At 32.9% G+C, this 144179-nt stretch overlaps 7 protein-coding genes across 8 annotated transcripts; 1 reads left to right on the forward strand and 6 right to left on the reverse strand.

The window, feature by feature from the left end:
• Positions 1-7896: 7896 nt before the first annotated feature.
• On the reverse strand, positions 7897-9444 carry LOC133198749 (uncharacterized). The gene has a single exon (XM_061334754.1). It carries the CDS (start codon positions 9344-9346, stop codon positions 8081-8083), a length of 1266 nt encoding a protein of 421 aa, XP_061190738.1. The 5' UTR covers positions 9347-9444; the 3' UTR covers positions 7897-8080.
• Positions 9445-25969: 16525 nt separating this feature from the next.
• On the reverse strand, positions 25970-27166 carry LOC133198257 (uncharacterized). Its single transcript, XM_061334377.1, has 2 exons — positions 27135-27166; positions 25970-27041 (listed from the first exon to the last, which is right to left on the reverse strand). The coding sequence occupies exons 1-2, from the start codon at positions 27164-27166 to the stop codon at positions 25970-25972; spliced, it is 1104 nt and encodes a 367-aa protein (XP_061190361.1).
• Positions 27167-31383: 4217 nt separating this feature from the next.
• Positions 31384-33319, reverse strand: LOC133198750 (E3 ubiquitin-protein ligase Midline-1-like). The gene has a single exon (XM_061334755.1). The coding sequence runs from the start codon at positions 33304-33306 to the stop codon at positions 31423-31425; it is 1884 nt and encodes a 627-aa protein (XP_061190739.1). The 5' UTR covers positions 33307-33319; the 3' UTR covers positions 31384-31422.
• An 11806-nt stretch (positions 33320-45125) lies between these two features.
• LOC133199045 (chromatin target of PRMT1 protein-like) lies at positions 45126-55264 on the reverse strand. 2 transcript variants are annotated; one of them, XM_061334934.1, is made up of 8 exons: positions 55185-55264; positions 53345-53419; positions 52434-52590; positions 50137-50317; positions 49379-49451; positions 48908-48946; positions 48751-48783; positions 45126-46444 (listed from the first exon to the last, which is right to left on the reverse strand). In XM_061334934.1, the coding sequence occupies exons 2-8, from the start codon at positions 53401-53403 to the stop codon at positions 46237-46239; spliced, it is 750 nt and encodes a 249-aa protein (XP_061190918.1). In that variant the 5' UTR covers positions 53404-53419; positions 55185-55264; the 3' UTR covers positions 45126-46236. The 2 variants fall into 2 exon arrangements, with proteins under 2 accessions (XP_061190918.1, XP_061190919.1); XM_061334935.1 differs by lacking the exon at positions 48751-48783.
• Positions 55265-55705: 441 nt separating this feature from the next.
• Positions 55706-62772, forward strand: LOC133198751 (meiosis-specific nuclear structural protein 1-like). The gene is made up of 10 exons (XM_061334756.1): positions 55706-55817; positions 56201-56419; positions 56688-56815; positions 57242-57344; positions 57576-57805; positions 58202-58418; positions 58811-58918; positions 59300-59422; positions 61218-61478; positions 61931-62772. Exons 1-10 carry the CDS (start codon positions 55815-55817, stop codon positions 62042-62044), a joined length of 1506 nt encoding a protein of 501 aa, XP_061190740.1. The 5' UTR covers positions 55706-55814; the 3' UTR covers positions 62045-62772.
• Positions 62773-65656: 2884 nt separating this feature from the next.
• Positions 65657-94810, reverse strand: LOC133199046 (uncharacterized). Its single transcript, XM_061334936.1, has 13 exons — positions 94655-94810; positions 88487-88658; positions 86597-86706; positions 78369-78556; positions 77274-77439; positions 75960-76080; positions 75197-75335; positions 74230-74389; positions 73682-73820; positions 73230-73377; positions 72338-73067; positions 70495-70612; positions 65657-69200 (listed from the first exon to the last, which is right to left on the reverse strand). Exons 1-13 carry the CDS (start codon positions 94775-94777, stop codon positions 68992-68994), a joined length of 2523 nt encoding a protein of 840 aa, XP_061190920.1. The 5' UTR covers positions 94778-94810; the 3' UTR covers positions 65657-68991.
• A 12900-nt stretch (positions 94811-107710) lies between these two features.
• Positions 107711-120469, reverse strand: LOC133198258 (uncharacterized). Its single transcript, XM_061334379.1, has 11 exons — positions 120284-120469; positions 118232-118419; positions 117445-117688; positions 116133-116253; positions 114551-114689; positions 114000-114123; positions 112045-112183; positions 111594-111741; positions 110698-111430; positions 108585-108702; positions 107711-107909 (listed from the first exon to the last, which is right to left on the reverse strand). Exons 1-11 carry the CDS (start codon positions 120467-120469, stop codon positions 107740-107742), a joined length of 2310 nt encoding a protein of 769 aa, XP_061190363.1. The 3' UTR covers positions 107711-107739.
• Between the last annotated feature and the right edge of the window lie 23710 nt (positions 120470-144179).

A 144179-nucleotide genomic window follows, 5' to 3' on the forward strand; every position in this document is an offset into this window, starting at 1 on the left:
TGACTGAATTAACCAATAACACCAGAAGGATGATTTACATTATCAATGTCTAAATGCAAAGGATTTCTCTCTATTTATTTATTAGATATAAACTATTATAAATGCAATTGCTTTCGAAAACATTTTACGATTACAGAAAAGAGCAGTACTGCTAATGATAAATTCTTCCTATTCTCTAAAGACATGAAATGGCTCCTGCAAATGACCTATGATTCTTTGTATCGTTATTCCACGACCAAATACAATCATTCTCAGTTATATTTCACTCAGCTGAGGAAATGTAAAAGAATTTATATTTGATTCAACAACCATTACAAACAATCTTATACATGTGTATTTGACATAGGATATTTCCTTACTGATGTCAATTTGAATATAATTTTTGTTCTTTGGTAGATCAGTAAAATCATACAGGAGCTGAATGAAGTCAAGGTTTGTAAAATTGTTATTTATTGATAGAAATAAATCAAACCGACGTTTTGTTTTTTTTTTTTTTTCCCCCCCCCCCCCTCGGTTTTCAGCATCATTTTTACTCCTTAATGTATTATTTTTTCCATAAACATCGTTTACTTATATCAAATTAACATTTATTTTATTGATAGAATATTATATTTATACTATACTTCAAAATCAATTTTCCAGTTAGGTGTTTTCAAATGTCACATCGCCAGCTCCTTTTTAATTGATGACTACCGCTTTTTTCACTAGATATATCATTACGGTAAAAGGTATCTTTAGTCTACCTTCTAATTATAACCATTACTCGTCGTTACGAATCACTGTACATCTAAAACAAAACTATACGACATGATATATAGCACACAAAATGTTATTAGTTAAACAAATGGCTATAAACCTACCTTAAAACTGTGAAAATAAAAGGAAATAAAACAAACACTACTAGGGGATAAAAATCCAATCACACGATATGGGAGATTCTTATATCACAAATCTGTAGGTAGGCTTAAATTGTGAATAAAAGTTCTACAAATCTCTTCATTAAGTATAATTAAGCAAATTTCTAAACATATTTTGGAGTTGATCTCATGAAAACAAAATAAACATTACACAATTTTAAGATCTATATATTTGAGATATTAGTGGCCTTTTCAAATCAGTATCCCGTCCTTTTTAAATCATTGATGGAAAAATGAATACGTTCAATATTTGAAGTCAAAATCAAAGAATCATTGCCTCAAAATGAAGAAAAATCCTTTATAGATACCTTGTTAGTGCTTTATTCCTAAAATAAAGCTGATTTTCCTTAATAATGTAGCGTTCTTATGAAATTAAAGCTATATATGGTGTATCTGAGCTAAAAAATAAAAATACGAGATTAAGTGTAGATCAACATTATATTTTTTATTTACGTTCAAATTAAAATTTTCACCGATTTTGACCTTGAATATCCCCACGTTTCTCTAGTTAAATTGACTTTAAACTGTCTGATATTTAAATGCGGAGTCGGTAAATAAATCGGTTATTGTTTTAAATCTCTGATATCTATGAAACGCGATTGATTTAAATTGTGTAATTTACAGGAAAGTTCTATCTTTATATAATGTAATAAAACAAATAGAAAGATCTTTTTGATTTTAGTTAGTCTGAACTTATCGAAAATACGCCATATATGACTTTAGATATAGAAAACTCAATATGAACGGTTTCTTTTCTTATATTTTTAGAATTATTTTCTTTGAAAAAAAAGTATGAATAAAATTTAATGACACCAATGCTAAAGAAAATTTTTTTCCCACAGCGCCTATGTGAAAGCAAGAAAGGTCAAGAAGTGAAGACTTACTAGATTTCTTATAAAAATATTTTCTTTAAAATATATAGATTTTTATGTACATGTATTGAATGACAGCTTCATAGTTTAAAAAAAAATTTTGGTTGTGATAAAAGAACTAATGATTTTTTATGTGTTAAAGACATCTGTTTTCATCTTACAAAAGGTTTATTTTCATGTGATTTTCAAGATATTATTTTGACGATTGTGTTTTATAGTATATATTGTCAATTATTATATAACACCTACGCAATGTAAATATATCTAGAAGTTATGTTTTTTTCAATAAACTTTTTCATATGATAGATGACTGATTGATTATTGTTGTTGTACGTCCCTTACAAGATTATGTCACTCGAATGATACAGCAGTTTGATAACAGAGAAGCGCTTTAAATTTGGACATTTATTTGGCACTCAGTGCCATTCTTAAGCCTATTTACGCCTTCTGTGACACGGGGCCTCGGTTTTTAAGGTCTCTCCTAAAAACCTGCAACGATCATTTTGATTAATATGCCGGGGCTTTGAAACAGTTGGTTCCTATTTTTGTCGACTTCAATTTGTCATAATCATAATATGGTGCCTTTTACTATGACTAGAAAAGAAATTTGATTTAGCAAAGAGAAACTAAATTGCTTTCCCTATCTACGACTTTTTGGATCAACCCTCGTATATTGCTACATCAGTAAGGAAAGTTGACGATTGAAAATTGAAGTCATCACATTTATCATAAGGCTTTTTCTTGTTAGCTTCCCATTAATGTCTTTTTCTGTTAAATATCCAAACATGAAACAGATGTGTCAGACTCTGTGGTATCTCTTATTTCAAGCTCACTGGGATATATAGAGTCGACATATGAATGGAAGTAACTATTGTAAATTGATAATACGTGGTCGATATATCAAAATGTCGCGTTGAATGCCACAGCAAGTTTTTTTTTTTCAATTATGAACAACCTGCAATATTTTTTTTAAATATCTTCAAAGCAAATGAGACTAAGATATGATATAATGCATTGATATAAATTTTCAACTTAATTTTGCTGTAAATGATGCATATTTCATTTCCCTAAATATTTTATTTTTATTTAATACTTATTTGTTTATTTATTCATTTTAGTTTTTAATTGGTACAAACACGAAGAACAGAAAAGAAAAAGGTGAAGATAACAAACAATTATCGATTTGAAATAAAAATTACAAGCAATACAAATCTGTAAACAGGGCATAAAACCCGAACCCCTGGAAATTCCAGAGGTGGGATCAGGTGCCTAGGAGGAGAAAGCATTTCCTGTTGAGGGGTCAAACCTGTCGTGAGCCCTATGTATTGATCAGGTAAAACGAACATTCCGCAGTCAAACTTAATGTAAAAACAAAAGCCTGATAATTAGTATGAAATACGTCAGGTAGATAGGTTTTATTTGTTAACAACGTCACCCAAAAATTGGAAATTTATTCTTCCAATTCCAGTTTTTAAATATTGCAATAAATAAATAAAATATTTGTTTACGTTTTATTTTGCATAAATGAAACTTCTTCCGGTGTTATTTTAAAAACATATTTAACCAATCAAAATCCAAAAACATGTCCACCAGAGATTAATACATACCATTTCATTTTGTGACACTTTGTTTCGCGTCATACTTCCTGTCTACAGTCTCATGATTTGTAGTGTTCATTTAACACCAACCTCCATCAGTTCTGTGTCTTTGTATAATGTCAGGGTCATATAGTGGTGACTAATATTTTTCATTTTAGACTGAGAATGCACACGTAACAGTTAAAAGGCGTTGTCTGAATGAAATCACTAAAACAGATGATGATCTAAGAATTTTTTTTTCTTCTATATACTCTTAAGCTATGTATAATTTGCCGTCCCGATGGTTAAATAATTAAAAAGATGACAATCTTTGAGACATTTATCAATACACTCTTTAACAACATACGTTTCCTGTGATGTGCATAAAGAAAAATGTTTATCACATGTTTACTACTTTATACAGTAGATATTACATAATGTCGTTATCAAGTTGTGAAGCAACGACGGTTTTTGCCTGAAAGTATTGAAGACAAAAAGACTCATATATAAACAATGTAAAAAATGCGATAGCAATTTAAAAAATATATAGATATAAATGAAATATGTGGAGTTAACGAACAGTATTCGAGTTCAAATGTCCATTAAACATTACTAAATAGGAGCAGAGCAAACACGGACCTCTAAGACATCAGAGGTGGGATCAGGTCCCATGAAGGAGTGAGCATCATCTGTCTATAAAGAATCTCCCTTGGTTTGTGTTTGAATATCATTTTTATTCACTTCGTTGCCAAGGCTCGGGAATAAAAAACTCATAACTCATACAAAACACAAACAATGGGATATAAAATGTAGGTAAAGTTTATGTCTGTTTACATCTACATTCATTTTTATAATCTTCGAACTTTTCTCCAGTCTACTGTACATTATCAAATTTTTACATCTTATTTTCGCTAAATATGCATTAATTCTTTTAGCGAGACAAAATTTTCAATTCGGTTTCCTTGTATATAATCTATACTAATAAAAGTACACGCAAGAATGAAATTTTGGCGAGCATACCTTCTCGTGTAATTAGGCAAAAATAAAGTTCCAGCGAATAAAAATAGATTAACAGTATTTCATTCGACAGATCATCTAGGTATATTGAATTACTAGAGACCTACATCCTAACTGTTAGTAGCCTTTTTTTGAAAATCAAACTCTTTTTCCTTATTCGTTTTAATTTTCAAGAGCCACCTCATGTCTCTTGAAAATGAAAAAAGGAACTCAAGTTTTACTAACTAGCGCTGCTTACAAAACCTATATTTATTAAATAGCTAATAAATAGTCTATAATAATAATCTGCCAATGTATACGAATACGTCCCGAAACATTCTGAATGCGAGCGTTCAATATCGATCACGCAATCGTAAACAAAAATGGTGTCTGGTCATCCACTCAACGGCAATGCTTATGAGGGGTAATGGCAGCTAGGGTGAGATGTGTCTTTCTACACAGAAAATTTTGATTATTAATATATAATTTTTTGAGAATAAGCCTCAATAAAAACCTCAATAAGAAATCATAATACTTGGTGGGGGTCCTTGGAATGAAGTGATGTTGAACAGTTCAAGGGCTGGTGATGATATTGCATACTTAACTGGTGATGATATTGCATACTTAACTGTAAATATATTGAATAAATCTCTTTGAATTTGAATTAATTCATTTAAATAAATGATAAAAAAGCTAAGCTCGTGCATTTGCACAGCCAATTCATTCATGCGTGCGAAGCGCGAGTGAAAATATCAAAAATCCTGTATCACGAGTGAAATGAATTACACATACAACTACATAACATATTGAATTTTCTGCAGCTGTTTATTACATTTTCTTTGGTTTCCCTTTCTCTTTCTTTTCATAACACAGTGTCATCGGCTATGACGTTATAATAAAGCGGTTGAGAAGTCAGAGCTCAGCGATTGTGAGGTTGAAAACATATACATGTAATGTAAACATATCTGGGGAATCCTTGGCAGTTTTATCTCTGGTTTATTTACTCTCTTTATCTTCTAGCAGATCATGAAGTAATTTTTACAACACTCTTCGTGAAGGGAAGGAATATCAAGAGTTTTGCCGCACGTCAGATATTCTTTCAGACTGTGTGACAAAGTATCACTTTGATATTTTTTTTTTTACATTGTGACAAAATATCATTTTTAATTAATAAATAAATTATAGAATTTCATTGTTGAAAATGTAATAAAAATGCAGTATTCATTTATGTTGAATATGGATGAACATATCCTACGATGTGACAATATTATCAATTAGCAAGACAGGTTTGCTTAAGCATGTATACAACCGAATGATAGAAACTAAGTTGCTTTCTAAAGGAGTTTTCTTGAAAGGTATTTTTTGCTGAAAGGATTTCAAACATAAACTGCATCCAAATTTGCTTGAGATACCCCCTGCTAGAAACGGAGGGGTGTGTAGTGATAGGGGTGTCCGTCTGTCCATCTCTCTGCACGTTTGTCCGTCTTAGCTGTATCCACCATCCGATTCCTCCTATACCACTGATTAAAAAAATAAGACTTTTACAGAATCTTCACTACGTAGTGTCATTGTGGCCTCCTATTTCACTTTCTGATCTGATACATATTTGAACTTTCTTATAGCAAATCATGGACGTTGCCATTCTTTCTTTAATGTAAGAGGTACCTATCTCTTGCTCACAACTCCTCCAATACCACTAAATAAAAGTAGATGTTTTGATCGGACATATATCTGAGCTTTCCCATTACAAAACATGGAGACTGCCATTCTCTCTATAATATTGGGGATACCAATCCCTTATTCGATACTCCTCTCATAAAACTGAATAAAATTTAAAGAGACTTTCACAGAATCTTCACTACATGGTGTCTTCATGCAATTCCTGCTTTATATTTTGGGTCTTCCTCATCGCACAGACTTTGCAATTATACTCATTTTGGAGCGCAGGGGGGGGGGGGGGTTAACATTTTCTAAAGCTCCCTGTTCACAGTATCTCTAATTTTATTTTTATAGTCATTGTGAAATATTTCATAAATTTAAAGAAGCTTGTTATTCACAACTATTTTTTCAGGTATCAGATAAAGAATAAAAAATTGAATTTGATTTAAGGAATTTATTTTAAAAAACATGTTTTATTAAAATAGTCATGGCGTACACCCCCTCCTCTCAAAAAAAAATCTCTTGAAAAATAAGTTGATTTTTTTTTATTTATTTATAACCTCAGTAAGCTGAAACAATGAAATGTAACCCATGTTTTGATATTAGATATACAAAATAAGATATATAGCAATAATATACCTGAAAAAAAATTAAAGGCACTACCATGAATACTCATGTTACTATTTCACTGGAATGTAAAATCATACTTTGTTCATGGTAAAGAACTACGCACGGTAACTCCCGACTCCCGCCTACATTTTACAACCATTTAATTCAATATTGATGACGATTTGGCCATAAAATCTTTGTTTAATACAAAGATCAGTTCAATGGTAATTGATTAATTATTTTAATTCCAGTGCCAAATAGTAAAATATCCCTAATTCCAGCTCTTGAAATCAGGGGGGTAGACGATATTTTCCACTGAAATCGGGCTATAAAACATCACCATATTCTGAAATAGTCTTGGATATGAATAAATGTTTCTTAAATCTTTTTCTTATGTTTTATGCATATAAAATTAAGCATATATATTAGTAAAATATAATGTTTCAGTTGTAAAGCACTTGGAAATTGCTGAAAAAATAAGCATTTTTGTCGTTTTTTGTATATAAACATATGTCCCCCCCCCCCCCGTGAAACACAAAAAGCTTTGGTATGAATTTGTGAAATGACAGTCCATATTACCCGTAAAAAGGAATTTTTGTTTCACGGGGGGGGGGGGGAGACGTTTTAAAAATATTTTCCGTTTTCCGTTGATTTCTATAGTGAAAAACACGACTTCTACCAAAATTTTAGAGTTATCTCTCGTTGTTTTCCCAAAGAAGTAATGTTTTATGAAAATCCATATAAATATCAATATAAATATTCAAAATCATTCGAATATCTTAACTTTTGAAAATTGACTTGGAGGTAGGCGGGGGAACAATACTATCGTTCGCAGTTCTTTTCTTATCTTCAAGTGCAAAAAGATCGGGGTTCATATTTTAGACTCCTTGACGTAGGATTGTTCTTTATCATCTGACTAAAACTATTAAGACTATCCTTGAGCGTTTATTTACATAAGAGTATTGTCATGATAATGATATTTTTAAAACAACACTAGTTTAAATCAATATCTAATCTTTTTTTTTAGGTGCAAAAAGATCAGGTTTAACTGGTCTGCAGTAATACAGAAGGCATATGAAAAATTGGTATTACAATACTTTCAGGTGCATACCGCTTTACAAAAATAATACAATTACAAATAGCCTACAAACAATAGAAAAAATATTAAGCATATTGCTTATTTTGATCTCAATCCAGAATATGATTATAAATATATTTTCATTAATTAGCAAAAATCAAAATATCTACAACTTTTTTTCACACCCCATCAATACAGAACGATTTATATGGTACAAAAGATTCCCCTTTTTATCAGTCTTTACACTCAAAACATTAAGTAAGTGGCTGATGAATACATGTCAACATGACTTAAAAAGCATAACTCAAGTAAATAGCTTATCATTTTATTTCGTAAAAAGTTAGGGTTTTGTAATCGCTACATATGCAACATTCATTTCTTTCCTTGGCAATTTTCAAAAATACTGGACTTTTGAGATTTTGGAAAATCAAAGAGTTTACCAGAATTTGATAACACATGGATATTATTACTATGCATACCAGCAACATATATATTTCCCAGTGAATCGCTCTCCAATCCATAAGGACATTTTAGTTCGGGACTAGTATAATCCCAGGCAGTATCCCATTGTTCACTTATGGCTCTTACTTTGTTAATCTTCCAGTCAGTATACACAATAATTCCAGATTTTGCAACAAGAATATGAAAAGCAGAAGAGCCTGCTGTATCAAATTTCTTTATTTCGTTACCAAACTTATCTATTTTAACAATCTTGCTGCCACATGCCAAGTATAAGTCTTCCTTCCAACCTGATATCCCAAAGCTTTCAAAATCAAGGTTGATGCTTCTCACTCTCTTGAAATCAGATATAGAAAACACTTCAATAGATTTTGTAATTTTGCATGTCACAAACAATTCATTTCCTTTTTGCAATATGCCAAAAGGATCATAAAGAGATCCTATGTCTCCAATCAATTTCCATTCCTTCTTCGAGAGTTCCCCATAACAACATTTCCCATTTTTTCCATCAGAAAATATAAATGATTTGTTTAAAAGAAAAGTTCCATTGCGCACACATCCTCCATTGATGTTAAATTTAGTAACTAAGTGTAACTGCACATTCTCCAAATCAAAGATGTCACTTTTGATGTCGTGAAAAATCTCACTGACCTCAATGGTTGCCAATGTTTTAATTTTTTCTACTTCTTTCAAAATAGGTTCTTTTTTAACCATTATTCGCACTACCCTCGTTCTAAATCTAGTGCTTCTCAATTGCTGAAATGACTTATTTGCAGCACAACATTTTTTCATAAAGGTAGAATCATCTTTTTCTTTAGCTTTTTCAAGCATGTCAGAACAAAAGTCAGCAAACTGGATCCCATCATTGAAAGTGACTACATTTCTGGTTAGCATTTCTTTGCCTTTCTTGACAACAGCAGAAAACTCATTCAAATATTCACTTTTCAATCTTTCAATGAGACGAATAACATTGTTTATTTCTTTTTCAGTTTCTTCTGTGATTTTGTCTAAGGTGTCTTCTAGTTCCGTAATATTCCTCTCTTGTCCGTCTTTTGCGTCTATTAATTTCTTTCTAAAACTTCTTATATCTTCTACCATGCTATCAATTTTGCCACTTGATTTATACGTTTCTACAGCCTTTTCAACCGCTTCAACAGAATCACATTGTCTATGCTCCATTCCAACACAGATAATGCAACATGGCTGTTCATGTCCATAACAGTAGAGATTCAACTTATGGTCTTGATGCTTTTTGCAAAAGTCATCTTTTCCTAAAATTGATTCGCAGCTAGGTTAAGGACGCCCATGAAATATACGCCTTAATATATTCAGGGAAAATGAATACAATTTTAATATTTTTTTTAACAGCATTAGTTTTGATAAATGTGATATGTGGTGTTTGCACTTGTATATATCGGGTCTCTGCTGACTTCGGACAAAACGACATAGCTTACATCAGCTGTTTGTCACGTGACAGTTTTAAAATTAGAACATATATGTACTACTACAAAGATCGTAAAAGTTCAACGATATACGGGCATTTTTCCGCTATAAAATTTATTCTGTTTTCCTTGAGACAAATTCCTTAACACGAAAAGTGCTGGGAGCAACTTCCTCATGCTCGGGAATTCTTTAAAATTTAGCCGTCTTTCTAAAAACTCCAGTCAAAAATGTAATTCGCATTGGAATAATGTTACATTACGGAATAAATCAACAATGCACAACCAGCTCCCAACACTTTTCAGAATAGTAGGGATAATAGCTACACGTGTTTAAAAATTCAGAATTTATAGTGAAGCGGATATCGTTGAACTTTTGATATTTTCGAGGGGCTGGACCTGTCATTCTAGCATGTTACTGTACAAATGTGCTCCCTATGGCCTAATATAAAGTCTACACATTATCAATTTAGTTTGACAATAAAATGTGGATTAACATATTTCAGAATATTTCTCTCTTTTGGTCCGACTACGCGTGTTTCGTATTTATTTTTATTTTTACAAGCTACGATAAAAGCTTGATCCACGCCTCAAGTACAGAGAAACTGCGTGTCAAACTAAGAAATGACGTCATCTCAGTAAGTACAGCGAGATCAAGCTGGCTTTCATTCTACATACGCTAAGTGGTATTATGGCAAGATAAGTTGCACATCCATTTATCTTTATAATATTTATGATAAACGAAAGTATTTAATGTGTTTTAAAAAGAACATATAGTATTTATTCATCGAGATTCATTTGTATTGTTTTAACGTGACGTCATAGTAGCTTTACCGAACCTCTGCATAGGCTGACGTATATATGGGAGTCCTTAACCTAGCTGCGTTGTATATGTTGCGATTTGATCTGATCCAAGGGGTATACGTTGTGGCCTCTTGACAGCAGAAGTTTTCTATGGCATTTTGTACAAATCTTGCACAAAAACTCCAAACAAGATAAACAGAAATCAGACGCGCCTTCCTCCTCGTTTTCTCTCAAACAAGGATCACAAAGTTTCTGGTCTGGACTTTTAAGAATTTTCTCCAGTATTTCATTCACAGGGAAACATCCTGCCCATTCCGCTGGTTTATCAAAGGGACCGACAACAGCAATGAATTCTCTACATAATGGACAATTAAAACCCAATCTTGTGTCCGTAGATTTACACAAACTAACAATATGTGACGATAAACAGTCGTGACAAAAGGAATGAGAACACGGTAGATATCGGGGAGTTTTAAATTTCTCAAAGCAAATAGAACATACTGTTACATCCTCAAATGACGAACTGTCAGTCAAAGCGGTGGCCATTCTCTTTAACACAGTACCTGTTAGAGTTTATTTCCTGCTAAGAAAATAGGACACTGCAAGAACTATATGTACGAAAGCTTGTATTAGTCATAATTTCATTCTTTTCAAATCTATAATTATGAATTAATGAAATATATGGAGATAACGAACAGTATTCAAGCTCAAAAGTCCATTAAACAATACAAAATAGGAGCAGAGCAAACACGGACCTCCAAACATTAGAGGTGGGATCAGATGCCATGGAGGAGTGAGCATCCCCTGCCGACCGGTCACACCCGCCGTGTGCACCTTGTCATGATCGGGAAATAACGGAAAAATCCGTCGACAATTCAGTGTGTAAATAACGGCCTAACAATTAGTATGAAAAACGTCAATCAGCATTTGACTCAATGATAAATTGTATTTGCTGACAAGGTCATTGTACCGACCATAGAACTTACAAAATGATGACTTTAAACGAGACAGCTGATATTCTTGTTTCATCAACTTGTTTGTCAATAATTTACCTCGTTTTAGAAATTGTACATACGTAGAGCATGCTCTTGCGTATCGAATCAACTGAGAGATATATACCCCGTATGCAGGTGATGAAGGTATATTGCTGCATAAGTAAGGGAAGTTTACGATTGAAATGTTAAAATCATCACGTTTATCATAAAGCTTTGTTCTCAGATTACCATTAACGTCTTTTTCAAGTAAAATATCCAAATATGAAATAGATGTGTCAGACTCTGTGGTATCTTTTATCCCAAGCTCACCAGGATTTATCGTATCGACATAAGAATGGAAATAGCCATTGTTAATTGACAATACATCGTCGATATATCTAAATGTCGAGTTGAAGGCCACAGCAAGTGTTTTCTTCTTTTCAAGTACAAGATTTTGGACAAATTCTGCTTCATATGAATACAAAAAAAGGTCTGCTAATAACGGGGCGCAATTGGTACCCATTGGAATTCCAATAGATTGTTGGATGACCTGGTCTCCAAAAACTACATAGATATTGTCAATCAGAAACTCAAGCATCTTTTTAATGTCAACTTCAGAGTACTTGTGTGTACAATCAGAATGTTTTTAACAAAATAATTTTGCAAATGACCAATGACAAGGTAAGTATATTTACGAGTTCCATTTTTATTGAAAAAGCAGCTGTCAATGATATCAAAAAGCCTGGACTTTAATTTATCGTGGGGAATGGTTGTGTGTAAAGTTGAAAAGTTGTAAGTTTTTAAGCTGTTTATTTTGGTAAAATTCTGTGATTTCAAATTTTCCAAAAGTTCCTTGGAATTTTTAAGTATCCACATCTGATTTACACAACCTCTCGAATATATTGTTGCACAGTACTCTTGAAGTTTCTCCTTCACCACTGTTAATATCTTAGTGAGGAGTAAAGAAAGAGGCTTCGTTGAACATTTAATGGAACCCGCTATGTATCTTTGTTTATAAAATTTGCAAATAAACTCCGAAACGGGTGCAAGCGAGTTCTTACTAACTCCTCTATGAATACACTTGGAACAAGATGCTGTCCGTAAACTATATTCAGATTTTACTCGCATAGTAAGTATCGTACATTAAATTTAAAGTCTACTTTCATATAAACAGCCATGAAATAGCAAAAACGTGAATATGGTGACAACTGACAATTCAGGTTGGCGGATCTAAGTTACTGGCAATTTTTAATGAAACTGACAACAAGCAATTGTTTATTTATTTCATGAAACATCATCACTGAATTATTCAATCAAAACTTGATTTAAAAATTATATAAAAGACATAAGTTGTGATAACCGATTAAAAAAGGAAAAGTGCAAATTATTTCCGACATTCACCGATCTTAATATTGACGGAAACTTCTAGAACATCATATAGCATTTAGTCCGATGTTAAAAAGAAAAACTGAATGAAAAAAAAAACTTTTGAGTGAAAGGTCATCGAAAAAATGGTAAATCATTGATAACACTATAAGTTGTGAATATATATATATATATATATATATATATATATATATATATATATATATATATATATATATATATATATATATATATATATATATATATATATATATATATATATATTTATATATTCCTCACTGAAAGCATAGTGACAACGAAGTACAATTTGTAGTTCGTAATAATTTGCTTACATGAAATGAAAACATTAATGAATAAGGTATTGTTCAAATACAATTAAAGCTGTTAAAAATTTGTGCTTTAATCAATACATTTCAAGTTTTTTTTCCGATTACAGTTTTTTGTATCAAATACTCGGCATATTCATAGGGCGTTAAAAGCTAATGTTTACAACAAAAAATCAATTTATCATTAAAATGTGCATATTCGCTGCTTTTTTTTCCTTGACGGAAATGAAATAAGAGCACCCGAAGTACAATATCCATAACATCGTACATGTATATTAGCATGCTTCACATAAACGTCAATGAATGAAATTGTTATTTTCAAGTTTTTACAAAAGGGAGATGGTGACGTACATCTACTTCTGATCCAAAGGTAAATGTGGGATTTTGAACAATTTGAAAGTATTTCTTCCTGCTATAAGCCTGTAGGCTGTCGGTAGAAACTACAATATATATCTGTCGGTAGTGGTATAAATTCAATTCCCCACGCTTGTGCGGGATTTTATCTACTATTTAATAAATGAATGACAAAATATAGTATTTTGAATATCAATGATACTGGTATTGTTATATTTTCTAGAATTTTTATCTTCTCTATAATTAGATATTGAAACCTTTGCATGATGAATTGTACAAACAAAAATTAAAAATGGCAGTGATTTAAAGTACTTGTTTGATAATACGCTACACATACAGATGGCTAGATAAACTAGTCAAAATGTATGTACATCAACCAAGTTCAAGTGTCATATGGGGCATATACCGAGACTTGCTTCAAAAAGCTCTTTAAAGTAAATCTTATGGCCCTTCTAATGAAAGGACCTTGTTATGATCCTTGTTAGCAAATATAACTTATCATTTCGTCGTATTTTGACAGCCGTATTTCATACCAATTGTTAGGCCATGCACATACTTAATTTTACTAAGGATTATCCGTCTACGTTATTAATACACATTGCTCACTGCGGCTGTGACCGGCCGACAGGGGATACCTACTCCTCCTAGGCACCTCTTGAATTTCGGGGCCCTGTGACAGATTTATTTGTAGCTTTCTGATATCGATCAATGTTTATTTTTAACTTTTTAGATTCACTTTGCAAAATTATGATAAAAGGATTTTTTTTGGTATTTTAATACTTGTTTGGAAAAAAAATACTCAGTAAGAAGTTTGAAAAATAAAGCAATAATAAACAACTCAAAACTTTTCATTCATTTCTTTCAAAATGAAAATTAAACTGTAGGGCTGAGTTTCAATTTTCAATATCTTAGCATAAATATTTGTTTTGTATAGAATTACATTGTCAAAGCTGCCTCTGTGTCACCCTACACTTCTATAGAATAAAGAATACATATTTCGAATCCTGGTCATATATTGAGGGGGAAAAGAGGAAATAAGAGAATCGAAGGCTACACTTAAATTAATTTAATATATTTCAGTTACGAAATTTTCAAAAACTATAATTTATTTATAATTTTTACATTGTATACTAAAGTTCCTGGATGTATGTTTGTTTTTCGCTACCTTCCATCAAATAATTATACATTTGTAATTATAACTGGAAATGCCCTTCTCCTTTAAATATCAAATAGGAAAATACAAGTGTACAAAAACTGTTTAGAAGTTAAAAAATGATAAATAATGTGCGTTTTTCCTATAGAGTTTTGAAAGAAAATGTCAATAATCATCACAGACTGAAAGAAATGTCTTCCATATATATTGATATTGGGACCACTGATATTTAGAAAGGACTAACAAATCATGGATATTTGTGTTGACAAGTAGGTGAAAAATGTACAGTTCTGTAGGAAAGCTACATGTATTACCACAATATTCATCTAATATTCAAAATGTTTTGATAACTGCTTTATGTCACCTGCATATTTTTGTTAGAATGATCCTACAGAAGTGAAAATGAACTATTTAATCTCATGAATTCTCCATTTGGTACATTTAAAACAATTTTAAAGTTTTTGTTTTCAGAAATTCATTCTTTGGTTGTAACAATTTAAGAATTCATGATTTATATTAAATACAAAAGGAATTTTAACGTTAACACATCTATTTAAGAAAAAACTCTAAAATTATAATTTGTTTTCTACGAGAGATTATATATTTTTTTTAATAGTTTTTTCCTCTACATTTCTATTGAAATCTCAATAGCAAACCAAACTAGATGTTCAAAGTTTCAATAGATGTAAATGACAATAGATTTAAAGGGATTTAGAATGTACTAAAATGGGCTGAAAATAAAATAAATGGATATTTGGGGTTTTCCTGGCCTTATTTCTCGTGCTAAAAATAATAGTCATAAAAGTCATATCACAATAGGAATATTAGAACAGAATATATAAGTTAATAACCCCCCTTTTTTTTCTTTTTTTTTTTGCTTGGACAAGGTTCCGTCTCCTTTTAACACAAATACATTTTTCGATATAATTCGATATACAGACATCTCAGTTTTTGTTTTCAGCAAGAAACGTCGGAGTTGTAAACGGCTTTTCATCTGATTCGTTGCCCTTCAACTGTTTCATCAGATTGAACTTTTGATAACATTTCCTTTCTTTACTTTACTTTAGTATTATATAGACAGAATCAAATGTGGTCATGGGTACAAAGGGAAAATCCAATCCCTCTAGAGGTCCATCCATCAGTTACATGGGCGAAGAATGTACAGTTCTCTCTATTGAGAAAAAAAATCATCTGTTTCGTATACACCTTTGCAATTTGTTGCAGATAAAGATAAAAAAAATTTAACCTAACACACTAATGTATTAATTGACATTATTTCTTTTTAACTCTGTTTTAGGCAAGTAGTCACCTCAGTGCTTTTGATAGAACACGACAGATTGGTCATTGCAAATAAGAAATTGTTGTGATTCTGTCAAGTCTGGTAGTAATGCAATGCTCCATTATTTGATGTTCGAATCATTGTCTTCTATTTTCTCTAAGTTGGATTAAGAGGAGATCTCTCTGTCATCTACACCGTAAAAAGCAACGGTATGAAATCGCGGATAATCTTTCGCTTTCAGATGTTTTACAAAGTCTAATTTAGAATTTACAAGGTTTACATGTAAAACATACCTCTTGTTTCATTTATCTCAGCGCATGGTATCTTGGTGTTGGAAATACCTGTCATCAGGTTTCTTCAACTAATGTCTCCATTATTACGGAGCCTGGCGATATGATAAATAATTTATTAGTTTTGACGAAGAAATCAATTGATTAATATAATAAACCAACTTTACTATATGTTTTAATCAAATAAAAGAACACACATGATTAAGCAAATTCTGCGTTATTAACTTTTTAAATTACACTATGTCACTAAAACAAATGCACAAAAAATACATACCGCAGCTTTTGCAATGTCATCGTTGTCAATCTAAGATGCTAATTAGACTCAACAGGAAAAAGCTTTTATATAAAATATAATATAAGCTGCTATTCCACTAAGGTAATATTTTTCAATCTGTGTTTAGCGTATTATACAGAGGTTATTTTTTTAGATTAAAGATTTACCCATTTTAATTATTTTTCAGAAAACAGGCGTATAGATTCGACCTTTTTTTTTTTTAAAAAAAAAAGACAGCAATTATCTGTCTAATCACTCAACAATACAATCTTTTTAAGATAGAAGTATTCATTGAAACTATAATGTAAATGACCGCCGAAATATGGCTGAAATATTGCCGACTCGGCGTAAAGCTATAATAATCAATCAGTCAATCATAAGGTGAATGACAGAAGTTCAGATATAACTTTGTGCTTTTTATTCACTTCGTTTGCAATAGGACACCATGAAGCAAAAGATATTGTTTTGTGTATAAAGGAATAAATGAAACTCAAACTTCTGATTTCTTTTTTTTCATTTTCAAAATATATTTTAAAATATAAAAAAGAAAGAGGGAACGCTGGCATAATATACTCAGAGTTCTTAAATTTCATTTTAGTTTAATAACTTTTCTGGAAAAAGTTATCAAAACGGTAAACTTATAACTTGCCTGGAAAAAGGTAAAGAGTAAATGCTAGATTGAATGGTGTTAACATGGTTTACTATTCACCTTATTTGTAAGGTTTATTTTTCAAATGTAAAGGGCAAGACAGAACACAAAGTAATGAACTTTACAGGATAGAAAAAATAAAGAGAATTCTATGGTGAACCGTTCGCGCATGATTTGAACGCATGTGACATTTTCGTATTCTTACCCGTTGTCAAGTGTGTTGCTAACGCTGAGGGTAACATTACGGACTGTTAAATGTGTATAAACCAATCAGATTTTAGTATTTAACATGAAAGTATAAATCTATATATTTATTTCAACTCTACAAAAAGTTCATATTTATAGACGTCTTTGTTTTTGTAATTTATTTTTTCTATCCTGTAAAGTTCATTACTTTGTGTTCTGTCTTGCCCTTTACATTTGAAAAATAAACCTTACAAATCTGATGGTTTGCCAATTCTTGCATTTGGTCGTGCAGATACATTGTTATTAATTATTAACTTTCTTAAGTGTTCAGGCCAAATGGGCCATTCAACATTCAACATTTTTATACAAATATCCTGTGATTTAAATCTTGAAAATATATACGTAGCATTTCAGTTCTGATGAATCAAGAGTCGGATAATCTTCATCTGCGCGGCTATACAAATACCGATAATTACTGCAGATGCAGCAGCACGGTGAGATCATGGACACCAAATAAATGTAAAGTGTGAGGGAAAAAAATATGACTTTTATGCATGCTATCAATAAGGAATTGTTCCATCGAAACAATAAAAGATAACATTTCATATTCCCGTGTACGATTTCTAACACAACCATAAATAAATGTAGATCCACCAACGCTGTGACCAATAATTGGATTAATGGTTTCTGTGCTACATATCGGTATTCTATTTCACTTCAATTGGCTTATTTTAATTCACACATTTTAACTATTTTTTTATATAGAATTGTTTGTTTTAAATCAATTCTAAATTATATTTGTTACAGCATATAGATTCAACATATAGTCAACAAATAATTTTGAAGCACTGAGATGTATGAAAAATATGAAGATATGAAATAGTGCTTCATGCATAGAGACAAAATTTGTTGAAATGCGCACCTGCTGCATCAAAATTGGTACCGTATATGATTTACTTGATGACCCCTGTGTCGAGGCCTGTGCTGGTGCACTATTTTCCTCGAGGATCTCTACAGCCCAGTAGCTAAGTACTTTTACACTAGCTTGAAAATTCGGAGATATATTTAATGACTGTGGTAAAAATTTAGAAATTCGTTTCAAAATTAAGGATTATCTCCCTCATGCATAGCTCTGATCCTTCAAGGTATTTGGCTCCAGTCTTTTGCATCGCCCTTTTCAGTTCTTCAAAGTTTTTTTTTTTTTTTAATTTGAATATTTCGCATTTCCAACGTTTCGGCATGAGCGTCACTGAATAATTTGTTGAAATGCGCATTTGGTGCAACAAAATAGGTACCGTATAAAATTTACATGAATCGATGTAATTTAACCATGTTAGCAGGTTTACTAATGACTTTGGTCCTTGCTATATTTAAAATCACAGTGAGTTGGAGTGTTTTTTTCCGCAACCCTGGACTGTTTTATGTTTACAATAATAAATGAAATTTCATAAAACATGTAGTTACATTATATTTTGTGTCCTTGAAAGAGTCTTGATAAGATACAGTTATCAATATTATAGATAAATAAGATAAGTCGTTAAATCTTGTTGAGGTTACAAAGGGTGATAGAGTATAGCAATTTATTTATCTTTCTGCATAAGACATAAAACGAATCATTGACATTCAAGTTCTCCATATATAACGGCATTATTTTTTAACTTAAAGAAATACAAATAGAGGGTATAACTAAGACAATACGTTTGGTACATTATAGGATATTACACTAAAAAACTGAGACTTTACTTACATAAGATCTATTACTTTTGAGGGGACAGTTGTAACCCAAGGATATGATACATTACCAGACTGGAAAACATAAAATCTATAACGTGCAAAAAGTTCAATAAAATGTCATTCAAACTCTAAATATCAAAAAAAGCTTATGCAAATCGTGCATGTCATCATTTTATGTTACACCTGGTACATAATTGTCAGATCATTTCGTAAAAAGAAATTGTTTTATAATTGCTACATACACAACATACATTTCTTTCTTTATCAATTTTCATAAATACTGGAGTTTTCATGTTTGAAAACATCCTTATCAGCTCACCTGAATTTGATATCACATGAATATTATGACTTTGCATACCGGCAACATATATATTACCAGAAGAATCATTATCAAGTCCGTAAGGACATTTTAATTCGGGACTTGTATAATTCCAGACAGTGTCCCTTTGTTCCGTTATTGCACTTACTTTGTGAATCTTCCAATCCGTGTAAACAATAGTTCCAGATTTTGTGATAAGAATATTAAATGCAGTAGAGCCTGGCCTATCAAATACCTTTATTTTATTACCTACATTATCAATTTTGACAATCTGGCTGCCACAAGCCAGGTAAAAATCTTCCTTCCAGCTTGAAATCCCATAAAATTCAAAATCAAGGTTTATACTTCTCAGTTTCTTAAAGTCAGACATAGAGAACACTTCAATAGATTTTGAACCAACGCATGTTATAAGCAATTCGTCTCCTTTTTCCAATATGTCAAAAGGATCATGTAATGATTCAATCAATCCCCAATCCTTCTTTGACTGCTCCCAATAACAAACTCTTCCTTTCTTTCCATCAGAAAATATAAATGTTTTGTTTGATAGCCATGTTCCACTGCGTACTTTTCCTTTAGTGGTACTAAATTCAGTAATTAAATGCAGCTGCACATTGCTCACATCAAATATAATATTTGGAATATTTTGAATCAATTCAGTGACCTCCACACATGCAATTTTTTTTCATTTTTATTATTTCTTCCACTAAGGATTCCTTTCTAGCATGAATCCGTACTTCTCTTGTGCCAAATCCTACTCTTTTCAATTGCTGATATGTCTTTTTTGCAGCATGATAACTTATCATCATATTTGACTCATTTTGATTTTCTTTGGCTTTTTCAAGCATTTCGGAACAAAATTCAGTACACTTGATTCCATCACTAATAGTGATCGCAGTTGTATTAAGCATTTCTTTACCTTTTTTAACAGCAGCAGAAAACTCATCCAAATGTTCTGTTTTTAATCTTTCTATGTGCATAACAATTTCCTGTAATTCTTTTTCAGTCTCCCGCGTAACGTTGTCTAAAGTGTCTTCTAGTTCTGTAATATTCAACTCTTGTGCGACTTTTGCATCTATCAGTTTCTGTCTAAAATGTCTCATATCTTTTAACATGCTATCAATTTTGCCACTTGCTTTGTAGGATTGTGCAGCTTTTTCGACAGCTTCAACAGAATCACATTGTCTATGCTTTGTTCCACGACAGATTATGCAACATGGTTGCTCATGTTCGTAACAATAGAGTTTCAACTTTTGGTCTTGGTGCTCATTACATGTATTGTCTTTTCTAAGGGCTGACTGTATGTGGTGCGGTTTGATCTCGTTCAAAGTGCAAATGTTGTGTTCTTTTGATAACAAATGTTTTCTGTGATATCTCGTACAGATTTTGCACAAAAACTCCGAACAGGTTAAGCAAAAGTCCGATGCATCTTCTTTTTTCATTTTCTCTCAAACAAGAATCACATGTTTTTTTGGTCAGGGCTTTTAAGAATTTTCTCCAGTATTTCATTTACAGGAAAAATTTCTGCCCATTTTTCTGGCTTGTCAAAGGAACTGACAAATGGAATGTGTTCTCGACACAATGGACAGTCAAATCCCAGGCGTGGTTCCGTAGCTTTGCACAAACTAACAATATGAGACGATAAACAGTCGTGACAAAAAGAATGAGAACAGGGTAGATATCAGGGTGTTTTAAATTTCTCAAAGCAAATCGAGCACATTGTGATGTCCTCAAATGACGAGCTGTCGATGAAAGCAGTGGCCATCCTCTTTATCTCTAGAACTGTTAGTATTAACTAACTTGAAACAGAGGGCGCTGCAAGGACAAGGTGTATGGAAGCTTGTGTTCGTCATGATTTCATTCTTTTTAAATCTCAAATATTTCTGAGTTATTAACTGGGTATGGGGGCAATTTAGAGTCTTGGTTGACCTGAAGGTGAAAATACTGCCCGAGGTCCCAAGGTCCAAGAAATCAAATTTTACCCGAATCCCAGTCTATAACTGTTTTGTTATACCCTTCACTTAAGATAAAACACAAATTGAAAACCTATTAACAGATTTCATCAATATGTAACAATTACTTTCTAAGTAATTGGCTTTTTAAAAAACCACAGTTTTCCCGTGGTGTCATCATTCAATTAGAATACGATAAGTCTTGCAGCTCTAAACTTATTTTGGCGTCGCCGATATTGAACGACGACTAATTACTGTAAAGAAGCAGTGGCGATGCGGTCTAACAATTCTTATGTTTGACTGACAGACCGTTGTTAGACTGATGCAAAAAACATTTACTTTGTTGGACTTTTCATTGGTAATAAATATATAGAAAGATATTTATGAGGGTATAACAGAGTACATTTGCTAGTCTTGCTTCAGATCATATTATACATGTACCTCTACTGATTTTTCACGGTAAAACATACAAATAAACGCGCATAAAATATATTGCACGTAAACCCAGATAGCAAGACTACATTGGCCCAACGTTGGTTGTTGGTTGGTAAATTGGTATAGTGTTGGCGTTGGGCAGTAAATGTTGGCCCAACATTGGACCAACTGATGATATGTTGGCTGGTCCATCGTTGTTGGGTATGCGATGTTGGGCAAACGTTACTCCAATGTAGTATATGTTGGCATGAAACATGACCACTTTATGTTGGGCATCTGATGCTGGCCCAATGTAGGTCCAACCGACTAAATAAGGGCATAAAACAAAGCCAGTGTGTATTGGGATGTAATGTTGGCCCAACATGGGGGCAACCTAATAATGTTGAAATGAAACATGGCGAATGTGTGTTGGGCATGTAATGTTGGTCCAATTTTGGCCCAACTTAGCATATTTATTATAATGAGGCATTGATCCATTTGGAAGGAAAACAACGTACTTGCATTTATTAAAATACATGTAGGTAGTCACCTGTACGAAAATTTACGCCCTGACCTAAGAAATCAATAGACGGAATCCATATTTCATCTATAGAGAACTTAATCAGACTGTTAGGCGGAGTCAGGGTGGAATCAGGGCGGAATATGGTCCAAAATATTTAAATGAGTTAAGACGGATTCCGCCTTTTCTAAAACGCATTACTTGCGAGGAATATTCCGCCTTACCTGCAAGGTGTATTCCGCCTTACTTGCAAGGCGTATTTCACCTTACTTGCAAGACGTATTCCGCCTTACTTGCTAGGCGTATTCCGCCTTAATGATTAGATGGGTTTTGCATCAATGGTTACAATATAATCTGCCTATCACAGTGTATCAACTATTGTTGTTACACTGTGATAGGCACTGTTGTTTCAGACTTCTACAAGCTTCATGAAATATGGAGGAAAATAAAATTATACAAATTCATGTATGTTTACCTCTCATAACCTCCACTTTATTTGAATGAAGCACAGGTGTTAGATTGCATTCCTTTTTCCCATGAATCTTCTGCCATCTGGATTGAGCAAGCTCTCAAATGAGAAGAGCAGCATTGTCAGTTTACTGGTAATAGTGAATGCGTGCTGACTTCTGGCCTTCATACTGACTTGCTGCAGTTGTCGCTGTCCACATTTTATCTTTATCAGCCATAATTGCTGAAGACTTGAACAGCTTGAAGTGCCGAAATGTATAACACTGCACTGCAGAATATTCTATCTACAGTTCTAAAATTTATGAAAATAGTTTTTTTTAATTTCTTTTTCATTTACTTTTCATAATCTTCCTATATTTGAAAAAGGCAATAACTTAAGACCCCTTGCTTCAAACACTTTCAAATTACATACATGTATATATTCAATAGCTGATCATGAAATATGTAGATCTAAGTTAAATGAATTCATACTCTTATCCATATTATTTTGAAATGTACATGGATAATAACAAGTCGAATTCATATACAGGTATGAAACTGAATGCATGGACAACAAACTAAACACGTGGAAATAAAAATAAAACTCCTTAGAAAATGAGCTTTACTGAATACAAAACAAACAAGTAGTCAATATTTATTCCAGAATATATGAACATAGCATGGAGTAGCTCAGAGATTCAATAGACTGAATATATCTGCTGGTGTAAGCGATATTTCATCAAGCTAGAATGACCTGTGTTGCACAGAAGAAAAGAAGGGAAAGTTTTAAAGTTTTCAGAAGTTGTTTTTACATCTACATCTATATTCAAATGCACAGTAAAGTTTTGAGTTTGTCATAAAATGTAAATAAAAATAAAATTAAAGCAAGATATATATTTTCCAGCTTGGATTTTTTTTTGTGTATTTGTAGAGTCATAGCATTGGTTTCCTCGTTCCAAGTTTGAAAAACGCTGTGAGAAATGTGACTTAGGAAGAAAGGGAGGGGTGGCTTGGTGATTTTCCGCTATAATTTCAAAACGGGTCGTTTAAAAAATACAGGAAAATATCAAGATTAAATTGGCACTTAGCTTCACGTAGAAAGAATTCTCCCCACAATTTAAAAGGTTTTGTTTTATATAAAAAAATATTTAAATTGAATTCTTATTCATTTTTTTAAGACTAGGACGAACCATAGTTTTTTTTTTCAGTTAAAAATTGTTTTTGTCGATATGTACCTCTACAGAATTACATTATTTGTGTGTATAATGGTTAAAAGTATAAGTCACTAAAAATGACAACTAGGATAACCTGAGTTTTGTTTTTGGTTTGTGTGTTTTTTTTAAATCAAGGATTATATAGTTCGTCTGTTAAAATTAGCACATTTACATCTATTTCTCTATACTAATTATTAAACTGTGCAAAACCGGAAAAAACCCGTCCAAAAATAATACATTGCATTATTTTAAGAGTGTTAAAAAGAAAACTAGTTTTGTCTATAGAAGGAATGTCTAATATCATTTCTTAACTATTATCTGTAAATGTTATTACAAATAAATGAAAATTAATATATAATTTTTAATTATGATCGGGCTGTGTCCGATGCATCTTTAAAAATCGCACTACCTATTATATTACCAATTATATTATTCTATCCATCTAGTAAATGGTTTTCCAAAAACTTTGAATATATTCTTGCAAATTGATTTTAGTCATCTTGTAGCGTCAAACTTGTGTCATCAAAATCTTCACTATGAGTTTTAACTTACGTTGGTGCAGACTAGTACGTGGATCTTCATAGAATTATTTGATTTGTGGTTTAAGGAGATTATGATTATTATTATTTACAGTATGATTATTCCGTGTTACATAGAACTGTCAAACAACCCTTAATTGTGTATTATTAGCGATAATACAGACTTTCACAATAGAAATGTTTTTATTCTAAGTTTTTTCGTGATATGATTTTTTCACTTACGTCCATAAAAAATTACAAGAAGTCTGTTTCCCCTACATATTGTCAACGGTTTTTTTTTTCTTTCATTTACTTGTATTTTCTTTTTCGCACTTTGTATCATATAACGAATTGAATTAAACTGCAAAAATCAATATAATTTATCTCAGTAGAATACATCTAAAAAGTATATTTTGTAAAATGAAGTAATGGGAATATATCGTAGACGAAAGCTTATTTTTGCCTGCTACCAGGCGGTATGCAAAATGCGGAGTGCAAATAAATTATCACAAATCTAAAGTACATATTTATGGGAGTTTTATTTAGATGAAAAAATACTTATGTGACACACACACACACACACACAGAGAGAGAGAGAGAGAGAGAGAGAGAGAGAGAGAGAGAGAGAGAGAGAGAGAGAGAGAGAGTAATAATTAATGTCTCTGTTAGTCTGTAATATATAAGGTTGTCTTTACAAAGTACACTTACTGTTAATAATGTCTTGCGAAACACGCATGACATCACAACTTTTATTGAATTTGTAATCAGAATACAAACTGCAAATCTTCACCGTTCCACAGATATAACTAACAATGAATTTAAAGAGATTTTACAAATGTGCTAAATTTAAAAAAGTCTATTATGGTTTTTCCCTTATTATTTGCGGTAAATATAGTTGTGAAAGGGAAACCATTTAACAATAGGGATACTAAAATAGATATTACATAAGAACAGTTTTTTTTTTTTTTTTGTTTTTTTTTTTTGTTTTTTTTTTTTTTTTGTCTTGAATAATTGTGACTTGAGCTGCTTATGATAAATAAATTACTTCGTTGAAATATCGAATCAAGATTTAAGCTACACGAAATAAATGTATAGAAGTTCAATTGAATATAAAATAGGTATTACTTTATTTCATTACTATTATCTGTCTAAATAAGGTTTCCTTAAAAATCTTGTTACCAATAGGTTCCAATTTTAATGTAAAGGACATTTTTTCCTTAAGTTTTGATCAATTTTCACATTTGATGCCACATTGAATAATATCCTTTTTGTGCTGAAAATCAATCATATTTCCCATATTTTTGCTGCTAATGATAGTAGCCTCATTGAAATCAAATTCACTTCATTTTGCTGTAATATACCGGTATATAACATTCACACATCCTTCCTTTTGTTTCTGAATATGCTTGACTTCAGCTACGGACATTTTTAAGATAAATTATTCCTGTCAGATAAGGAATCTTTCTTTTAAACAAGAACGTGAAATCTTAATATAAATAGCATCATCCATCTTAACATTCTTGAATAAGTGTCAGTCAATCTTTGGACAAAACATATTATGTCGGTTGTCTAGTTACTGGTTGGTTGGAGACGGTGGCATAAGGTATGTTATCTCTTTAATGTCTCCATCTTTGGAACACACAAACAGAGAATCTTTCAAAGAGACACAACAAGCTGTAGGATATGCCACCTCTTTCAAAATAAGAAGACAATTTCCAATGCTATTTAACACATGTATGCCATCATTGGGATATGCAACAAGAATGTTACACTTTTTATCTGTTGCAACAGTTCGAGCTCCGTATCCAGATATAATTCCGGAAGGTTTATACGAAAAACAAACATTTCCTTTTGGTGATAACGCAAATACTTTCTTTGATACTCCATCGGCTATGCAGATATCTCCGTTTCTGTTTTCAGCAAGGAATCGGGGATTTGTATATGGCTTTCTGTCTCCCTCATCACCCAGATATCCTACAAACTTGCCCTCTGATTGAACTTTGATAACCTTCCCTTTTTTCGTCTGTGCGTGATACAAACCTATCCAAACATGGCCTGGATTAAGGAAGGAAAATGCTATACCTCTAGGAGTCCACCCATCAGCTTCAGATGTAAAATATGGTCTGATAGCCTCAGTTGAAAATTGTTCATCTGTTTCATATACTTTTTTGCAATTCGTTGCCGAGTAAAGAATGCGAGAATTAAAAGTAGCAATACATCTGATAAAAGAATTTCCGTTGATTCTCTTTAACTCCTTATTAGACCAGTCGCCATCTCTCTGCTTTTGATAGAGCACGATGGACTGGTCATTGCAAACAATGATTCGCTGGGATTCTGCCAGATCTGGAAGTAGAGCAATGCTCCATGTATCTTTTAAATTCTCGTCATTGTCTACAATTCCCTCAACGTTCGGTTGAGACGAGATTTCTCTATCATCTACACCGTAAAAAGCAAAGTTATGAAATCGTGGAGAACCTTTAGTTTCCAAGTGATCACCAACGCATGCTTTGCAAACTTTTGTTTTGCAAGGTATACATAAGAAACGCACCTCTTCGTCACATTTATAACAGCGCACGATGTCTTGGCCTTGGAAATTTCTGTCATCAGATTTCTTTCTTTCTCCAGTTTCACCATTACTGCCGAGCCTAATTATAAAACAAGAGACCCATGGGCCACAACGCTCACCTGATTAACTTTGGCCCTGCTGTTTTTCACCTGACTTCCCCACCTTGTGATACCTATTGTGGCCTGCCCTACCCCCGGGCGTCATGATTTGAATAATTAAAAATCTACACTACCTCAGAATGCTTCCACAAAAGTTTCAGCTTTTCTGGCCAAGTTGTTCTTAAGAAGAAGTCGCCCGCGTGGCGCAGTGGTTAAAGCGTCTGCTCTAGACTCGCGGAGTATGGAGTTAATCCTTACGTCGCGGGTTCGAATCCCAATGCGGGACGTGGAGACCGGTCCTTCGGATGAGACCCTATAAACCGACGTCCCGTGTCGCAGTAGATGCTGGCACGAAAAAGATCCCTCACTGCTCAATGGCCCTGAGTGGTCAGAATTTGTAGTCCTCCACCGGCAAGTGATGGCATCTCCATATGAGTGAAAAATTCTCGAGAGGGACGTTAAACAACAAACAATCAATCAGTAAATCTTGAGAAGATTTTTCCTACATATTTCAATGTAAAACTTAGATTTCCTAATGTGGCCCCACCCTACCCCAGGAGCAAAATTTGAACAATTTAGAATCTACACTACCCCAGGATGCTTCCACAAAAGTTTCAGCTTTTCTGGCCCAGTGGTTCTTGAGAAGAAGATTTTTCCCATATATTGTAATGTAAAAATTGGATTCCCTATTGTATCCCCGCCCTGCCCTTGGGGGTCATGATTCGAACAATTAAGATTATACACTACCACAGAATGCTTCCACATAAGTTTCAGCTTTTCTGACCCAGTTGTTCTTGAAGATTTTTCCTAAATATTTCAATGTAAAACTTAGATTCCCTATTGTGGCTCCACCCTCCCCCAGGGGAGGCGGCAAGATTTAAACAAATTAGGATCTCTACTACTTCATGATGCTTCCACATAAGTTTCAGCTTTTCTCGCCAAATAGTTCTTGAGAAGATTTTTTCCTATATATTTCAATGTAAAACTTAGATTCCCTGTTGTGGCCCAACCCTACCCCCGGGGTTCATGATTTGTACAATATAGAATTTGACTACCCTACAATGCTTCCACATAAGTTTCAGCTTTTCTAGCCCAGTGGTTCTTGAGAAGAAGATTTTTAAAGATTTTTCCTATATATTTCAATGTGAAAATTGGATTTCCTATTGTGGCCCCGCCCTACCCCTTGGGGTCATGAGTTGAACAATTTAGAATCTACATTACCTCAGGATGCTTCCACATAAGTTTCAGCTTTTCTTGCCCAGAAGAAGATTTTTTTAACGACCCCACCCTATTTTTTACTTTTCTTGATTATCTCCCCCTTGAATGGGGATTGACCCTTCATTTTAACAATTTAAACTCCCCTTCACCCAAGAATGCTTTGTACCAAGTTTGGTTAAAATTGGCCCAGTGGTTCTTGAGGAGAAGTTGAAAATGTGAAAAGTTTACAGACGGACGGACGAGGACAACGGGTGATCAGGAAAGCTCACTTGAGCTTTCAGCTTAGGTGAGCTAATCATAGAATGCAAAATTTTATGTAGAATTCAAGCATCATTAACTTATTTTACAAATTACGTTTTTTCAAAGAAAAGAACCAGCAAGAGTTAAATTTACTTACGAAAGTTTTTTCAATGTCTTTGTCGTCATAATACTCTAATTTTCAACGTCGTCGACTTTCAGAAAAGAAAGTTCCTAAACCGAGAAAGCACAATTTGGTATTCAACGCGGGCGTTTTTATTCCTGTAGTCTTTTCAAATTTGATTGTTATATTATGACAAGGCTATTTATATATTAAGGATTGCTTTTTCTTTTTAAATGTTTTCAGAAATCAGACTATCGATTGCCAAACCAGACTGAACAACGCAATAACTCAACGGTGGGAAATTTCACTTGAAAAGATGTATTCATTGTAACCATGGTGCGAATGAAATGATTGTTCAAATTCATACTGAAATAGATTTGGCCAATTTACCATCCCTGTAATCAGCTGGTAATAGATCACTACAAGGAAAATTAAATTAATATCCCTTTCGTATGTTAAAGAAATATCGGTGATTTTGTTCTGTTGTATTTATTCAAATTTTTCTTATATTTCATTTACATTTATTTATTTGGGTTACTTTGCTTTGTTTCTTAGTCCCCTTCCGGTGAAACCGGAGGGGACTATAGGTTTCTTCTGAGTCTGTCCGTCCGTCTGTCTGTCTAGCTGTCCGTCTGTCCCTCTGTCTGTCTGTCAGTCTGTCTCAATTGGTTTTCCACACTTTTTTTCTAAACGCGTGCAGATATTGAGCTGATTTCTGGTATGTGAGTGTTTCTTGATGAGTTACAGATCAAGTTTGCATTTCGTTCGGCTTCAATGATTTTTGAAGGAATTACGATCTTTTCAATTTTTCAGGGTTTTCTGCAATTTTTTTCTAAACGCTTGCAGATATATATTGAGCTTACTTTTGGCATGTGACTACCTTCATAAGTTATAGATCAAATTTGCATTTCGTTCCGCTTCACTGATTTTTGATGGATTTATGGCATTTTTAATTTTTAACGGGAACCAGATTACACTTGCCGGTAGGGAACTAATATTGCTAATGCAATACTCTCAGAATGCTTGTTTTTAATGTGTTATGTTGTTAGGATTACTTAATACATCGAACTACACTACAGGTACTTGTTTCTGTAATTTTTTTTTAATCCGTAGCCTATTTATAACACAAGGTATCTCATTTTAATTCAATCTCCGTAAACAGTTTTAAAAATCTGCCCGCCAACTGGAAAAATCTTCTCATACCTTGAAATGGTATGAACTAATCTAAACTAATCTCTAAGCGCAAACTTTTGGGGGAAAAAATGGGTGTGGTTAAATTTTCAAATTCGGACTTTTTGTTTCTTTTATAAAAAAAAATATGCAATGGACACAGATATTTCATCATCTTAGTTTTCAAATCATTTCAGACTCCATTACTAATTAATGAGATACATTAGACAAAATTTCTAACGCACGACCTCTTATTCTCGTTCGTTACCGAATTTAACATTTGTGGAATCCATTTCATGATTAGGACAAATTTCTTGATGTTTTCAAAAGTGCAAAGCACGAGTAAATACATCCAAAAAAAAAAAAAATTCTGCCTCATGGATAAAAAATTAGATACTATATTCAACCACAAAATATTGATTTATCTTTTACATATCCTTCGTTTTCCTTTTACTTTTCATGATGACATAGGCTTTGGTTTAAATACTCTTTCTATCTAATATTAAGCCAGGAAATATTTTCCTTTACAACACTCTGAAAATCGAAAATTTTGCAGCACTATGATATTCTTTCACACCGTCTCAAAATATCATTTGTTTTCAATAAAATAGTAACTTATTTCAATGTTAAAAACGTAAAAAAAAATATTCATATACGTTTTGAATATGAACAAACTTTTTTATAGTGGCTTTTAAATACATGTATTCCTAAAATTAAGAATTCCCATTTATCAGAAACTTTTTTTCATTTATCAAGTAAAGAGTACAAAATTGAATTTAAGGACATACGCAACGTACCTTACCTACTGATAATTTTTCAAGATATTCTTGATTTAAGATTATAGTGCCATCAGATGTTTGTAGACAAAAAATCAGCATACATTACCAGGGGTTTTGAAAAGATATCAACTGATGAAAATTTTTGTATAATTTAAAGAAAAATATTAAAAAATTACTAAACATATATTCTAGATTTTTTGTTCATCCAAACTTCTTTTAGAAGAAGTGTACAACAGCATATATAGACATTAAAATGTAGCACACAGTTCCTTTAAGTATTGGAACTCTTCAACTCCAGGGAAAAGGACAATAAAGTTCAAACTACGTTGCGTATGTCCTTAATAAAGAGAATTTAAAATAAACTATTAAACTATTCTGTTTATTAAAATACTCATAGCTTTCATTAAAAAATAAAATATAGTAATGATATCAACCACAACTGTAGTTAAGATTAATAATTTAAACTTTTTTTTCTCAGTACAAAAAGCCTTCACTTGTAAAGAAAGCATAAGAAAATTGACATTACAATACTTTCTGTTGTGTTCCTCTTTCATGATAATAAAACCAGAAATCACAAACAGAAAAATATAAAGCGCAATGCTCCGCTTGTTTTATCTCAGTCCAAAATAAAATTATAAAACGTAATTTCATAATTTAGCCAAAAAAAAAAAAAATTATCTACAACTTTTTGTCACAACCAGAAAATATAACCAACACTATAATAATACATGGTACAAATGATTCATTATAATGTCAGTTGTACATCCCAAAGCATTGATTAATAAAATAGCTGAAGGGTGCATGTCCATATCTCAACATGCTCAAGTAAGCTTGTCATTTCATTTCATAAAAAGTCAGGGTTTTGTAACTGCTACATACGCAACACAAATTTCTTTCCTTGGCAATTTTCAAAAATAAAGGACAATTGAGATTTTGAAAAATCCTAATCAGTGCACCAGAATTTGATATCACATGGATATTATGACTATGGAAACCAGAAACATATATGTTTCCTTGTGAATCGCTATCCAGTCCATATGGACATTTTAGATTGGGACTTGAATAATCCCAAACAGCTTCCCATTGGTCAGTTATGGCACTAACTTTGTTAATCTTCCAGTCAGAGTACACAATATTTCCAGACTTTGTACAAAGAACATTAAAAGTATGTGAGCCTGGTGTGTTAAATTCCTTTATTTTGTTACCAGTGTTATCAATTTTAACAATCTTGTTCCCACAGGCCACGTAAAAATCGTCTTTCCAGTTTGATATCCCAACCGTTTTCAAATCAAGGTTTAAGGTTCTCAGTTTTTTGTAATCAAATACAGAAAACACATTAATAGATTTTGAGTCAGCGACAAATATTTCATATCCCTTTAGCAAAATGTCATGAGGATTATGTAATATTTCAGTGTTTCTAATAATTTTCCATTCCTTTTTGTGCAGATCTCCATAGCAAATTCTACCTTTCCCTACATCAGAAAATATAAATGTTTTGTTTGATAGAAAAGTCCCACCTCTTACATCCCCTCCATCTATACTAAATTCAATAATTGGATTTAGTTGCACACTGCTTACATCAAAGATAACATTTGGAATATCAAGAACCAATTCAGTGACCTCAACACTTGCTATTCTCTTCATTTTTGCTATTTCTTCTAAAATAGGTTCTCTTTTAGCCATTATCTGTGTTCCTCTTGTCCTAAATCTAACAGTTTGCAACTGCTCAAAAGTCTGCTTTGCTGCATAATATTTTATCATTAAGGTTGATTCATTTTGTTTTTCCTTGGCTTTTTCAAGGATATCAAAACAAAACTCAGCACACTGGATCCCATCACTGAAAATGGCCACATTTCTGGTTAGCATTTCTTTGCCTTTCTTGACAGCAGCAGAAAACTCATCTAAATGCTCTGTTTTTAATCTTTCAATGAGATGTATAATGTCGTTTAATTCTTTTTCAGTCTCTTCTGTTACTTTATCTAAGGTGTCTTCTAGTTCTGTAATATTTCTTTCTTGTTCGACCTTTGCATTTATCAGTTTCTGTCTAAGGCTTCTCATATCTTCTAACATGCTATCAATTTTTCCACATGCTCTATAGGTTTCTTCAGCTTTTTCGACAGCCTCAACAGAATCACATTGTCTATGCTCCGTACCACCACAGATAATACAGCAAGGCTGTTCATGTTTGAAACAGTATAGATTCAGCTTATGGTCTGGATGCTTTTTACAAATGTCTTCTTTTCCAAATGCTGACTGTATGTGTTGCAATTTTATATCATTCAAAGGGCAGACATTGTGGCTTCTTGACAACAAATGCTTTTTGTGACACCTTGAACAGACTTTGCATAAGAATTCTATACAAGATAAACAGAAGTCAGATGCGTCTTCCTCCTCGCTATCTCTCAAGCAAGAATCACACAGTTTTTGGTTTGGGCTTCCAAGAATTTTCTCCAGTATTTCGTTCACAGGGAAAGTTTCAGACCATTCCTCTGGCTTATCAAAGGGACCGACAACAGGAATGTATTCTCGGCATGATGGACAATTAAAACCCAAGCGTGGTTCCGAAGACTTACACACACTTACAATATGTGACGATAAACAGTCATGACAAAAGGAATGGGAACATGGTAGATATCGAGGTGTTTTAAATTTCTCAAAGCATATAGAACATGCAGTGACGTCCTCAAATGATGAGCTGTCAGTCAAAGAGGTGGCCATCTTCTTTACAACCTTACAGATGATAATATTTTCTCATTCAGAACAGAAGCCTGAGACTGTCTTTTTCTCGGTAATGGATCAGCTTTTACTTTCGATTTCATTTATATTGTATTTCGATACCGATGGAATTATCCATCTGCTTGTATCACAGGTACTCACTTGAGGGATGGAACTCCCCCTCACCCCCCCCCCCCCCCCGCCCACACACACACACACACACACACCACGCTGCCCACCCTTTCATTTTTTTTTTAATCTGGGATCGACACACACTTTTCCAAATTTTGTTTTCTAATTGAACTACATATAACACGTACTTTAATTTGTCTTTATAAGCTGGTTTTCGACTGAAACATACAAGTAAAAAGAATGCTGTCCCCCACTTTTCTTTTTCCAAACAAAAACTTTTACTATTGTAAATGTTCACTGAAAGGCTGTTTGCCCCCTCCCCCTCCTTCTTCTTTTTTTTTTTTTTTTTTTTTTTTTTTTTTTTTTTTTTTTTTTGCTTGCTTGTTTATGTTTTCAGTAAGGTAGCCCCCCCCCCTAGTTTTAAAGAAAGAAAAAAAATGAATACTCCCTGCTAAATTCTATGAACATCGTTATATGTTTTGACATATATTTATTTTCATATATATGTTTCTGGTAATTAATACTACTGCAGACCTGCCTACCCTTCCGCTTTTGGCGTAATTCTTCCGCTTTTTACCACAAAATTATGCTATTACGCCAATTAAGTAAGTTTTACGCTTTTGACATTTTGCATGGTTTAAAAACGTTTTTATGAACGGCTAACTTTGGAGTTAAAGTACGACCTTCTGAAAAGAAATTAATAGAGGACTTCGGTTCTTCACGATATAATTTTTAACGATATAGATAACGTACGTATTATACCTTGTAGTTGCATGGCTGTTTAACGGGCGGCATGCAGAAGATTCGAAAAAAGAAGACGAGAAGGTACAACTTACGTTAACTATAAAATGATTTGTGCAATAAGTACAGCCAGTTCAATTTTCAACTTAGTTTATTCTCATATTGCTTCGAACAACATAGAGACAAGTGAATGGTTAAAAAAAACATAATACGATTTGCGTTAACATGCAAATGAAACTCTTTAAGAACTGCGAACGATAGTATTGTTCTCCCGCCTACCTCCAAGTCAATTTTCAAAAGTTAACACATTTGAATGATTTTTCATATCTATATAGATATTTATATGAATTTTCATAAAACATTACTTCTTTGGGAAAACAAAGAGAGATAATTCTATAATTTTGATAAAACTTGTGCTTTTCACTATAGAAATCAACGGAAAACGGAAAATATTTTTAAAACATCCCCCCCCCCCGTGAAACAAATATTCCTTTTTACGGGAAATATGGACTGTCATTTCACAAATTCATACCAAAGCTTTTTGTGTTTCACGGGGGGGGGGGGGGGGAACATATGTTTACAGACAAAAACCTACAAAAATGCTTATTTTTTCACCAATTTCAAAGGGGTTTACAGCTAAAACATTGTATTTTATTAATAATATATGTTTAATTTTATATGAGTAAAACATAGAAAAGATTTAAGGAACATTTAGTCATATCCAAGAATATTTTAAAATGTGGAGATGCTTTAAAGCCCGATTTCAATGAAAAATATCGTCTACCCCCCTTATTTAAAGAGCTGGAATTAGGGGTAATTAACTATTTAACACTGGAATTAAAATTATCAGTAAATTACAATTGAACTGTTCTTTGCATTCAACAAAGATTTTACGGCCAAATTGCCATTAGTATTGAATTAAATGGGTGTAAAATGTAGGCGGGAATCGAGAGTTAGCGTGCGTAGTTCTTATATGATTTGATGCAAATTGATCAAATGCTTCTTTAAGTGTGTAAGGTTGAAGTAAGTTTGATATATGATAAAGGTTTTCTATTACACATAGGCTTTGTATCGATAAATGATTTGAAAAAGAAACGTTCATTAGGGGTCATACTTGCTTTGTTCAATGTTGTACAATTACAGTACATAGTATCATTGTAAAACATCAAACTAGGGAAGCATGAATGATTACGCCTTTACATCTGAAATTCCACTAAACTGAGTATTAAAATTACACCCTTGCAATAAAAGGGTAGGCAGGTCTGCTACTGATTTGTCCAAAGATTCAGCTTGATTTGTGATATGTTTAGCATTCCGATCGTAACCTAAATTTCAATCATAATTTCATGTGTTAAGAAATGAAATTTTTACAAAATAAACACGACAGCAGTTTTAAAATTCTGGTTTCTGGTTTCACTGTTACATGTATAGTGGTTCTGGCCTTGGATTCAAAATAATCATCAAATATACTAGCTAAGTATCCCAATTTCCCTGTGTATAAAACAATGTATGTTTCTAGGTCTGGCAAGGTTCAACACAGTCTGACATTCCCTTTTTTCTTTAATTTCGGTTTCCCTCTTGTTCTGTACTTGAATTAATTAAATCAGTTTCATTTTCCAAAGAATGAAAAAACAAAACAAACAAAAAAAAAAAACAAAAAAAAAAAAACAGAAGTATCTGACGAGCTCGAGATTGTAGCTCCACTGGTTTGTACTTATAACGAAGGAAACGTAGCACTTGGACTTGCATTGCAAATGCATTGAATATAGAATATTGATCTTTGGTTTACTCTCTTTTAGTGGCATTAGTTACCATGCAAGGCACGTCATTCATCAAATTATAAAATGATAAAGACAATACTGTATATCAGTGTAGTCTACTTGCATGCCAAGTTATATTGACTGCATATACTTTTGTGTCAAGTTATATAGAAATCAGACCAAAACTGTAGGAGGAATAGCGTTTTAAAAGTATTTCACAAAACTTTTTATATTTAGTAACCATGGCCATAAGCCATTTCATCGAAATCAAAAACCGATTATGATCGAGAATTATAAATCTTGGAGTAGTCTACATGTGTGCCATGTTATGTTGAAATCAAATCAAATGTAGGAGGAGTAGCATTTTCAAAGTATTTCACAAAAATTTCTCTATTTTTAGTATCCATGGCAACCCTGTTCATCGAAATCAGAAATCGCTAAATAGAATCATGTAGTTTCGTGTAGTCTACTTGTGTGCCAATTTATACTGAAATCAGACCAAAATTGTGGGAAAAGTAGCATTTTGAAAAAAAAAAATTTACAGACGGACGGACACTTTACTATAAGCTCTCCTGGCTCCGGGGCCATAAAACTTATATGAACTCACTTTTGATCTCAGTCTCACTTTTCTACTATTAATTCCTTCGGTAAAAGTGAGACTGAGATCAAAATTAAGTGAGCTCGTCTAAGTTTTATGGCCCCGGAGCCTGGTCTCTGACCAGTAGAGCTAAAATCAAGGTGACATTGTATATGAGAGCCGTCTTAAAAATTTCTGGGACAGTATCAGTCTCTGTTATGTTCAAGAAAATTGTAAATTAGTATCAGCACATACATTGAAAATGTAAAATATTTAATTCCACATGATTAATCAACTGAACTTACACTTTTCGTTTTCCGAAGGGTAAAAAATTCACTCTGCTTCCAAATAATTAAAAATGGAGCTCATGATTTATATATATATATTTTTTTATTTACAACCACGTAGCACATTTTATTGTAACGTCAAGAATATAATGCTTTGGTTTTCTCATTATATACAGCAAGTCACGTGTACCATAGCTCTCTCAGTTCTAATATGGCGGAGAAATATTGTAAAATAAATATGGTTTGTCATCTGATATAATATGACACATGTTCTGGTCTTGTACATTCGTATAAAAAATATTTTAAGTGCATTGATATAAATATATATTTACGTTCAATTGCGCATTAATTTGCACTTGCGGTCAAAAAGCAATTATGGATAGGTAAAACCACAGCCTTTTTGGATCGACTTTAAAAAAAAATGGGGTGTATAAAGAATTTTTTTAGCGCCTTATTTTTTTTTTAAAGCGATCTAAGGGCCTGTGGGTAAAACAGATTTAGTATGGACGTCAAAGAAGATGGGTGAACATGACGATCGAGCGAAAAGCCATAGTGTGACAAACACAAAGGTGAAAAATTAAATCTCAATTATATCAAAATTTTCCTTGATATTTCATCTAACATTAAAATATACTTTATGTAAAATCTCTACCATTTGCAAAAATCTCACAAAGATTGAAAGTATATGCTTATGAAATATTATACACACACTAAAGAGAGCAAAAAGAGTCATTTTCTCATCCTATAACTCTATTTTTTGATATGAGCGGGTCTTCGCTTCATTTAATTTATTAGTAAGTTAATCCTCTAAGTTCGCAAAAAAATATACATTTTTTTGTTACCAAAAATATGGAGCAAAAATATACTTTTATGGCATAACATACACATCTTTTCGAGAAATACTTGAAATCCATTAAGTCAAGGATCATATCACAAATATGATTTAAATGTCCCTATTCATCAGGACTTGTGTAGTCTAGTGGTTAGCGTGCTAAGTTTCGAAAGAAAATGATAGTCAGGATTTTTATTGTTCGGGCTCGAACCCCAGGAATACTACATTATTTTTTAAATGAAAGAATAAATTTCGCTGAGAAAATATTTCTGGTAAAAGTTTTGTATATCATAATTTCATAAATTTCAATAATGAGAACTTAATGGACACAGATTTGAAGTTAATATTTTCTCAAATCTTCTGTATAATTTCATGACTTATATGTTGCTATAGCATTTCATACTAAAATATAATAAAAACATTATTTCATCTCGACGTTATTAAAACTTCAAATTTCTGGACGCGTTGGATTGACACATCCTTGCGCTTTCACATATTTTAATTTTATTCTTAATACTTAAGAAAAGTGGCAATTTTGTTGTGTATTAATGAAAAATTTTAAAACTATAACCCAGAAAATTCAGGGTAGAAATGTTCGAAAGCAAAACCCACTCACAGTATTGTAAGTCCGTGTTCAGTGGTGTGTGCAGAGTTTAACAGTTAAACACACCCGGTGAATCGTAAACATTAACAATAGCAGAGCTCGTACCCTATTTACAAAAACAGTTTACGTTTCACGGTTGTGCTCGATTTGTTAAACTCTGTACATCACAGAGCACGGAGTGACAATACTGGTGAGTTGGTTTTGCTTTCGAACATTTCTACTCTGAATTTTCTGGATTATAGATGTAATATTTTACATTAATACATAACAAAATCGCTTCTTTTTTTAAATATTAAGGACAAAGTTAAAATTTGTGTAAATGCAAAGATGTGTTAATCAAACGCGTCCCGGAATTCGTAGTTCCAATAATTTCCATGTGAAATGCTATTGCAATACATAAGTCGTGATATTATACAGAAAATTTGAGAAATTATTAAGTTCAAATCTGTGTCTAAGCACCTTTAACTCTGAATACTAAATTCACAATTAAGCTTTCTGCACGCTGTGTTCGCCCATCTCCTTTCTTGAACTACAAAACCTGCAAAATTTTTAGCTGGACAATTCCATTTAGGACCAAATGTTGTCGCATTCACGAGCACCTCATCAAGAATGGATGGTGCCCCTCTCCTCACTTGAACTTAAGAAAAACGGGAAATGATATCAGAAATCGAAATATAGTAAGATAAACTAGGAATCAATGTATTTTGGAGAAATTATCGTGTCTTCTAAAAATTCCCTGAAGGTTCCTGGGGGTGGGGGCACCATCCACTCGCCAGGAGTTTGTGGTTGCATATGGAACGCCATAGCTGCCTTATGTGGTTATTTCATGACAAGATGGTGCTTTATTACATGTATGTTATGCTGTGGTTATTTCATGTGAAGATGGTGCTTTGTTATGTTATGCTGTGGTTATTTCATGTGAAGATGGTGCTTTGTTATGTTATGCTGTGGTTATTCCATGTGAAGGTTTTTTATGTGAAGGTGGTTTTTCATGAAATAACCACATAAGGCAGCTATGGCGTTCCATAGTCGCACATAGGCCGGAAAATGTTAGAGGACGAAGTACACGTGTTTGTATGGGATTGGTAATTCAGGCCCGTAGGAAGCAATTTCACTTTGAGGGGGCACAACCATACAAGTCATCAGACGTTATTATTGAGGGGGCACAAGCATATAGTAGCTATGTTTCTATAGTATCGTATACATGTATATCGGCAAAATTATTGGGGGGGACCCCCCCCCGGTTCCTACGGCCATGTAATTTACAGTATATCTTTGACTGTTTTAGTCACAGGCACCTGACGAATGAATGGTGCACCCCCCCCCCTCTTTTTCTGAAAATAAGTTGAAAACTACTAGTATACTGAAAGAAAAAAGAAATGAAGGGTAAACTTTTGAAGTGAATTAATGCTAATTTTCTGATCGTATTATCAAGTATGCAACGATGACAATGAAGTTGACGTCCGTTCAGGTATAGTCTGTAAAGCAAAATGCATTGAACAAACCCGAGGCTTACATAGGGGCTGGAGGAGGGCACCCCTGAGAACACAAATATGGCGGACGAAAATAACTCTCCTCCTCCCTTTACGAATCGTGTTCAGCTTTAAAGGTGCATAGACACAGATTTGAAGTTAAATATTTTCTCACATTTTCTGTATAATATCACAAAATTATATGTTGCTATAGCATTTCACACGAAAATAAAATAAAAAACTTATTTAATCTGGAAATTATTGAAACTACGAATTTCGGGAGGCGTTTGATTAACACTTCCTTGCATTTTCAAAATTTTTTACTTTATCCTTACTACATGTACTTAAGAAAAGTAGCAATTTTGTTGTGTATTAATGAATAATATTACATCTATAATCCAGAAAATTCAGAGTAAAAATGTGCGAAAGCAAAACCCACTCACTTTAGTATTGTCAGCCCGTGCTCAGTGTTGTGTAGCTGTGTACAGAGTTTAACAAATTGAATACACCCGTGAAACGTAAACTGTTTTTGTAAACAGGGCACGAGCTCTGTTGTTGTTAATAGCCATTCTCTGTAAACATTTAAACTCTTATATAGGGAGTGTGGCACGCTATGTCTTAGATTTTTATGAAACTTGGCACACATTCCTATATTGATGTATGAAACTAAAATTCATAATAAAATGGTTGCTATGGTCAATGGTTACCATGGCAACCAACATACATTTTTCATGGCCTAAAAAATGCTAAATTTTGATGAAAAATGACCATTTTTGACAAATTAAAAGTCTTTAATACAACAAGATATTTACATGACTTCATCTTTTTGCCAAAATACATCATTTTTATAGTTCTTTAGATAATTTCTAGTATTTAAGTAACTTTACCTAATAGAAAAAATATCGCCTGTTTTTAGGCAGGATTTTTCTGGGAAAAAATTGTAGATTTTAGGCTCTTTTGAAAAGCCTGGTATAAAATTTTGCGGACATATGGGAAAAAATAAATACATTGCTTTGAAAGTCCATATATAGTTCTAATATAAACTGCAGAGAAACACTTGGTATTCATATTTTGTTTTCATGTTACCATGGTTACAAACTTATGCTTTTTTTTAAAGAATTCCAGACAAGGGCAATAGGTATCTACAATCAGTTTCCATATAAATACCTGAGTATTTTAAAATGGATTAAAACCAGATTTATTTATTTGGTACACAACAGCAAAAATAAAGAGAAAAATCAATTTTCATGACAAAAGGTCAAGGTCAAAAATAGCTCAATTTAGATGGAAATTTAAGGAAACTAAGCACATTTTTTTCTGTGTCCTAACTAATACTTTTGTTTTAAACAGCATGAATAAACAAAATTTACAGTTCTGGTGGACAATAACTACATGTGGCATCACATGAATTGGTAAATACGGACAGAAGGTCAAAGTTCAAGGTCACAATGGTATATCAAAATTGCCTTTTTGTCCCCCGCTTTCACTGAAAGTGGGGGATATTGATTTGGGTCTGTCTGACCATCCATCAGTCTGTCTTTCTGTAACACTTTTGTTTTGGCCCGATGTCTCGAGAAGCCTTTGAGCCTTTGCAATGAAATTTTGCATAAAAAATCCCTGTGGCCTAGGTGTAACCGGAAGTAGAACTCTTTAATGAATAACTTAACAAAGTTAATAGCCAACTTGGCTTAAAGCAGTAAACTGCCTCCAGTTATGATTGTCAACCCAGGTAAGGGGATATCTGAACTATGATCAATGCTAAATGAAAACACAGTTGTAAGTTTTATAAATTTAATAAAGTGAGAATTAACCTTTGTAAATGATAACAAATAATAAATAATGATCAAAATTTAACAAACAGAAAAGTCTTTGAAAATTGCACAGGATTAATAGGGCTTTATCAAAAATGTAATTTAATCTGGTAGGTGATTCACAATAATCTCAATGAATAATCTCAATAAATAAATAAGTAATTGAAAAATGTAATAGAAAATGGGAGGAATGTGGAAAAACTATGAAAAATAATTTATGTCCCTACTGGGCTTCCATACTTATGAAAGTTGTCAAAAATCCTATAAAATGAATGAATTAGAAAAGTGTAAAAGAATGAGCTACATCACCCAATATGACTACTATCAACACTCTAGAGTTGAACTGAAAATATCAATGCTAATTCTAGGTTCTAAAAATAAATGACCCAGAAAATAAACAACACCCAAAATAAATAATAAATAGTGGTTCTAGAAAATAAACCTGTTATCTACATATCCCCAGACCAGGCAGGACTTGGAAAGGGAAACTTAATTTACTTTAAATAACCTACATCCTAACCTATCATATAACTTTATTCTATAAAACCTACATCTAACCTATCATATAGTGCTCGCTCAGCACGTGCTAAATGAAACCTATAATGCCGTGTACCTTGAGGTTGGCATAAAAATCAGAGATAATGAGCCATGAGGCTTATCCCTAACCAAGTGAAGTAAACTGCTCGAACACGGGTTTAAATACCCTAGCAAGGTCCAAAATAAAAACCAATGACTATCAAAGATCCTAAAGCTAAGTTAACCAATCAGAACACAGCTATCAAAAGTACTACGGAAAGACTGCCAACATGGATGACACTTCCTGTTTAAAAAGTAAAACATGTGGAATGTCAACACATGTCCTAACTTATAACAGACACATAATAAAGGGGTTTTACGTAAGTAACAACTGAAAACAAATGATAAATAGAATAATCTGACTGAAATATCAGTAAATACTTGTAAAATATTATTTACGAAACGATGGCTATGAAATAAAAATCTAAATCACTACACTAGGGAAGACTCCCATTGATTTTAAGGTCAAAGGTCAAGGTCATGAATAAATAAATTCTGTTTAAACACTTTATTTCTGTGCGATATCTGGAGAAGCCTTCAAGCTTTTGCATCGAAATTTTAAAGCACAACTTCCTATGAACTAAAAAAGACCCCTATTGATTTCGTGGTCAAAAGGCCAAAGGTCATGTCAAAAATTTATACATTCTGTTTGTGTGTAAAACTTTCATTTCCGAGTGATATCTCAAAAAGATTTTAAGCTTTTGCAATGAAATTTTATATCATAACTCCCTATGGTCCCGCCCGCTCCTCTGAAAGTGTCCAGACCCCCACCCCCACCACCCCTCTAGATCTGTATATGCTCTTCTTTTTTCCTTAATTAAGCAGGGGACACAGATTCTCTGAATTAGCTTAATTGTTAGTATAGTATTTATACTTGGATATTGTGAAAGCGTATCTTGTTTTATAGACAATTTATTTTACTGAAACTGCATGGTAAATAAATTACATTCTCACCTTTAGCTTGATGCATAATGTGAAAATGCTATGAAAATGTTTTTTTAAGGTCATTTATTGATAAAAATGTAGCCAAGTCAAAATATTGAAAGCCTATACACTTACCATATTGAGTGACTGTACGTAGAGAATTGTGCTACATGCATGTAAAAACACTCTTTTGTTGTTTTTGTAAATGTAGCTAGACTTTAATTATTTAGGTAAAATCAAAAGCCTACTTTTCTCACATTATAATTCAGTTTTTTTTTCCACATTCATTTAAAAAAAAAAAAAACACTGGCTTTCCTGGCTGTTATTCATTGTAATATATCACGTATTCTGATTGAGACACTGTACCTCTTCTTACAACCAATTCAATATAATTCTGATATCTTAAGTTTATCTTTTTATCCCCATTTTGAAACTCCTAAGACCTTGAGACTTAGGCTTCAATATCATGAATGTGCACAGAGCTGATTTCTTGTACCATGTGGGCTTGTACCTTTCCCCATTGTTCACACATAAAAATTACTCTTTTGCATCCAGGAAATAAACAAAGAGGTTAAAATGTGTATGCACATTAAATAAACAGAAAAAAAAAAACACTTGATTTTACTTGAAATCCAGGATATATGTTGACAATGTAAACAACTTCCAGTCAGTTTTGTCCAATGATTTTTTAATCTCTCACACTAAAGAGCTCACAATTATCAAAGGGAGATAATTCAATTTTTAAATGAATGTCTGCTATTTTAATCATAGATTTCTCATATTTATAGACTGAATACCAACAATGTTTTTAAATGACTTTTAAAATCAGATGCCATACTTTTTATTTCTGTAAGTAACAAGAATTGAAGTAGCCGCATTTCATTGAATAACATTCCCAAAAATTGCATTTTTTCAGAAAAAATCAACTTTAGACACCGTTTCCATGGTAACTACTCAACATTCATATGATCTAACAATTTTTTTTTTGAGTAGTTTATGAGGTGGAAAATTCTAGCCAAATGTGAAAAAAATCTGTGACTATGCGTGCCACAGAAGTTTAAGTGGTTACAGAGAATGGCTATTAATCTTTACGTTTCACCGGGTGTGTTCAATTATTAAACTCTACACACACCACTGAGCACGGACTGACAATACTGGTGAAAGGATTTTGCTTTCTACATTTCTACTCTGAAATTTCTGCATTATAATTTTAATATTTTTCATTAATAAACAACAAAATTGCTACTTTTCTAAAGTAATAAGGATAAAGTTAAAATTTGTGAAAGTGCAAGGATGTGTCTATCAAACGCGTCCAGAAATTCGAAGTTTCAATAACTTCCAGATAAAATAAGATTTTTATCAAATTTTCGTATGGAATGCTATGGCAACTTATAGGTCAAGAAATTATACAGAAAATTTGAGTAAATATTAACTTCAAATCTGTGTCTAAGCACCTTAAAATAACCTTCTTTAATCTCATATGAAATCCTTTCTACTTTTGTAACATACAATAATATTTGTCAACAACAATCTGCAACTTAGCATGTATGCTGTCTGCTAACTTCAGAGAAAATGCATCTTCATTTGGTGAAATGTTGCAACCCCCCCCCCCCTTTTAATTTCAACAAGTTATTACTCAGGTCATGTAACTCACATGTTCAATCAACTTTTCTTTCCAGTATTTTTTTTTTTTAATTTCTTCTGCTTTCTATTTGCTTTAACCTGTGTATTAGAAGCAACTTTTTCTTTGAACTGAAACCAGCAATGTAAATTTTCCTTTTATTTATTTATTTTTTGCTCAATGTGACGTTGACAAAATGTTACCATTATTGGCTAATATCTGTCTTTCAGAGCCCTATCTCCCCACCCCAACCCCCATACTTAGAAACAGGTAGAATTTTAACATGATCAGTTGTATTTCTCAGCATTAGTAGACAACTCGCATAGTAGTGCATTAGGTTTCAGGTCATAATTCATTTGAGAATCTTCGACATAAGTAATCTATTAATGGCATGAGAAGAAAGAGAAAATATCTCAATATTACAGTTTTCTTTAAATTTGCAATACATGTAACGCAAATCAAGATCGAATACTGTAAAGTGTAAATCACTTTTGATTCAAACTTTATTTTCACAACATTACGTGAGACAGGGTGCTATTGAAAATATCATTCTCGCGTTTATCAGCATTCCTAAATAATTAAGATTATACAATGCACTAACCTCAATTCATGATAATTTTGTCTTGTTAATAAAGAGTAAATGTCTATCTCACAAAAATAAGGTGTTGTGAAAATTTAGTGATCTACAGTATAGGAAACATTGATTCTGGAAATATTTCAGCATTCCCAGCGAAGCTCTTAGAAATCATAAAAGCAAACTCTTTTACAGGATTCACAAATTTTAATTAAAGAAAAAAATGTAGGCCTACATGTATGCATTAAGTAGTATATTTTATATACTTCAAGAAAAAAGATAACTGCACAATAAAAACATTCTACTCATACAACCACAAAAGAAACTGGGTACAACATTATACAGTTTCTTACAAAAACTAAAATGTTTATGGGCCTTGATGGGACTTGCACTAAAGTTTATCTCCTTAAAAAGAATAAAATCTTTGTGCCTTTTAACAAAATTATGTTGAAATCAAAATTAATATTCAACCAATGACATGATACAGTTTTACTATAATAAAGCAAACACACTATTATTTTACTTAATTATAAATGTATACACCAGCTACATAAAACAACTGAACACAAATACTATTTATATACATGTACTTTGATCTGAAACTACATAAAACAACAATAAAAAGTATATACAAGCTATTTGGTATATTTCATTTATATCATAGCAGCTCCAATTTAAAATCAAGTAGTTCTAAAACAAAAGAGGTCTGTACTAGAAATCCCTCTATGTCAACACCACTATATATACTCTCAACAAAAATGAGAGAACCAATTTTTACCACATGAATGATCTACAGCATAAAACAGGTATTTCAACTGTTAAAATCTGATGAGAAAACGTGGATTCAGATTTGACATATTGCACATAACATTTGTGATCTTATAACACCAATATCTCTAAATTTTAAATATTTGACCGCAATTACATTGGATTATTCAGAACTCCTCACTGTTAATATTTCTACATTTTAACTACTTGTTGGAAATTATGTCAGATTGTTCAGAACTCCTCAGTTTTCATGCTCAGCTCTGGGACTCCGCCATGTAGGCATCGAGCTCAGCGTCTAGGTTACTCTTTGTTTTGGACATGTACGCATCTAACTGATTGTCCAGTTCCTCGGCCGTCATTCCTGATGACCCTCCGCGACCCCTCCCCCCTCTACCTCGACCCCCACGACCTCTCTGGAAGCGATTACCTCCCCTGTTGCCACGATTTCCTCTGCCACCTCTCCTAAAAAACAAAACATGAAATATAGTAAAGATTTTTTCATAAAAGTCTATTTCATGCATATATACATATATTTGCAATGGCATACAAATTTTGAAATTCAAAGTTTACTAAAAGTCATGACTGTCACCATACTTCAATTCATTAATCACAAGATGGTAATTAATCATAAGCTTGTAAAATATAAACACTACTTAAATAAAAGTTGGGTTTGCCCCACAAAAATAAGCATGACGACTGGCTATATAAAGAAGGCTACAAAAGCTACTACTCGATTTTTCATAAACATTTATTAAAATTTTTGAAATTTCAAAAGCTGAGGTTTGAAATTTTACAGGAAGCATAATAATTATGCACTGCTACTCTTCATAATAATGCTCAAATAAAAGCCTTACAATGTACCATTTAAAGGGCTTGAAACTAACACCCAAGCTATATTAGTGGCAACTGAGTGACATTTCCTGCAAATTAATTCCAATGTGACAGCATTGCCCAATCTTTTTAGAGCTTGTTTTGGAAAATGCCTTTGTCTAATCTTCATTCACACATTTGATATTTGAGATTTCACATATTATAATACTGTCCAGTACAAACCGACTTAAAGTCATGTTCAGTGATAGAACTCTAAACCATGGTGCAGAAATGCATGTACTGTGTATACTAGTATACATGTATGTTATTTCATCAAACTTCAAACATGGTAGATTTTTCTGTGGACTTGTTGAAATTATACCCTATCACGCCAGCTGACATAAAAAGTTAGCTTCAAGCTGGGTCAGCTGGCTTTTTCTTCTAATGGTGGAATGCTAGACTTTCATCTATTTTGTCAGCATGTAACATGCACAAATGTTAATCCCAATATTAATTAGTCTCTGGAAGGAATCCCTACCATTGCATAAGTGCTAATAAGAGTTAAAGAAAACAACAAATTCAGTGCATAATGGTCAACCCAGAAGTGTAATCCGGAGATTGATCTGTATTTTGAAACTAAAATCCAGTATAAATACAGAATTTCTGTAAGAATTAACAGCTCTGTTTAACATATTTATTGTTTTCTGGCTTTTATCATATATCAACTTAATCATTTTGCAAAATTTCATTTTTGCCAAAATTAAATATATATAGTGGTCATTCATGATGTAGAACTTTCTTGTCTTGCAAGCTTTATTCTTTCCTCTTAGTTGTTAATTTCTGCTTTGCAATATACAGTAGATATACAAGCACTTGATGCAATTTTGTTTTTTAAGATATTCGTTCTGACCATTTTCAAAAGAAATTGATAGGTATTCTTTTATTTGTAAATGCATTGATTGACACCTTTAGTAAATTCCAGTTGGAGATGGTTCCAGAATGGCTTTTACATTCTCAACACCAAAATTAAAGAATTCACATTGGAAAAAATAGTGTTGACATACTTTTTACCAATGGGTGATTATTCCACGGAATCACAATTTAGATCGCTACTGACAACAAAGTTGTCTTATATGTACTGGGACAAATTTCAGCTGAAAATCTGTGACCGCCTACATTGTGTCAATTAATACCACGTGGAAAAAAGTACTTCTACAGTAATTGTACATGTGTTATGTGACCTATATTTATTTTGTGGGGATAATGACAACAGGGAAAATTTACACATGTATTAACTTTGGAAAAAGAGTTACTTTTTAAAGATGGGAAGAAAACCTATGAACAACAATTCAAACTATTAACAGACAACCAGAAGTCTTATCTGACCAATTTCTGGGGCAAAATATGTTAAGCAACAAAAAAAAAAAAAAAAAAAAAAAATGTAACACATATAAAATCATCAACCCTTGTGCATCGGTTAAAATACACTGGAACTACTGAAACCAAAATAAAAATGGGTAAATCAAAATCTAAGTACTTTTGTCAATCTCAGAAATCAAAAGAAAAGAACTTGGGTAAATGTGAGCAACAAAAAACTATACAAGGGTTGCTTGCAACAATCTTCAGACTCACATGTTGTCATGGTTACCCCCTCTCCCACGTCCCCTTCTACTACAATGTTAATGTGCTACATGTAGGTTATTTATATATATACTTTTGCTTCTGTCTTATTTCTGTCTGAAATATATCTAAAATGTGACATTTTGTCATGAACAATCAAGCTATTCTATATTTCTTTCTTTTTAATAGCACATGTATAAAAGAGTATTTCTATTTTTCAACTTTTATTTTTCAGTTCTGTTTTCCTAAAAATATTAAATAAAATTTCCAGAACAAGCGAGAATTATGACTGTGTGCAATGTACAAAAATACAAGCAGCAATACATTAAATCACTCACGAGTTGTCATAGAAACCCCCTCGTCCACGACCCCTAAAAAATGGAGCATGGAGGAATTCATCGATATTCTCAACAATAATATAATGTGTCTCACTTATACAATGTATACAAACACAATTACACAAAGTCAGCATCTGAAGCTCTGTATAAGACTTACCCTCGGTCTCCGAATCCCCCTCTTCCCCTGCCTCGGCCCCTGAACAAAAATAAAACATAGGTCATTGGTCAATAACCCACCAATCAAACATTCAACACTGGATACTTAATTCGTTTTTATTCAACAGTGTTAAAATTTCACTATCTCTCAAAAAGTACCAATTGCGATGGTTTCAATTCACGATGCAAGAAATTAATTTCAATTTCGTATGAGCATTAAAATGTTTTTTAAAACTAATGATAGCTTTCACGATGGGTTTAATTTCGCGGTAAAATGAAAAATCGCGAAAATAGTTAAATTAAAACCATCGTGATTATTTTCCAATCTACAGTAGTTCAAAAAGCTAACAAGGGATCATTCCCTGATCAGTTTTCTAAATCAATATATGTGTAACTACCAGTACTAGTTGTTTAACTACTTGCCATTAATTGAGCCTTTGTCTCAGGTGAGCTAAAAATACAAGATCTTTACCTGAATCCACCTCTAGGACTTCCGAATCCTCCCCCTTGTTTGTTGGGCTGTCCAAATCCACCACGCCCACGTCCTGAAATAAACACAACAAACATAACATTCTACATGACTGTAAAAAGAATTCTTTGACAGAACCCTCTCTTTCCTAATTATTGTTTACTATTGACTAAATATGGTGTCAGTCTCTCTGAAAGACATCAAACTAAACCAATGTAAAGTGTCTCAGGTCCAATGTGTCATTGTTTACACTGAACCATACGATAATGTCTGATGTCTCAGTGTCTGGTTTTGATTTTAACTATTTTGACATTGAGTCATAAAAATGTTTCAACTTCATTTTATGAAAAAATATCGAAACAAATCTAAGTACATATAAGAGTGTGATTAAACCTGCATGGACCGTAAAATTTGCATGGTTCTGCATTTTCACGTGTTTCACCTTCTTATGATAGGTTTTTCTGTCTAATAAAATTTGGCATAGTCCTGTGTGTTCCTAGAGTCCGCAGAACAAATGTCCTGTCACTGACTGTGGTCCAAAAAATTTCATAAAAGCTGTGGTGTAAGTGTAAAGACTTCTTATAAAATCTTTTCAAAACAAATTTAATTAAATGATAATACACCGTGCCTGGAAAATGCAGGACAGTTGTGCTACCATTCATTTTTCAATAGAAATCAGGCCTAGTATAATGGCTTTTGCAACATTGAAAGTTATTAAATCATCTATAGCCACATAGGTGAAAATTCTCTTTAAAAATAACCTCTAGGACTCATTGCATCTCCACCCGGACCTCCTCTGGATCCACCCCTCTGTCCTCGTCCACCACCCCTCTGTCCTCTGTTGAATCCTCCACCTCCTCCACCACGACCCCGCCCTCTGACAGCGCTCAGATTCAACCTGGCTTTCACATTGGTCCTACCCAAACGCTGTTTCAAGCTGGTCTACAATTAGTTCCAAATGTTACTTATAATATTGAACACCTGCAGAAAAGGCTTAAATACACATCAAGAGAAGCTAAAAACTTTCTGCAAAACACTTTCTTGAAGTTGAGTCCACTTTTCACTGTAAAGAATATAGTCCCCAGACCAGGTCTCTTGATTTCTATAATGTAAACCAACTTTTAATCGCGTGCGAGAAAAATTCGCGAGTTTCGCGACCTACTTGAACTTGCGAATATTAATCGCTACGAATCATTTATTTTGCTTTGTTTTTGTAAAGAGTGTTTCCTCAGTCTCGAAAATTAATTGTCGCAAATTGATTTCAAACTGACAAATCGCGAATAAAAGATGAAGCAAATAATAGTTGGTTTACAGTAACTGAGGCCACTGAAGGGCCCCAATACTAATGATAAAGTTGTTTAACAAAACATCAGAAAACCAAAATGTGCTGAGTTCTTAAAAACTTTCATGTTCATTTCCCAACTTCTTAAATTGTCATTATTTTTCAAATTCTGACAGTCACAGCTCTAGCTTCTATACCAAAAAATGTAGTGCAGTGATTTTTTTTTGTTTTTCAAACCACCACCCCCTCCTTTTGAATTTGGAAAAATTAGCGACATTTTCCTCAAATTGGGAAAAATCATTTATGGTAAATTAGAATGCTAAAAAATACATAAAATATTCAAACTAAGTAACAGCAAAGTTTTTGTTTGATTTTTACTTTGAATTTGATTTAAATTCATAAAATAATTATTTAAAAAAATAACATCAATATTTTATTGAATCTGAATATGGCTTATATTAGTCACACCTTGTAGCTTCTATTTTCTTGGAATTGCTAAATGTCTAATTTCATTAAAAAAAAAAAAAAATAACGAGCATTTAGACTCAATCAAGTAAACTGTCTTATATTGATAATCAAGTCTACAGTCTTTACCGTTTGTTTTTTCCTGATTTTAGTGAAACCCTATGTGTTTCCTGATATTAGCCTGACCCTCTATGTAATAATGGCGGTCAAACTAAAATCACTATGTCAACATGCAACATGACTTGTATCTGGAAACTATTTACCATTCTACCACACTTATTGTCGAGATCAAAGAAATGCCGCGGACATTATTCTCCAATAAATCACGAACGTCATCAAAAAATTATCAGATCAGAAACACATGTCAAACCTGTACAGTTGAAATAAATATTTCACTGTAGAATCTAATACTTATTTAGACCATATCGATGTGTAGTCTTACGCAGTCTAAACAGTGTGTACTGCCTGAAACAGCTGATTAATATCCTTTTTATAGCCAAGTCGGGCAGTTCCACGGACCTCCCCACAACATTTACACTCCGTGATTTTACAGATGAAGCAATGAAATAGACAACTGATTTTGTTATTTTACATTCATAAAAATTAATCAATATATGTTACAAACAAATTTATAACTAATTAAAGGATATTTTTTAATCCAACGAAAGCTGAAACCGTCTGCATTTTATGCAATCGATACACAAGTAAACAAACAAATTGACTCTGGTGTTAAATGGAACAGCAAAATTTCGACATGGTGACCTAATTCGTTTCTCTATAGAGGAAACGATCAGCCGTATTTTAGAGCTGTTAGTAGAATAGAAATAAAGTCCTTGTTGTCGTGAATGATGCAGGATAACCTCCTCGGTCTCGAAATGTTGTCTGAAATATAAAAGCCTCGGCTCACGCCTCGGCTTTTATATTTCAGACAACATTTCTCGACCTCGGAGGTTATCCTGCAACATTCACGATAACTCGGACTTTATTTCTTAAATTCATTTAGGATATTATGAACTACTTATCTGCTTATATGGATATCTGCATTTTTTTTTACACATTCATTAAAAAATCGGCTGCATATGCATGGATTTGGAGAATAAATTTGAAGAATAAAAACGTATTTACTCTGTCAGCAAATTTAGCGACTTTTGTTCAAAATTAAAACATAATTTCCGTATGTTTGAAATTGAGAAAAAATATACTAATAATTGGGAAAAAAAATAGCTTATTTTTGTGAGGGGAGACAGCCGAATATCGGAATCATTTTGACCAAAAAAAAATCACTGTAGTGTTAGAGCCTTGAACACTCACCTTTTTGATTTTCAGAGCTGCCTGTACGGTAGGTCTGTTTGCCATTTGCTGTGCTAGCCTCCGGTTGGCTGAGGATGCCTGCTGGGCCTCCGCCATTCTGGCCCGGATAGCCTGGGGTGAGGACGGTGATGTCGGCGTCTTGACAATGTTGGTAAATCTTCGGGATTATAAGGAGAGGATGCATTAGTCTTACTAGGGCCAAAACCCATCACTGCAAGACTTTAATTTTTATTGACTTTTTCTCCATGCGTTTTGATAGGTTGGCTCATTACTGCAAAGCATATCAATTACGCACACAAGTTGTTCTTTATTCTTTGCTTTCTGCCCATGACTGCAAGGTAATCCAACATTCCTTTTTTTTTTTTTTTTTTTTTTTTTTTAAATCTTTTTTACCTTACTAGAGCAGTGCTAATGATAGCTTTTTTTTATTGTCACAATTGTGAACTGTGCTTTACTAGAGCCAACCATCCTGTAATATCTTATCAAAATATCATTATTTCATTATAAAGATTTGTTAAAATAGCATCATGCACTTATTTCAACACTAGAAAATAAAGCAGTAAACATTTAATACAAACCATATCTTTTTTGCATAAATCAACCCTTCCGATTTAAAGAATTTGCTATTTCAATAATTTCACAATTCAAAATTTTAATCCTTAGTTTCTGAAAGATGTGTGTCTCTAATGATTTCATTTTGTTTTCCATGCATGTTTAAACACCCTCCAAAAAAGGTGTGTTTATGTTCTGGAGAAAAAGTCTTGTGATCTACAATTAAAATAGGCTAGTCACTTCAACAAGTGACAATAAGCCCATCCTCTCCTAAACCATCCTGAGGGTTGTTCCTCCAGGGACGGTCCTCCTTACATGCTGTAGACCACCCCCTCACCAGGGTCTACAACTCTTCTCACCTGTCATTAAGCGACATCTTCGTTCCGCTTTTTAGTACAATTTTGGCTGGGACTGCCATGATGTAGCTATTCCACCTGAAAATTAAAAGAGGAATTCCAATGCATAATCTTTGATTTCTGAGGAGTTAGGTCCATTGAATGAAAAAATAAGCATTCTTTTTAATAAATGACACAGAATAAACTAATTAAAATATTGATGCCCAAAAATACCCAAACACTGACGTCTGCGACACAGAAAAGCGAAACAGGGAAGACAACTAAGAGAAGTATTTCGAGTGTGATGGAAACTAAGCAAAATCTAAATGACTGAATTTATGGCTTTAATCATTTTAATTTAAGAAATTAAGAAATGTAATTTTAATTGCAAAAATTTCCTTATATTTATAGCTTTTTTAAACTGCCAGCTCTTTATTCTAATCATATCATGAAATACCAACTATGTTTCTATCCAGATCAAGACAAATTTTGTTTAAAAATCTGTGCACATTTGTGCTATGTTGGGGACTTCGTTTATGCATGAAAAAATCTTAAATTATGTTGAAAATAGTTAGAAAGTAGCAAATGTTTGCAAACACTGATGTTTTAAAGACAAACTGAAAAAATAGTGTAAGCTATACTTCATACTCCAGTCGCCTGCGTAGCGCAGTGGTTAAAGCGTCTGCTCTAGAGTCGCGAAGTAAGGAGTTGATCCTTACGTCGCAGGTTCAAATCCCACTGTGGGACGTGAAGACAATTTCTTCAGATGAGACCGTATAAACCGAGGTCCCGTGTGGCAGTAGGTAGGAGTGAAACGGTTCACCGCGGTATCGATTCACCGCGGTATTTTTTCTCGGTTTGATACACGGTGCAAAATCTCTAGTTTTCGGTTCGGTTCATTTTTCGGTCGGGATCGTTATTCAGTCGGGTTTGGCATAAGGTAAAACACGTTAATCAGTATAAATAAGTATAGAAAACGTAAATTTTTGATGACTGATAGCTTGTAAAATAATTTTTGACAGTCAAATAATTTTAATCAATTTCTTCTAGTCAATTTGCAAATAAAATTCGTAAAATATGTGACTAGATTAAGAAAAAGAAAGCATAAAACAACGTTGAATTTGTTTCCTTCTATCAAAATGTATCGTATCGAAAATAACCGAACCGAGACAAAATTATACAATACGTATCGAACCGTGAAGGAGGTGTATCGTTTCACCCCTAGCAGTAGGTGCTGGCAAGAAAAAGATCCCTCACTGCTCAATGGCTGTAAGTGCCGAGTATAGGTCAAAATTTGTAGCTCTCCACCGGCAAGTGGTGGTGTCTCCATATGAGTGAAAAATTCTCGAGAGGGATGTTAAACAACATACAGAGAAACAAACTTCATACTCCATGTACATTTTCATCAAAATATTCTTATTAAATAATTTACATAAGAATATATCAGAAAGCAGTATTGCATAATTGCTACTTACCTAACCGTTAATTCTCAACTGTTGTTATAAGTAGGTCAGAATATTTAATTTAATATCATTGTTTACTTCACATAACAAATTCGAACGTTAATAAACACGAGTTATCTAACTTTGCAAAAAGTGGTAGCTACATGATGCTTTCCTTTTGAAGCCCACTTGAAAAAAAATCTAGAAATAGACAGTCATGATTTTGAATATATTATTTTTTAAGCATAATTGTGAAAGATGAAACAAGAGATTGCTATGCACGATTTGAACAGAGGTAATTCGAGCTAAGTTGTAATTTGATCTTGTAGGGGAGGATAAATTCTCCTTCCATAAAAGCTTATGAATAGGGGAATAAACCTACGTTTAATTATTTCACAAGAAAGTATATACTTTATGCTTACCAATAACTAGCACAATTTACACCGATGGTCGGTATGTATTTTGATATTTGTGGATTGTTTGCAGTTAGTATCCCGTTCTGTATGCAGTTTACGTTTTCGACACCGGTTCAAATGTTTACTTCCGTTTGCCCATGGGTAATTTTTTTTTTTCGTTGACCCAAAATAAAATGTGTTCAATTATATTTTTGGCTCATGAACAAAGGAAAAATATAGAAATCATATTCAAAATTTGAAATAATAAATCTACAAAGCATATCGATGAATATGGCAAGATTTCTTTATTATCCAAGGAAAATATTTCCATTTTTATCCGGTTTTAAAATTTGTTTATTTTTGGAAAAAATGGAACCATCCTTTAAGGTTTAAAAGGTATATTTGAAATTCTTAATTCAATAAGTTATACATCTTTTTATAAAATCTTTTATTTCTGATCATTTTTAAGAAAACTTTTATCAAAGAAAATGATTTTATGTCGCAACAATTTATACTTAACGTTTAGGAAGAAGTGTTGTTATAGCTAGACAAGTCTGTTCCAACCTAGCAACAGACGAATCCAAGTGCAAACACAAATACATTGGGAGCATATCGACTTATTATACTTGGAAGTTAAAATTCAAATATATAAGCAAAATGGTGAGTATTTAAGTAGTAATCAAACATTTTAATGGTGACTCTTTTATGGTATTATTCCTAAACGAATATTTTGCATTTAAAATGCCTTTTTATGGAATTATTTGCGAAAATGGGGTGCAACGTGAGATTTCTCCATGTTTGAACAAATTTCATTTCAACACAAACCTTTGCAGAATATACACCACATTCAAATCAAATGTTCAGATACTGCACTGTATTATCAGTGAGGATTTAATCCGATTATTCTCAAGCAATGCTTCAGCATGAAATTGAAGTTTTGATTCATTAATAACAGAAGCATGATAAGTTATCTAGATATATGTCAGTGTAAATAGTATAAACTTATTCTATCATGGAGATTAATTTGCACACTGCGTTTTTAGACAACAGTGCGTCGAGCCCTAACAGGAGGGGCAAGAGAGAGGCAGTTAGAAAATATGAGAAGACAAGAAGATTATCGGGAAGACACAATTCGTCGCTTACATGAGGAGAAACGACTCGAGGCAAATATGAGCAATGAGGAACGTATATCGGAGAAACGCTTTATCAGGCGAACCATGATGGAGCAGAAAGAGAGAGAAATGGAGGAGGCAATCCTAAAGGTTAAATCACTCAAATAAACTTCAAACCAAACTTTAAATGCATCAAATTCAATAAATACATTTGTGAAAAACAGTATCTTTGTATTTCTGTGTCTGTGGAGTATTGATTTAGATAATTGTTTACACTGTGTGATTTTCTTGCTCCTTTTTGAAAGCTTTGCTATAGAAATCCTAGGATAAGGTACAATAAACTTGTATTAGGTCACTCTCGGATCACTTGAATAAATGAATGCAGAAATTGTAAAATGTTCATTGCTAAATATTTTAGGCCCAAAGAGATCGCCTGATCAGAGAAGAACAAATGCTACACGAAGAAAGGCTGGCTGCAGAGCTGGAGAAACGGAAATTAGATTCCATTAGGGATGAGAAAATGAGACAACAGATCCGAGAAACAAGGTATTTTATTAAAATCATGTTTACTTAACATACATTTTAAGATGTAACAATTTGAAAAAGCCTTGAGAGGTTCTTTTCCAACACATTCATGTAGTAAGTGTCCATTTATTTTTTGCTTTTAAAATTTGAAATATAAAAGTTTCTATAACAGTATTTTTGATAATGAGAGAGAGAGAGAGAGAGCAATTTAGATTTTTTAAAAATTGAAAGAAATGTAGATCAATTACACATAAATATTTTTTCTTCTCATCAAAAGTTGTAAGGATAGTTGAAAAAAAAATGCATTCCAGTTAGTGTCAACTGTGTGGCACATTTGTAAAAAATTTTGGTGTTTACCCAGAAAAAAAAAATCATGTTATATTTCTTTTTTTACAAGTTTAAAGATATGAAAATGTTACATTAATGTTGCTTTCCTTTTTTGTACAGTCTAGAGTTGAGGGAGCTAGAGGCTAAGTTACGATCAGCTTATATGAACAAAGAAAGAACAGCCCAGATAGCAGAAAAAGAAGCCCTTAAGTTCGACAAAATGGTATTGTTTTTTTACAACTTACCTAATTTTGCAGAATTGTCAATATAACACTTGTATCAGAACATTCATAAAGAAGAATTCTTTTTATACCTAAAGTGTATCTATTTATCTGAATGTGTGCTTTCAGTCTTGTTCAGTGTATCTTTGAATTGTTGACTTATAAATATTGCTTTGTGTTGGTTATTATTTTTTTTTTAACATTTACTCCACCATATTTTAAAATCTTCTTAGAAACGGGATTCAGAGATTGCCCATGAAATGAAACTGCAACACGATCGTGCAGAAGAGGCCGAGAGACAGAGAGAGATCGAGAAATACCGAGAACAGATCCGCTATCAACAGGAACTGGAACGGCAGTTAGAGGAGCAGGAACAAAAGAAACAACAGGCCTACGAAGAGTTCCTCAAGGAGAAACTCATGATAGACGAGATCGTACGCAAGATCTACGAGGAGGATCAAAGGTTAGTAGGTGTGGAGGAGAGAAGTTTTTCTTTTGCAATTAAACATTTTTGAGATTTGAATAAAAATTTTATGTGCATTTTGAATACATTTTTATTGTCTTTTTTATGCATATAACATGTGATCAATTATTGAAAAAAATTCTCTTGCATTCAATGTTTATGATAGAGAATGTTGCTGCTGTGGTTTTATCTTGATACAAGTGCCTGCTAACTCATTAGTATAAGAAAATTTTATTTAAATTTTGGTTTTATAACTTATTTCATAAATATGAAAAAATAAATCCATCTAATAAAAGAAAATCTGTATAATTTACACTGAAATATCAACATCCACCAATTGAAAGATATTTTTGACGTGAAATGACTAGATTCACATTATGTCTGACTGTTAATCAGGGAGAGAGAACTTACAATGTCCAAGAAGAAGGCCACCCAGAGGTACATCCAGGAATTCAAACAAGCCCGGGAGGAATGGAAGGTCCTGGAGAAAGAGAGAATGGAAGAGGAGAATCGCAAAATTCTACAGTTCTCCAAACTACAGGAGGAGAGAGAGAATGCCAGAATGGAGAGCAAGAAACAGAAAGAAGAGGCAATGGCCAGAGTACAGCACGCGGTAAGTGGGCTTTTGTTGGTGGCTTACCAAGATAAGGGAGGTAATTATACTCTGCAAGTCTAGGAGCAAAGGGATATTGATGATGTACATGTATTTATGTTTGCATGAAAATGTCTTGAGTAGTTGATAAACAACTCATAGGAAGTTTGTTGGAGGAGGGGAGGGGGGGGGGGGGGAGAGAGGTTGCTCATGGGTGCTTTTTACAAATAAATATTTGAAAAAATGATCTTTTTAAAAACTCAGCAGGATTTGTCAAATAAATGCTTATATTTTTCAAAACTTCTTCAAAATATACTTAAATACAGTTCTAGTTAAAGGGAGATAATTGTACATTTACCTTGCTCTTCTATGAAAGTATGAAACTCTAACAGCAAATGTTTGATTATTTCTAGTTGGCAGAAGACATTTCTGCCAAGGAAGCGGCCCGGGAGGAGATGGAGAGGATCCGACTGGAGCTGTACCTCGAGGAGCAGGAGGAGAAAGAGAGGCAGAAAGAAAGGGTAGGTGGATCTAAATGTTGAGTACAAAAGGGTAGGTGGATCTATAAGTTAGAGTGAAAAAGGTGTGGTTCTTTGTTGGTTGTCAGTTCAATGTTTTTATGAACCCTGAATCTGAATTAAATGTTAGATACTCTGACAAACTACTGTAAATTGTCTTTAAAATGAAAATGATTGGAATTTTAAGTGAAAGAGAAAATGTGTTTGTGGCATTTTAGAACTATACTGTTACATGTAGATGAAAATAATTTGATGTGATACATATATATCACAGCAACTTTTCATGTAACTTTTATGTACATAATACAGCTTTTTAATTCCTGTCAAGTCAGTTTATTATATTGTAAGTAGAGTGTACTTCATTCCTGTAATTTTGTGTAACAGGAGGAGATGGAGAAGAGAATTCGCCAGAGACTGGAGTTACAGAGTACACACGCCCAACAGATGCACTTCAAGAATCTCCGCAGGAAAGCTGAGGAGGACGAAGAGGAGGAATTCAGGCAACAGGTAAAGGGGGACTACTCTGTCTAGTGGTATATGTAACGGGTAAAGGGGGGCTACTCTGTCTAGTTATAACAGGTAAAGGGGACTACTCTGTCTAGTGGTATATGTAACGGGTAAAGGGGGGCTACACTGTCTAAGTATAACAGGTAAAGGGGACTACTCTGTCTAGTGTATATGTAACTAGTAAAAGGGGGCTACTCTGTCTAGGTATAACAGGTAAAGGGGGACTACTCTGTCTTAAGTAATGGGTAAAGGGGGACCACTCTGTCTAGATATAACAGGTAAAGGGGAACTACTCTGTCTTAAGTAATAGGTAAAGGGGGACTACTCTGTCTAGTGGTATAAATAACAGATAAAGGGGGGCTACTCTGTCTAGTGGTATAAATAACAGGTAAAGGGGGACAACTCTGTTTAGTTTGTTGTATAAGTAACAGGTAAAGGAGGGCTACTCTGTCTAGTGGTATAAAAAACAGGTAAAGGGGGACTACTCTGTCTAGTGGTATAAAAAACAGGTAAAGGGGGACTACTCTGTCTAGTGGTATAAATAACAGGTAAAGGGGGACTACTCTGTCTAGTGGTATAAAAAACAGGTAAAGGGGGACTACTCTGTCTAGTGGTATAAGTAACATGTAAAGGAGGGGGGCTACTCTGTCTAGTGGTATAAAAAACAGGTAAAGGGGGACTACTCTGTCTAGTGGTATAAGTAACATGTAAAGGAGGGGGGCTACTCTGTCTAGTTTGTTGTATAAGTAACAGGTAAAGGGGGACAACTCTGTGTTGTTTGTTGCATGAGTAACAAGTGAAGGGGGACAACTCTAACTCTATGTAGCTTTTTTTTAATTTTAAGAGGATTTACATGTCATCTTAAAGTGAAGATACAAGGAGTTCAATATTAGGAGTCTTTTCATTTTGGAAATTAGAAATTGCACTAGAAAAGAAGAAAATAATTTAAATTTTATTTTAGAAATGAACTAACATTTTTTTTTATAAAGTTTAGAAGAGGGTGTTTGAATACACCCCCCCCCCCCCACAAAAAAAAATCATCAAAGTTAAAAAAAATTACTCATTAGGAACAATTTCTATATTAATAATAGCAATGTTTGTTACATGCATTATTTCTGCTTAAATTTATAATTCTTTAAAAATGTTGTTTTCAGAAGATTCAAAGCAAAATGATCTCTGAAATAATATAAACCATAATCAAAAGAATTAATTTTAAAGGGCTCTCTTTTACATTGTTTACAGTTCTTACTGAAAAATTGTAAGGCCAAAAAAAATTAATCAATAGTTTCTCAGGCACTGCCACATCAGGTCAGAAACTGCTGCACTGATCAATTTTATTGACAGATTATTAAGAAGGGAAATAACTCAATTTTCTATTTTTCCAAGTTGAAAAAGAAAATTGAGTTATTCCCCTTTTCCTAAATGCGTTTTTATTAGATAAACAATATATTTCTTGTTAATAAGGTAATTTATGGAATAACTTTTAAACAAAGGTTTGAAATAACATTATTTAAAGTTGAATACATACATGTATTATAATTAGTGTAAGAGAAAAGAAAAGTTAGAATCAATTGATATCATCATTTTGTTGATCAACTGATGAAAAAAAGATGTAACACCTTAAAAAAATCCTTCATGCTGCATTAAATGTGGAAATTTTTGGCCTGAGAAACTATTAATTAATTTTTTGGTGCCTAAATAGGAGATATTTATTCAAAGTATTCATACACAAAAAAAGGGGAAATCAAATTTGATTGATCATTACTATAAACATGGCAAATTTTATCATTTTTAGATGATGGCCAAATTTGCAGAGGATGATCGCATAGAACAAATGAATGCCAACAAGCGGCGCATGAAGCAGTTAGAACACAAGCGAGCGGTGGAGAAGCTAATCGAGGACCGTAAGGCACAGTTTGCTGCTGACCGCGAAAGAGAACTCGAGGAACGCCGCGAGGAGGAGAGGATGGAGGCCTTCAGGAAACAGATCATAGAGGAAGAAAGACAGAAACTCCTCAGGGAACACGCCATGAGACTTCTAGGGTACCTGCCAAAGGTAAGAAATGGTAGTAATGAGGGTTAAAGGTCATAAGAATGGTTCAAAAGCCATGCAAAATGTTTAGGTTATCTGCTGAAGGTAAAAGATGATGGTTTTGAGAGTTAATATAAAGGTCAAAAGAATGGTCCAACATGGAAGTAGAAAGGCATGCAGTGTAAAGTTTTGAGAATTTAGAAAGAGCATAAGTGGGAAAACTTCTGTGTATCATGAGAAAAGTCATTTTGCTTTTGCTGGGTGTTAAGAATTTATCTAAATAGAATAGAGATGTTTGTTGTAGAAACTCAAATGCAAATGACATCAAGTGTATTTAAATGTATTGGAAACTTCTTACATTCAAGCTTATTGATTAAATCCAATCAGCTATCTGTATAATAATGTATACATACATTTATTAGCAAAACATTGATTTATAAAACATCTATAATAAAAGCTCCATTTTTTATCCACAGGGTGTGATCAGAGATTCTGGAGATCTAAGCATGCTAGGACAAGATTTCAAGGAGGCATATAGCAAGCGTCAAATTGATCCATTTGATGACGAAGCATGGGACCAGCGTCGGTAGGGAATCGACCAATCAAATTAGGCAACTGTGATAATGAATTATTTTAACCAATGCCGTCCATAATCACACTGCTGTATGACTTGTTTATGGTAGAATGTAAAATTTTAATTTTTATGGATTGTCAAGTGATGTTACTATTTTACAGCAGTGGAGGGAATTCCATTTTTTACTGTGATCTGTTTTCATACAGAGAATTATCAAGAATGCATGTGTGAGAGAATGTGAAAGTGTTATGAATGAGAGACTTCAATGTGACATTATTTAAAGTCTTGTTTTGCCAAGGAAATACAATGGTCATATAATGTTTAAATGGTCCCAAGATACATGTACATCATGTACATGTATATTGCATTTCATGAGATGTGTATTAATTTTGTATATTCTGCTATGCAGGTTCTTCTCTGACTTTTATTGTAAATACATGTATTATGAATGAGTAGGGCATTACAAAGAAGTGATGCTCAATATTACTCCATGAAGTGCTAAGATCTGTTGATAATGCCAAAGATTTTCCTGTTTAGGATAAATCTAACAATGTACATGTATGAGAAAAAAAATGGAAGAAGATTATTTATTCCCACAATTCCTTGTTTTATACTCTGTTGTTTTTATCGTTAGCCAGATAGTATTTAATTAAAGTGTTCTGTATTTCATAGGGTTCAAAACTGATATTCTTTTGTAAAAATCATGCCATTTGAAAAGTAAAATGACTTCTGTGAAAATTAAAAGAGGGGGAAAAAATTGTAGTTTTCTTTATTTCAAGAAATAAATAAATTAACTGTTTTATTCATGCCTTGTCAAAAATATACTTTAAGCTTAGTATGATCTTCAGGAAAATTCGTAGGTGAGTTAAGGCTAGGTATAGGCATTTTTATGCAAATAAACTAATTAAAATGCTGAAGGACTATATCTATTATATAGAGAAAGTTAAAATGTATTGTCTAATAGATACTTGGTACCCACAACATGAGATAGCCAGTACACATTATGACGTCATATTATGACATCATTGTTCTTTACAACACAAGATTATAATGGACATCAACAAAAACGCTTCGGCGCAAGGTCATGCTGTATTTTATTTAACTGAAACAAGGTATATTTAGAAGCAAAATATTCCAAAGATTGCTGGTATTGCTGCACAAATATCAACAGCTCAGTTGTATAATTTCTATTCAAAAAGTTTTAAGTTGAATCTGGGTAAAAATGTTCCGTCCGGTATATTAAGTTTTCTCAAATTCTGATCAAATGATAAAATGCCTAGGATTTGTGCAGCTGTTTTATTAATCTATTGAATATTCTTCTTAGCGTTATACAATTTTAATGTAAAATTAAATAGGGTAATCCCTTGCGCCGAAGCTGTTTTGTTGATGTGTTTTATTGCCTCCAGTAGGTAAGAACAATGACGCCATAATGTGTACTGGCTATAACATATCGCTGGTACTAAGTATGCATAAGAAAATAATTCAAAACTTTCTCTGAATAATAAATATACTTCTTATGCATTTTTATTAGCTCATTTGCATAGAAACGCCTATACCTAGCCTTAACTCACATGCATTGGAAGTTTTTTTGTGTAAAGGTCAAATGATGGAGACCTCAACAGACAACATCTACAAACCTTAATTAAGATATGCTTATTGACTTGGAATCCATTTACCAGTAGAGGGTCTAAAAAGAATGATTACTTGTTGTATATTCTACCAGGACAAAAAATAATTACATTTCACTTGACCTTAACAATGTAGACATGTTGACAGTTGTGACAGATACTGAATATGTAGTGTAAACCAACTTTCATTTGCATGAGAGAAATACCAGCAAGTGTTGCAACATTCTTTTACATATAATGCAAAACTCTATCGCCCTCAAATTTTTTTTATTTATTTATTTTTTTTTTTGTACTAATTAACATGTATTTATGTAGAATTCTCCTCATTTGCAAAAATATTGATTTTCTTAAACCATCTCAATTTTAAGGGAAAACAACATTTAATGAAAAGGGCTAATTAGCTCTACAAGGTTTTCTGTGCTTGGTGTAAATTTAATATAATAGTGGATCAGAGGCAAATAGTTTTGAACTGCAATTTTGATGACTTGCCCAAGGCATTTTTCGTACATTGTAGTGACATCATAAACTCATCTATTGTTAGCAAATGGTTCTAATCCAATCCTCTCCTCCTTCAAAAGGAACAAGTATTCTGAGAGTATTGCATTAGCAATACTAGTCCCCTACCGGTAATTTAATCTGGTTCCCGCTAAAAATTGAAAATGCCAAAATTCCATCAAAAATCAATGAAGCGGAACAAAATGCAAACTTGATCTATATCTCATCAAGGTAAAGTCACATACCAAAAATTAGCTCAATATCTGCAAGCGTTTAGAAAAAAATTGGGGAAAACCCTGAATAATTTAAAAGGTCGTAATTCCGTCAAAATTCATTGAAGTGGAACAAAATGCAAACTTGATCTGTAACTCATCAAGATTCACTCATGTTCCAAAAATCAGCTCAATATCTGCGCGTTTAGAAAAAAAGTGCGGAAAACCAAGTGGGACAGACAGACAGACGGACGGCTAGACAGACGGACGGACAGACTCAGAGGAAATCTATAGTCCCCTCCGTTTTCACTGGTAGGGGACTAATAAGCTGTTATGAAAGGAATATGCTCAAGAGCAAAGTACAAACTTAAAGAAATCCATAATGCAGTAACTCATGATTATATTCTACAAAAGAATACTGTGTATTTAGTGGTGTAAATGCACAATAGGACCATTAGGTATGTGTATGTCCATCAGGAATAAAAGTCATCCAGACAGGGCTGTGATCTTTAGTAAATTCTCACAAGTTATCTTTCTTTGCCTAGTTATGAAATTTTAACCACCTTGTACACCTGCATCACACAAGACAAACAAAGGGGCCAAATTTCAATAAAAATATTAAATTAATATATGCCATAAACTCTCATCAAAGAGTAGGAAAAGATGGAGTTGATATTTAAGACCTCTTGCTTATTATTGAATTGCACAGATGAACCAAGTGTAATTTAAGGTTTAATCCCATATTCCACTTATGGGTGACTCCATCCCCCTCCCACCATTTCATACATGTACATGTCTAAGAATTATTCACAATAAATGTAAGAAATTTGTGGCACTATGGACAAGATTAATCCTAAATGTTAAAAACCATCCTCTTAGCTTTGAGAATTAAAAGCATGGAATGAAAGCAACCAATGTCATTATGAATGAAATGTTAAGATAAGGAACAGTGATGATATACTGAAAAATCTATTCAGACAATACAAATTATGAGCAAAGCTGACATGGACTTCTGAAAACAGGTGGGATCAGATGGAGGAGTAAGCATCCCCTGTCAACTGGTTACACCAGCCCTGTGCTCCGTGTCATGTTTAGGTAAACGTACAAAACCATGGACAACCTCTTAATGTTTTAGAGGTCAGTGTTTGCTCTGCTCTAAAATTTGTATTGTTTAATGGACTTTCGAGCTTGAATACTGTTCGTTATCTCCATACACTTCATTTGTCAAACTACATATAGATACAGGTGATCAGATTCAAAACAGAAACCCACAAAACATGACATGGATTGTTTTATATTTTTATTATTTGATCTACAGGAGTACATGATAAGGCAAATGGTGTCCTTAAAATCAAACATTTCAATCAGGTAATTAATTCAATTATTTTAATTTTAGACAAATTTTGATTGGTCAGTTGTATATATAAATTTGCATAAAATATATAGTATAGATATGTCAATACACATCTAGTGTACAGTAATATTGCTCCAAATATGAAAAGTTCCAAAGTAAATAAAGTAATGCAATTCTGTACTATACTCTCTCCTGCCTTTGACAAGATTAAGATTGATCGACATTAAGGGAGAATGACCATCTAAGAGAGGTAACTCTAAAATGTTTCCTACATGAAAGTTGAGTGAAATGTATCAATTTTTGCCTCATATGGTATACATTTGCCTGAATTTTTCTTAAATCTCCATTTTCTGTTTTAAAAATGTCAATAAATGAATTACAGAAAATTCCACCCTAATAACCAGTGTTCGTTCTCCCTTAACATGAAAACTATATAAATAAATATTCCAGTTTATATGAAATACTGAAAAGATGTAGACTTATATAGCACTGATTGCCAACTTTAAATATTTTATCTTTATTAAAAATAAACAATGCTTATTCTATTTGAAGGAATTGGTGCAGCTGAAATGTTTTGTGTATGAACATACATGTACTTGGTATGAAGCCGACTCATACATTGACATTCTTAAAAAACCCTTTTCTATATGGAATGCATTTATATAATATTGATTTTCTCACATATACAAAATATTTGCATAAAGACACATCATTTTACACAAGGGAACAAACTGTCAATGACATTTACTGAAACATAGCACTGCATACAATGGAACAAAATTTTCATCCAAACTGATAAATAATAAATGAAATTGATATGTATTCACACTGTAAACCATGTATATGGTCCAAAACATATGACATTATCATTGTTAAAACTGATATGTATTCATCTACCATAAATGCCCTGTTAATTCAAAAGTAAAATAAAAGCAGTGTTGTGAGTTATGTATGCATTGAAATGTATGTATGATTGAAAACTTCACATTGATTTACTTTATCTATACATGTATAATAAAAAAAAAATCCTTGAAACTTAGAGAAGAATCATATTGCTCATAACTTCACAGGCATTTTTTTTTAAAATATCTGTATTAATTTTTCATGAGTTTGAAAAGGAAGAGTAGCTGTGAATAATATGGCACTCGTATGTTATAATACATAATGTATGACTAATCTCCTTCTCAGTTTAGTTCAGATGTGTTATAAAAATCTTAGACTTTATCTAATAAATAATTTAAAAGTCCTTCCTTTCAAAAAGGAAAATTTACTTCAGCACTTTGCATGCAAATTTAAGATTTCATAATGTTTTTCCTTTAAGCACAGTTTTCTTTGCCCCCATGTTATTTTTAGTTACCTCATTTCACACGTCATGCAAACAATTTTGCCCCATTTTAAATTTACCAGAATGAGGTATAATTGTATGCTTTGAATTTGCTTTGTTTTAAATTCACCGACTAGAAACAAGGTTGAAAAGGCAAAAACAAAATGGGAACAAATAATTTCTCTGTACGTATACAGTACTTTTTCTTTGTGTGTGTGTTTGTTTGTAAGTACAGTATTTGATTATCAACATTTTCTCATGAATCATCCATTAAAAAACATACAAACAGACTAACTAAAAAAAAAATCACAGGTACACAAAGCCATTCAAAAATTCAGGTAACTATATACAGTAACATTTAAAATGTGTGATCAAGAATGCATAATTAATTATCAGTTGAATTGAATATATAAAAATTATGCTATATACAAAGCTTTGGGATACGATAATAATAACATACCAAACACAGTACTAGTACATAGATATGAGCAAGAATATATCAATTTAAAAGCTTAATTAACAATCAATGTATAATGACATGTACATCTCAAACCCAAGCCTACAACCATACTAAAATATATGAAATTAATAAATCACATAAAACATACACACACATATATATACATATGGCAACATAAGGACATAAGGTTCGGTCTCATACTTGTTTATACCTCGTAACAAAATGAGGTCAGGAGGAAATATATAACACACCAAAAAAAACATTTAAAACTACAAGAAATTGAGTCGTTCGAGAAAAAAAAATTACAATTTTTGCTAGACATGGACAAAATCTTAATGAAGTGTTCATATCACAGGTTATTGATTGGAGAATTTTTTTGTAACAGTAGGAAGAGAACGCAGGAATATGAAGGTGTGGGCAATGTAACAATAAAATTTTAGTGAACATATATCAGAGAGTGCATATTACTTGATTAATTAGTAAGCAATAAGTCTGTATGAAGTTTTCCTTAATGTAAAATCTTTCTCTGTTCATATATTTTCTTGACTAGTACCGATTACATACATGTAGTTCTCCAAATATGACTATGGCATACTGAGACAATATTTATATTGTATGGTTGTTATATTATAATAGTTCTGTATAATGGCTTTAAGAAAGCTGCTCTAGGTATCATAATTCTCTTTCCTCCTTCATATGAGATTTGAGTTGAATATCAAAAGAAAAAACTAAAAGATTATACACTACGGCAAGCATTCAATATTTCTCACTTTACATCTAAATGACACTAAATTTTAAAAAAAGGGATTTGTAATAAGCGTTATCAAATTCAAGGGTATTTCTTAAAACATTCTATCATTTGAAATCTGAATAGCATTCGCAAATGCTTTATATTTATGAAAGAAATTGAATTGCTTATATTTTGTTCTACTCAGCTTGACAATCATGGCCATAAATTCAACCTGCTCAGCTATTCTACAGAATTAAAGACACTTAAGGAGATGGGAATACCTTACAGAGTTACACTTAAAAAAAATTGTACATATTCACCTCCCCTGTTATTGCTTACTTAGTCCTCTTCGTGCTTTGAGCACGTATGCCGTTTTTATGATTAATTAAAAATTCAACATTTTGGCATTGAAATCTTGGAATGTATTAGTAATATTTTTCATGAGGTCGACCATAGAGAGTAAATAAAAAAAAATTGTCCTGCTCTCTCTGAATTTAAAAAAAGGGGTCAATTTTCAATGTCCTAACAAAGTGAAAAACAGTACCAAAAGGGAATGTATGGTATAGCAATCTTTAACACAGAATAACAAAAATCAAAACTTAAACATTTGATCATAAAGTGATCAGTTACAAGAAATAGAAACATATATAATATGTTATATAAAAATATTCATCTATATACACCGTAAAAAAAATGGATACTATATATATAAAAAGTTTATGTGGACAATGGTTTCCATGGCAACAACAATCCTCATAAATCATCTCGCATTGATTATAGCACAAACAATCAATAACGTCCCTAACACAAGCCAAAAGGAAAATGTCACATGACCCACCGAGTTGACATTTCTCGTTAGGTCGTCCTGAACAAATAACAACTGGTCAATGATATGCATGACCCCATTAGTTGCCCCCTCGTCCATGTGAATAACATTCGCTGATGCTCCTCCAAAGTATATCCTCACATCTAAAAATAGATAAAAATGTATTGCAATAGATTGAATATGTACTGTAGAGGTACTTTATGCTGTGTGGTATATTAATCTATGCTATGTACGCGGTCACAAACTTCCACAGAAATTTGTCCCAGCGTACCGAAAGTACATTAAAGTCATACAGTGGCAGTCTAAGAAATCTGCGTAATCTTCTATCTGTGGATTGAACAGAAATTGTGATTCCGAGAAATTATAATCCCGTGGAAAAAAGTTTGTATACAGTATTCTCAGTCAGTTTGTTTGTCCTTATTACATTATTTTTGGCTGATATCCCCATATAACTGTAAAGTGAACAAAACAAATACAGTAAAATTCAGTTATAATTAAAAGAACTCTCTTAGAGGGACATCTCAGTTTGAAGGAAACTCTCAAGAATACCCTTGAAGACTTTGCAAAATGTTTCTTATTTATTAAGGAATAACTGTCAAGTTTTTTTGTTTTTGATGTGATCAATCAGTTTGCTTATGTGATAATTTGCATAAATGCCGAAGTCATTATAAAACAAAATAATAAATCCAGACAGTTTTTCCTTATATATGCATTTTTACCTAATCCTTATAAATTCAATAAAATATTTTTATTCAATAATAAGAAATCCCTGCAGGTCCGGCCCAGTGTATAGCTAAGCAACATACAGCAAGGCAGTATGCAGTTCTGACACATGCTAAGCAAATGGCTTTATGAAGATATAAAGCTATTACCTCATTTGTACCATAGCTTTATCTCGGACAAAGCATTTGAAAATATAAACAAAATATTTTTACTGTACATATACTACATTTGCCCCCAAACTGACCCTAAGTTTCTTACTTTGAAGCTTTCTTTCAGAATTCAAAATGTTTAGTTTACACACATTTTTCCCCTTTAGAGTATGCTTTATTGCATGCTTCAATAATTTCTCAGAGGCTGACTGAGATTTATGCCCTTTTATTTTCATGTGAAGTTTTGATACGCAGGATCTATTTAAAAGGTGTGAGCAAATATCAACAAAGAGTATCAGAGGAATAATTACATGTAACTATGTATCTGTTATCATAGACATTTATTCCTCTGTCATGTTCATACAGTAATTCGCTGATTTAACAACAGTGTAACATTGATATATCTTGAAGATTTTAATATCTAGAACATGATTATGTCAGATACAGTTGGAAGTGTCCAAACCTCTTTTACTAAGCAACCTCAACATCTCAAATCCTAGAATAGTTTTTTTTTTTCCCAGGGCCCCAGGAAGTCTGAGATTTTGACATGTGACTGTATAATTACCTCTGTCATTTGTTTTAGTGAGACTAATTGTTTCACCATTCAGCATCTGCATCTGGTGGTTTCCATTTCCCATTTTTTCTATATAAATTCGTCCACGAACAATAAGCCGTTTAAACAACTGAAAAAGAATTACTTTACATCCTTAAAAACTTCTTCACTCTTGAATCATTAACAAAACACTTTACAGATACATATATTAATTTTTGTTGCATTGAATAAAAAATTACCATTAATTATAAAACAGAAATTAATAAAAATTTTAATGCTTTTATAAGGTTTTAAATTGCAAAATATATGACCTACACTACGAGGGGCAATCAGAAAATAATGCAAGTAATGTTATTCCATAGGTTTCCTTAGTAGGTGACCAATATCAATGTCACGCACGGGTAGATACATTCATAACCTGTATCTGTCTAAAATTTCTCTTCGTTTTACTCACTGTTTCAATATATTAATACAAAAGAAGGAGGGGTAGTTGTACATACTGACCATTTTCTCCCAGTGATATGAAAACTACAGTGAAGGCTGAAATAAGGACCTATATAAAAGTGAGAGGCATTCTTGATATACCTGCAAAAGTCATTTTAAATGAAATTTGTCAGATTTATGGAGATTCTGCCGTTTCATTAAGCACAGTTTGTCGCTGGTTGAAAAAGTTCAAGAATGGCGTAGAGGTCGTTAAAGATTCCTCAAGGCCAGGGCGACCAAAGACAGCTGTTACTGATGGAAACGTAAACAAATGGTAGAGGAGGATGGTAGATATACTTTATAAATATATCGCTAGTGTTGTTGGGATCTCATCAGCAAAGGTACATGACATTTTGACAAAGCACCTCAACCTAGTACGTAAAATATGTGCACGATGGATACTGCATCTCTTGACACCAGAACAAAAGTCAATGCGTTTAAAATTTGCCAGAAAACTTTTTAAAATATATCAAAACTGTGACAGGAGAAAGTTTGCTGACTTGCTAACAGGTGACGAAACTTGGATATACTTTTTTGAACCGCAAAGAAAAATTAACAATATGATGTGGGTTAAAAAGAATAGTGAGCATCTTGTCAATGCAGAAAGGTGTCAGAGTGCTAAGAAAATTTTGTATGCTATTTTCTTTAATTCTAGTGGCCCAGTTGTGCAAATTCCAACTCCGCAAGGTCGAGGTATCTCTGGACATTTTTACAAAAATAATGTACTGAAAAAAATTTAAAAAGCTTATGAAAAGAACATCAAGCTCATTCATGACAATGCCCCCGCTCATAAGAGTAATTAAAATAGTTCAAAGTTTTTTGAAGGATGAAAAGGTTGTTCAGCTTCCCCATCCCCCATATTCTCCCGACCTTAGTCCCTGTGACTTTTTTTCTATTTCCTAGACTTAAAAAAATGTTATCTGGATGCCGATATACTTCGCGCAGTGCAGTTGGTAGTGCTGTTTATCAGTGCTTAGACAGTATTCCAAGGGAAGACTACCTAGGGGCTTTCAAATCATGGGTATGCAGATTGCAAAAGTGTGTGAATGTGAAAGGGGGTTACTTTGAAGGATTAAACTAGTTTACATTTTGATATCTATTGTTCTTTTTATTTTTTTGATATACTTGCAGAATTTTCTGATCGTCCCTCGTATCACAATTAGAAGTTTTTCTGTGTTTTTATATACAATTTTGTAAATTATGAACTGTTCAACATAGGTGGTTTACATTAACAACATGACGTTTATATAAAAAAGATTTTTTTTTTTTACTTTTGATAACTTGCATAAAAATCATCTTCCTGGAAGTTTAACAAAAATTCTAATTACTTTGCTAGGGGTCAGTGAGAATCTTGTAATTTTTTTTCACTTACATATTGAAATCTTGGTGTGTCTCTCATGACTCTATTTCCATTAAGCGACACTGAAAAGTAGTCAATAGCACTCGAATTGGGAACAAAGACTGTGAATTCGCACGCCACAGTGGTCGATCCGCAGTACCCCATATCGTAGTCGGAGGAACTCTGTGATCCTGTATTCATGCCATTCAGCATGTTGCACGGATACGTGTTGCACGGACTTTTGTTGGCATTGCTTGGATCGCTGCAGTAACTCACATACTGACACTGGGTTGTTGATCCTCCATTACAACTCAAGCATTGCTGGGAGTTTGCGTATTGGGGCTGGGAGCAGTAAGCAGGGCAGTTAGATCCTGACGTACACATGGCCGAGTTACAAGGATACTGATTTGCATACTGGGACTGTGAACAATATGTTGGACAGGTTGTTCCCCCTCCAGTGTTGGTATTGGCACACACAGCAGTATTACATGGATATTGGTTCTGGTAATTCGCCTGGGCACAATAAGTGGGACACGTGGTGGAACCAGTATTTGTCTGACACTGTGCTGTATTACAGGGGTACTGGTTCTGATACTGGGCCTGGCTACAATAAGTAGGGCAGGTGGTTCCCTGGTTAGTGAGCACGGCTGATCCGTAATTTGGAGGATAGCCATAAATTTCGAAGCTACACTTCTCTGCTGTGAATCTACGGTCCGTCAGGTAGTTCTTTAGTCCCACTCTTCTCATGTAGTCATATGTACGCCTACAATTTAAGAATGTGAAAGATACTAAAACTAAAGGTTCTGAAACACAGTCATATCATAAAGAGAACTATCAATATGTCATTAAGGTCTAATATTTTTGTCATTCACTCAGGCATGTAGTGGTTATTGATCATCATTGTTTATAACCTAACTGTACTTACAGAAGCCACACGTCATGGCAGATTAACATGGGCAGATCCAGATAGGGAACTCCCAGCACAGAGTCGATGATGTGGACCATGCCGTTAACTGTCTTTATGTCTGGCCGGATCACACGAGCCTTCACATTACCTCCCTGTACCCAGGTTTCTAAAAATTGAAATGACATTGCTTTGTACATTTTTTTCTTAATATAGAAAATATTATTAATGAATGGACAAAGGTTGATGAAAATTCACATCGTTTTCACCTTTTTGAATCTTCTATATTAACATACATATATGAAACAAAATTGCAATTCTAAAATCAAGAGAATATTTTGAATTCAAAGTTTTTGGAGGCTTTTTTGAAAGGGGGGGGGGGGGGGGTGGTCAGATCAGCAGGTTAAAAATTCATCCAATGAATACTCTTTCATACTGGTCTTCTGAAAGTCAAACTACAAGCAACTACTTACCATTTCTTTCATTATAAATGGTTACCCTCTCATTGTTATACATGGTTTGTCTGTATTGACGACTCTCATAGCCGCTCATTGCGGGCAAGGAGGAGATAATAATCGGGTTGTTGGGTACTAAAATATGCAATCGAAGCACCTGAAAAAAAAAAACAATGAAATTATCTGGGATGCATTAAAGATCACAGCAGCTACCCTACTTGCTTTAAGCTAGATATCCAGGTCTACTATAAGAATTAGTAGTTGTCATCGTTACATAACCGCTAGGCTAGTATATTGTTTATAATCATAGCCCTTTGTTCAGTCGTTTCCACTGCAACCTTAAAATGCAGTGATGCTGTTATTGAACTGCTGAAGAACATAGTTACATGAAAGAAAAACAACACCTAAAAACAAGAAATGGATGAAAAGGGGAACAACTCAGTTTTCTTTTCTCAACAAAAAATAGAAAATGGAGTTAACCCCCTTTCAAATGTGTGAATGTCAATATCTGAATAAAATTGATGACTTTTTTTATGGCTTAGAGCTTAGCAAGTCTAGATAGTTACCATATCCACTAATGTCTGATTACTGTTTAAGTTGACCCAGCGTATGTTGGCGATTTTCTGGAAGGCTGTGTCCAGAGGCACGAAGACAGTTACCCCTGAAGGCTGCACCAAGGAATTCCTTACGTTTTCTGTGCCAAGATTTATCAGCTGCTCAAATTTCCTTAAAATAAATATTAAATGATACAAAAAAATGAATATGAATAAATATATAAGGACATAAAGCACATTTAATACACATAATTAAAGTGAAAAATTATGCTTATTATGACGAATTCATGTTTAACTTAAGCCTTATGCATGTATTTAAGGATAGACGATACATTTCTTAATAATATATATTTTTTTCTAAGAATTTGTTATTGAAGTATTGCTTCTTTAACATGTTTACTCCCAAAAATTGAGGTACCTTACCAGGCATTTGTGCAAAATACCAGAGGATGTTGTTTCCTATAAAATCCTTTTGAAAAAAAACTTAATTTGCCTATATCACATTTTTTAGTCTTTCAATCTTTCTTAAAGACAATTAGAAACAAGCTTAGAAATCAGAAGGTAATTAAAATTTGGAATATTTTCCATACAATACGAGGATATACATAACAGATATTTGAGGAACGTATCGTCTGACCTTAATAAAGCAAAGTGAATGTCTTCACCAGGCCTGTAGTTTTAAGATGAAATTATCAAATATTTCTGAGTTTTTTTTAATATGTTAAAGACCTTATTTCCGTTTGGAACTGATTTTTGAAATTTCCTAATAACATGTTATAGTACTGTACCAGTAAAATTTCACGCTGCAAATATACTAAATAGTGAATGATTGTACATAATTTCTCAAAGAAGTGGGGAAAAATTATTTGGAAATCCGAAATCCAGGAAAATGGTAGTTTACAGAAAAAAAGAACACTCATGACATAATACTTTAATCTAATAAGCTAAATGCAAAGACCCTCAAAAAAATTCTACATACGTTCCCTCTCGTTGAATCTGTTCACGTATGTTGTTATAAACAAATCCCAACAGCTGATCAACCACATGCACCACTCCGTTGGACACCGTTATATTTCCCTCAATAATGGCCGCACTCACCCCGTCACTATTGACATACACTGAAATCAGGAAGTAAACATGTTCAATAATTACTGTGGAATCATTTTTGTTCGTGGGTATACAAAATTTACTTGTTTGTGAGGACATAATTTTTGTGGTTAATCATTCTTACGGCAGATGCAACGAACCAATGTTTACAAAATAAACGTTTGTGGGGATGTTAATTTGTGTGTAGGGGTGACCCACGAAATCCATAAACATTGGTCCCATCATTTATTTATGGAAAAAAGAATGAAAACACTAACACACTAGATTTTTCTAATCAAATAATTATAGCAAACCAGATGTCAAGTAGGACAGAGACATTTTTCATGAAATTGGTACAATTCCAATAGCTGTTTATTATATATAGAGGGAAAGAGTTCAACTTTAGTAGAACTTTAATGTTTTTTTTCAATTATCTACAAACTCAATATGTCAAGCCAAAGGAATGCTTTTATACATGTACGAGCAAACCAGGGCAATTTACAACAAAAATAATGTCCCAAGCAACTGTGCCTTAATACCCCATTTTAACTTTCAATTACTAGGATTTAATGCAACTTCTAATAATAAATACAAATGAATTGTATAAAACTATGTACAGGTATTATTGCTATTTTTTTATGAATGAAGTTTCTTACCATTGTAACCTGACGGCTTTCTGAAGGTCAATGGTTGACCTTTAGCATTAGTTACACCTTCATTGTGGGAAATACAGTTGGTGAAAATCGCCCGATTAGGAACATAATGAGCTTGAAGAATCTAAAGAAAAATATTCAATACAGTTAAACCTTAATATCTTTAACTCAGCTGGATTGAGAAAAGACTTCAAGATATACCATATAACGGGTATTTTCTGCGGTTGGAAATTTTTGCGATTTGACCCCTGAAAGGTAGGAAATTAATTTCTGCGTTTTCAATTTCTGCGGTTGCATTATACCGCAATATTTTTTTACGGGATATGATCACCAAATTATGAGGATTTTGCAGAACATTGCCATGTTTAGGTTTAATTTAAAGACATATTGATCAAATGTGCTTGTAAAAAATTTCAAGCAATATGAAAGAAATATTTTGCGATTGTAATTTTTGCAGATTTGTCCTATCCACAAAATTCCGCAAAAATTGGACAACCACAGAAAATAGCCGTTATACGGTAAGAAGGTCTGAGATAATGAGGTTGAAATACAATAAGAAAATAGAAATTCTGAAATATCTTATGATTGAAAATGGACAACCGTTGTTCTTTGTGGATAGTCCGATAAGTGTATATTTACTTGTACAGTAGTAGGATCTGATAAGTTTATATTTACTCTTGTAATTCTGTGGGATTACCCATTGTAATTCTGAGAGATCTGATAGGTTTATATTACATGTATTATCCGTTGTAATTCTGTGGGATCTGATAGGTTTATATTTACCCGTTGTAATTCTGCAGGATCTGATACTAGGTGTATATTTACCCGGTGTAATTCTGTAGGATCTGATATAGGTTTATATTTACCCATTGTAATTCTGTAGGATCTGATACTAGGTGTATATTTACCCGGTGTAATTCTGTAGGATCTGATATAGGTTTATATTTACCCATTGTAATTCTGTAGGATCTGATACTAGGTGTATATTTACCCTGTATAATTCTGTAGGATCTGATATAGGTTTATATTAACCCGGTGTAATTCTGTAGCATCTGATATAGGTTTATATTAACCCGGTGTAATTCTGTAGGATCTGATATAGGTTTATATTTACCCGGTGTAATTCTGTGGGATCTGATATAGGTTTATATTTACCCGTTGTAATTCTGTAGGATCTGATATGTATATATTTCCCCGTTGTAATGCTGTAGGATCTGATATATGTTTATATTTACCCGTTGTAATGCTGTAGGATCTGATATAGGTTTATATTTACCCGTTGTAATTCTGTAGGATCTGATATAGGTTTATATTTACCCGTTGTAATTCTGTAGGATCATTCTTGAGTCGGTCCAGCTGTGTGATAGGAATCTTTTGCATTGCATTGTCATTGGGAACAAATAAGGTGGTAATCTTGTCTGGTGATGAAATGTCATGAATGTTGTCCAACACAATTAGGTAGCTCATCAAATCTATGAATCTCCTGCAATTTCAATTTATAATAACAGCTTGTAATTAAACTCATCTTTAGTAAATCAACTTGTTTTAATCCCAATTCATCATTTCAAAATTTATCAACAGCCTTTTATTTTTGTGTCTTAGAAATTCTACACAGTCAAATAAGCAATACCAGTAATTAGTTTGCCGAGGGATATAGTCATGAATAAAAGGAAATTGCAACATCTGATGATATTTCTCAAGTCAGAGTGAATTTATGCTGCTTTACAACTGTATAGGGTACAGCAAAGGGCAGTGCATATTGCTTTGCTAAAGTGCATACATTATACAATTATTACAATAGCTGTTTTTGAGGTCAATACAATGATTTAGCCACTGAAGGATCACAATGATGAATATTTAGTATACGCAGCCTGAAGGGTGAGGAGAAAATTGTACTTTGAGGGTGGCTAAATCATTGTATTGAAAAAGCAATAATTGTTGTATTATTTAATAATTAAATAATCCTAACTTAAGCAAACTATGATATCTTTCTTGATTGTTTAAATTTGTTGAAGCCCCAGCAATGAGAAAAGTTGGTTAATATAAAGATAAATAGTTGCATAAATTTTCTAATCTATTTAATGAAACAAAAACAAATGTCAGGCATGTAGCCTTGAATTTGGGGGAGGAAAAAAACTGACAATTTGAAATATCTTTGACAAGCTAAAAAGAGGAAAATTCTCCAAACTCAAAATCTTTAGGAGGCTGGGGAGGGGTGGTTAGGGTAAAAATCTGGTATTTATAAATGGTAAAATATTTTTCAAGAATTCTGGGTATTGCTGCAAATGAAAATATACGTAAGAATGGAACTTTCGCAAGTGAACTGTCCCATGTGATTTAACAAAAGATGAAAATATTGCCCAACAAAAATTATTTACAGTAAACCCTGCTCTGAAACAAGTCTATACATACGTAAATCTCTGTGTAGCATCCTCTGGATCTTGGATCCACCCATATGCTGTTTTTTGACTTGTTTTCCGCATGACTCCATTTAGACCATGAACAACTCCATTGGTGGCGGAGATGTCACGATTTGTTCCCTCCGATATCTCCACACCATTGACATAATACTTGATTGGTCCAAATGTGCCAGCTGAGGTCTGAAAGAACACAGAAACTATATTTAATCAAATTATCTGTTTTTCCCCGACTTATTTGATAAAGAGAAATTTCAGTTTGATTAATCAAATAAATTTATAAGTAGCTAAGACCTGACGGCCTTTATAAGAGATGACATCATAATCCAGCCATAGAAGAAATTATGTTAGAGTTCTTTATTTATAACCTTTGCAATTCAAATTCCTGAGATTCAGAAATATGCAAGAAAATCAACTGAGTTTAACTGATATTAAAATTGTTATTTTCACACTATGACAATAATAATCAGAAGTACTTAGCTTATACAGGGTCAAACAGAAAACCAAAGTAAAGCAATAGAATTAGAATATTCAAAGTTCCATGGTTGGAATTCATTTTATTCATGAGAAAAAATTTTCCAAACTGGTGACAATATATAAAATAAAATGTCTTACTCATAAAATAAATTCCTGACTACAAAAAAATTAAATATTCTTATCAATATATCTGAATATAAATTAGTCCTCAGTGAGAGAACTTTAACTTTCTGAAGGGTAGTTCACTCAATGTATACTTAAAATAGATATGAAAAATGCCCATCACCAAAATCACTGAAAAGTGAAATATAGGTCTTAATCAACAGGTGATTACACAATACATCCATCAAAGAAATAAATCTTAAAAGTATTTATTGATTACTAACAGATCAATTCTTAAAAACTTTAAGACAGTTTTAGTTGACACTTAAGGTTCATAGTACCCTGGGAAAGAGAGGTAACTCTCGATAGCATATTTCATAAAGCTCCACGAGATTAACTTTTTCAGCACATTAAATGCCGTTTTCAAGCACTTTTAGACAATCAAATCATGCAAAAAAATATATTTCTTGAGGTTTTTTTTTTCAAAATTTCTTTAACTCATTTAATTTTTTTCAGCATTTTCTAATTGGTATTGCTATAAAAAGGTAAATCAATACATTTTTTTTCTCTTTCCATTTTTATATTTAAATAAATATGCTTGATTAATATAAAGCAGCCAATTAACATCAGAATTCAAGCATCGTAGAAAAAATATATGCACATAACATGTATTTTTAAGCACATTTTCAAGAATTTTTTGCTGTTCAAGCATTTTCAAGCACTTTTCAAGGACTGGATCAAAATTCAAGCACTTTTCATGGTCTGTAGGAACAGAGTTACTCTGAATGGAATAAATGACAAATTGTCAAGTAATCAGCTCATTTCTGTTAAATTTTACTTAACTACTTTAAGTATGCTGAAATTTTTTAAATCATTAAGCACAATTCTATGTGTACAGGGATGATGAACCTTATAAAAAATTTTTTTCTTACACAAACAGTTTATCAAAGTGGTATCATGTTAACACAAACTTACATGCACTTACAAAAGTGCACACATAACATAAAGGACAAGGTATGGTAACAGCCAAATCTGGCCCCTTGATGCAAAAATCAGAACACAGATAAAACTGTGATAGTTTGTACCGTATTTGGCTGAATATAATACGCACTTTTTTCACAAAATAATTTTCTGTGAGAAAGGGGTGCGTATTTTACACCACAATGGGATTTTGATAGGTTTTTCTTTCATGTGAAACAAGGCTATCATACGCACATACCGTAGTATTACCTAGAGACTTATGCAATTTTTTGCTGTTTATCGCCATATTTAAAACTTCAGAAAGTTATTGTTGGAATGTAGGCTTGTTTAAAATGTTATATTTATAACCTTTTGATAGATAAATTAAATTTAAAAGCAAAATTAATTTGAGCTGCATGTTCATCGTCTCCGTGTAGGCCGCCATTAACGATGTTATTTATAGATGTTCACATTCCTTTGCCACGTGCTTCCGTAATCATAGTACACATGTACCTAATCAGTCAGACCACTCGGTCAAAAAAAGTAATAAGTCATTTTTTAATGAAATACAATAAAATAAAATTTATTTTAGGTTTTAAATAACTCAGTGAAAATTCATTTTAACATAAACACCCCTCTATACGTCCCAGTGAATGGAAGCCAATGTTGGGAACACGTGCACTTGTCACTTGATAATTACCCCTCAACACCCCTCCAGGCAATTAAACTGTTTACCGACTCCAAAGCATTGTTTTTACAGTTAGAGCACTGATTATTTACTGCCCTTATTAATGGCTTTGGTTATTTTCTTTGTTAAAAATCAGGGGTTGGTTTATGATCTTTCGTATGTATAAGCCTGTGTTGATTACGACATATTAAACAGTTAAACGCTTGTTAAATGTAATTTTACTTTATCTTATATCGGCCTCGTGTTAAATTGATTGAGAGTTAAAAAAGGAAACATTGAAGCATGTTGAAACTTAAGTGTTATCATTTACTCGTGCTCTGTAAAAATGATATCCACGAAGATCACCTCGATGTATGAAGACATATATCCCACCTTTGTACATCATTTTTCACAGCTTTGGAGGTGTGTTGATAACTACACTTTACACGCTTGTTAAATTTCGATTTTATTTTTATAACATCAGCTATTTATTTAATTAATTTCAAGTTCAAAAGAAGAAAATCGTAGTCTATGAATACTTTGATGTTGCAATATCGCTTGTCCTGTTAAATTTACATAATTTTCAACATGATTACCTTAAACTAAAAATAAATATGACAACTGTTAAACTTGCAACAATATCTCGTGCTTTGTTGAAATAAAATTATTTCCACAAAGAATAGTTAGAATACGGCGACGTATAATTTCAATATCACCGTATGCTAAAAAAAATATTAATAAACTCTGTTAATACTTTAATGCAACATTATCTCATGCTTTGTTAAAAATAAATAATTTTTTATCTCCGCGCCGATTTTCATAGCAAATTACCACGATTTTCAAAATTTCGGTAAAATTTTCTGCTGCGTATAATACAACCGAACTGCGTTTTTTCCCCAGTTTCAGGCTCAAAAAGGGGGGTGCGTATTTTACACCAATGCGTTTTATATTTGGCCAAATACGGTAGTTTAGACCTTAAAATGATACTTGTTTTAAAACCAGACCAATTTTGATTCAAAGCTTACACGGAGGACACAAGAGGGTGCAGAAGTGGGACATTTTCCTGAATTTCCTCGATTCTGCTGGAATTTAGTCAAATTTGCGATACTTTTCACTTCAGGAAACAATTAGAGCACTAGCTTGCCTATCTGAGATATTTATACACAAGATGCATCTGATGCTAGTGTATGAAATATATAAATTTGGTAGATAGGCAAGCTTGTGCTCTGTGTTTTCTGAAACAAAATGTGCTGTAAAATCGATGAAAATTTGCATTAAAATGAGAAAATTCAGACATTGACACATTTCCTGACCTTCCCGTGACCTCTGTATATGCCATAACTTAGAACCAATACTCATTTTGTGGCAGGGGTATCAACAGGTTTTTATTGATAAACTGTTCCATCATTCTAAAAAAACACCCCAAACCAGGGGCCAAAAAGGGGTCTTAGCCTATCTTGTCCTTTATCTCATACATCATGTACATGTGGGGGATACTACCTATGCTCGTTGAAATGGTGTATATTCACTCAGCAAGCCTCAGAAATAATACACCATTTCAACTCGATGGATAAAGCAAATATCAAATCACACAATATCAATATTCTCTATACACCTTAACAATTTTACATTATGTCTTTAATATATTTAATGAACTCTAAAATCATTTCAACAAAAATCTGTAATACACTTCAAAAACTTCCTCACAAGTTGTTATTAAAGATAAAAACAAACAAACTTATCAAACACAAAGTCCTTGACAACAAAACAGTGTGCAGAATAAAAATAATCAAACTGTAACAGAAAATTAAGCTGTGACAGACCTGTGAGGAATCAACCCTGGGCTCTCTAAACTTTTCCAAGATGCGCTACCAACTAAGCTAATTAATGGATCATCTGGAAAATATAGGTCAGACCCAACATCCGAAGCAAGTCTATAGTATGCATCCCTATATGCATCATTCAGGCAAGTTTCATCACCACAGGGTTTTCACTTGAGAATGCTTTAATAAATATAGGTCAGATTAAGCAACCAAAGCAAGACATGTAGCCAGTGTGCATCCCGCAGTGTTTTCCCCAGACCGTTTTTGCATGGCGGTACCGCCATGCATTCACGATCCCCCGCCATGCATCACACATTGCCGCTATGCTTCCCGCTATGCATGAATTATTAAAGGTAGACTATTTTAAGAAGAAGATATACTTGTTATCAGTTATTAATCTTTCAATGAAACTAAAAAACAAATCACTAGAATCACAGCGTGTACTGTACACATGTTGCACACCTGTGGTGAATTCGATGTGAATCGCGGTACGTGGTATGATGCAATAGTTGTCTATTTATGTTTATTGCAATTTACTGATATGTTACTAAGAATTAAGCTTTTATTTGATCAAAAATATTTATAAGCATGAAAAATTTATTAATTGCTGTCAGATACTACACACGGTGAAAGTAATACACTTGTTATATGCACATGTGGGTTTTTCCAACATCCACAGGTCATTCTATAAATAGCATTGATATTAGGACATCAAAAATGATTCATTAGTTAAACACTTAATTTTAAAGCCATTTTTAGCATAAATATGCTTAAAATAATCATGTCCAATAAATATTATCATTGTTTATTTACTCTGTGAACTATATATGGGCAAATACTTCGTTCAAGCGCACGTGCTTGACCTACATTCAACAGCTTACGTTGGACACCAGTCACCAGTGTACTGAATATGTTGTCACAATATTTACATGTAAGCAATGGTGCTACATAATGTGCACCCTTTTTGTTTAAAAATGACTGTAAAAGTAGGGACATCCAAAAGAAAAAAAATGTAGTAAATAAAAAAAGGGGGGGGGGGTCACTAGGGGCCTATTCAGTTTGTAGAAAGCAAGAATAACACAGCACATAAACATGATAAACAGACAGTGCTTTAGTAGAAAATAAAATAGAACAATTTTTTGTGATTAGATATATTTTTATAAAAGAGAACTCAATTGTTTAGCTTTTTTTAAAGTTATATTGACAATATATTCAAAATATATCATTTAAATTAAAAAAAAAATATAAATGAATGAATTTGTATTTTTCATTTATTAAATATAAATTCAGATACATGCACAAATAACTCAACAAGACACGCCACGCGCCGTCAATTCAGCAAAATTCCCCCCATGCATTGAAAATTTTCTGGGGAAAACACTGAATTCCCTAGATGCTTCATTCATACAAGTTTCAGCTAGGTAGGGTTTTAACTTTGTACTCAAAATGTAGGTCAATTTATCTAGCATCTCAGTCATGCAAGTTTGGTAGGTGGATCCACTATAAGCATCATCCATGCAACTTACTGTAGATTCCTAAATATACGCGAGGAATAAATTATTGCATAATTACGCGAGAAGCACCACTCGCAAAATAAAATTACTCGCTTTTATTTTTATAGTGCTTTAATGTATAGAAAATCTCTAGATAAATCAACGATTCGCGAATTATTGTTCTCGCGATTTGACGTCCTTTGGCAATTTCGCGATATTAAGTACTCGCGTAAAATAAGGAATCTACAGTAGTCAAGGTATTTAGACTTGCAGTTAATTGGGAATGTAGCTGCTCTAGAAATTTTTACCCATCACTCATCTGGAAAATGTAGGTCAGATCTAGCATTCAAAGCCAGTCTGGTAGTATGCATCCCTAGATGCGTCATCAGATCAAGTCACCAAAAGGCTTATAGTTACTTGAGGATGAGCATTTTCCAGAACTTTAACCTGGTCACTCATCCAGAAAATATAGGTCAGGTCCAACACCCCCAGCCAATCTGGAAGTGTGCATTCCTAAACTAGGCATCCATCCAAGTTTAGTCCAGGTAGGGCTTACAGTTACTTTGGAATTAACCTGCTCCAAAAACTTTAACTTGGTTACTCATCTGGAAAATGTCAGTCAAATTCAGCTTGCTAAACAAGGCTGGAAATGTACTTTCCTATATGCATTATGCATGTGTAACCATAAGGCTTATAGTAACTTTGGAATGAAACCTGCTCCTAAAACTTTAACTGAATGATCCAAAATTTTAAACTGCTCCAAAATTAAACATTATCTCCCATCCTGGAAATTTGGGTTTTATCCTGCATCCAAAGCAGGTCAAGTAGTGTAAATGCCATCCAAACCTGCTCCTAAAACTTTAACCAGGACACTAACACTGAGGCTAATGTCTGGGGTACATGGGCCATAAGCTCATCTAGACTTCATCAAAGTGAGCTAAAAATCATACACACTACACAGATATACATGTTGATTATAATTATAAGATGTACTGTAGCTAATATATTGATAATACTGAAGGAGTTAGTAGAGAGCATTTTGAAAGTAGTGCCTAAAATAAATTAGTTGTAGTATGAGCTAAAGGTGATGGTATTGTTTTCTTTGCTTTTAAAAGATTGTGAAAGTCACAAGAATGATTCTTCACCCTCTTCATGCAATTTCCAAACACTGTCAGATACCAAGGTCAGAAGAATTTCTCAAATTCAGCAACTTTACATTCCTAGATGTTCACTTTATTGGAATATGAGAATTCAATTATTTTCATACAATTTAAATATTTTCAAAAAATAGTATTTTTGAAATAAAAATTATTACTGTTGAAATAGAAAGTGTAATGCTGCAATCAGGTACTGTATGGTTAAGTTAATTTTCTTATGTATAATTTAGTCCCCCCCCCCCCCCTTTCAGTACCTTCTTTTGCAAGCTTTTGAATTAATGCAAATATAATCAGTTTGTCTTCATCATGGAAATTATCGATACATTTAATAGATTCATTGTTTCTTGAACTTTTGTCTTCACCATTAGTGCAAATACATGTATAGCAAAAAAATTAATATTTTACTTCCCCTGTACATTATTTTCATTTTTTAAATATAGATAATATAGGCCAGTAGGCACAATTACAGATTATAGTTTTCAGCAAGATTGAAAATTCAGCTAGAAATTTGAAATTGTTATTTATCAGCCACAGTATGTTGTTGTTTCTGAAAATTCTACTCTAGCTCAGTAACCAGAGAATATGACATTGTGTCTTTGAATGGAGTTTTAAAACATGTCAATCAATTATTAATAAAAGGAGTTTCATTAATATTGCAATTAAAGTTAAACCCACTCTTTACTAACAAGAAAACTGAGTTCATCCTTTTGTGGAGTCAACCAAAGGGTCAAAAGTGAAAGAAACAATGCTTCTCTTTTTGCTACCAAACATTTTGGCATTTCCAAACAAATTGTTGTGCTCTAAAAAAAAAATTCTTTCAATTTGGGAGTTCCACTGATTTCTTACTTGGGTGCTCAAAAAACAAGATCCAAATGAATTTGTTGTAGCTCTATGGGTAAATATCCCAAAGTAGACCAAGGGACTTAACTTTGAAGGATGTGGATTTATCTTTTCCATATACCTTTCCTTTTTAAAAAAAAGTTTCTTGAATCAGTTACTTTATCAAGAGCACAAAATACCAAAAACTCAGACTGTTATTTTTGTCCTATACAAAATACTAAAAACTCAGATTTTTTTTGTCCTATAAAAAATACCAAAAATCAGACTGCTATTTTTGTCTTATACAATACACCAAAAACTCAAGCGGTTATTTTTGTCCTATACAATATATTAAAAACTCAGATTGTTATTTTTGTCACACGAAATACCGAAAACCCAGACTGCTATTTTTGTCTTACACAAAATACCAAAAAGTCAGACTGTTATTTTTGTCCTATACAATACTCCTCACACGTAGGTTATCCGACAATGTTTGAGTTTAAAGCAGAAAAGTCAATTCCAGTGCACTACAACACCCAAACACTTACGGTGTACAATCTCTGTTTTCTATTTATAAATAACTTGTCACCGTTGGAGTCCATGCTTCGGAATTGTGTATTGTCCCTCATGGAACCTGATGTAAGTCTGGATCCATATACTGTAATTAAAATATAATACTCTGCCCACTATGCGTTCCGAATACAAGTAAATAAAATGTAACTTACTGTGTCCATTCTCTGGACGCGATTGAAAAAGAGGCGGTCGCCATTGGAGTCACTGCTCCGCACATACTGGTTGTCCTGGATGGCAGTTGTAGCGACGCGATTTCCTGGGACTGAAAACCACAAAGATGGAGGCGAGAATACCAGACATTGTCCAACTCGTGCTATAGATTCTGACTAATATTTAGACATACAAAATATATACAGGACATAATATTCTTATCTGTAGGGCACTTGGCATTCAAATGCAACATTTCAGTCCAAGTGAAAATAAATAACAATACATGGCAATTATATTATTTATGTATCCTTAAAAATGATGTATTATTATTATTTTTATATATATATTTTTTGCACCAAGTAAGTAAGGCTAGAAGTCAAAAATGATCATGGTGAGCATCAGTCTATGCGAAAGACATCGGACTGTCGGACCGGACCGATGTGCAGTGCCTCTGGTCCGATGCGTCATTTTTTACACCGGACCAGAATGTCCGATGTCTCAGCGTCCGGTTTTGAGCTTTACTATTTTGATGGGGAGTCATTCAAATGTTTGTTATAAGTAAAAAAAATATCGCACAAATCCAAATACGTAAATGAATTGATTAAAACCGCATGGACCGTCTACAGTAATAAGATTTTCTTGGTTCTGCATTTTCACGTATTTCACTATTTAGGTTAGGTTTTTCGGTCTGACAAAATTTGGTTCAGTCCTGTGTGTTCATTGATTACACAGGACCGAATGTCCTGTATGGTCCAAAAAACTTTCGCATAGACTGGAGCAAGGTGAGGGAGTTGAACCTTTCTCTTAGGTCCCCCCCTCCCAAATCCTGGAATTTGCTTTACAACAAAAAGTGGGGGCCAACCAGCATCTAAAGGAAAATTTACTACAGCAAAATACTTTACTTAGGGGGGAAAAATTAGGAAAGGGGGGCAGCCCCACACACCCCGCTTCTCATGCATTCTAGGTGCCTGTTACTTTTTGGGTCAATTGGCCTTTGAATCATTTATCCAAGTAAGAGTTATCTTTCTTATCAGAGGATCAATCATTCAATGAACCTTAATTCTAAAAAATTTCTTCTAATCTATCATTTATAAAGACTGCATTTAAAGACTAATTTTAAGACCATGTGAATGCACCGACAATATACAGTATATTAAGCAGAAATTTTAATGAGTATTCAATTTCAGCATTATTAGCAAGAGTTTTAGATGTTGCTAAAATTGAATATCGCTAACAATTCATTCCCCACTGGAGATTAATTATCGCTATCTTTCCATGCATCATAAAATCGTTAAAATCACTTCATGCTAATTTAATTCAATACTGATTTTTAAGGACAAATCGCTAAATTTGTGTTTCGCTAAAAATTCTACTTATACTTTGGTAAATTATCAATAAGAAGAAATTATCTATTACCATGACTACTGTCTGTAAGCCAGCCAACATTTTTTACTAGATTTGGCACCAGTTAAAAACTGATCGGCAACTTATAAAATTTGTGATCACATTTCCTACTCAATTAGCTGTTAAGCAACCTTGACTCCACAAGATGGAGTTGTTAGTGCATTAATTGCAGATGTTTCTTGTACATGTACATGTAAATATGAAATTTGTTTACAGTATAGGGTTTATAAATTTGAATACATACTTTATGTGTAAATGTTAAGCATTGCTATATTTGGGTTTATATTTAAGATTATCTAGGACTTGAACATATGCCATTGGGGGAGTCTTTAGTTAAAAATTATCATGATCAAATCTGGGTAGAAGTCAACTGTAGACATTAACTATCATTATGATTTATGCAGATTAATCAAATCTATAAACTATGAATAGTATTATTCAGATTAATAGGGTGCATTACAAAATAATTCTCTGCTGCTAATACTTACTTGTACAGAATTTGAGGTAATCTTTGAGCTCTGTTTCTGTGTAGCTGTCTATTATATTGCGTTCTCTGTATGGTAGCTGGTTATAAGCTGTGTCGTTAAATGCGAACACGGTCATAGTAGTAGGAGATTCATAGAACCTTGTCAGTTGTGCCCGGGTAACCAGCTGCGCAAACTGAAAGATAAAATAATATTCTGTTTAATACAATTTTCCTTTTTAAAACTACCTTAAATTAAGAATTTTTTGCAAGGATTTAATTTCGGCTCTCTTATAAGAGAAAGCATTGAGTTTGCTAATAAATTGATCTCACCAACAATTAATTTGGCTACAGAGATAACATTTATTATTCTAGATATTATGAAATCGCTAAAATTACTTCTCTCTAAAAATATATAGTACCAATTTTACAGATAAATTACCAGATTTGTGTCTTTCCAAAAACTATGCTTATATATGGTAAACTAAGAAATGTAATTTCAGACCTTTTACCCACATTGTTGTCTCTCAGTATTTTTTATTAGATTTGTCAGTGAGATTTGGCATTTGCGCGTAAGATTTCATTTTCCATCGATTTTACATATATTACTTGTGAATACCAAAACATGGTTTAATAACAAGGAAAAAAATCATACTTTGCTTTCTTTCGAGAGGTTTCTATCATTTTTAAACCACCGTGTTTTGGCAACCTGACATCACTTAAGTGTTTGAAATCTTTCTCTTTTTTCAGCAATTAAAAATGTCAAACTGAGAAAGATCATAAGGAAAACTAACTGTGAACGGACTTCTCGATTTCTGTATTTTCATAATAGCAAAGCGTGAGACATATTTTGGGCTCAAAATCTGTACAAAATATGGCGAAATTTTAAGAGTAAACAGGTCCGTAATTTATAACTGCATACACACAATCTCAGCATCTTACTGGGCAAAATTGAGAGAAATGGAATTTTTCTTTGACAGTTTTACAAAGGAAAACATAATTTAGTCATTTATTTTAGTGAGAGTTACCTCTCTTATCAAACGGTTCATGAACCTTAAACTTACATTAATCATGTTAATGATTAAAAATTTGACTTCAATAGGTTTTCTTTTAATACCAGATTTAACAGAAATACCCTGGCAGGACTTTGGAAAAGATCTCAATGGACCAATGTCCATCTTAATAGGATTAATTTGACTCATTCACAGTAACAGCTTTAAAAAAATAAAATGAACAAATTTCAAACAAAACACTAGAAAAAACAAACAGAAAAAAAAAATCAAAATTTGCAAGTCTATATAATATATTGCACATATAATCCTCTTAAGGGTGTCTGCTCATGAGTTGTGTTCTCAAGCTGTCAATACTTGCTAAAGTCGTAAAGAAATAAATTTGAAGATGATCAAGTGTTAAATTGAAACATTTAGGAGTGTTTTATTCCCCTTTATCTGGATATATATGGCTGTCTGATTCAAAACTCTGACCATTTCCCACAGCTCAATTTACTGCCCTGGCTATTATCATGATTATTTGGATTTCAATTGCAATTACCTTAAATATACATCATGTACATTGATCACGTTCATTGTCTGCCTCAGGATAATAAACTTAATTCTTTCTTTATATTATATGTATAAACATTAAACAAGATAAAGATGAAATAAATTTCAGATGTAATATTAATAAATACAATGTCTGAAATGATCTCCATATGGTCATGCTCTATTATTAAATTCTAAAAATTAAAAATCCTAAATTTTAGTAGACAAAGTGTTAAATTCAACATACAGTATCTGATATATACATGATATAGCAACTGGATTTTCATCTAGGTAATTGCATTTCTGAAACTATTTTTGACATAGTGAATTGCACCATAATTATTACCATTTTGATTCATAAATTAAAAATTTTTCTTCCAAATTGGCCAATATTTCAACTTATAACTGTTTTACTGTGTTTGGGAGGAAAAAAAGAGAGACATGCAAACTGCAATCCAAAAATGAAATAGGAGGTCTACAATTGACATGTAACAAAGATTCTGTGAAAGTCTGATTAAATTTTATTCAGTGGTATAGGAGGAGTTGCAGATAAGAGATGAGTACCCCCAAGTGTTATGGAAGGATCTATGGAAGGACAGACACGTACCCCATCATTCTATTACCCCCCCCCCTTTGAAATTAGGGGTACAAGTATAAAAGAAGTTTGTATTTGAATCCTGATGTGAGTGACAAAAGGCTTAATTTCTCAGTAAAATTCAGGAATACTGTCAGTATCACAAAGACTGTTCTCAAATTCTTTGACTTTTAGAAGCAGATTTAAAATAGAGACTCCATGTTTCTTTTACCTATAATATAAGAAGTTTATATATTATATACATATATATATTACATGTATAATATATATATATATAATATATATATATATATATATATATATATATATATATATATATATATATATATATATATATATATATATATATATATATATAGGCAAAAGAAAAAGATTGTCAGTCTTTATTCTAAATTTTTTAATTGGACAAAGGATGACAATTACAATTGCATAACTGGTGTATAATAAGGCATGGCCAATATCCCATAGAGTGAACCTAGTACTTTGGTTATTTAAGCATGTGTTAAATGTTGATTCATGAAACATGTGAAAAGAGGTTTACATGTGCCTAGAAGTGCCTTCCTCATGTTTATATCTGATTCAGATTTCTTGATGCTAGTAAATATAAAGTTTGTCCCATAATACAAGTTTAGTACACATACTATTTATGCCCCCTTTTCAAAGTAAGTAAAAGGTCTTGTAGTACACATAGAGGACTCTTGGTTTTTGACCAGTCCACAATGAAAATCTGTCACTCAAAACCATGAAAACTGTATTAAACGTCAGAGTCACAATTTACATATTATATTGTACATATGAGAGACCCCACACCATTACAAATTGAGTGTTAAAGTCTGGACATATTTATCATGTCACTTAAGCATGAATGTGCATTGCCCTCTGGGTATCCCTACGTTAAAAAACATGTTCATCTTGGTCACTCAGCAATAACGCTTGTCAGAAAGTTCAAAGAAATGACAAGGTTTTCTTGAAATCAATTGAATGTGATGGATGACATTTTATTATGAAAAAACAATTTATGACTATTGTGTATTTTTGAGCAGGATAGCTAATGGATACATGTTAAACATCCCGTACCTGACTTTCACACATTAGTGATATAACACAAGTGATATACGTAAGCTAAATAAGTAAATTCATTGAACATGTGTTGAATTTGCCATTTTTTTGTAATCTTTCAGCAATACTAATTTAAAAGGAAAAGTGTCCTGTACTTAAACAGCTACATGCAAAATCAATGATCTATTGTGTCTCTCTGAATTTTTATTTTTATCCTTGATTTTTCTCAAATTTTGCCCCATATCATTTTCAAAATTTGCTTGAATAACTTATTTTGATTCTTGATCTCCATATTGTCCATCAAAAAAATTTTCATCATCCCAGAAAAATTGCATTTTGTAGTTAACTATAACATGTATATATAAGGACATTTATTTTCCCTAATCATGCTAATTGGGTAAATTCGCAAAGATTATAAATACAGAAAATAAAACTTTACCATCTGGAACTCCAAGGGAAATGACTTAAGGAGATATCCAAGGATTCAAAATATCTAGGTTAAATTTAATACGTAAAGGAAAAGTTGTTGGGACTTGCAACTCACTTTAAAATATCCATGATATTCCACATATTGATATTGGAAAATACATGATTGTACCAAAGTGATCCACTGTATATCACTCACATACATGGTAATTACAAACATCACAAATGATTCAGTCCAACCAAATTCTTACTAGACTATAAGTGTTTTAATTAGGCAATGAGGCTAATCCTTTGGCACACTGGGAGGAAAAGGGGGTGGGTGGGGTTGGCAGCCCTGAGTGACCTCCCATCCACAAAATTTTTTAACACACCCCTTTATTCTACTTGTGAATGTCAAAAATGAAACAACATGAATTATAATCGTGTGTGCGTTTCGGGAAGGGGATCAGTTTTGTTTCAATTGGTTGAAAATGAAAAAAGAAATTGGCAAGCTTTTTTTCATATCTTTCTTAATTGCTGTATATAATTACAATAAATCTTTAGATCTATGCTTTATTTGTGAATATTAAACTATTATATATTCTTCTGAAAAATCCAAGGAATACATGATTAACAAAACATAATGGATTCACATAAAACAATAGATAATCGAATTGACTTCTCCTTTACTCTTAAAGTTGACAGTTGATATGAGCAACATAAATGTAAATCAATATTAAGTTATTAATACACACATTCCTGATAACATGGATAAGACTATGTTAACTCAGTTATAGATAGTAACTAGATCATGTAGATATGACAAATTTTGCTATTTATGTTAATGTGTCATATCACCGTCTATAAACACTGGGGTATTTACCTGTGCAGGAGCATTTTATTATGTTTAAATGTACATGTACTGCATTTAAAATGACTCAATTATTACTGCATATATTAAACTGCTTTTCTCATTTTTTTTTATTGCTCTGCTAGCATGGTTAGCTAACTGTTGAGAATCCTGGATGTACTGATGCATAAAATATCAGGCTGTTTGATTCTAGATAGTTAATTAGTTAGTTGTGAATTAGTTCATTGCTAATTGATCACCTTCTTTATCATAATTAAGTAATTCATAATAAACTTTAACCTTCTACATATATCTTAAAATCTCACTTCTATAGTGCAGTAAGTACCGACATGTATCCCCCCCCCCCCCCCCACTCCTCAATAAGTGCATCATGCATAAGCTAAAACTCCACAGGCATTTTAGTTACCCTATTTTGCAGTTTCCTGTCCCTAGTTTGAGCTTTTCATTGGTAAATTTGAGTTGGCAATACACCTTAATTCACTTCATTATTCTGATGTACTTTCAATAACATTAACATGATTAAGAAAATGCATGACGACCATGCTAATGATTTTGATTGTTATATCTGTTATATGTATCATGTATATTAATCATAAATTGGCTTTAATATCATAAGTTTATCCCTCTGTCACTACCAAAGCATTAATCATGTTGGTTAATAAGACCAACATGAAAAAAAATAATTTGGAGCATAATCCAGATGCATAATTTCTAGTGGTAGATCTGTATTCAAAATTTTGGAACTAAAATCTGTGGTAAAAATGGAATTTCTGTAATCAATCATGGTAATAGTAATTAAACTGTTGCAGAGTTAGAAACTCCCTAAAATTACAACTCGCAAATAATTGCGAGTACCAAGAAAGTGAACTCGCAATTTTATAAGACTACTCGCAATTTTCATATAAAGTTAAATTTACATAAATTAAAAACATGTAACTCAAGGAAAAAGTAACTACTGTACAATACACAAAATACAACTACAGTGTGACTTTTATTTAAATAACTGTTTTAAATCAAAAGCATTGTGTTCTGTCATATTATATAATTTTGCTACAGTTTCAATGCAAAAAAAAAATCAACTCGCAAGTTTTTGCGAGTTACCTAAATTTTAACTCGCAATTTGGGAATTCTAACTCGCGTTTTGCGAGTTGTATATAGTGAATTTCGAACCCTGTGTTGGATGCTTCACCTTGTCCAATACTGATTTCCATTTCACACCCTGGATGACTCTGTTTTTAAGTCACAAATTAACTTACAGTGTAACTATAATAATATACTTTCATCTTATATCAGCTAGGTTAATAATAATTTAATCTTTTGTTGTCAATATTTAACCTCACATACTACAGACATTTTTTTTAATAAATCAAACTTGTTTACTTTCTGTCATAAAAATAAAAGTTGTGTTTAATTAATGAGTCATATGGTATTACCCCATACCAGCTAGAATACTTGTGCACCATAAAAAGGCAAAGTTACATAATGTATCTAAAATTTACACATTTTTTAAACCAAGTATTTACATTAATTTCACTTTCGAGATTTAACAATGTCTGTGTACAAAGTAATGAACGCATAACAGTCTCCAAGTCCCCTAATCTTCATTTACGCAACGTTTTATTTACAAACTTTAACCATACGCCATTTCCTAGTTTGAAATATTACACACCTTGACCTAGTAATACTGAATTTTTTCCCGGGAATGAAAACGCGCAACTTTACCTTAGAAAATCCTGTTGTTCGTTGGAGAATCTGTAGAATATTTCCAGATATAACTTGTCCTTGTACATAATTAACTAGATAAAGTGAAACCAACAGTCCCAAAATCGCTACTCGAGGCTCCATGACTTCACATTTGAAATTGTTTACCTGAACTAAGGGACGCTACTCATGAGCGCTTCCGGGCAGGTGTAAAAACCACAAATTATGAGTGTATTAACCACATGTGTCATGACTAGTATTATATGTATTAAATTCAGTTCAACAAAATTATGTTAAAAAATATTCAATGTTTTACATGTATTACAAATTTATCTCAATTCATTCTCTGTATCACATGTATCTTATTTAAGAAAAGTTGAGGGGGGAGGGGGGGTGTAATCATAATAAGGTTAAAAGATTACCAGATATTCCGTATGAATGTTATTCAAAAAGGAAATCCTTATGCCATACTATATCAAAGGCTTTTGATACATCACGAAACACAATTCAATACGATATTTCCCTTCATCAATACTTTTAATTTAGGATACTCTGGAATGTTTCCACTGAACAATCAGTGACAATTGACTGTCTTAAATGGAACCTTAAACTCATTTCTTTTTTCAATCAATTTTCAACGAAGAATCAAATTATAAGACTAAATACATATCAAACGTTATCAAATTAATAAATAATAAATGAAAGCGAATGTATAGGCACACTGGTAAATTCGGGACATTTTTTGAACGACTGCTGATTTTCTGAGGATTGAATTATCTTAATAAAAACGTTTACAAAAATATATTATCCGATAGTTCGATATATACGCACAGCAAACACCGTAAAAATATCCTACGTGCATGCAGAGCCCCTCCGAGAAATATATATCTGTGAACAGTGCGTGAGGTCAATAAAATCTTATGTGGAGTTCTACTTTATAATACAATGCAACCTTACATATGTCATGTTCTAATTTTTGAATTTACCGCGTGGGATTAATTTATACAAAATTTTAAACAAGACACATACATGCAGGCTGAAGCTCTTGTTAAAAATTCAGACGGCTTGTTTTTAAACCTCTTGTCAAATAAACGATCGAAGCTAAGCATACTTTTCCTGTTACTATCAATACAATTGTAGTATGTTAGTCTGTGATATATATATTTTTATATTATATTTTTGATAATCTCAAGTATGAGAAGGCAAGTTTTTTTTTAATTGAGCAAATAAATAGAAATTGTTGCTTTGAGATCATTTTTTCATTTCTGTTTCTCTGAGAAATTTATCATCTAAAATTTATTTATAAGGAAAAAATTAAGGTAAAATAAAGGAAAGACGCGTTGACCCAATGCCTTGAGAAATCGAGATTATCTTTCATATTACACATTCGTTGCAATATAAGGCTACGTGGTTCACAGTGGCGGATTTAAGGGGGGTGCACCCGGCGCCCCCTTAAATTGTCAAAGTTAGCGTAAATCATAGTTTCGTCGAGAAAATGTAAAAATGTCTACTTGGTAAACCTCATTTTTAGACTACAAAATCTCTAGAATCCAGGAGATTCTGGGGACTTCGCCCCCTGGGCCCCCACTAGGGCTTCGCTCTGAACCCACTGGGAGCCTCTAGGTGGCCCTAAAACCCCTGCCTACTTTCTGCGCCCCCAACTTCAAATCCTGGATCCGCGCTTTGTTCAGATCTAATTTAGAATTTAATTTATATATTTAAGGGTGTATATATTCTGCTGAGATAACTTGAATTCAACCTTTTAATTTCGGTACTATAATTCGACATATTCATGATTTGAAACAAAATAAGAAAGAGAAAAATATGTTAGTGGCAAAATATGGCGATAAACCAGACTTCTTGCCAATGGGCTTTTTTTAGTCAATTATAATGAAAAATTTCTTTCTCTGAAAATTTAAGACCTGGAATTAAACTTTCTTCATGTTTTTAAAGAAGACTATCAAAACAACAAAGAATAAAAATGTAAATAGACAAGAGGCCCATGGGCCACATCGCTCACCTGAGCACACTGGCTAGGAAGAAGCAGAAATCAGTTCAATATTGAAAAGTTTTAAGGGGGAGGGGGCTTAAATTTTCACCATCTCAGGATGCTTTTATATCAATATTACTAATCGTGGCTTTGCTGCTCTTAAACAGAAGAATTTTAAAGATTTTTTTCCCTATGTATTCCTATGTAAAACTCTGATTGCTCATTGTGGCCCCACCCTACCCACCGTAAATTTGAACAAATTTTGAATCTACACTTAAGGATGCTTCTATAATAATATGACTAATCATGGCTTTGCTGTTTCTTGAGCAAAAGATTTTTCAAGATGATTCCTATATATTCTTATGCAAAACTTTGACCCTTTGTTGTGCCCCCAACCCCTGAGGGGTCATTATTTGAACAAACTTGATTCTACAACACCTAAGGATGCTTCTGTATAAATATGACTAAAAATGGTTTCAAAGATTTCAAAGGCATTTCCTATGTAATGATATGATCAGGTTCTTTCAAGGGATATATAGGTTTTCCTTTTACTGTCTTAGCTAATGATTGGAATGATTATTAAGACAGCTCTGTCTGAGGGTATATCACACAGTACTTAAATTTTTTCTTATCAAGAGACGGGGACTGGGAAAGGTACTACTTGCACCGTGTTTCTCCCCTAGGTTCCCATTGATAGTTAAGAACCAGTTGTCTCAATCTTCTTCAGATTTACTACACCCAGAGCTTAACATAAATTCCCTAGGATACTTTCCACTGGTGTTTATAACTTTTATACTTTTATTTTGCTCTTTCCCTTAAGGTTTTCCATCCTCTATCCTTATATGTCCATCACATACATAATACTCCGATATAAATTTAAAGCATTTTACAGTAGAAAGGATTTACCAAGAGAAAGTTTCAAACATATGTAATCAGAAATTACAGAGCTCACCTCAACAAATGTTGTCTTTAAGTAAGGCAAAGTCCCAAACTAATAATCTAGTAGTGTGCATCCCTAGATGTAACATTTATGCAATTTTGGGTCGATAGGGCTTTCAGTTACTTAGGAATGGACTTACCTAAAAACTTAAAACTAGTCACTCATCCAGAAAATGTAAGTCATATCCAGTATCTGAAACACGTTTGAGAGTGTTCATCATGTGGTACATCATCCAGACAAGTTTGGTTCAGATAGCCCTTCTAGCTTACTTTAACCTGGTCACCCATCTGGAAAATGTCGGTCAGATACAGCATCCGAAGCAAGCTTGGTAGTGTGCATCTTTAGATGTGTCACAGCCGTAATTTATTTGTTACTCCTTTTTAATAATAACAATGAAAACAGCTGTTGGGTTCGATTTATATATTTTTCAATTTCATGGTAAGACTAAAAAGATGACCTGTAACAATAACAGTAATGAAAATAAATGAATACACTCTCATACCTATACACTCACAAATTAAATTACTTTAATATATTTTAACTTTTCCAATGTAATTATCTTTAAGTAGATAATTATTTGATAAGATATTTAATTTATTCAAAGCAACGGTGGTAAAAGTTCTTACCGAATAGGCAGTTAAATTGTCCACATAATAAAATGATAGACTTTGTGGAGTAGGAGAGGAATTCTTCCTTACTCCTGGCTGTCCTAGGGTGGAGTGAATTAGTTAGGGTATTTGGCGCCAAGCATGCGCACCTAATACCAAACTAGTAAAACCACTCGCACACTTCTCACTCTAAAATATCAACCAATCATACAACTCCAAGTCTCACCCATTCTGACACAAACACCTTTGACCTTTCACACTCCTAAATCCACCAATGAGCATTCAACCCTATGAATATGAATGAGATATTTTATGAATGAACACATAGTAAATTCCAGAGGACTGTAATTCACTATGCTTTATAGATGAAAATGATGATGAAGATAATGAAATGATGATTAGTGAATAGGTCATTAAATATTCAATCATACATATAATATTTATTAGAATAATAATTTATTCACCCTGTGACAGATGTATCATCCATGCAAGTTTGGTCAATATAGGGCTTATAGTTACTTGGAAATGAGACCTGCTCCAAAACTTTATCCTGGTCACTCATCTGGAAAATGTAGGTCAGATCCAGCATCCGAAGCAAGCGTGGTAGTATGCATTCTTAGATGTATCATCCATGCAAGTTTGGTCAATATAGGGCTTATAGTTACTTGGAAATGAGACCTGCTCCAAAACTTTATCCTGGTCACTCATCTGGAAAATGTAGGTCAGATCCAGCATCCGAAGCAAGCGTGGTAGTATGCATTCTTAGATGTATCATCCATGCAAGTTTGGTCAATATAGGACTTATAGTTACTTGGAAATGAGAACTGCTTCAAAAACTTTCACCTGCTCCCTAGATGTAACATTTATGCAATTTTGGGTCGATAGGGCTTTCAGTTACTTAGGAATGGACTTACCTAAAAACTTGAAACTAGTCACTCATCCAGAAAATGTAAGTCATATTCAGTATCTGAAACACGTTTGAGAGTGTTCATCATGTGGTACATCATCCAGGCAAGTTTGGTTCAGATAGCCCTTCTAGCTTACTTTAACCTGGTCACTCATCTGGAAAATGTAGGTCAGATACAGCATCCGAAGCAAGCTTGGTAGTGTGCATCTTTAGATGTATCATCCATGCAAGTTTGATCAATATAGGGCTTATAGTTACTTGGAAATGAGACCTGCTCCAAAACTTTATCCTGGTCACTCATCTGGAAAATGTAGGTCAGATCCAGCATCCGAAGCAAGCGTGGTAGTATGCATTCTTAGATGTATCATCCATGCAAGTTTGGTTAATATAGGGCTTATAGTTACTTGGAAATGAGACCTGCTTCAAAAACTTTCACCTGCTCTAAGAACTTTAATCTGCTCCAAATAAATTAACCTGGTCACTCTTCAGCTGAAATCAGCATCTGAAATTTTGACAGGAACAATAAATTTAGTGACTCAGGTGACCAAATTTCAAGGTAATAAATTAGGACACATCCCATCCTTACATGCTAATAGTAATAAATGGGAATTATTTATGTCTAAATATACTGTGTATTCAACACCTACCATCTGTTATGTATTCAATTTCATTGAGTCTTTTGCTATTAGGATAGAATACCATAACTTCTTTATTGCTAATTCATCGTCCAACTTCTACAGCTACCTTCTGAATGCCTGACTTTCCCAAACCTTTCCCTTATATTCCCTTAGGCTAGTCCATTCCAAGGGTGGTCAGGTCATTCCACTATTTGAAGTCTTCAATGCGTTTTACTCAAATGCCCCTTAACCATTAAGGGTTTTTATATCCCTATGTAAATCTTGAGCCACTGTTGTGGCCCCGCCCTAACCCCAGGGGTCATGATTTGAACAAACTTGAATCTACACTACCTGAGGATACTTCTGTATTGATATGTTTAATAATGGCTTACATGTAGCTGTTAAAATTCTGGAGAAGAAGATTTTTAAAGATATTTCCTGTTTATTCCTATGGTAAACGTTGACCCCTTTTGTGGCCCTGCCCTACCCCCAGGGGTCATGATTAAAACAAAACTGGAACTACACTACCTGAGCATACTTCTATTATAATATGACAAATCAAGGCTTTGCTGTTCTGAAGAAGAAAATTTTTAAAGACATTTCCTATAAATTCCTAAGTAAAACTTTGACCCCCTCCTGTGGCCCCGCCCTACCCCCGGGATTATGATATGAATAAATTTGAATCTGGAGTATGTACATTGTAATGAAGCTTTCACATAAGTTTCATCTTTTCTTACCCAGTGGTTCTTGAGAAGAATATTTTTAAAAGATGCCACCAATTTTTTTTTTTTTTTTTTTTTTTTTTTTTTTTTTTTTTTACAAATTGTTAATTATCTCCCTTGGAAGAGGGCCAACACTTCCTGTGAACAAACCTGAATCCCCTTCATGCAAGGATGCTTTGTGGCAAGTTTGGTTGAAATTGGCCCGGTGGTTCTTAAGAAGTCGAAAATGTAAAAAGTTTACAGACAACGGACGAAAGTCGGACGCCGGACACTCTTTGAACAGAAAAGCTCACTTGAGCCTTCGGGTCAGGTGAGCTAATAAAAGGGGGTAAGTGGCCATGGGTAAAGATATTATGATTATTTTGATAGATAAAACAAGAGGAGTTCCATAAAAAAATGACTGACACCTCAGGATAATCACCACTTCGCTATAGATAACCTGTACTGCAGTAAGAGATGTAACTCTTTTTAAGTTTTAACATATTGTACCTATCTTGTGTACACACGTGATCAACACGCCACCCGTCAATGAACAGAAGACAAAAGGTATGCATTAAATAATAATATATACATTGTTCGTATTCTATTAAAAACCTATGAATAAAAAATCAAAGTTAGTTTTCCATTCAGATCTTTATAAAATGACATCCCGCCATAAGGTATCAATAAATTCCTCTGACAATCGTCATTATATGTATGTTAAATTGTATATACCGCATTTGCTTAAAACGAAACAACGATTACATATACATGTATATACTTTTTGTGGACACGTACTAGCACGTTTTGATACATTTAGCTTACTCTGACTGGGCCTGCAAACACAACCAGGAGATACACAATAATGACAATTTGCTAGTATCAAACTTTCAATACACAGTCATTTTATACATTTTACAATGTAAAAATGTTAATATTTTGAATTACATGTTTTTCATTTTTTAATGTTTGATATGTGGATATTTTTACAGGTATCATATATATGGTAGTCAAAGATTTCGACAAATACTCTATTCTTCTGCATTTAAGAAGACACGGACTCCTATTAAGAAGGTATCAGAAGTTTCGCTTAAATATTTATCATTTTTTATTATTCCTCATTATTATTACACCAAACCTTGCTTTTCCTCTTCCTTTTTATTTTTTAACGGTAAGAATTAAGAATTCTGAAATTTCGCATGTTTTGTTGAAAAAATTAATAAATTGAAAACAATTCTGTATCCCAGATTTTTCAGCTATAAGCAGAGCCGAAGTTGTTGTGTGTCCCGCTCGTATTAAGGCAGATCACAAATGTACGCAATTTTTTCCCCGTTATTTCCCAATCATGACAAGGAGTGCACGGCGGGTGTGACCGGTCGGCAGGGGATGCTCACTCCTCCATGACACCTGATCCCACCTCTGATGTTTTTGGAGGTCCGTGTTTGCTCTGCTCCTGATTTGTATTCTTTTAATGGACTTTTGAGCTTGAATACTGTTTTTTATCTCTATATATTTTTATTTGCCTTACGGAGGCGTTCAGGTATCTTGCAGTAAATTTCCAAGATTTTTCTTTAAATTTCATTAAATTTAAAGATACAGAAAACAACACACATTTTAAAAAAAAATGCAAATTGAAGACAAAGAACACTATAAATTTTAATCAATGTAATTTATTTCAGATGTGTACATCAGATATTACAAAGTTCGTCAAGAAACTGGAATCGTTTTGCGAATGTACAATATGCTTTAGCATTTATGACGAAAATGCACATGTTCCTCGAATGTTACCTTGCAATCATACATTTTGCACTGACTGTCTTTTAAAACATTCCTCGCATAAGAAAATAATTTGCCCACTGTGTAACCAAGCGTATGCTATAAAAAACAAAACATTCTGATCTTTCCAAAGGACAACACGAGACGTGAAATGAGAGATTTGGTTATCACATTTGCTTCTGAAACCCTCTGCAATGATTGTCAGATATATGAAAGCATTTTTGCCTTCTGTATTAATTGTAACATTCGATTATGCTATACGTGCTCTGAAAAGAGAAAGAAAAACGCGTGTCAAAACCACAAATTTGACTGTAAAAGCGATACTCCAAATGACTCAACAGGGAGAAATACCGATTTAACAGATATTTGCCTTCTGGATGGTCATGAGAAAAACGAGCTGAAATTTTTCTGCAAGAATCAAACATGTCACAAGCCTGTTTGTGCCAATTGCATTGTCCAGTTCCACATTGATCATAGCTTTACGAACGTCAACAATGAATGTGAAATTCGGAGGAAGAAAATGTACGAGAAGTGTCAACACATAAAAAGTAAAACAGAAAAGGCAAGAAAGATTTTAATGAAAATCAAGAAATTACGTTCAGTTATAACAATTAAAGAAACGAATGGGAGGGAAAAATTAGTAGCAACCATAAGGAAAGGCATCCATTCTTTAAAAGAGTATGAGCAGAAAGAATCGGAGAGGATGACTGATCAGCTTATATCTAGATTTAAAGATGTAGTGAAAAGCCCGTTCCACTTAGAAGAATTTATTAGGTTAGAAGTAAATGCTGTAAACTTAGGAAGGAGAAACGAATACAACAGAGTACTAGGTTTCTATACACTACAAAACACTCTCGGCACGGAAACATGCATGTATTTTGAAAATAGAATAATGCAAGATAAAATAATGGAAGATCTTAAGTTTTTGTCGGAATGCAAAGCAAAAGAGAAGAAGATTACCGACAAGACTATATATTATCTAAGTATTCTTGGGAGAAGTTCCTATTTTTTCCAAATGTTGAGTGACAAAAAAACTTTTGCAAGAAGCATCAGGGAAGAAATCAGGAGTTTACTCGACTACGAAATAAATGCAAATAAGAGGACATCTGATAAACTTACGTGTAATGTAACCAGACTTAAGAAAAGCCGAGACCTTTTACAAAATTTTATTGACAATGCATTAGAATGCTGCTCCATTTCTGAGCTCTCAATTACAGCAGGAAATATTAGTTTTCTGAGCACAGAAAATTCACTGGCACAAAAGTTGGACAGTTTCATCGAGATAAATATTGATGAATTCATTGAAGATTTTCCAACTAGTCAAGAATTTGACATGCAAGAGGAAATTAAATATGTACAATCTAAGATTTCTCAGATAGTGGAGGCAGAAGTGTTTGGTAAGTATATTTTGTGTAATTTCGATCATCTCGTAGCCAAAATTATAAACTGAACTAAAATTTTGTGGTAATTATAAATCTATACTTTCGTCACTTTTCGAAAGTTGTACATGTATTTTGGTCGCCGTCTAGGGGTAAAAATTCACAGAGTTCTCACAGAAGCCTTTGTAACTTTGGTTTGTTACTTATCGTTTGACAAGAAAATTGTTTGCATTATTAATTTTGATTACCCTAGTATAGGGCTTCCTATACTTAGAAATAATTTTTCTAAAAATAAAGCACTCATTTCATGCACACCCCAATGTTTGGTACTATTTGGGGTTGACCTCATTAAAGGACAGCACTCAAGTTACTTTACTGAATCTTTATGTTGCAAATTAAAAGTAGAGCGCTCGCTACGTGATCGGAAGGTCGTGTGTTCGAATCAAGGCCTCGACTGACATAAGTCGATAATAAACAGGTAGTAACTGTTCCTTCGCCAAGCACTCTGTACTTTGAAGTGAAAGTTGAGGGTCCTTCGGATGAAACCTTAAAAACCGAGGCCCGGTGTCACGGTAGGCGTTGGCGCGATAAAGAACCCTCACTGCTCAATGGCCCTGAGTGCCGAGTAAAGGTCTAAATTTGAAGCCCTTCATTGGTATATGACGTCTCTGTATGAGTGAGAAATTCTCGAACGGGACGTAAAACAACATACAATCAATCAATCAATCGTTCAAATTTAATCAAGAACGTACATGCAATCCATCTGCAGTAGCAACATTGATGATGAACATAGGCGTCGGAAGCAAATTGAAAGTGGGGTGGCTAATTGAAAGTGGGGGGGGGGGGGGCTAAACCAACGGAAAAAGGTAAGCACCAATTTCCAATGCCTATATTATGCCTATCTTTGAAAAAAAAAGTGGGGGGCTAGTCAGATTTGTAGCTTGATAAATGTGTGATTTTGTCTTTAATGCAATTGTCGGGCGATAACTTAACTTGAATTGCAAACCCAGAAATATACCCGGAATCTAAATTCATTTCCGCTCAGCAATTCATTTTATTTTTATTTTATTTTTGGGGGGGGCTTTAGTATATGTAATTAGACCCTTTGAAATTACACTGTCATGAGGTCATAAAAATGCAATATGTATGCAAGTTATCAATGTACTACCTTTAAAAATTATAAAGATAATGTGGTATTCTTAAAAAGTAGGACAAAGTCGAAAGTTAGGTGCATGATTATAATGCTATAATTTTCAAAATGTTTTATGATGAAAAGCAGTGTTCATGCTAAAAAGTTAAGACTTACAACTCCTTGTTATAATAATAATGATAACATGAATTTATAAAGCGCTAAATATTAATAAAATTACCCTAAAGCGCTATACAATAAAACGCAAATAAATATAATTTAAGAACTAAGAATAGATTAATTACATGTAATTTAACATATGTGTATTAGAAATTATAACATTAAAGTTGTAAAGTTACATACATACAATTACGTCATTAAAAACTGTGAATGTTAGAAATTCTTTTGAGATTTGTTGCTAAAATGTGTGCTCCAAGTATTTAAAAAGCTACTCTATAAAAATGTGTCTTTAAATGTCTTTTAAAAATGTCCAGGAACTGGGCCTGTTTTGTCTCATTAGGAAGGTCGTTCCACAAAAGCGCTGCTGCTCAACAGAGCTGGCGTTCACCATATGTCTTTGTCTTGATTTTTGGAATAACTAACCGCGATGTTGACTCAGATCGCAATGATTTGGTGGACTTGTATTAAATTATAAGATCCTCAATAATAAGATGGAGCTAACCCGTGTATTGATTGATAGACATATAACAAGACTGTATATTGTGGCCGAAAAAGAACATAGTGTATATCGGCGTGTACATAGTGTATATAGTTCAAAGAACATAGTGTATATCGGCGTAATGAGGCTATTTTGAAAAGCAGATCAAAGGTCATATTATAGGTTACGAGGTCAGAAACTCTGGAATTTTACAAAAGCTATAGTTACAAACTTTACACTATCAAAATTTCAAGCCCCTTTCTTTTGTTTTTCTTTTGTTTCCAAAATAAAATGTGACTGATGGAAAAAAAAACAGGCGCCATACAAAGAAGATGTAAAGCGATATTCTTATCGATTTCAACTTTCATCTATTATAGAATGTCGAATTAATATTGATGGGTATGTTGAACTCTATTGTGGAAGAAACAAAATGGATTTTTCTATAAGATGCTTCTAAGTAAATCCTATTTTAGTTGCGATACATGTACGAGTTCTCATAAGAAATGCACGCATGCTGTACACTTTTTATTTCTTTTATCTTCTTTTCTGGAATCCTTTACATATTTCAGCCAACTTTACAAAAAGCTAAAAGACTATTTGAAGAAAAAGTTTAGAAATAATGCATTTAATAATCATATTTAAAAAAAAACTTGTTTATTTGAAAATAGTCTTACTTGTATCACTAGGTATAAAGCAAAAATGTACGAATTTTAAATATAGATACTTTTTTTGTTAGGTTACAAAATGAATCTAAAATAATGACTATAATCTGAAGATCTTCTCCTGTTGTCTAATTTATCTTATTTTTTTATTGTAAGATTTTTTTTTTCAATTGCAATAGATATATACACTTTATAAAATTAAAGACAGATGTATTTCAGAGTTTACTTATAATATATGCATATCCTCTGAAGAATTATGTTAGAGTTTAAAGAACGCTATTGAATTAAACTCTTTTTTATCCCCTCACAAGGGAGTTGGAGGGGATATAGTAACGCTCTTGTCTGTGATTGTGTTAGTTTGTCTTTGTGAGAAACGGAAGTGACGTAATTTGCATCGGGATCGGTGTCGAATGCTGTCTTTATTAAAAGATATGCTTTTTACGAGGAGATGCTCGCATTTGCGTTGCACTTGTTGACTATAATGACCATAAATAACTTCTATATTAATTCAGTCTGAAACATATTCTGAAAGTAATTTCCTTTTTTTTATTTTTAGGTGAAGATAAATCGTGTAAGAAACAGAACACCATTGAAACAGTTTTTGCAATAGTCATCATAGTTTTGTTTATGTATATTATTATTATGTATATTATTTATATATATACATTATCCATTTGGTAAATACGAAAAATACATGTAACACGCAATGTACAAGTTATTGGCGTATTGAAGAAACACTAATTCTTCATCAGATCTTTGCATCATTTAGCACTTTATGTAACACAAATATAACACAATAGATTTGGTATTGTCTACAGACCTCATGCTTTCCATATAAGTGAGGAGATATTGAAGAACAACAAAACATTTGTAGTGTATTGGATCATTTAATTTGAAATCTATACGTAGAATTGGAAATCCGAAAGTCTATAGCTAATAAGTTATCTCCATCATTACACATGTATGTGATGTGATGTGCTAACATGAATACCTTCTGTCATGTATATTCCTTACTCATGACAAAGGTGGGTAAATGGCGAAAAGGCATTTTGTGTGATTTCATAGTTCAAGGTCTGACGTTGTTGATATGTCCATTGTTTTACAATTACTTGCATTTTCTGTAGACTTTAAACTTTGTTTTGATGTATTTAGTGTAGAATCTTTTCATCATTAAAAAACAAAGAATTTTACCGATAAACATCATATAATTACACAACAAGAGATATGCATGTAAATCACTTTATCAAAGTGTTTTTCCCATCATAACTAGGCCTCTAGACCCAATAAATGGATTTCACATATGTATGACAAGACTGCTACATTAAACTGCTGATGCATATTTCCAGTTCCACATCTTGAAAAAGATGAACAGTATATAGCATGCTTGTTTCTATCTGGGAATGTATGGTGAAACCTTATACATTACTAGTAATTGTTTCAACTGTAATGGAAACACAAGGAAGTTACTGTTGTAGTCATTTCTAGAGCCCGCGTTGAAAGATCCATTTTTGGAAGAACGTACTTTCTTCTGGAGAAAGGTACTACATTTGTTAGCTCATAGAAGTTATACTGTAAAAGACAGTGAAAGATGAAAAGGCAGGAAAAGTAATAGCTTCTTATCTTAATTTAATTTGTTTTAGGGACACAAATTTTAATTTAAATAATCCTCAAAAAATTAGTAAACTTTTATCTGACATTCCATATACTGAGTATCCTTTTGTTTTCATGATTTAACAATATTATCCCAGAATCTCTTGCAATTTCTCAAGATTACTCGACGATGTGATGTTTCTTGTAAGATCTTCCCGAACAAATAACAACTGGTCAATGATATGCATGACCCCATTTGTTGCCCCTTCATCCATGTGGATAACTTTCGCTGATGCTCCTCCAAAGAATATCCTCACATCTAAAAAAAAGATGAAAATGTATTATTCAATATATCAGATGTTAGTAAACGTGAAAAGTTAACATTCAGAATACGATCATATGATGTACATATTGTGCATACATTTAATTTGCTCGTTCTTTTAATATTTATTAGCTACACAATCCTTATTCATAGCTCTTAATGAATGCTCTACCAACTGCAGACGTCACGTGTTTATGAGATATACGACTCACACTTGATAAATGTGATAAACTAATGCGTTAGATGCCTTAATTCTAAACTAAATATTATGGATATCACTTCTATCAGTTTTCAGTTATCACAGTCTATCGATATTTAAATTCGAACTTACATACAACTATATTAGATACTTCTATCATTTGTTTTTGGTTAATCAAATTTTTCTTTCTACATAGCGGTTACCCCCATTCACAGTACAATGCTTTTGACATCTAAAATAAACCCTTGAATCAAAATGACGTTAAATGATACGACACAGACAAATTTACGCGCTTTTTAATGAATAAAGCAAATGATCCCAAATTACAATGTACAACCCGGAGTGCCAAGGACACTGCGTTTTGACAAACACACATTGATAACTGACACCAATACAAAACGTCAACCCCACACTTATGTAGTGAGGATTCTCATCAAATTAATCAACGTTTAGTCAAGGCTTCTGTTTATTACCTCTTTGGTTTGATTTAACGAGACTAACAGTCTCTCCAGAAATCATTCTTATCTCATGGGTTCCATTCCCCAGCTTCTCTAAGAAAATACGCCCTGGAACAATAAGTCTCTTAAACAGCTGAAACATAATCATAATTTGAGCAGTTTTTTCAGTGAAATATATGGAGATAACGAACAGTATTCAAGCTCAAAAGGCCATAAAAACAATACAAATCAGGAGCAGAACAAACTCAGACCTCTAAAACACCAGAGATGGGATCAGGTGACATGGAAGAGTGAGCATCCCCTGCCGGACGGTGATAATTATCTTCAGCGTTAAGCAATTTATTACTAAGCTAACTTAAAATACAACATAAATATGAGAACAATGAATTTTCGTATTTTATCCATCAAGAAGAACAAATGCATAGATGTAGTAAACCTCTGAAAACATGAACGAGTTTATAATGCAGTTGATATTATTGATGAATTGATTATATAATGAAATACAGCAAGAGTGACAAAATGAATAATTTCGTGAAAATCTACAAACAAACACCACTTACCAATTCTAAGAAAACAGACAATGTAGCATTAGGAAAAAACTGGAAGACGCTGAGTGAATTTAGTTATTTGATCAGTACATTCCTCTGGAAAGCAATGGTTTGTCAACATGAAAATGAAACTTGTAGAAAAAAAATGCACATGAAATGAAATGCCAAATAGATACATGTTCAACATGAACCTTATCAGCTACAAGGACTTTTGAAATATTGCACCAAATAGAGATCCACCAATGCAAAAGATTAATTCAAAACTTACACTCTATGATTGGTCACGAACGAAACCCGTTGAACAGGCAATAATGAATAGTGAGCCAAATGGATGCAGTATAAGCTAGAATTCCAAATTGTTGATACCAAACAATTCCCTCTTTTGTCCAAGGAAGCTTCTGAAAAGATGAAAATTATTCAACTGAATGAAAACGTCCATTCTGTAACTGGAAAAGCAATACGCAAAGAGCTGACAATAGAGACCATGACAAGACCATGACACAAACACAGTAAAGATACGCAAAAATTGAAAAAGAATGCCTCAACATCGTACTTGGGTGTGAAAGGTTCGACGAGTACATGTATGGACAAGGAAGAATCAGAGTGCACTAGGATCACAAACCTCTTGAGGGAATCTTTAAGAAACCCTTCTTTCAGCACCAAACACCTGCAAAGAACGCTTCGTAGGCCCAAATGTACAACATAGACGTAGTAAGGTACAGAACTACACCTTGCAGATTTATTATAAAATAGTTATTTATGAGAAATGCTTTTATAAGGATTCAAATTGCAAACTACATGACCTACTCGAACATATTTAGAAGTTTTTCTGTAGGTTTTTATATACAATTTTGTATATTATAAACTGTTATAAACATAGACGGTTTACAGAATGAACATGAAGTTTATGTGACAAAGGATATTTTTTAAACGTTTGATCACTTGAGCTAAAAAAAACTTTATGATAAACGTGATGACTTTAACTTTTCAATCGTCAACTTCTCTTACTTATGCAGCAATATACCCTTATCACCTGCATATGGGGTTTATATCTCTCAGTTGATTCGATACGCAAGAGCATGCTCTACGTATGAACAATTTCTAAAACGAGGTAAGTAATTGACAAACAAGTTGATTAAACAAGAATATCAGCAGTCTCGTTTAAAGTCATCATTTTGTAAGTTCTATGTTCGATACAATGAACTTGTCAGCAAGTACAATCTATCATTAAGTCAAATGCTGATTGACTTTTTTCATACTAATTGTTAGGCCATCATTACACATTGAACTGTCGACGGTTTTTCCCGTTATTTCCCGATCATGACAAGGAGCACATGGCGGATGTGACCGGTCGGCAGGGGGTGCTCACTCCTCCATGGCACCTGATCCCAACTCCGATGTCTTAGAGGTCAGTGTTTGCTCTGCTCCTATTTTGTAATGTTTAATGGACTTTTGAGCTCGAATACTGTTCGATATCTCCACATATTTCAATTGAATAAAAATCCGTCTTCCTGGAATTGAACAGAAACTCTTTTACTTTGATAGGGTTCAGTGAGAATCTTCTATTTTTTTCCACTTACATATTGAAATCTTGGCGTGTCTCTCATGACTCTGTTTCCATTAAGTGACACTGAAATGTAGTCTATAGCACTGGAATTAGGAACAAAGACTGTGAATTCACACGCCACGCTGGTCGATCCGCAGTACCCCATGTCGTAGTCGGAGGAACTCTGTGATCCTGTATTCATGCCATTCAGCATGTTACACGGATACGTGTTGCACGGACTTTTGTTAGCATTGCTTGGGTCGCTGCAGTAGCTCACATTCTGGCACTGGGCTGTTGAGCCCCCATTACACGTTAGGCATTGCTGGGATTTTGCGTACTGGGGCTGCGAACAGTAGGCGGGACAGTTAGACCCCCCAGACATACAAATGACCGAGTTACACGGATACTGATTAGCATACTGGGACTGTGAACAATATGTTGGACAGGTTGTTCCCCCTCCAATGTTGGTATTGGCACATATGGCTGTATTACATGGGTATTGGTTCTGGTAATTCGCCTGGGCACAATAAGTGGGACATGTGGTGGAACCAGTATTTGTCTGACACTGTGCTGTGTTACAGGGGTACTGATTCTGATACTGGGCCTGGCTACAGTAAGTAGGGCAGTTCGTTCCCTGATTAGTGAGCACGGCTGATCCGTAATTTGGAGGGTAGCCATATATCTCAAAATTGCACTTCTCTGCCGTGAATCTGCTGTCCGTCAGGTAATTTGTTAGTCCCACTCTTCTCATATAGTCGTATGTACGCCTATATTGAAAGACATGTTAAAGATATAAAAATTGAAGGTTCTGAAACACAGTCTTACAATAAAAAGAACGACTGGTATGTCACTTAAGTCCAATATTTTTTTCATTCACTCAAGGATGTAATGGTTATTGATCATCATTGTTTATGACCTAACTGCACTTACAGTAGCCAAATGTCATGACAGATCAGCATGGGGAGATCCAGGTAGGGGATTCCTAGAACGGAATCAATGATGTGGATCATGCCGTTAACAGTCTTTATATCCGGTCGGATCACGCGAGCCTTCACATTACCTCCCTGTACCCAGATTTCTTAAAATAGAAATGACATTGCTTTGTAAATTTTTTTCTTATAGAAAATATTATTATTAATAAATGGACAAGGGTTGATATGAAATCACCGTGTTTTCTCCTTCTTTAATCCCCTATATAAACATGAATATATATAAATCAAAATTGCAATTCTAAAACCAAGAGAATATTTTTGAATTCTCATTTGTTTTCTTTTTTGGAGGGGGGGGGGGAGGGGGGGTCAGATCAGCAGGTTAAAAATTCATCCAATGCATACTCTTTCTTACTGGTCTGGAAAAAGACAAACAATATGCAACTATTTACCATTTCTTTCATTATAAATGGTGACACTCTCGCCATTATAAATGGTTCGTCTGTATTGACGATTCTCATAGCCGCTTAATGCTGGCAAGGAGGAGATAATAATTGGGTTGTTGGGTACTAGAATATGCAGCCAAAGCACCTGAAAAAAAAAAAAAAACAGTGAAATAATCTTGGCTGCATTAAAGATCATAGCCATAGTAGCTACCCTACTTACTAAGCTAGATGTCTGGGTCAATTGAAAACACCATAAGAAGTAATGGCTGTTTATCACTGCATGGCCATTAGGCCGGCATATTCTTCATAATCATAGCCTTTTGTTCAGTCGTATCCACTACAATCTTAGGATGCGGTAATGCTGTTATTTAACCACTGAGTAGCACTGTTAATGCGTACTATGAAGAAATTGACGAAATAAGGAATTACCCAAATAGATACATTTGAAAACTGTATTTATTTCTGTAAAACTATTACATTATTAAATGACTATATTATTATTTGAAATACCATAGCACACCCCACTCTGTATTGAATTTAGTTTTGTCACTTGCTTAGCCATTCACGTGATAAATGCACATAATACGTATTTTCGGAGTTCATGCACAAATTTCAATATCACAAGGGCATACCCTAATTTAAATTTAAAAATTAAGTGATAAGTCGATTTTACATATCCTGTAAATTTTGAAAAGTGCTGTTGCTTCAAATGAAATTCAAATTTTATCATTTGAAATTCAAGTAATTAGGTTCAAGTTGAAATATGTGTTACTTTCACAAAACATTTTATATATCTATTAAGTAATGCTCTCCAATTTACAAAAACAACAACTTTTAAAGTTAAGGAATATTCCCTTCATGTATATTCAAAAAATGGCCAAGATCTGTTAAGTGTATGCCCTTGCAATTGCGAAAAGGCAATTTAATGAGGCACCTCGATGTTAAACACACTAACCCTGTACATAATAACACGGTATAATTAATTTGTTTGTTTGTATGTTGTTTAACGTCCCTCTCGAGAATTTTTCACTCATATGGAGACGCCACCACTTGCCGGTGGAGAGCTACAAATTTTGTCCTATGCTCGGTACTTACGGCCATTGAGGAGTGAGGGATCTTTATCGTGCCAGCACCTACTGCGACACGGGACCTCGGTTTATACGGTCTCATCCGAAGGACCGGTCTCCACGCCCCACAGTGGGATTCGAACCCGCGACGTAAGGATCAACTCCTAACTTCGCGACTCTAGAGCAGACGCTCTATCCACTGCGCCACGCGGGCCGGTATAATTAATTAAATAGATTTTGTTTATAATAATTAAATAGCGGTACTAAACAAAAGTTTTGCATTGGTATTCATGGTCTAACTAATATTTTAAAATAATATTCTTTTGACAATAAATTGCATTTTCATTGTAAAAATATTACTCTATACCTGCCTCTCACTACACATAAAGGGGTTAAATCTCTTCATGATGACGTCATGTCGACAAGTGCATTGCGATAAATAACTTGTTAATATTTTCTTGTGTGGGATTAAACCAGCGACAAAAAATTAATGCAGCAATGAGTTTTGGTATAGTTCATTGCTCTTATACAGTCTAAAATCGTAAATTATTTCATTTCCTAATATTTTGAAGAATTCTCATTTTGTGTGATGTCACAGTAAGCATTTCCCGTATAAATTAGGCCCAGCCCCCTTTCTGTAGCCTTAAGAATGTTGCGTGAAGGGCATACATAAAAGAAAATAATTCTGAAAATGACTGAGACCTAAAGACTAACAACTTTTAAAGGTATGGATGAAAAAGGGAGTAACTCAGTTTTCAAATAAAAAATTGAGTTCACCCACTTTTCAATATGTGAATATGTCAATATCTGAATAAAAATGATGATTTATTTTGGCTTTGAAGTAGCCTAGATAGTCACCGTATTTATTAGTATCTGGTTACTGTTTAAGTTGACCAAGGGTGTGTTAGCGATTTTCTGGAAGGCACTGTCAAGAGACACGAAAACAGTTACCCCCGAGGGCTTCGCCAGGGTAAGCCTTGTGATCTCCGTGCCTAGATTTATCAGCTGGTCAAATTTCCTTAAAATAAATAATAAGTGATACAAGAATAAAAAATACAATAAAATGAATTTGAATAAATATAAGGACATCCAGCTTACTTATAAGACACTGTTACAGTGATCATGCTTAATGTCATGAATTCACGTTTATATTATGAATAAAGCAAAGTTATTATTTTTCCCAGGCCTGTAGTTTTAAATATGAATAACCAAGTTTTTTTTAAGTTTACATTATTTCTTTGGAAGGGATTGGATTAATGTTTAAATACTAAATATTGAGTTAACATACTTTTCGAAAGAAGTAGAGGAAAACATTCCAATGAAAAAAAGGAAAGATTTTTAGAAATCCAGAAACTTTTGAGTTTACAGAAAAAAACAACAAAATCTCTTGTCATTCTTTAATCCAATTAACCAAATGCTAGGACTCCCAAAGAAATTCAACTTACGTTCCCTCTTGTAGAATTTGTTCACGAACGTTATTGTACACGAATCCCAACAGCTGATCGACCACGTGCACCACTCCGTTGGTCACCGTTATATTTCCTTCAATAATGGCTGCACTCACACCGTCACTGTTAACATACACTGTAATCAGGAAGGAATCATTTTGACTTATTATCATTATGAAAAAAAAAATAAAACACTGACCAACCAGCTTATAAGATTGCTACACGAACAATCATTTTATGTAGATGAAAAATGGTTTAGAGTTGCCTCTCATGAGATGCTTTTCATTCCCATTGGCTTTAAAATATATCGTGCACGTAACAGATATAAGGAATTATATAACAGTTTTTGAATAAGTTGTCCCATTATGTCACAAATGCAGTAAGTTTCACTATAAACCCTTAAGAATGCCGAATCACACCAGAACAGTTATATAACATGCCGGAAAAAGTTATATCACCAGACGGAAGCAGTTATATCACCCTCCCGATCATCCTAAAGTGCTTTTATGATACACATTATAGCTCGGGTTCGAGATTTTATGAATTCGGTTGCTAGGCAAACGTAAACAACTGAGCGTAATTCTTAACGTCATGAAAGCATTCTTGGATTATTTGTCTGAACTTTAACGATTTTAGACGATTTTTTAATTTTAAAAAAGTTATATAACATATACCACATGGTTTTCCCTGTGACTTTACCAGAATATTTGCCCCTCGCTGACAAGGAAGTCCTGGAGTGTTGTGTCACCCTCTGCTTTCGGCATCGGGTGACATAACACTCCAAAGCTTTCCTGTCACCTTGGGGCAAATATTCTGGTATGTCACCCTCGAAGCCATGTGATGTATGTATACTATAAACCCAGAAGAATGCTGAATCATACCGAAAACAGTTATATAACACGCCTCGAACGGTTTTATCACCCGACGGAAGCAGTTATAACACCCTCCCGATCATCCTCACGCGCTTTTACGCTACACATTATAGTTCGGGTTCGAGATTTTATGATGTCGATTGTTAAACAACGGAGCGAATTCTTAACGTCATGAAAGCATTTTTGGATTATGCCTTCGGCATCTCGTAACATTACACTCCAGGGCTTTCCTGTCACCTTGGGGCAAATATTTTGGTATGTCATGCTCGAAGCCATGTGATATGTGTATAATGTTTACAACAAAGCAAAATCATCCGTGACTGGCACTTCATTATAAGCCTGTTTTACTGTAAGCTGACTTTAATGTTAAGTTACATGAGTTCTATATTTAAGAAATGATTGCAAGATCACAGATTGACAAAATAAATGTTTAGTACATTTAATACTGTGTTGGTCTAAAATTTCTTTAAAATTACATAATAAAGTTTGGGGTTTTTTTTAACCATGTATCAGCAAAATAGATTGTTTCTGTATATTGATGGATACTTTTTGCTGAATGTTATGTTTACCAAGGTATTTCAATTATCAGTAAATTAAAAAAAATGCAAATAATTTATTCATTATGTAATTTGATTATGGATGAAATTATACATGAGTAACAGACACATTATATTACAACAACAGCACCAGCTTTACGTGTAACTTACCATTGTTATCTGACGACTTCCTGAAGGTCAATGGTTGACCTCCGGCATTAGTAAATTCTTCATTATGAGAAATGCAGTTGGTAAAAATAGCTCTATTAGGAATATAATGAGCTTTAAGAATCTAAATTGAAAAATATGTTTAAAGTTAAACCATTTGTATTCTGTTTGCAATCTTATGCACTTTCAGTGATTAAAAACGTTTAAAATTAGAACAATGTTGGAGGCTCTGAGCATTCTGCAACAAAAAGTGGTTGTGATAGGGGCAACCTTTAGATGAAAATTTCCTGTAGAATCTGATATGAATACATACCTGTTGTTGTTATGTGAAATCTGATAAAGCTATATTCATCTGTTGTAATTCTTTGAGATCTGATATGTGTAAATTTATCCATTGAAATTTTGGGGGATCTGATATTTGTGTATTTTTTGTTGTAATTCTGTAGGATTGTCTAATAAGTGTATATTTAACCTTTGTAATTCTATGGGATTGTCTGATAAGTGTATAATTACACATTGTAATTCCGTGGGATTGTCTAATAAATGCATATATAATTAACCCGTTGTAATTCTGTAGAATTGTCTGATGAGTATACAGTCAAACAGGCTAATAATGAAGTGCCGGGGATGGATGATTTTGCTTCCCTTTAAACGAAATTCATTATATGCGTTAAATTCAAGATATATATTTAAGGCCAGGGGAAATGAAAATAACTTTGCTATGTCAATTCACTATAAGTGTTTTCTATTTTTACTCTTTGATCCGTTTTTAATTCTGTGGGATTGTCTAGTAAGTTTATATTAGTCGTTGTAATTCTCGTTGATATGTGTATATGTAGCCGCCTTGTAATTCTCGGGGAACTATTAAGTTTACCCATTTTAATTCTGTGGATTTGTTTGATAATTTGTCATTCTGTGGGATCTTGTAAGTTTATATTTGCCCGTTGGAATTCTATAGTATTTTCTAAGTGTATATTTACCTTTGGTAATTCTATGGGATCTGCTAAGTGTGTATTTACCTGTGGTAATTCTATGGGGTCTGCTAAGTGTATATTTACCCATTATAATTCTGTGGGATTTTGTAAGTGCCTGCTGTAGTTCGGGGGGATCTGTTAAGTGTATATATACCCATTGTAATTCTATTGGAGGTGATAAGTGTAGAGTTACCTGTTCTAATTCTGTGGGATCTGATAAGTGTATATTTACCCATTATAATTCTGTGGGATTTTGTAAGTGCCTGCTGTAGTTCGGGGGGAACTGTAAGGTGTATATATACCCATTGTAATTCTATTGGATCTGATAAGTGTATATTTACCTGTTCTAATTCTGTGGGATCTGCTAAGTGTATATTTACCTGTTCTAATTCTGTGGGATCTGCTAAGTGTATATTTACCCGTTCTATTTGTAAGGGATTTTTCTTCAGTTTGTCCAACTGGGTGATAGGTATCTTTTGCATTGCACTGTCATTGGGAACAAACAAGGTGTTGATCCTGTCTGGTGATGAAAGATCATTAATGTTGTCCACCACATATAGGTAGCTCATCAAATCTAAGAATCTTCTGTAATTTCAATTTTTAATAACAGTTTGTAATTATAAACTCATCTTAAGTAAATATACTTTAATAATTAACAAGTTTTAATCACAATCCATCATTCTCTGGATATTCTAAACAGACATATTATTTAATCACAGGGGAGACATTGAACTTTCACATTTCAAAAGAGGAATATTTTCAGCAGTTTTCTCTCTTTGCCCTTTCATTCTTTATAAAATTAGGAATCTACCCCACCATCCCAGCTCCAAACAGGTTAACATACAGAATCAAATTAAGTATCAGTATTCGTCTTACTGCCTATCCACCAACATATCAAATTGAACTTAATAGGGCATCCATAAAAAAGTAATTAGAAAGTAAACAGAAACAGAAAGTTTGCAGACAGACACTATTTTTTCTGAAATTCTGGGTAGTCTTGCAAACCAAAATATTTGCGAGAATGAAATTTCTGCACTCAAACCTGTGCCAAGTAATTAAGCCAAATTGCGTTTCACCAACAAAAAGTTATTTACAGTATACCCTGCTCTGAAATAAGTCTATACATACCTAAAGCTTTGTGTAGCATCATCTGGATTTTGGATCCACCCATAGGCTGTTTTTTGACTTGTTTTCTGCATGACCCCATTTAGACCATGAACAACTCCATTGGTGGCTGATATGTCGCGAGTTGTTCCCTCTGATATCTCAATGCCATTGACGTAATACTTGATTGGTCCAAATGTGCCTGCTGAGGTCTAGAAGAACGCAGAAGCTACATTTAAGGGGGCCGATTGTGGTTTCCATTGCGTAATACTTTGCGCATCATAGTAAAATAAAGCATATTTATTCTTTTTAAGCAACTATTTTCACCAAATTAATAAAATTTAACAAAATTAAGAAATCACAGGTTTAAAAACCTTATTACAATTTTATATAACTATTTTTTTAAAGCAATTTTACGAACGATAGGTAGATAGACAACGTAGTAGTGTGTTTGTGACGTTAGGATAAACTGAAAGTCTTTAAGAAGGGTTCATAAAAATGTTATAAAACAGAAGTACAGGTATACATTATAAGCTCTTGAAATTTTAAACATAGAGATTTGAAAATCTCACAATTATTTTTGTAATTTAAAAAAAAAATCCTTTGTAACTGTCACCTTTTGTACTCCATAAAAACAGTAAAATTTTGACATTTTGAGAAACCTCCCTCTGGAAACCAGACAATAGAATTTTATGCTTCTTACATATAATGCACAATATAGTATTACTCATCACATATTATAATTTGAGCAAAAAGTATATTGTAAATTTTGTTTGAATAGCTTTGAAGAGCGAAAAAATGGCATTTCCCCATATACATGTAATATTATAGTAAATATACCTGTATTTTGAGACGGCCCCTAAAAATATTTAGACGGTAGATTTTCCCTGCACTTAGCATGTACACTGAAGTCAATGTAAGTTACATATGGTATGAAATTGTAGTTTTCACACAATAAAACCCCAGTCGGCTCCCTTAAGCAAATGATATGCAATTTATTTTACTCGTGAGACAAAATTTACCAAATTGATGAAAAAACTCTGAAATAAAATGATGAAATAAATGTTTTTTTTTAACTACAAAAAATTAAATTTTCTTTATACATCTGAATATAAATTGATCCTAGGAAAGAGAGAACTTTATCCTTCTTGAGAGTAGTTCATTCAATGTATACTTAAGATGACATGAAAAATATCCATCCTCAAAATCACTGAAATATGAAATAAAGGATTTTATTAACAGGTGATCACACTATACATTCACGAAACAAATCTTATTGGTATTTATTGTTTACTACCAGATCAATTCTCAAATACTCTAAGACAATTTTAGTTGATACTTAAGGTTCATAGTTTTTAGAGGGAGAAAAATTATCCTTGATGACATAGTTCACACAGCTCAGCAAATTAGCATTTTAAGCATATTTAATATGCCATTGTTAAGCAATTTTGGACAATGAAATCATTCAATTAAAAAATTGACGTATCAAATATTTATTGATTTTTTTCTCTCAAAATTTCTTAAGCTTATTTAAAGTTTTCAGCATTTTCTAATTAGTATTGCTATTATAATAAATAAAAAAATCTTTCTATTTACAAATCTTTGCTCAATAAATATAAAGCATGTCAATTAACATCAGAATTAAGGCAATACAGAAATATATCAAAGCAACAAACACAATCTTTAAGCTCATTTTCATAAATGTTTGCTGCTTAGGCAATTTCTAGCAGTTTTTAAGGACTGACTCAAAACGTAAGCATTTTCATAGTTAGTATTAAACATAGTGTACGTTATGTCTTTAATACATTAATTTAATGAACTCGAAAATCATTTAAACAGAAATCTGTACTACAATTAAGAGACTTCCTCACATGTTGTTATCATAGATAAAAACAGACCTATCCATTACAAAGTCCTTGACTACCATCAAATTGTAACAGAAAAGGCAAAAGATGCGACAGACCAGAATCAATCCTGGGGTCTCTAAACCTTTCCAAGATGCTCTACCAACTAAGCCATCTGGTGAAATATGCCGCAAAATGTAAACATCTAGGTATCAAAGATTACAAAGCTCACCTTGATAGATAAATAAGGCAACCTCTCACACCAAACAAATATTTTGAAAGATGCATCATCGCTAGATATATCTAGTGGATACAAGTTTGGTGCAGGCAGGATCTGTACTTTTAAATGGATCTGCTCTAAACACAATTGCTGTTCAATCACACTGTGAATATAGTCTAGATCCAGCTTCCGAAGCATATTAGTTAGTGTTCATACCTAATAACATGCATCATCAATGCAAGTTCAGTCGCCATAGAGCTTACAGTTTATTTGGGATCTTGGTAGTGTGTATCCCTATATACAACCTCTAGATACAATGTTGGTCTATACAGGATTTTCTATGGGTTAATATCCCAAAAGATACCAAGGGACATACTGTTGAAAAGTGTGGATTTATCTTTTCCATTTATCTTTCCTTTTACAATAAAAGTTTCTGGAATAAATTACTTTATCAAGAACACAACATAGCAAAAATTTTTGTCCAATACAATACTCCTCACACATTAATGTTACCTTACAGTGTTTGAGTTTAAAGCAGAAAAGTCAATTCCAGTACTAGTGCACTACAAATCCCAAACACTTACGGTGTACAATCTTTTTTTTTCTATTTATAAATAACTTGTCACCTTTGACGCCCATGCTTCGGAACTGCATATTGTTCCTCATGGTGACTGTTGTTAGTCTCGATCTCTTGACTGTGAAATTAAAATACAATATTCTGCCCATGATGCGTTTCAAATACAAGTAAATAGAGCATGACTTACTGTGTCTGTTCTCTGGACACGATTGAAAAAGAGGAAGCCACGATTGACGTTTCTGACGTACTGGTAATCCTGGATAGAAGTGGTTGTAACACGTTTTCCTGGGACTGAAAATCACAAAGATGGAGGCAAGAATATCAGACGTTGACTCTGACTAATATTTAGACATACAAAATATATACATGACTAGATGAAATCCTGCGCAAGCGCGGGGAATAGAATGTATACCACTACCGACAGAAAATATATTATAGTTTCTACTGGCAGCCTTCAGGCTTAAAGAAGGAAGAAATACTTTGTTCAAAATTCCGCATGAAATAGATGTACGTCTTCACCCCACCCCTTTTTGTAAAAAAAACTTGAAAAAATAACAATTTTATTAATTGACGTTTATTGTGACACATATTATACTATGTTATGGATACTGTACTTCAAATGCTCTAATTTCATTTCTGTCAAGGATAAAAGCATCGAATATGCACATTTTACTGATAAATTGATTTGGGGGAGGGTAAAAATTCACTGGTACTTGGGTCTTGGTTTATAAATATGTATGTATCTTATTGATATGTAAAAAAAAAATATGTAATTACTTGTGTAAAAAATAGCTTTAAAAGCCCTATGAATAGGCCGAGTATTTGACACAAAAGAAAAAAAAAAACTGAAATGTATTGATTAGAGCAGAAAAATTTACGCCTTTAATTGTATTTGAAAAATACCTTATTCATTAATATTCTCTTTTCATGTAAGCATGTTTATTACGAAGTACAAATTGTACTTCGGGTTCGTTTCCACAATGCTCTTAGTAAGGAAACTACAAATTTTACCGATAAATTTATTAGAAAAACCTACTTCATGTACGTAATAGTCTTTCGATATATAAATACATGTATATTCACAACTTATAGTTTTATCAATGATTTACCATTATTTCAATGACCATTCATACAAAAGCTTCTTTTTATGTTCATGCAGCTATAATCGCCTTGTTTTTCTTTTTTAACATCAGGCTCGATGCTATATGATGTTCTAGAAGCTTCCGTCAAATATATTCAACAAAAAAAGTTAAGGGTTATTTAAAATATAGTTAAATTCTAAAAATCTAAATTCGGAAATTTATCTAAAAATGATGTGTATGATTATCCATAACTACAAATGTTGTTTGTGACTCTTCGCTGACTTCTCGGTCCTCGTGTTCAAAGCCAAACGGAAAAGTCACAACCCTAGTCAGCATTGCAGGCTGAAACTGGTAAGCATGTCTTCAAAAATTACTGTCAGTACTTCATGCTGACAATAAGTAAGGAAAAATGAACAACACTTATACACAAATGAATTACAGGTGATGCCTGAAAGACGACGTCTTAATGTACAGGAAGCTGGTAGGGCCATAGGGATGCTACAAACTGGAATGTCACAAGATGCAGTGGGTAGATTGATGAACAGGTCACAAAGCGTCATTGGTCGGTTCTGGCAAAGATTTCAGGAAACAGGATCAGTCCAGGAAATGCCTCGGAGTGGAAGACCACGATGTACGACAGCCCGGCAGGACCGCAAACTTGTATTGCAAGCAAAGCGAAACCGATTCAACTCGGCTGTTGCCTTAAACAGGGACTTTCGCAACACACATGGCGTAAACATTTCTAATCAAACTTTCAGGAATAGGCTTCATGAAGCTAACTTGAAAGCAAGACGTCCTGCCACACGCCCAAATTTGACTGCAGACCACAGAGTAAGGAGACTGGAGTTTGCAAGAGATCATGCAAATTGGCAAATCCGTCACTTGAGATCCGTACTCTGTACAGACGAATCCAAATTCTGCGTGGATTTTAATGATGGAAGGCGACGAGTCTGGAGACAGAAGAAGGAGCGTTTCAGTGACTGCAGTGTGGCTCAAAATGATCGCTTTGGTGGAGGTTCTGTTATGGTTTGGGGAAGCATTTCTATTAAGGGGTCCACGCAGTTAATACGTTGTACCTCATCAGAAATGGAGCATTCACCGGTATCAGATATAGAGATGAGATCCTTCACCCAATCATGAGACCATTTGCCGGGGCCATAGGTACAGATTTCGTTTTAATGGATGATAACGCCAGGCCACACAGAGCAAACATCGTGAACCAGTACCTTGAGGGAGAGACTATCGAGAGAATGGAATGGCCTTCGAAGTCATCTGACCTCAATCCTATTGAACATGCCTGGGATGTTCTACAAAGGCAGATTCAGCAACAGGATCCTGCTCCATCCAATACCAATGAATTTTAAGTTGCTCTGTTAGAGGAATGGGATCGCATTCCCTAAAGGACCATCCGTTCACTCATTCGAAGTTTCCCGAGGCGACGCAGTGCTGTTATTCAGGCAAGGGGAGGCCACACAAAATATTGACATTTGTTGGATCAATTGCCGTTTTCTAATTTAATAAATTTTGCAATTATTGGATAGTGATTTTCACTCTGATTAAGAGGGTGTGATTAATTGTTAGCCGTGTTCTTCTGTCCAAGTGAACATTAACCATTGGTTTTTCATCAAATGTGTAGTTACTTAACAGAACAAACTTTGCGATTTATTTGGATTAAATATACTTTTCCGATATAGAAATTATAAATGAAGATTTTCATAACCCTTAACTTTTTTTGTTGAGTATATTAAGATTGGGGAATGACGAAAATAATTTGCACATTTCTCTTTTTAATCTGTTATCACAACTTTTTCTTTTATATCATTTAATTCAAGTTTTGATTGAATAATTCAGTGATGACATTTTATGAAATAAATAAATGATTGCTTGTTGTCAGTTTCATTAAAAATTGCCAGTAACTTAGATCTGCGAACCGGAAACTCCACCGTACTCACGTTTTTGCTATTTCATGGCTGTTTATTGAAAATGAAAGTAGACTTTTAATTTAATATACGATACCTACTATGCGAGTGAAAGCTAAATATAGTTTACGGACATCATCTTGTATCTAGTGTATTGTTAGAGGAGTAAGCAGTTTCAGAGTTTATTTGCAAAAGAACAAGGTACAGTTTCAATACAAATCATGCCCAGTATTTTTCAAAAATAAGAGTGATGTAAGTAATTGAAACTGATGCTTTCTGAGTTGTTAAAATTCCATGCAGTAAGAATATAAAAATCGCTTGTCTAATATGACTTCCTAACCGGTAATTGTGACGTCATAAACTTGTGCAGTTTCCCGTATTTTCTTTAAAAGTTGCAGAAGACATCAATTTTCAGTGAATTTTTCTCTAAGATAATATAGAGCACATGCATCGCCCACAAAGATATTCAGAAATATGATTTTTCAAAGGATTTTTACACAGTATATTCAGAAATTGCAGTGGACACTATTTTCTTAAGGAAAATACCCCCAGAAATGAGTCATTTTGATGCTTTTTCTGTAAAATATTTTTCTGTTTAAAAAAACCCAAATTAATGACGTCATATATCCACAATGGTCCTCCTTCCTGCCGTACTCTTTCATGATTTATCGCATTCATATACTCAACTCATATTTAAGCCAATTCCATAACTTTTTGAAAACATTAAATTTTTAGGGCACAATAAAGCCCAAACTGTACCTTCTTCTTTATTAATCTATAGATATACATCCTTACCTGTGGGTCCCAGGTATATACCTGGCATTCAAATGTTGGAAATGTAACAATTCAATTCAAAATAAAATAATCGACAATAAAGGGTATATATGATATATCCTGAAAAGATATGTATTTATTCATTTTTTTTTTAAATTTATTCATCCTTTTTATTTATACATTTATTATTTTTTAATTTATTTATTTATTTATTTATCATGTTTATTTATTTATCTATAATGTTTATTTATTTACCTTTTTTCACTAAATGCATAATTTTAGAATTATCAAGTATGATTATAGTGAGGGTCATGAAAATGTATTAATAATCATCATTTTCATTGATCAGTGCACAACGAGGACTGCACAATAATATCAATATTCGGTATAATATGTTTCGTTGACAAAAATATGGTAGTACAATTCTTTCCAAAGTAAAATATGAAATTTAAGATGCCAGAAATGTTTTAATCTTGCCAAACAGTAAGGTTGCTGTTGTATGGATGCATTTATGTGCAAAACTGTTGCTGTTATTGAGAAAAAAGTACAAAGCACAAAAAAGTACAAAGTTCTGCTACAGCAGCAGCATTAATTCCCATACTTTCAACTAAGGAAATCATTTAAATGTTTAAATCACTGTTTGAATACTAACTTGTACAGAATTTGAGGTAATCTTTGAGCTCTGTTTCCGTATAGCTGTCTATTATATTCCGTTCTCTGTACGGTAGCTGATTATAAGCTGTGTCGTTAAATGCGAACACGGTCATAGTGGTCGGAGATTCATAGAACCTTGTTAGTTGTGCCCGGGTCACCAGCTGTGTAAACTGAAAGATAAAATAATATTCTGTTTTATACAATTTTCCTTTAAAATTACCTGATGAGAAATATTTTAAAGCAATATGAGCTGCAATTTTTGATATCGGAAATTTTTGTTGCAAAATTGTATTTCAAGGACAGAGAAAAAGAACACTTATGGCTTCTGCATGTTGTTCATATTTGCGGTTGAAGAACTATTAAAAAGCTATGACTGAAGGAAAATTACATTATTGTCATCCTTTTCAATAATGATTTCTTAAATAATACTATATGTTTGATTGCACAGAGGTCTTTCCTCTGATACAATCTAATACTTTATTTTAGTCTAATTGAACATTAAGGTTTAAATTACATACAAATTATCATAATAACATATTTTAACAGCATAATAAATTCTTACAAATGCAGCTCATATTGCTTTAAGCAAGAATTCCATTTTCTTATTATAGCAAAAGCGATTGGGTCGCTATAAAATTGAAATAGTTAATAATTTTTTATCCAACTTCTTAAAAAACGATAATTCTGGACATTACAAAACCACAAAAATTAGTCCTCCCTAAAAATATATACCAAGTTTATAGAAAAATCGCAGAATTTGTGTCTTCCCAAAAATTCTACCTATATGGAAACTAATAATTTTGATTGCACTGAACACAATATCAGCATACATTGCTGCACAAAATTGAGAAAAGGGAATTTTTTAATCCAAAATTGCAATTTTACAACTTAAAAAATAATAGTTAATTTACTAAGTGAGATTTTCTCTTATCAGAGGGTTGCAGAACCGTATACTTATATTAACAAGATTAATGATTAAAAATTTGACCTGAATAGGTTTTGCGATTTTGGCTCGTGGTACTATCTTGTGTTCTGAAGCTGTTAGTACTTGTAAAAATCATAAAGAAATAAGTACCTAGCTCATTTATACATACATGTAAAATGACCCTGTAGATATACCAATTTACTTACGAACACCTTTTCCCCCACTTTCAACGTCAATATAAAGTACAGACGTGGTGCTTTCATTTTCTTTATAAAAAACTTTCCCCTAATAGTCCGGGTATACAATGAGCTGTGTGAAATTGCAATGATCTTGAATTTTACAGAAAAAGGTGTATTTGAATACATTAAGTCACGAATCAAATTATAAGCACATCCCTCGATCAAAAAAAAAATTAAACAATATTCAGAGGCAGTTCTTACAATAAATAATTGCATATTTTATATCAGAGGTTGTGCTGTAATGAAATATTGAAAGACATATTTTGACGAATTTTTAAAAAAAAAAAAATTCAGGTTATGGGGAAAATGAAGCAATTCATGACGTGTTATAATGTATTGATTAGGGAGAAAATTGCAGCATTTTAAGTAGATATGCAATCACAAATGTTCCCAGTGGTTAATTAGGAATTTTCAATCAAATTTAGGTAGTTTTGATTTTAAAAAAATCACAGGACCAAAAAGGTCTTTAGTAAACCTTGTTCTTTGAAGGTGTTCAAGTGTTACACTGAAACATTTAAGAGAGTTCTTTCTCATTTATTTAGTTATATGACTGTCTAAATCAAAACTCTGACCATTTCAAATTCCCACATCTGGAGTTATCCCCCTGTTATTTAATTTTCCATGGCAAATACCTTAAATTTACATTGATTGTCATGATAATAAAGTTAATGATTCAAATCTCTTCCCATATCCCACAGCTGGAGTTATGTAAGCATTGCATGCATTTAAAATAATTCAAATATTACTGCACTTAATAACATTCCTCTTTTTTTGCCCTGTTACCTAAATTTTGAGAAAACTGGATGCACTGATGCATAAAATATCTGGTTGTTTGATACTAGATAGTTAAGTTAATAAATTACTTGTAAATTAGTTCATTGCTAATCGATCACCTTCTTTATCATAAGAAATTCATGATAAACTTTGACCTTCTATATATATCTTAAAATCTCAGTTTTACTATGTACCAACATGTATCCCCCTCCCTAATAAGTGCATCATGCATGAGCTAAACCTCATAGGCATTTTAGTTACCATATTTTGCAGTTTCTGTACATGATTTGAGCTTTTCATAGGTAATTTTGAGTTGGCAATACACCTTTGCCTCATTTTTCCGATGTACTTTACCGTTCACAGTAGCTCAGTCGGTAGAGCACTCGCTCCGTGATCGGGAGGTCGTGAGTTCGAATCTCGGCCGCGACTGACCTAAGTCGATAAAAAATAAGTAGCAACTGTTCCTTCGCCATGCGCTCGGCGCTTTGAAGTGAAAGTTGCGGGTCCTTCGGATGAGACCTTAAAAACCGAGGCCGCGTGTCACAGCAGGCGTTGGCACGATAAAGATCCCTCACTGTTCAACGGCCCTGAGTTCCGAGTAAAGGTCAAAATTTGAAGCCCTTCATTGGTATATGGTGACGTCTCTATATGACTGGAATATTCTCGAATGGGACGTAAAACAACATACAATCAATCAATCATCTAATGTACTTTTGATAATATTAAGATAAACTGATGATTACGATTGGTATGCTAATTTATCTGTTTTATGAGCACATTGTACCATGCATATAAATCTTTGTCTGTACGTGAATCACTATCATTGCCACCAATTCATTAATAAACTCAACATAAAAAAAGATTAGTTTCAGAGTACAATCAAAAAACGTAAATTTTGGAGGCCGATCTCTATTCCGAATTTTGAAACAAAAATATGGGATAAAAATACAATTTAAGTAATAATAAACAGTTAAATTAGATGCATAAAGCGCATTGCCCATTTCACACTATTAGGTCAACTTTTAGTAGCTTGTCTTCTTTTCAAAGTTGGTCGTACGTAGAGCATGCTCATGCGTATCGAATCAACTGAGAGATAAAACCCATAAGCAGGTGATAAGGGTATAAATAGGTTGACGATAGAAAAGTTGAAGTGATGACGTTTATCATAAAGTTTTGTTGTGAGGTTGCCATTAACATCTTTTTTTTCTCGTAAAGTATCCAAATATAGAACAGATGTGTCAGACTCTGTGGTGTCTTTTATTTCACAGTCATTGGAATGTATCGAATCGACATATGAATGAAAGTAACTGTTATTAGGTAATCGTCGTCGATGTATCAAAATGTCGAGTTGAAGGACACAAGCGTTTTCTTCTTCTCCTGTAGAAGTTTTGAAATAATTCTGCTTCATATGAATACAGAAAAAGAACTGCGAATAATGGAATGCAATTGGTGTACAGTACCGACCAGACACAACCTAACAGAAAGCGAACCCAGAGCGCACCCCGGGTTCGCTCTCTGGGTTCGAACTCATCAGCGCATCGACCAATCAACATGCCGAACAGGTCTGTCAATCAGGATAAGTGATAAAATGCGTTGACCATTAGCGCATCGACCAGTCAACATGCCAGTTTGTAATCTAAACATTGTACAAGCAAAGCATGTGAATGTACTGTGTAAAAATATTATTAATATGATTTTTAAACATGATTTTATATTTATATATTTTAATTCTCCAGACAACATGCAATATTTACACATCTATTTTCATTATTTTTTATTTTAAAAATCTATTAATACATTATATATCTTTATTATCCAGGTAGCATATTACATGTATAGTTATATATTTATTTTCCTTACATTTTTTAAATCCATTAATATATAAATATACATTGCGTAAATTTATCAGATAATGAGTACTTTAATTCATAATAGAAAAAAGATAATAATGGTTAAAACAATTGTTACTAAAAAAAAAAAAAAAAAAAAAAAAAAAAAAAAAAAAAACGGTCTTGATAAATTATAGAATTTTATTATCTCAAGATACAGTATAAGAACATGTACAAGGTTTAATTTAATTATTTATTATTTCAATTTACATGCACATTTTAATTTATCCAGATCAACATCGAAATAATCGATCTTAATAATTGATCATGAAAAAAAAAATAAATGTACATTGTACAGTATAAATGTGCATTATGTCAATACGTAAATTGGAGAGAAAAATCTCATTTTTTTTAACTACTATGATATTTTTTTTAATTAATCTTTTACTAAAATTTAATAAATAGCTTGATTTAAATACATGTGTATAAGGAAAGATTATTTTGTCAATTTTATTTATCCTATATGTAGATATGTTTTTGAATTTTTGTAACTACTTGCAAGTCAGTCCAAAAAAAAAATGCTTATCACTTTCCTTCGCGTCGATATATATATATATATATATATATATATATATATATATATATATATATATATATATATATATATATATATATATATATATATATATATATACAGGTTTACATGTTCACGAACCTCTTACATTTACTACATGTAATTTTCGAAATACTTTATATGGATATAAAAAAAAAATACTAGACGGATACGTTTTGTACTTGTGCATGAAAAGTACACGTAATTCCAATAAATTGAAATTGCAAAGATACCTTAATACGAAAACGTACATATACTTTTTTTTATTACATAGGTACCTGTATTTGAACTTTGTAATTGTCATAATTATTTAATTTTAACACTTTAATAATTATAAGTTCAAAGTGAAGCCAAGGTCATCACGTGTCGATATTCATCCACCTGTTTCGAAGATATTGCGAGTGCTAAGAGCAATTGCGGTGGGGTTTTTTAATTGACACTTGCTAGCTGGATGTATACTGTCTCCATGGTCTCCATGGTCTCGGTATACTTGAGTATATACTCCCCCTACATTCGATGCCCCTTAAGTTACATGTACCTTGTCTGGGCACGTTATCAATGAAAAATTCAATTTTTTTTTTTTTTTTTTTTTTTTTTTTTGAATTTGGAAACGTCATAGTTCTTTTGTACGTTGCATGAGGAATACGCGTTCATGTAATTTGCTGCCACCTGAATGCTGAAAATCAGTAACATAGCTTTACGAGAGAGAAACACTGTATATTATTTGAGATTAAAATTGCTACAACCGGATCATAGAAAACAATTCTTGTTTTTATTTATTTTTAAACATTTAGAATTTTATTTGTTAACATGCCGCTCCAGTATGTACATGTATTGGGGGGGGGGGGGGGGTCATGAACCAGTAAGGAACACAAACTATTCAAATGATCATTTATTTGAAAACAACTTAAAAAAAATAATATATTCTTATCAGTGGGCCAGTGATTAGTTTTTGTTTGTTTGATTGTTTTGGTTTTTTGATCGTTGTTGTTGTTTTTTGTTTTTTTTACAAGTCTTCCGTTAAACTCGCCTTATAAAACAATGAAATAATACCAACTTTGACAAGTAAAACTGAAATTTTCTGCGGGAAGAAAAACGCGCAACTTTTAAATTTACCTTTGAAAATCCTGTTCGTTGGAGAATTTGTAGAATATTTCCAGATATAACTTGTCCTTGTACAAAATTAACTTGAAAAAGTGCAACCAACAGTCCAAAAATCGCTACTCGAAGCTCCATGCCTTCACATTTGAAATTGTAACTTGCGAAAGTTACGCGTTATAACCCGGAATTATTAACGATAGACAATATGAAGTCGTCTATTTTGCATACATTTTAAAGCTTAGTTAACGCTTAATCAATATACGTCAAGAAATGAAACAGATTTTTGACAAATTAATCAGGTGTTACGTGCACAGTTGTAAGATTGATAACAATTTATAAACACATCCGTTTTTAAAAAGGGTTGACATCACTCAAAACAATGCATCTGTTACAAATAATTTTGTAAATCAGCAGTTTATTTTCTCATTGCATATTTCTACATGTATATGACTCATAAGTTCGGTTTGAATATCTGCATTATACACTCTGTATTGATGGTTTGCTACACATAAAATCACATATATTTTGTTTTACTGGACGGTACTTCATTTAATTTAGAACTGTCGATGTTATGAAATTTATACTCAAAAGTCATGTCGATAACAATTTGATCTAAGGTACGCGATTTGCTTTATAGAGGAAAGAAATCAGAAAAATAACGCTTAAATTTCAAAAGTATGGAAAGTTGTTTTCAACAGTTATAATATATCTCTCAAGAAGATATTTTGAAGCAGTTTTTATTGAGACTAGTACTGTTTGGATCATTATCAGATTTACAGTTGAAATCAATTGCTAACTAAAATGTATTTTATTTTTTACAAACTTATTGTTGATCATCAAAACTCACAGTATTATTTGTTAAAAATCAATACTACCAACTTAATAAAAACAATATGAATATCTTCACACAATCTTGCTATTAATACACTGTAAAGGAAAAGATCCTGTCAACACTGTAAAACCAGCATAGAACATCACTTTGGTTTGATGTCTTATTTACAAAGACTTGAGAGATAAATACTTTACAAGTAACAAGAAATATTTGATGAAAACACTATTACCATCTAAACGACGAATGCACCTCATCCAGCGTGAAAGAACGTCATTATAAAATAGAAAAATACTGCATGTGATTGGGGAAAAACATTGAAAATTTTCATCCCCAGAACTAGGCGTACCATCTTGAGTAGTAAACATTTTCGGAATCTCAGACACCTGACAGCAGACTGCGGACTGTGGACTTTTCAGTTAAGGGAAAGTGTTAAAACATAATTGAGATAAAATGAATATTTTTTTGGAAGTCTTGATGATCGATAATTATGTTTCGTTTATATTGTATGATTAAAACGACTATACACTGTGAACTCATTTACGAAGTGTGTGTGTGGGGAAGGGGGGTGGGGGGATCCCTCACTTCTCCGAGAATTATAATAATAAAGTAACACTGTCTTCCCAAGAGAGTGTTGTTCGATTTTATAAACTTTAATACCACCCTTTTCCAAGAAACCTGAGGACTAAAATAAAAAAAAAATCGACTAAAGTCTTACTGAGTGCAAAGTCTGCAATAAAAAAACATAAAACTCTGTCAAAGCAGTGAATGGTGTCCTTTCGAAAAAATGCTTTGTTGATTTAAAGAAATAATACCTGGTCTGGGGAAAAAGAAAGTATTATCCCATGTCACCTCTAGGTTTTCCAGTGGATAAGCATACTGGAACCATATTGGTAAGATGACTTCAACCTTTGCCTCGAGATCTTTTTTTCTCTCTCCGAATCATACTGTGTTGAGGTCAATCACTCATCTTTTCTTAATTATGATCTACTTTTTTTTTATTCATAAATTAGGGAAAGTCTTAAATCTCAATTTATAAAAAAGGAAAATTCACATAATCGTAAAAAATGTCAAATTTATGATAGGTGTACCCTAAGAAATAAACCACAGTAAACTTAAGCTAATTTTATTATATCAAATAATTCAAATGTTCTTCTATATATATTGTAAATTAAAGTTCTACAGTTTTTTCAAGAGGGAATCGTATTTGTTTTTCTACAAAATTCATATATATTCAGTTTTAAATGCCATTTTGTAATACTGAAAATATTACTTAAGCAATCAAATTTAGGATAATAAATGTGTAATTTGAGACAATAAGGTTCTAATTTGAACCAAAAAAAAAACTGTGCGATGTTTTATCGTAAATTAATCGTGTTCTAGTTAAGTCAAATCAAGTAGAATTTTCGAGTAAATTGTAGTAAACTATTTACTATGATAAACGTTCTTAAAATTATTTTTCTTTTTTGAAAGGCATACCTATCTAAAATATTAAAAAAAAAAAGAGAGAGAGAGAGACGTTCTAAATACCGCTAATAAAGCTTAGTTAGTGGTGATATGTAAGTAATTAGCATGGTTCATTGAAAGTAAATCTAAATAACAGAACTGAATTTTGTTTCTGTGTCCTTTGCAATTTTTAAGCCGCGTCATTTAATAGAATAGAAAAAATAATTATCACCAATACATTTAAATCATTTATCTATTTATGATGTGAAGAACCTTAAAAACTATGTTGAATAAAATATTTTAAAAATGTTGCGTTGTTTTAGGAGGTCCTTTTCCTATGAAGAAATCCTACAGATCAGGAGCACTGTTCAAGAAAGTAATCATTCTTTACGTCTTTCTCATGTGTTTTAAGTCGGGACAAAATATTATGTGATAAACATTTCCCTGTTTTCAAATAATTTCATAAAAATCTTATCATATTTATATTTGAAATCAATTATTAACTAAAATGTATTTTTTTACAAACTTATTGATAATCATCCAAACTTACAATATTATTGGTCAAAAAGTCAATACTACCAACTTAATAAAAAAAAATATGAATGCTATTAAAACACTGTAAAGGAAAAGATCCTGTCAACACTGTAAAACCAGCATAGAATATCACTTTCATTTTGGTTTGATGTCTTATTTACAAAGACTTGAGAGCTAAATACATTACAAGTAACAAGAAACATTTAATAAAAACACCATTACCATCTGAACGACGAATGCACCTCCTCCAACGTGAAAGAACGTAGCAACAGTCAATATTACTTGACGACAGGTGATAGCGATTTTCTAATAAAATACTTACTGGACGAAATTTATTTGTGCACGATTCATCGCTACATATATTTGTGTAATACATTCATTATACTAAAAAATTGCATGTAATTGGAGGTAACATTGAAAAGTTCGTCCCAAGGAGTAGTCGCACCATCTTGAGTATTAACATCAATTCTCTGTAAGGACCAAAAATGCTTGGCCACGCACTATCATGGAATTTTATTTTATCACTATAATACTAGAGAGTGCCCTATATAAAGATTATCGGTGGGTAAATTTTGGACAGTACCTCCTTGGTTTCCATAGCAACGACTTTGAAATATTTTGTTATGGCAAAACTAACCTGATTGTCATCACCATGTAAAATAATTCCGTGCTTCCTTAATGTAGGAAAGTTATCAACATAATATGGGTTTCATTTTATAGCTAAGTAATTAAAGTTTCTGTGCATCTAAATTTTATTCAATTTAACCCAAGGTTTCTAATATGATACAGATCAATTTACATGAATTTGTCATAAAAATGAATACAAAGGTGCCTATTTCTTGATATGCATATTAATTTTTGCAGGCAATTAAAACTTAGAAAAAAGATCTTTTTAACAAGATCGAGCTTAGATCTAAAAGATGCAAAAAGATTTGAGGTGGGGAAATCAGTTAAAAGTCATATTCCAATCCCCTCAAATTATAACTTTTCCTAAAAATTAACCTAGAGTTATTTCCCTTTGCTGACTCTTTTGCACTGAAGACAAAAAATTAAACTGGTGTTATTTCCCTTTGTTGACTCTCCTGTATTGAAGTCTAAAGAAGTTTATAACAACATGTGGCAAAAGCAGACGCCAGAAAAATAAACATGAAACAATAACAGAAAAATGATGTGTTTTTCAACTTTTTAAAATGGAATTCAGGTGTGAATGACAAAGTAAGTCATCAAATGAAGGAGACACTGCTTTCTCAGCATTCAACTTGATAATGATGTACAGGTCTTTATTAATAATAGATTTTTTAAAGTCAAATTCACTTTGCGAAATATTGAAATTTTATGAAGTCTGACTTGCATTCCCATCATGTGGGATCCCATGTACTCTAAAACTCATGAGAAAAATGCAAGGTGCAATTGGAGGAAAACAACAAGCAGAAGATACGGCAGTCAGTGGGAATGGTTAGAACAACCCTAAGCACAGGTATAAATTTGAATTTTTTCAAATATTCATTTTGTATAAAAACTACATGTAAGAAGCTTTTTCAATTAAATTGACATAATTTTTAAATTAAATAATTTTTTTAATATAATAGACTTAATTGGTCTATATTCAAAGATCACCATGTTAGCAGGACATTCCAGATATATATCTTATTAATATATTTGCATTATAGGAATTTTTGCTTGCTTCAGAAAGCAATTTACTTTGGCATTAATCAAAAATATACACAAAGCAATATAAAAAAACATATATATTTTTGGTAACGTTGTACACAGTGGCTGATCCAGGAATCTTGAAAAGGGAGAGGGACCAGTTTGGTGTCGGGGTAGGGGCTCAAGGCCACACCAAAACATTGATTTATTAAATCTGATGTATATTTTGGACACGAAAGGAGGGGGGGGATTATGCTGGGCCCCCCTCTAAATCCGCCAGTGGTACAGTTTAAAATCTGATTTGGCCAAAAAAGTAGTAGTGGTAGGTGGTGGGTAAAAATTAGAGATGGTCGACTGAACTGAAACACATAAAAAAAAATTTAGCCTAAAAGAAGTCATATAATTCATATTCACTGTAAAAGAACAAAACATATTTAACTGCAGCTATAAATACACACTAATAAGATATAAATATAATATACCCATGTAAATGTATGTATTCATGATTGATAATAAGAATGAATTTCTTTAATTTGAAAAAAAAAAATATTTTAAACATATTTTAAATGTACTGGTGCCTCGAAAAGAAAAAAAAGAAGATGAAAAGATACATTGAGAAATAATTTTCAGTGAAAAGCAGGTGATTTTTTTTTAATATTACAATTGTCTGGCTATGGAATTTTCATTTTTTAATGGAAACTACAACAATGAATTTATCAAATCTTTTATAAAAGTCATGATTTTGACAGATTCTGGGGGTGTAGTAATTATGAAAAGAAATACAAATTGGTTGTTGATTATACTTCTATGTATTGTTACATTTTAGGACTGTGACACAGTAGCATCACTTATGAAAGGTTGCACTCAAATAGTACATCAATGAAGGATATATAAGCAACTATAAGTACACTATAATTTTTAAAATTAATTCAATTTTCTTTTTTCGCATGATGTATGTTTTATTAAACTTTTTTAAGATAATCTTAATTCACAAGCAAATTTATGGTGGGTATAATTTACAAATATTCATTCAAAACTTGTTTAGGAAAGTTTCCCTTGTGAGTACAAGTTCATGCACTGAATATGTATAAAATTAATTTAATATGCAATATATATATGAAATAGTGTTGATGACTTGTATGAATATCCCTAATGCATATGATTTATACAAGAAAATTGCATAGGCCTACATGTATAAATTAACTACAAATAGAAATATCCCATATTCAGTAATGATCGATATAGTTGCAAATGCTTGGGAAATAATTGATTAAAGAGAACCTTTATTCTTGTGTTTTTATCATCTTTATTTCAACACAAAGGCTATATACCAGAAGCAGAAGGCAGTTACAAAATTGACTAATGGAAACAGAAACCTTGCAATTGACCGTGAGAACTGACCATCGGACAGTATCTTAACTGAGAAATATTCTTTTGGAGAAGATTCTGTTAGAGCATGGGGACAGCTTTTGGAGTAGGTGATGGTAAATTGTTTCAGTTACTTTTATCTTGCAATTGGCTACACTGAAAATACTGTATATGTACATAAATTAGCGTATTCAAAATTTAGCGCAATCATTGGGTATGGAGTGGTTGACATAATCATGAATTAGCGCTACAAACGTCTGCGCCATGTATTATATTTATTAATGGTTTATTTGCGGTATGCATTAATTAGCAAATTGTTGTCTGCGTTAAAGGCGATAAAATATGAAGAACAGGTGCTTGGGGATGGGACCCCCTCCCCCGTGTTCCGTACCCCAAGGGTTCTCCCTGACTTTTTTTTAATAAAATATATTTCTTTGACACATTCACAAAGTATTACAATTGAAAAATCCAAAATATAATCTAAACTAACCTTTTATAAAAATTCATACTTTCTGATACTAAAAGTTCTCTTTTAGTATCCGAGAGTATGAATTTTTATAAAAGGTTATTTTTTAGGTTATATTTTGGATTTTTCAATTGTAACACTTTGTGAATGTGTCATAGAAAAATATTTTATATAAAAAAAGTCGGGGAGAACCGTTGGGGTATGGAACACAGGGGAGGGGGGGGGGGGTCCCATCCTAAGACACCTTTGATAGGAAGCCTGCTTTTTCAAGTACACATACAGGATTTTTGATGCAATTTATTTCAAGGTGTAAATACTAACTACTAGCTTAGTATTATATACATTTTAATAAAAATAGATATGCTTATATACTTGTATTTGTTATCACATGAAAAATGTAGTAATATTAAACAATTGCTTTTTTAATTAAAGTATACATGTATGTTTTTTATTCCAGGGGAAAAGATGAAGATGATTACTTCAAATATCACTTTTCAAACCCATTTAAAATTCTTCTTGACTGGTCAGACACAACACATATAATGGTCAACCTCTGATGTAAAGAGAAATCATGGAAACATCAAGCCTAGCTGTTTCTATTAATTGTCTACAAAATTGCTATATAGCAGCTATTTTGTACATTTTGTTTATCTCTAAATACACATTTTGGATAATGTTTAGATGTAGATTCTTGCTTGATTAATAATTTGAAAAAAATAAAACTTTTTAAAAGTAACGATAAAATTATACATATACACTTGAATATGTGTATGTTTTCTGATTGTAAGACTATACATTAATGTTTTATTTTTAATGGGGTGTTAATTTATGGTCAGTCTAAATAATTCTAAATTTCTCTAACCAAATAAAATTGATATCTAAATATTTGCATCTGGGAACAAGCAATATTTAAATGGAGGAAATTAACATCAGCTTATCAAATTTCAAACCTGCTAAATTAATAACTACCTACCTATGCATGAAAGAGTAATAATTTATTATTTATTTATTATTTTTTGGTTGAAAAGTAACATTAGAGTTTTTATCCATTATCTTTTTCCATTTTTTATCTAGTATTTGAAAATGTTTACTGAAATAAGTTCCAGTGAAAAGTTGAATAGCTAATTTTCTTTAGATTTTGAGTTATCTGCCCTTTGTAAAGGATCATAGAGAAACAATAATAAATTCATTTAATTTTGTTTTATCTTATTTATGATCTTTAATAATATTTACTAATCATTCCGTTTGTCTTATTTATTCGTGAGAAAAATGTTTGGAAAAGAAATTTTATAAAACAACCAGAGTCTAGTAACATTTTGAACAAAATGTTATTTGGCAAAATGCCAAATTTCGAAGTTAAAAATACCAAAAGCGAAAAAAATCCCCACTCTATTTTTCATAAAAGTTAATTAATAGTATTATGGTGTTTCTAAAATTTCAGGTGATTTTTTCTTGAATTGCCTGCATTTCTTGAAAGACTTATTGAAATACAGGGTAAAAACCACCATTTTCAAAATGTAAGAATTTGGTCATCTTTGAGCCATCAGTTGAAGAATTTGCAGTGACTTGTAGATTTTTTTTTTATTGTGTTATATAGTGCTTCATTTGTTCTATTCATATAATGTATGAATTATCTCAAAATAATAAAGATGATTAAACAACATGGAATCAAGTATATAGCATTTTTATGCTTGAATTGCGAGTAAACGGGGCAAAAATCTATATTAGCCCGTTACCATGGCAACCAAGGTACAGACCCTGAAACGTGCTACTACCCCAAAAAAGCGTGTGACTTTCGTGCGCTTTTCGTTTCGTGCAAACCGTGTAGCGTTTCGTGTAAACCGTGCAGCGTTTCGTGCAAACCGTGTAGCGTTTCGTGTAAACCGTGCAGCGTTTCGTGTAAGCTCCAAAGCGTTTCGTGCAAACCGTGTAGCGAGCGTGCGAGAAGCGTGTGAGAATCGTGCGACTTTCGTGTAAGAACCGTGTGAGAAACGTGCGACTTTCGTGCAAGAATCGTGTGAGAAACGTGTAGGATACATTCGGAACACATCTTAAATATGGATATTGATGGGTCAACATGTCATTCTGTGTTGTTTGTAACTAATATTATTCGAATATATTATACCGGTGGTATTTTAAGAGAGAAAAAACTACGGAAACAACAAAATAATATTACTCGGTAATGTACATGTATTACATATTTGTTTGATTTTTATTCTTTTTTATTTAAATAAAGAAGGAAAGAGAATATGTTCAAAGTAATTAATTATACGCACATCAATTTTAAGGTATTCAATACATTTTTTTAAGGGGGCAATACTGAACATCGTTTTAAAAAAAATCATCAATAATCCGGTCTTGTCCTTTTCATTCATTTATTTGAATCTCTTCACCATTTTACAGGAACTGTTGTGGTATATAGATATTACAAAAACATATGGGTGATTAATGCAAAATAGTAGATAGATAAGGCAGGCGTGAAATATAAAATACTAAGTTTATTGCGTTGCTATAATTATTAAGTATGGGAATTCTAGGCTTGGGAGCACAATTATTTTTTTTTCTTTATAAACGAACATAATTTTCTTCTATTACAAGATTGTGATACAAATAATTTTTAAACGATGAGTCACTTATGGTCCTTTTATGCATAAAATTGGTTGATTAATAATTGTCTTATAAATGAATCATAATTCACATGCATCGGCAAAAACAAGGTTAAATATTTCCGGGGAAGAGGGGGAGGGTGTTCAAATGTAAACACAAACTTAGAGTTTTTGTTATTAACATGTTTTTATAGATGATTTTCTTTTTAAAGAAAATATTGTTTTTTTCGGGGTGCGCTTGATGCACCCCTTAAAAATGTATAGGAATCTTCTTTACACTTCCGACACTCTTCTTACGACTGTGATCAAGGTCATTTACAACAGCGATCACGGGCTCCGCGTGCCGGGAACTGAAAACTTGTTCTGCTACATGTACATGTATTATCTCTTGTCAATCAAGGCTAAGATGATACCCGACAATTACGATTGATTTTTAATTCGTGAAATTTAATAGTTGTATTAGTATTTAAAGGGTAAAAATAAATACCCGTGGATTTTATTTCTTAATTTTATCGATTCTCTGTAAACAGTGAATTGATTTGCCAGTGTATTCGTGAATAATAAAATATAAAGAAAAAAATCCGGAGTAATTATATATTAGTTGTTTTATTAATCACGCAGTTCTAGAGCATATTTTTTAGTTTTTAGGACACTGGACATGTATTCATGTATATTGAATGTATTGTTAAGAGCCGCGACTATTGATTACATTTTTTTTTTTTTGGCTAGACGGGATTTGAAATCGATTTTACAAGGTGGTGGGTATATTGTTTTTATTTGATAAACACAATGCCTCAAAATGGAGAACTAAAGCATTACAATACCTATTCCCCCGGCTTCTCTACCATATTAAATTTTAATGATAAGTCAAAGTTTGATTCTGTAATGAAGCGATATATTTACCATTCTAACTAAATTGCAGTTAATGAATTACATGTATCTGGTCCCGCTGGAGATATGGATATCCTTTTTTTCTTAGAACGGGCATTTGTTTCTGTAATAATTTTTTCCCAATGGTATACTTACTGAAACAAGTGCCAGTTATATTTAGCCATGAACAGAAGTAAGATCTCGGTAATCTACCCCCCCCCCCCCTCCTGCACAATGTTCTTATTTGATTTAGTGTACATATTACCTTTGCAAATTATAAACAGGACCTAATTCAATGACATGAAAGTATTTATTTACTAAATCAAAAAAAATGAATAAATCAATCAATAATTAAAAAAAAGAAAAGGAAAGAAAATCAATCCGATTACAGAAATCATACACAATTTAATCAATTTTTTTTCTTCAAATCAATAACTGGATTTATTTGTCAGTAATAAAACGATTTGTTATCAAACTATAATTGTAAAAACATTGAATGCTGTAGATATTATGAATTACAAATATAATTATTTTTTTCAGTACGTACATGTAATTTAGAGTCTAGTGAAAAAGTTTTGTACATAGACGATGATACATGTAGGCATTTCACCGTACGCGTCACATTCTCAATGAAAACTATATTATTAATTAAAAACAACTTAACATTGTGTATATTTATCTGTTAATATCGTACTGGTGTAGCGAGGTCTAATCCTAACTTAATCTGAATGATTGCAATTCTTAAATAATCTTTGATTAATCCGTAATTTACTTAATTTAAATAAAGTCCGAGAGATTCCGAATAGAAAATCCAGATCGAGGCCAAAACGTGCGAGAATCGTGTACAAAGCGTGTGAGAAACGTGTACAAAGCGTTTCGTGCAGGCTTTCGTGTAAACCGTGCAGCCTTTCGTGCAAAGCGTTTCGTGTAAACCGTGTAGCGTTTCGTGCAAACCGTGTAGCGTTTCGTGTAAACCGTGCAGCGTTTCGTGCAAACCGTGTAGCGAGCGTGTACCGTTCGTGCAGCGAGCGTGTGGGGTAGTAGCACGTTTCAGGGTCTGTAGTAACCTTAATTTTGAATGTTGATTATGTCATAATGTATGGGCATTAATCACCTGAGAAAGTTTCATGAAAATTGCTCATGGTGTGTGCCACAGCCCTACAGTAAAATTTTGGTCCTTACAGAGAATTGATGTTAAGGTCTCAAGCCTGTCGTCAAGAAATGTTAACTGTTGCTACGTTCTTTCACGCTGGATTTTGTGGATTCGTCGTTCAGAGGGTTTTCTTTTTACAAATGATTCTTGACGAATCAGATTCAACCAATTTACAAGTATAATGTTAAAAGGTTAACTGGAAAAAACAAACCATTTAAATTTATGCAATTCTTAAGAGTTCAAATTTTTCTGAACTTTTAAGTTGAGAAATGAAAAACTTGTAAATTGTTTATTCTCCTTGTGTCCTATTTTATATTTATAATATTTAAGTTAGTTTATCATCATTTCTGAGGGGAAAATAAAAACTAATAAAATAATAAAAGTATCAATTACAATGCTTCCCATAAATATGCAAAACAAATTACAATTAAGAAGATAACTGAAAACGTGTGTTTGACAATCTGTAGTTTGGAATTGTTTCCATCACCTAAAATAAAAAACAATTACGTATATGTGGTTGATGTATAACTAAAGTAAATTTCCATTTTAAAAAATAGCCATGTATGTAAGCAATTAGATATAATGACAATATGAATGGATTCAGAATAGATATCCATGTTGCTAAAAAAAAAAAAAGGAAGGTCATAAGTGTTCCTGCATAAACATGTATATTTTCATGCATTTTAGCAAAAGCTTCAAAAATGAATATCTTGAGTAGAAACTGATTTGCTGAGGATAATATATAGTTTTCAAAAGCATTACCATCTTTATTTTACCACAGTTAATTCTTTTTAGATTTATCTGTCAATAGTGTATCATTTACATTTTAGATTCGCATTTCTTTTCTAGAACTATGTAAATGAGAAAAGCCGAAAACTACTCAGTCTGTAAAAGAAGATCTAGATATTATTTTTAGTTCTTTCGCTCACATAATGTAAATGTTTTGGCCTTTCTCCTACTTAAAATATGGAATTCATTATGCCATGTGATATTGTTTTTAGATGAACAGGTTACGTTATCTGCTTTTTTCAGAGCATGTTAGCATGATTGTTTCACAGATAGAAACGAGTAGTTTATCACTGAAGAATATTGTCATAAATGCTCTTTTCAATCAGTATGTTCACATAAATGAACCATTGAAGTAAAGGTACAAGGAAGTTTTGAATTCTCAGGGAAATAAAAAGTTAATTTGCAATTTTGAAGTTTCGACTGGGAATAAAAGAGACAAAAGTCACGAAAATGATAATGGACCTACTTAATATAAGGTTCACAACAAAATGGGAAATATCTTAAACTATATGTTTTTAAAGGAACACATTTGGAAAAAATGTAAATGTAAAACAACTTTAGTCTATAATTCTAACCTTAAGAATTTTTTTTTATTGTTAGAAAGAACCGAAATCGTTATCAAGACCTAATGAAAGTCAATATATAATATCATTGACTAGTCGCGTTTTTCGACCGGTTAACCGGTTACCAAATGAGCATGCATGTATTTGGGCAATATCATTATCAGATATTGAGTAGTTATAGGGCAGGCATACACGTGCATTATAAAATGTTTTCTAAGGGATATATCATTATTTACACACTGAAATTTCTACGGATTTTCCCGTCCATCCGATCATGACAGGTAGCACACGTCGGATGTGACAGGTCGACATGGGATGCTTACTCCTCCATGACACCTGATCCCATCCCTGATGTTTTTGGAGACCCATGGTTGCTCTGCTTCAGATTTATATTGTTTAAATTGACAATGAGCTTGAATGCTGTTCGTTTTCTCCATATTTCATGTACAAAAAAAATCAAAGTGCTGTTTAATGGTAAAATATTTAACGTGTATCTTTTAAATAAAAATATATTAAAATATGTCCTTCAAATCATCAAGACAAAAAAAATGAACGTCATATATTTACCAGAATCTTCACTGACTCACCTTGTTGTTCCATCAAATGATCAAGTCTTAATTTTATGTACTCAAATTCTTCATTCATTTTAAAATCTTCATTGCACATTAGAGTTGTAACATCTAGTTCGATATTAATCTCCATGAAACTGTCCAAAATTTTTCCCAGTGAATTTTCCTGATTCAAAAAATTTACTTCATTGCCTGATGTAATTGTTTGCTTTGAAATCAAACAACATTCTTCAGCATTATCGATGAAGTTACTCAGAAATTCCCGATCCTTTTTTAGTTGGTTTAGTTTGGGGATCAGCTCTTCAGAAAACTTCCTATTTACTTCTTTCCTATATTTGTTTATATAACGGTTGCTCCTTTTTATGTTTTCTTCCCGTTTTACGTCAGCCAGTCTTTTCTCGTTTAGCAAAATGTTAAGACATTGGTAATCATCTTGTGTCATATCGCTTTGGTAAAAACTACGAAATAGCGTCTTAAAAGACTTCAATTCTTCTCTTTGTCCATATTCTTTTATATACCGAGTTGCCTTGCTAATGGTAGCTGTCAATTTTTCCCTGTTTCTTCTATCTAAATCTATC

Source organism: Saccostrea echinata, unplaced genomic scaffold (assembly GCF_033153115.1).
Source record: "Saccostrea echinata isolate AGI-Se365-2 ecotype Australia unplaced genomic scaffold, CSIRO_AGI_Sech_v1 ptg000033l, whole genome shotgun sequence".
Lineage (NCBI taxonomy): Eukaryota > Metazoa > Mollusca > Bivalvia > Ostreida > Ostreidae > Saccostrea > Saccostrea echinata.

What these genes read in the sequence shown, in the direction of transcription:
- LOC133198749 (XM_061334754.1), bottom strand. Translation starts at nt 9,346, where the DNA reads ATGGAGCATAGACAATGTGATTCTGTTGAAGCGGTTGAAAAGGCTGTA.
- LOC133198257 (XM_061334377.1), bottom strand. Translation starts at nt 27,166, where the DNA reads ATGACGCCCGGGGGTAGGGCAGGCCACAATAG. An exon ending in GGTAGGGCAGGCCACAATAG is followed by an intron (nt 27,042 to 27,134) that starts GTATCACAAGGT and finishes TTTTATAATTAG; the next exon opens with GCTCGGCAGTAATGGTGAAA.
- LOC133198750 (XM_061334755.1), bottom strand. Translation starts at nt 33,306, where the DNA reads ATGGCCACCTCTTTGACTGACAGCTCATCATTTGAGGACGTCACTGCA.
- LOC133199045 (XM_061334934.1), bottom strand. Translation starts at nt 53,403, where the DNA reads ATGGCAGTCCCAGCCAAAATTGTACTAAAAAGCGGAACGAAGATGTCG. An exon ending in AAGATGTCGCTTAATGACAG is followed by an intron (nt 52,591 to 53,344) that starts GTGAGAAGAGTT and finishes ATAATCCCGAAG; the next exon opens with ATTTACCAACATTGTCAAGA. An exon ending in CAGCTCTGAAAATCAAAAAG is followed by an intron (nt 50,318 to 52,433) that starts GTGAGTGTTCAA and finishes AACTAATTGTAG; the next exon opens with ACCAGCTTGAAACAGCGTTT.
- LOC133198751 (XM_061334756.1), top strand. An exon ending in CAACAGATCCGAGAAACAAG is followed by an intron (nt 56,816 to 57,241) that starts GTATTTTATTAA and finishes TTTTTTGTACAG; the next exon opens with TCTAGAGTTGAGGGAGCTAG. An exon ending in TTCTAGGGTACCTGCCAAAG is followed by an intron (nt 61,479 to 61,930) that starts GTAAGAAATGGT and finishes TTTTATCCACAG; the next exon opens with GGTGTGATCAGAGATTCTGG.
- LOC133199046 (XM_061334936.1), bottom strand. Translation starts at nt 94,777, where the DNA reads ATGGAGCCTCGAGTAGCGATTTTGGGACTGTTGGTTTCACTTTATCTA. An exon ending in GATGCTACACAGAGATTTAC is followed by an intron (nt 77,440 to 78,368) that starts GTATGTATAGAC and finishes TTGAAATTGCAG; the next exon opens with GAGATTCATAGATTTGATGA. An exon ending in ACACACCAAGATTTCAATAT is followed by an intron (nt 70,613 to 72,337) that starts GTAAGTGAAAAA and finishes ATTCTTTTTCAG; the next exon opens with TTGTTTAAACGGCTTATTGT.
- LOC133198258 (XM_061334379.1), bottom strand. Translation starts at nt 120,469, where the DNA reads ATGCTTCGGAAGCTGGATCTAGACTATATTCACAGTGTGATTGAACAG. An exon ending in CAAATTCTACAAGAGGGAAC is followed by an intron (nt 114,124 to 114,550) that starts GTAAGTTGAATT and finishes ATTTATTTTAAG; the next exon opens with GAAATTTGACCAGCTGATAA. An exon ending in CGTTAAATCAAACCAAAGAG is followed by an intron (nt 107,910 to 108,584) that starts GTAATAAACAGA and finishes TCTTTTTTTTAG; the next exon opens with ATGTGAGGATATTCTTTGGA.